The sequence below is a fragment of the Amphiura filiformis genome, chromosome 11 (genome assembly GCF_039555335.1).
Source record: "Amphiura filiformis chromosome 11, Afil_fr2py, whole genome shotgun sequence".
Classification (NCBI taxonomy): domain Eukaryota; kingdom Metazoa; phylum Echinodermata; class Ophiuroidea; order Amphilepidida; family Amphiuridae; genus Amphiura; species Amphiura filiformis.
In genome coordinates this window covers 22,692,866-22,837,044 of record NC_092638.1, presented here as the reverse complement: position 1 = coordinate 22,837,044, position 144,179 = coordinate 22,692,866, and the positions used below count along the sequence as shown (strand labels likewise).

General features: G+C 37.3%; 2 protein-coding genes and 1 long non-coding RNA gene across 3 annotated transcripts; all 3 read right to left on the bottom strand.

The window, feature by feature from the left end:
- Window positions 1–64,044: 64,044 nt before the first annotated feature.
- LOC140164573 (epidermal differentiation-specific protein-like) lies at window positions 64,045–87,751 on the bottom strand. Its single transcript, XM_072187879.1, has 8 exons — window positions 87,674–87,751; window positions 84,347–84,483; window positions 82,184–82,232; window positions 74,054–74,175; window positions 69,318–69,444; window positions 68,487–68,632; window positions 66,022–66,148; window positions 64,045–65,549 (listed from the first exon to the last, which is right to left on the bottom strand). Exons 2-8 carry the CDS (start codon window positions 84,439–84,441, stop codon window positions 65,034–65,036), a joined length of 1,182 nt encoding a protein of 393 aa, XP_072043980.1. The 5' UTR covers window positions 84,442–84,483; window positions 87,674–87,751; the 3' UTR covers window positions 64,045–65,033.
- A 10,366-nt stretch (window positions 87,752–98,117) lies between these two features.
- Window positions 98,118–141,578, bottom strand: LOC140164572 (uncharacterized). Its single transcript, XM_072187877.1, has 5 exons — window positions 141,493–141,578; window positions 139,821–139,918; window positions 139,493–139,619; window positions 99,774–99,868; window positions 98,118–98,667 (listed from the first exon to the last, which is right to left on the bottom strand). The coding sequence occupies exons 2-5, from the start codon at window positions 139,882–139,884 to the stop codon at window positions 98,498–98,500; spliced, it is 456 nt and encodes a 151-aa protein (XP_072043978.1). The 5' UTR covers window positions 139,885–139,918; window positions 141,493–141,578; the 3' UTR covers window positions 98,118–98,497.
- LOC140164571 (uncharacterized) lies at window positions 124,342–134,007 on the bottom strand. Its single transcript, XR_011860541.1, has 3 exons — window positions 133,908–134,007; window positions 127,463–127,768; window positions 124,342–126,178 (listed from the first exon to the last, which is right to left on the bottom strand). It is a non-coding gene; the product is annotated as an uncharacterized lncRNA (long non-coding RNA).
- Window positions 141,579–144,179: the final 2,601 nt, after the last annotated feature.

The window sequence follows — 144,179 nt, the reverse complement described above, 5'->3', positions numbered from 1 at the left end:
CCATTGTGCATACTCTGGATATTGTATTTAAGCTTAAAACTCTGATTTAATTAATGTAGGCACAATTGATAGATTTTCACATCTGATCTTTTCAGTCACCCTACTCCCTCTGTTTGCTTAGCTTCCCAAGTGGACTACTGACTTTGGATTGCGGTTTACATGCTTAACACGGCTGTCTATGAGCTTCAATGGATGAGATTGTCGGAAATCTGGACTACTAAAATTGGCCATGATGTAATGCATCTTTAAATGGATCTGGCTTGTGATTGGTCGCCCAGATCTCGTTATGGTTTAAATCCTCCGGGTACCTGTCATTACCATTAATAACTACATGGTACACAAGTATGCGGCCTTTGTGTTGTGTAATTGCATGAACGCGTCAGTAAGTGCATGAGCGCATCTTGTATTTGCTTGCGGTTAAATTTGATTGATAAACAAGTATGATTGACAGTGTGAGTGTTAGGGACTTTGCCCGTTCAAAATCCCGTTTAAAATTGAAAGTCCATAGTCGATTTTTAACCTGGAATTTCGCGATTAATAAACTGGCAGATTCTAAAATCAGAATTGTTCAGTATTGAAGTGCCAATACAATTATGACATTATGATATGTTGCATTCAATAATATAAGCCTACGTACACTTTACTTTTACTGTCACTAATATAATTATATAAACTTTTTCATAACAATTTTATACTAGTATTTTGATGTAATAAATATCAGTATAATTTTGAGTTCAACTGAATGCTTTCATCATAATTAACATTAATAACATGCTTTTAATGATCAAAAATCGACTATGGCATAGTCTACACAGCATACGAACAACAACGCATGTTTTTGGCCCTTATTTCCAAAAATTGGCCAAATATTAAAATTTGTCTTTTATTGCTAGTTAGGACTAACTAAAGGATTAGGATTTAGCTATGTCTGGCAAGACAGGACAATATTTTTTAAATCCCAAAAAATTAGTGCTGTATCTTTCTGGAATAGGGAGTAGAGATTGCGGATAGGATATTGGAGGACTGGAGTCTGCAATTACCTCGGACAAAGTAAAGTTGTTTTTTGCAAAATAAAACAAAATGCATAATAAATGTGTTTTGTAACATAATTTTGGTCATTATCATGGGGGTGTGTGTGGGGGTGTGTGTGTGTCGGGGGGGGGTTACACGTGCATGCGTATAATGTTATGGCTACGGGAGTTATAGGTCTGTGAAGAAATTATAGGTCAGATGTTGGTGGCTTTAAATCAAAACGTTTGAAAATGGCATATATCGTGTTTGGTATCTGAATTCAGTCTTCAACATAACTTGTATGCAATCATTTGAAAATATTTAAATATGCCGAAGTCGAAATGTCCAATATCATATTTTGCAATTTGAACATGTTGAAATAAATACCAAACCCACAATTACACAACACAATCCTGCATTGTTAATAGGCCTGAAGTTTTAGTTTTTCTTAAATCTCATTTTCTTGAAATGTTCAGCATAGTCTTGTGATCATTTTGGATAACATAGCTAAAAACTTGCTTCAGTATCATTTTTTACTAATTTTCAAAAACTAGATATAAATGTTTAGGAAACATTTGTTTATTTTTGAATTTTCATCAACTTAAAAAAATTAAATAACAAAAAGCATTATCTAGAAACCATTATCTATTTTTTGAAAATAAATTTAAAAAAAGGATACTGACGAATTGATTTTTGTTAAGTTATCCAAAGAAATACACTACATAGTTTCACGAGTAACCTAAAAACTCACCTGTACTGATTGCCGCGGAATTTAAGCCTTTTTGTTTGTTCTTTAATGATTCAGGTATTCTGTTTTGTATATAATTTTGTATTTTTGAAAAGTGCTTTGATCATGTTGATCAGGTTCTGGAAATGCTGTAAGTGCTGTTTAATAATATTATTATTTATACAGCCTGTCTCAAAAAAAATTGTGCAAGTAAAAAGCGCCCTCTGTGGCGATTAGAAAATACCGTTGTGGCATGATAATTACATCAACGTCAAGGGCACAGTCGTAGCTCTCAAATACCGTTTGTTCTGTTCAATTTGCTCTTTTTAATCTCGAGATATGTTTAGTTAAGGACGAAAGGTTTAGTTTTGAGACAGGCTGTATTCGAGTTCAGCATAGTTGGTTGCCAGCTTTTACGCATTGGGTGTAAAGTCGACATGTTAATGTGATTTTATGCTAATCGCGCTAGCTCACTTATGTGTTGTGATTGGCTAGTCGAGTTCATCCTCTGAAGCGCTGGACCGTAAAACTGTGCAATGTGGACCATTGAATAAGTTTGTTATGCACAGCTTCATCCTCGCAAAGTTTAAACTGGAATCGAAACGGATCTGCAAAATAGTTCAATTCTGCAGAAATGATCAGATTAGAGATCACACAAGATTTATATTGTATTCAATATTATGACATGCAAAATGGTGGTGAGAAATTGCCAATAAAACGAAATGGTCCAAAATCATTACCGTGGAAGCCGAGTGCAGATACGCTAGAATTCATACAAGATTTGAGTGGTGTTATCTTAGAAAAGTAATGAACTGATTGAATATAGATTCTGATGACAAATATTAATTATTGAAGACGAATTTTTGAGTGCTGAACAAAAATAAAAAAAAAGGAAAATGTGCCTGTTGGATAATCAGAGGTAAAACAATTACGCGAGTGATAAAGGAGAGCTTCAGTTTGGACATTTGTTTGGTGTTATAAGAATGGTAAAATGTCAGATGTGCTATGAATGTCTGTTGACATTATTGGAAACTGTGATAATAATCCACCCCAACTATCTCATTATTTATATCCATTTCCAAGTAAACCACTTCCACCAGTTAAAAGCAATATTGTAAGATTTCGGACAAACATATATATTTTTTATTTTGCAAAATGATAAAATGAAATAAAATTAAAGAAAGTCAATATTCTCCCAGCATCACAATCGTGAATGGTAAAATCTAATTGACTGGTTTGGGGATCCCACGATTGCTTAAGTTATCACAGGCTACTACACCTTAAGCCTTGCTATTGGCCGGGTATTTTAGTTCCCTAAAATACATCAATCCTGTAAAAATCAAAATTTTGAAAACAATTATTGAGGTCCTTCTCTTGAGAACAAGTAATATTGCTTTTGGCCACATAGACTTATACCAGAGTGGTTTTGTATATGTGACGCGATCAAGCAAAATCAGTCGGAACTCGGCAATATTGATTTTGAGATATAGCCAAACAAAGCGAATATTTCCTTTTGTTTCCTCTTGTTTTGGAAACACTTTAATTGCTAATATCTTTGGAACTGGTTGTCCAATTTCAATGGGGTTTTCTGCAAAAGCAGCTTTGTAAATGCTATTTAGTAGCCTATAAGAATCTGAAAATTTAATATTTCCGAGTTCCGACTGATTCTGCTTGATCGCATCACATATGGAGAAGATAATGTACATGTATATCGATCCGCAAATACGTTCATCACGGGATCAATAATAGTTTGGTGCTAACACTTACCACTTTCTCCAATTTAATGACTAATTCCCGCAACTCGACGGCTGTTTCCTGGCGTTGATGGCGCTGTTTGATTTGGGACCTGGTCACAAATTAAATATGCGGAAGAAAGTAGTTCCCCTCGTCTTTCCTGAGTATTTTATCCAGATGTGCTTCAATAATGTTTCTTCTTTATGTTCTGCTCTCGCTGTTGTCGCTAGTAATAGACAGGTTTAATTTTTGAAAAATCACGTTCTTAGCGTCAAATTTGCTTAAAAGTTGGCAACAAGCTTATGTTTTGTTAATTTAGCTATGCTGAACTCGAAACTGTTGTCTGCCAAGCAATATATTGAGAAAAGTATTTTTATTCCAATAACACTTTTAAATAATTATGTCAAATTATGCGTCTGACCCCACGGATCCCAGAAATGTAATATTTTTTTGCGTGTACGACTTATCGTTAAGAGGTTATGAGGCAGAAAAGATCAAGGTCGATTTGCTTGTTGTGTATGGGTCAAAAGTCAAAGTTGCTCAAATTTTCGTAAAAGTTTAGGCAAATTGTTCGCCTCGCTAAGAGGTTTCAGAAAAAAAAATAGTTTGCACTATCTGCGATGTCTAGTTAGCATGTTACACAGCAATGAAATGTGTATTTTTTATCATCTATCTTCTGAACTTGACATCGCAGATAGTAAAAACTATTCTTTTCCTGAATCCCTTGAACTTGAGGAACAGTTTGCACCCATTTTTACGAAAATCGTAAGCAACGTTAATTGTTTACCCCTGTATAGCATACAAACTGACCTTGGACCTGTTGATCCTCATAACTGGTAACTATATGCGCTACGTAAAAATATGTTACATTTTTGTGATCCTTAGACCCAGACGGCTTTTTATAGAATTTGGAGCATTTGCAATTTTTGCCCCATCAGTATGTAGGAGGTTGGGTGGGTCTTTTTTAGGGTCACGGGGTGCCAATATAGCTTGGCAGACAAAGTTTTTGAATTCAGCATACCCGAATTAACCAAAATATAATTTGGTTGCCAGTCTATAATAATAAGTATATCTAAAGTAAATAAATGAATAAATAAGTAAATATTTATTCAAACTTCCTTCGCCTTGCTTAAGGTTAAATAATTTTTTGACCACAATATAATAGCCGACGCTTAATCCAACCCTAAAGCCCGATCCTGACTCCTATGGCAAGTATATTGCACAATAGAACAGAAAAACCTGGTTTTTCGTCGATAAACCTGTTTTTTCAATCGAAAACCAGGTTTTTCAAATCGAAAACCAGGTTTATCAATTCGATTGTCAGAGTTTTTGATAAACTTGGTTTTTCGGCTGATAAACCAGGTTTATCAAAAACTATGACAATCAATCGATAAACTTGGTTTTCGATTTGATAAACCTGGTTTTTCAATCGAAAAACCAGGTTTTTTCGAATTTGATTGTCATAGTTTTTGAGAAACCAGGTTTATCGGCAGAGAAACCTGGTTTTTCACTGATAAACTTGGTTTTTCAATTCGATTGTCATAGTTTTTATTGATAAACCTGGTTTTTCAATAAAAAAACCAGGTTTTTCGAATTCGATTGTCATAGTTTTTGAAAACCAGGTTTATCGACCGAGAAACCTGGTTTTCGCCGATAAACTTGGTTTTTCAATTCGATTGTCATAGTTTTTTTGATAAACCTGGTTTTCAATCTAAAACCAGGTTTTTCGAATTTGATTGTCATAGTTTTTGATAAACCAAGTTTATCGACCGAGAAACCTGGTTTTTCCCTGATAAACTTGGTTTTTCAATTCGATTGTCATAGTTTTTTTGATAAACCTGGTTTTCAATCGAAAACCAGGTTTTCAAATTCGATTGTCATAGTTTTGAAAAACCAAGTTTATCGACCGAGAAACCTGGTTTTTCAGTGATAAACTTGGTTTTTCAATTCGATTGTCATAGTTTTTTTTGATAAACCTGGTTTTTCAATCGAAAACCAGGTTTTCAATTCGATTGTCATAGTTTTTGATTAACCTGGTTTATCAAAAAACCTATGACAATCGAATACTATACGCTTGCACTCCCCGATTGCACTTAGGCTAGATCCTCCAGGCCTCGAATACCGGTACTCACGCACGGCCGCTTCACTGTGTTGTATTGATGACTGGAGCAGGGCCTGGACTGGAGCAAACAACGTTCGAAAATATGAATATTGAGTAGATTTTGATTACGTCATTGATTTCAGAGACGGGGAATATAAAAACAACAGACGCTTATGAAGCCGAGTGGATTTGCTGATTTATTGTGGTTTGTACGCTACATAGGCCTACAAGGAGCTTGAAAACAAACTGTCGAGTACCACAACTTCGTACACGCATCGATTCCCCTGGTACTGTACACTCCATGCCAGCAAATTTTCAGCAATTTTCCGTCCGCCATTTAGTAGGGATGACCAATGAACCATCAACTTGATTAGAACGCTCCCATAGACATGCAGGGAGCTCAACTGTGCACTGCTTGCACAGACATTTCTAAATTGATCTCATTCTTTTATTTTTCAATATTTTTCTGTAAAAATTGAAGAAGTGACTGCCAATTATATTTTGTAACTATCTTGCAAATTACAGCAACACAACTGATTTCATTTTCCTGTAAGTGCGAGTCAAAATTGGTCCATCGCCACAGTGCGTTTAATTGCCAGTGGCTGAGTTCAGCACTGCTCAAGAATGGCACAAAATATTCATGTCAATAATTTCAGGTGAAAAACGTGGCCTACTGAGCTGTAATTTGGCAGAGTTGTCAGTAATACCTCTATCATACCCTCTGTAAAAAGGAAAAAAAAATGAACAAGTAGATCTCGAGTTACAATTTAAATCACCAACTTTCCTTTGGAATTTTCATACTCCTTTCGAATCATGCTAAGAAGACACCTTTCTGAACATAAATGTGAAGTTTCGTGCTCATTTGATGTATTTTTTACCTGATTTCAACCCTAAACGTTTTCTTATATTTAGGCCTATACCATCTACAACTTGCTGCTGGCTATACCTTGTTTAGAACTTTCAAAAGAAGTACCTGAATGTGCAACCACAGAGAACCTATTCTTGAGATGGCACTCTATTCACGTGGTTTCTTTTCCAACGCTAAAAGATCACGAATTTTGGTGGTTTGCAAATGAAAAGTGTCCGCGCTATCGATTGATTACGTAACTGTTATGAATAATTTATTAGGTTTTTCAATGCAATCGCCTCGACCCATTAATACATAATATTATTATCTGTATTATTAAAGTACTTGGAATAGCAATCCGATGAGTTCACTGAACTACGCCCTAATACTGATGGAGTTTTAATGGCGTTAATCCTCTCCATACACAGATGAACAAATACAATAGATGAAGGTCAACACGTATGACCTCCTATGTGACATGTTATATGTGATGTACAAACACCTGAATATCATAAAGATCAGTATTCGTTTGTGCATATGAACTGCACGTTTACGTTGCTAAATATTACTCATTATATATTATGACAAATATTGGTATTATGACAATACGATATATACATTGTATATAAAACGACTAATAGATCCTGCTATCATGGCGTCAGGTCAATTTTTTTTTTCATATTTGAGACAAATTTCTGTGCCCATTTTATAGGTGCACAAGTAGAACTGTGTTGTTTTTAATTTTAATTTCTTTTTAATGAAAGAATTAATGTTTACCACTGCACGGGGGCCACAAGGGTGATACTAATTTTAATGCTATATTTTCAAAACAAATACGTGTTCCCGGTTGGCTCTATAGCGATTTCACAGAAAAGGTATTTCTAGTACAATGCAGCGTCGGACTCTAGCTGAGAGCGTAGCCTAAGTCATTATAGACTCCAATAATGGCTCTCCATACACAAATGAACAAACACAAGGAGGGTAGTCTCCTCCGTGGCCAGCTTGATTTCGATGGAGCGAAACCATATTGGCTGCGGAGGAGACGGGTAATTTTGCCATGCAAATGAGCTGAGTGTCGTAGCCCTGGTGCAACCATAACTGTTTCAAAATAGCCCGCGAAAGTCATGCAGGTGACTCCGAGGTCATGCATTGAATTGGTTTGAATGAAGAATACTACCGGAACCAGCACCTTTTGTTAGAAGTCACACATGAGCATGATGAGTGAAGTGGATAACCTCTATTGTTGTGAATGAGTCAATGACCTTCAATGACACTTAATATTTTGTTTGCATACACCTGCTAATTGGTAATATTAAGGTTAAATGCAATTGATTTTCAAGGCTTGATTCCAGAGGGGCGTAAGTTAATAATGGAAACAGCCATGCAGAAAAGAATGAACTCACGCGTACAATAGTGTATCAATCTGAACTAGGGCCGGCCACGCGTGGCCACGGACAAACCGCGGCTCGTGAGTCATCCTATATGTTGCAGGGATAGGGAGGGGGCGACCATGATAGGACCATATGGGCTGATGGGTGGGGGGGGGTGATTGTGGGCAGCCGTTTTCGGCAATTTTCCTTTGGATTTTCTAAATTTTCAATTTTTAAAATTATCCTGAATAATATCTGTCGTGGAATAAATCAATGCTTCCCATTCTATAATAGGCCTAGTAGGCCTATTTATACCCTGATTATGCAATATATAGGCCTACAACAATAACTACAATAACAAAACCAACAACCAATATTTTGTTAATCGAATTTGTAAAAATATATTCATAGGCCGCGCCTATTAGACTAGAATAGCCTAAAAATTCCTGAATTATATCATGACAAAAACGGGCAAAAACAATCAATCGCTGCAGTCAGAAAGAAAGCAACGAACAAGAAAAAGGAAAAAAAGTGAGAGAAAATAAAATAAAATAAACGGAATGGACCACGTAGGGACTCGAACACGTACCAAATTTTTCAGCTCAAAAGTATAGTATTATATAGTCGAACGTATAAGTCCGGCGCGCTAACCGATTGAGCAACTGAAGGGACATATGAAATCGATTGATCTCAAACTGACTATTATGGAATAGTGCGTAAACAGGCTCTTATGATAAACACGCTCATTACCGCTGTAAATGTCGGAGGTATCGATGGCGAAAAACCTCGTTTTTTGCAAAAGTAGCTTAAATTTGGAGTGAAATTCAAATGGTAGAGTAAGCGACAGACATTGGAGAAATAATGTAGGCAGTTAGAAATCAAAATTAACGTTCCACAATCCAGATATCGATAATGTTACATAACAGTGTTTTGTGGTACAAGATTCTCGAAAATTGTTCCCAAAAACGGGCTAATAAAATTTAATCGGTACTGTAATTGGTTCTTCCCCATGGCAACATTATTTCTTTGGTCGATTTGTAGTACAATGCAAAAAAGGAGAAAACAATCACTCGGCGTAGTTTTATACGGAGCGAAAATTTGAAAAAAACTGCATGGAACGCGTTTTTGATCTTGTGAACATGGTGCGTAAAAATGATTTAAACGAAGGAGTTTCAAACGGATTCTAAAAATTTGTATAAACACACAAAAATAATGTAAAGATACATCCATGCACCAACATTTGACTCACTGCGATATTTCATTGCTGAGAAAACGCAGTTTTAGAGAACAACTTTATACGTCTTTTATACGTTTTTTATACGTTTCTTTGTATAACCTTAAACCCAATAACATTGACATTTTTGGTTGTGAAAAAAAAGTTCACCTGGACTTAGTGCAATTTTGATTTTGTGCCATATCGGCCATCTTGGATGATTTTTGGCAAATGTTCTCTAAAAGCATGATTTCAATGCCTCGGTTTGAAAAAATAATTTATGCCATTATTTCATAAGAAACCCCTTTGATACTTTCACAATATGCTTGTTTCATGTTTGCATATATGTTAAAATAAAGAAATATATAAAGGTAAATATATGCTTATGCCAATTTTGCTCCCAATTGCTATTTTTGGACCTTGTCATTTTATTTCGTTCCAATGACCGGTCAGAATGGGAAACTTTGAAAATTCATAATTCGAAAAGTTTTTGACCGATTTTGACCATTTAACCACCAAAATACTTCTGTTGATGAGTTCTATCCAGAAAACAATCTTTTGTAGCAATAGGGGCAACATGAAATTTTGATGGTTATCCCTACATTTTAGTGATAATTCATGATGTGCTTACAGGTTTTTAACATGATATTGGTAGGATGGATGTGGAATCTTCAAGGGGTATATGTAAGAGCACCTTTACCAAATCGGCAGGAGCGATGAAATACCAGATTCAGGCGTGCTTGCCTTTATAAAATGGGGAAGGAAAAAAGAAGAGAAAAAGAAGGGAAGGAGCCTAGGGAGAAAGAGAAGGGAAGGGAGAAGGAGAGGGAAGAAAAAGGGAAAAAGAGAGAAGGGAAAGGAGAGGAAGAGGAGGGAAAGGGAAAGAAAGAAAGAGGGAGGGAGAAGAAAAAGGGGGAGAAGGGAGATTTAACCCAAAACATTTCGGCTCACTCGCTACGCGCGCTCGTTATTTACCAAAACAAATAGACTCGCGTGCTACGCACACGCGATATTGCGATAAAAAAGAATAGGGACGATAACAACGTTTTAGGGACGATAAAGACGTTTGCCCCTCGGACTGACAATGCTGGCTATGCGCCTGTTTGTGTATCTATACAGCACCCAAACCGGCTTCACAGATTCGGCGAGCAGGGCGCTCTATCCTTTCTACCTCGTTGATCACACCATGCCCGCGCGCCATGAAGTGTGTCGCCATTACTAATGGTTTGGAAATTCCGGTTTTTCGAGGAGCATTTTATTGTCATACAATGTAGTTTTTGATAAACCTGGTTTTCGAATTCGATTGTCATAGTTTTTGAAAAACAGGTTTATCGACCGAGAAACCTGGTTTTCGAATTCGATTGTCGTAGTTTTTGAAAACCAGGTTTATCGACCGAGAAACCTGGTTTTCGTCGATAAACTTGGTTTTTCAAATCGATTGTCATAGTTTTTTTTTTTTTTTTTGGTTTTCAATCGAAAAACCAGGTTTTTCGAATTCGATTGTCATAGTTTTTGAAACATAGGGCCTGCACTTTGGCTCGACATTTGAAAGGGTGTGAATTCATTTTGGATACGCCCTATTATAATTAGGTAATTCCTATATGTATATACATGTACCACATGTAGTAAATCTGTCTGCTTTGTCTGCATTGTGCCGTTCTTAAGCAAATAGTTAAACACGATTTCATCAAACATTATAACAATAGCTCTTTTACAGTGTGCAATCATCCCGGGCAATTGGGCAATAATAGAGGATGTGCGTGAAATTATTGATTGGCTCCATACAAAGGATTTGAACCGGTGTCCTTCACCGTAATCATGGCGCAATGCAGTGCATTCAATCAAACGTTGTCGTCAACCTATTTGATCGTATAGTGCATTTGTTATGTGTGAGACCAGCTGTCGCGGTAGATTGCAATAGCTTGTAATCATGGTTTTGTTGAATGAATTTGAGTACTCCGCCATATTTACAGTATGATACGTCATAATCTAGGTGATTATTTGTATTGGATGTCTTGAATACGCTGGCGAAGTTGTGTAATAATCGGATTAATGCTATAACAGTAGGTGAATACAAGTTTTGAATATATCGCGTTGCAAAGCCCCATTCAGTGATCCCAGCGCCCGGGTCCCAGCGAAAGTGGGAAAAAAAATCAAATTGTTACTTTCATAAATTTTTTAATGAAAAAATTGGCAAAAACCCAAGAAAACGGCAGTATCGACGAAGTTGATGCCCCATTCAAATACATGTAGCTAATTTATATATACTGTCAGTATATAAATTACAGATTCACGTAAATGCATTATTTTTGTCTTAAATAGGCCTACTCGGCTTTCGGCTGAACCACTAGCAGAAGATACCAAATTGATGTTTTATGACCTTTGAAATTCTTTTGTTGCGAGTGACATGGTCAGTTCAATTCACGCCGAGTGTCCTTGACAGGTTTGACTCTGCTTCAGTGGTCATAAAAGAATTCAAAAGATAACCTCTGCCCCAACAATCCCAAGCAATTGTCTGAAACTGCTCTTCGGATGATGTATAATAAGAACTCAGTCGTCAAATGATGTTAGTCATATAATGACCAAAAGATTATTACTGACTATATCATTGAAGACTGAGTTCCGCAGTCTAGTACAAAATCTGAATTTTGATGATTTTTACGATCGTCCGGATGAAAAAACCACTTCAGTACCCTCCTCTCCTTACCCTGGCAATATGAATAAAAGAAAAATAAAGAAAAAAATTAAATAAAACAAGAAAAAAAAGTCAAAGAAAAGAAACAATAAAAGAAAAACTAGATATATTGCATCCTTAGTAAGGCTGCGAAGTCTAGCCGTGACCTTGAAATGACATCTGATGACCTTGAAATGACCTTCACCACATTTTGCATCATATCCACATAACAGATACTAATTTTCATTCAAATTGAATAAACTTTGTAATTTGACCCCTTTTGACCTTTAGTTGACTTCTGGTAACCTTGAAATGACCTCCAATATATTTTGAATCATATCAAGATCACATATACTAATTTTCATCTAAATTGGACAAATATTAGAATTTGACCCCTTTTGACCTTTCGTTGACCTCTGGTGACCTTGAAATGACCTCCAATATATTTTGAATCATATCAAGATCACATATACTAATTTTCATATAAATTGGACAAACTTTAGAATTTTACCCCTTTTGACCCCAAAACAGACCCCTCCTCCATGTTTAAGCCAAATCTGATTACAATCGTATATGAACATAATGCTAGAGCCCTTTTGGCATTATTCTGATGATCACAGCACGTAATTTGCAGAAAATATTGAATTTTAAAGTGATTTTCAGTAATCAACCATTTTTGTCCCCTGTTTGACCTTGAACTCAAAATCTGTGAGGACCCCATAGACACCAACTAATGTCAATGCATATGTGTCAGTCGCATCTCTGTACCATAGAATCTGTAGGAAAAGAAGCATTTTGAAGGTATTTGGTTATGTGCCGGAAATACCCCTTAATGACCTTTGACCCCAAATCTGTGAGGACCCCATAGGCCCCGGCTATAGCCAAGGTCAATGTATAAATCTCATTACTGTACCATGTAATCTGTAGGAGAAGAAGCATTTTTGGTAAAAATCACATTTTTAGCCAAAATTACTCATGCATGACGTTTTACCCCAAATGGGTCATGTCAAATGTAAAGGCTGGGGTAGTGGAGCTTGTGCCCAAGTTTGGTCATAATCGGTCAAATAATAAAGGAGCTAGAGCAAATTATGTTAAATGTTGACAGAAGAAGAAGAAGAACTAGATATATTGCATCCTTAGTAAGGCTGCGAAGTCTAGCCGTGACCTTGAAATGACATCTGATGACCTTGAAATGACTTTCACCACATTTTGCATCATATCCACATAACATATACTAATTTTCATTCAAATTGAATAAACTTTGTAATTTGACCCCTTTTTTTTTAGTTGACCTCTGGTGACCTTGAAATGACCTCCAAAATATTTTGAATCATATCAAGATCACATATACTAATTTTCATCTAAATTGGACAAATATTAGAATTTGACCCCTTTTGACCTTTCGTTGACCTCTGGTGACCTTGAAATGACCTCCAATATATTTTGAATCATATCACGATCACATATACTAATTTTCATTTAAATTGGACAAACTTTAGAATTTTACCCTTTTGACCCCAAAACAGACCCCTCCTCCATGTTTAAGCCAAATCTGATTACAATCGTATATGAACATAATGCTAGAGCCCTTTTGGCATTATTCTGATGATCACAGCACGTAATATGCAGAAAATATTGAATTTTAAAGTGATTTTCAGTAATCAACCATTTTTGTCCCCTGTTTGACCTTGAACTCAAAATCTTTGAGGACCCCATAGACACCAACTAATGTCAATGCATATGTGTCAGTCGCATCTCTGTACCATAGAATCTGTAGGAAAGAAGCATTTTGAAGGTATTTGGTTATGTGCCGGAAATACCCCTTAATGACCTTTGACCCCAAATCTGTGAGGACCCCATAGGCCCCGGCTATAGCCAAGGTAAATGTCCAAATCTCGATACTCTACCATGTAATCTGTAGGAGAAGAAGCATTTTGGTAAAAATCACATTTTTAGCCAAAATTACTCATGCGTGACGTTTGACCCCAAATGGGTCATGTCATATGTAAAGGCTGGGGTAGTTGAGCTTGTGCGCAAGTTTGGGCATAATCGGTCAAATAATGAAGGAGCTAGAGCAAATTATGTTAAATGTTGACAGAAAGAAGAAGAAGAACTAGATATATTGCATCCTTAGTAAGGCTGCGAAGTCTAGCCGTGACCTTGAAATGACATCTGATGACCTTGAAATGACCTTCACCACATTTTGCATCATATCCACATAACATATACTAATTTTCATTCAAATTGAATAAACTTTGTAATTTGACCCCTATTGACCTTTAGTTGACCTCTGGTGACCTTGAAATGACCTCCAATATATTTTGAATCATATCAAGATCACATATACTAATTTTCATCTAAATTGGACAAATATTAGAATTTGACCCCTTTTGACCTTTCGTTGACCTCTGGTGACCTTGAAATGACCTCCAATATATTTTGAATCATATCAAGATCACATATACTAATTTTCATTTAAATTGGACAAACTTTAGAATTTTACCCCTTTTGACCCCAAAACAGACCCCTCCTCCATGTTTAAGCCAAATCTGATTACAATCGTATATGAACATAATGCTAGAGCCCTTTTGGCATTATTCTGATGATCACAGCACGTAATATGCAGAAAATATTGAATTTTAAAGTGATTTTCAGTAATCAACCATTTTTGTCCCCTGTTTGACCTTGAACTCAAAATCTGTGAGGACCCCATAGACACCAACTAATGTCAATGCATATGTGTCAGTCGCATCTCTGTACCATAGAATCTGTAGGAAAAGAAGCATTTTGAAGGTATTTGGTTATGTGCCGGAAATACCCCTTAATGACCTTTTGACCCCAAATCTGTGAGGACCCCATAGGCCCCGGCTATAGCCAAGGTAAATGTCCAAATCTCGATACTCTACCATGTAATCTGTAGGAGAAGAAGCATTTTTGGTAAATTTCACATTTTTAGCCAAAATTACTCATGCGTGACGTTTGACCCCAAATGGGTCATGTCATATGTAAAGGCTGGGGTAGTTGAGCTTGTGCGCAAGTTTGGTCATAATCGGTCAAATAATGAAGGAGCTATAGCAAATTATATCAAATGTTGACAGAAAGAAGAACTAGATATATTGCATCCTTAGTAAGGCTGCGAAGTCTAGCCGTGACCTTGAAATGACCTCTGATGACCTGGAAATGACCTTCACCACATATTTTGCATCATATCCACATAACGTATACTAATTTCCATGCAAATTGAACAAACTTTGCAATTTGACCCCTTTGACCTTTGGTTGACCTCTGGTGACCTTGAAATGACATCCATTATATTTTGAATCATATCAAGATCACATACACTAATTTTCATTTAACTTGGACAAACTTTAGAACTTGACCCCTTTTGACCTTTGGTTGACCTCTGCTGACCTTGACATGACCTCCAATATATTTTGAATCATATCAAGATCACATATACTAATTTTCATTTCAATCGGACAAACTTTAGAATTTTACCCCTTTTGACCCCAAAACTGACCCCTCCCCCTTGTTTAAGCCAAATCTGATTACAATCGTATATGAACATAATGCTAGAGCCCTTTTGGCATTATTCTGATGATCACAGCACGTAATATGCAGAAAATATTGAATTTTAAAGTGATTTTCAGTAATCAACCATTTTTGTCCCCTGTTTGACCTTGAACTCAAAATCTGTGAGGACCCCATAGACACCAACTAATGTCAATGCATATGTGTCAGTCGCATCTCTGTACCATAGAATCTGTAGGAAAAGAAGCATTTTGAAGGTATTTGGTTATGTGCCGGAAATACCACCTTAATGACCTTTGACCCCAAATCTGTGAGGACCCCATAGGCCCCGGCTATAGCCAAGGTCAATGTATAAATCTCATTACTGTACCATGTAATCTGTAGGAGAAGAAGCATTTTTAGTAAAAATCACATTTTTAGCCAAAATTACTCATGCATGACGTTTGACCCCAAATGGGTCATGTCAAATGTAAAGGCTGGGGTAGTAGAGCTTGTGCCCAAGTTTGGTCATAATCGGTCAAATAATAAAGGAGCTAGAGCAAATTATGTTAAATGTTGACAGAAAGAAGAAGAAGACTAGATATATTGCATCCTTAGTAAGGCTGCGAAGTCTAGCCGTGACCTTGAAATGACATCTGATGACCTTGAAATGACCTTCACCACATTTTGCATCATATCCACATAACATATACTAATTTTCATTCAAATTGAATAAACTTTGTAATTTGACCCCTATTGACCTTTAGTTGACCTCTGGTGACCTTGAAATGACCTCCAATATATTTTGAATCATATCAAGATCACATATACTAATTTTCATCTAAATTGGACAAATATTAGAATTTGACCCCTTTTGACCTTTCGTTGACCTCTGGTGACCTTGAAATGACCTCCAATATATTTTGAATCATATCAAGATCACATATACTAATTTTCATTTAAATTGGACAAACTTTAGAATTTTACCCCTTTTGACCCCAAAACAGACCCCTCCTCCATGTTTAAGCCAAATCTGATTACAATCGTACATGAACATAATGCTAGAGCCCTTTTGGCATTATTCTGATGATCACAGCACGTAATATGCAGAAAATATTGAATTTTAAAGTGATTTTCAGTAATCAACCATTTTTGTCCCCTGTTTGACCTTGAACTCAAAATCTGTGAGGACCCCATAGACACCAACTAATGTCAATGCATATGTGTCAGTCGCATCTCTGTACCATAGAATCTGTAGGAAAAGAAGCATTTTGAAGGTATTTGGTTATGTGCTGGAAATACCCCCTTAATGACCTTTGACCCCAAATCTGTGAGGACCCCATAGGCCCCGGCTATAGCCAAGGTCAATGTATAAATCTCATTACTGTACCATGTAATCTGTAGGAGAAGAAGCATTTTGGGTAAAAATCACATTTTTACCCAAAATTACTCATGCATGACGTTTGACCCCAAATGGGTCATGTCAAATGTAAAGGCTGGGGTAGTGGAGCTTGTGCCCAAGTTTGGTCATAATCGGTCAAATAATAAAGGAGCTAGAGCAAATTATGTTAAATGTTGACAGAAGAAGAAGAAGAAGAAGAAGAAGAAGAAGAAGAAGAAGAAGAAGAAGAAGAAGAAGAAAGAAATCGCCCAGAAACAGGAGTCTAGCCGCCGCTCGGCTAGACTAAGAAGAAGAAGAAGAAGAAGAGAGAAGAAGAAAGAAGAAGAAGAAGAAGAAGAAAGAAACTATTGGGAAACAGGAGTCTAGCCGCCGCTCGGCTAGACTAAGAAGAAGAAGAAGAAGAAGAAGAAGAAAGAAACTACTGGGAAACAGAAGTCTAGCCGCCGCTCGGCTAGACTAACTAGATATATTGCATCCTTAGTAAGGCTGCGAAGTCTAGCCGTGACCTTTTAATGACCTCTGATGACCTGGAAATGACCTTCACCACATTTTTGCATCATATCCACATAACATATACTAATTTTCATTCAAATTGAACAAACTTTGCAATTTGACCCCTTTTGACCTTTGGTTGACCTCTGGTGACCTTGAAATGACCTCCAATATATTTTGAATCATATCAAGATCACATATACTAATTTTCATCTAAATTGGACAAACTTTAGAATTTGACCCCTTTTGACATTTGGTTGACCTCTGGTGCCCTTGAAATGACCTCCAATATATTTTGAATCATATCAAGATCACAAATACTAATTTTCATTAAAATTGGACAAACTTTAGAATTTTACCCTTTTGACCCCAAAACAGACCCTCCTCCATGTTTAAGCCAAATCTGATTACAATCGTATATGAACATAATGCTAGAGCCCTTTTGACATTATTCGGATGATCACAGCACGTAATATGCAGAAAATATTGAATTTTAAAGTGATTTTCAGTAATCAACCATTTCTGTCCCCTGTATGACCTTGAACTCAAAATCTGTGAGGACCCCATAGACACCAGCTAATGCCAATGAATATGTGTCAGTCGCATCTCCGTACCATATAATAATCTGTAGGAAAAGAAGCATTTTGAAGGTATTTGGTTATGTACCGGAAATACCCCTTAATGACCTTTGACCCCAAATCTGTGAGGACCCCATAGGCCCCGGCTATAGCCAAGGTCAATGTATAAATCTCATTACTGTACCACGTAATCTGTAGGAGAAGAAGCATTTTTGGTAAAAATCACATTTTTAGCCAAAATTACTCATGCATGACGTTTGACCCCAAATGGGTCATGTCAAATGTAAAGGCTGGGGTAGTGGAGCTTGTGCCCAAGTTTGGTCATAATCGGTCAAATAATAAAGGAGCTAGAGCAAATTATGTTAAATGTTGACAGAAAGAAGAAGAAGAACTAGATATATTGCATCCTTAGTAAGGCTGCGAAGTCTAGCCGTGACCTTGAAATGACATCTGATGACCTTGAAATGACCTTCACCACATTTTGCATCATATCCACATAACATATACTAATTTTCATTCAAATTGAATAAACTTTGTGATTTGACCCCTTTTGACCTTTAGTTGACCTCTGGTGACCTTGAAATGACCTCCAATATATTTTGAATCATATCAAGATCACATATACTAATTTTCATCTAAATTGGACAAATATTAGAATTTGACCCCTTTTGACCTTTCGTTGACCTCTGGTGACCTTGAAATGACCTCCAATATATTTTGAATCATATCAAGATCACATATACTAATTTTCATTTAAATTGGACAAACTTTAGAATTTTACCCTTTTGACCCCAAAACAGACCCTCCTCCATGTTTAAGCCAAATCTGATTACAATCGTATATGAACATAATGCTAGAGCCCTTTTGGCATTATTCTGATGATCACAGCACGTAATATGCAGAAAATATTGAATTTTAAAGTGATTTTCAGTAATCAACCATTTTTGTCCCCTGTTTGACCTTGAACTCAAAATCTGTGAGGACCCCATAGACACCAACTAATGTCAATGCATATGTGTCAGTCGCATCTCTGTACCATAGAATCTGTAGGAAAAGAAGCATTTTGAAGGTATTTGGTTATGTGCCGGAAATACCCCCTTAATGACCTTTGACCCCAAATCTGTGAGGACCCCATAGGCCCCGGCTATAGCCAAGGTAAATGTCCAAATCTCGATACTCTACCATGTAATCTGTAGGAGAAGAAGCATTTTTGGTAAAAATCACATTTTTAGCCAAAATTACTCATGCGTGACGTTTGACCCCAAATGGGTCATGTCATATGTAAAGGCTGGGGTAGTTGAGCTTGTGCGCAAGTTTGGTCATAATCGGTCAAATAATGAAGGAGCTAGAGCAAATTATGTTAAATGTTGACAGAAGAAGAAGAAGAAGAAGAAGAAGAAGAAGAAGAAGAAGAAGAAGAAGAAGAAGAAAGAAACTACTGGGAAACAGGAGTCTAGCCGCCGCTCGGCTAGACTAACTAGATATATTTCATCCTTAGTAAGGCTGCGAAGTCTAGCCGTGACCTTGAAATGACCTCTGATGACCTGGAAATGACCTTCACCACATATTTTGCATCATATCCACATAACGTATACTAATTTCGATTCAAATTGAACACACTTTGCAATTTGACCCCTTTTGACCTTTGGTTGACTCTGGTGACCTTGAAATGACATCCATTATATTTTGAATCATATCAAGATCACATACACTAATTTTCATTTAAATTGGACAAACTTTAGAACTTGACCCCTTTTGACCTTTGGTTGACCTCTGGTGACCTTGAAATGACCTCCAATATATTTTGAATCATATCAAGATCACATATACTAATTTTCATTTCAATCGGACAAACTTTAGAATTTTACCCTTTTGACCCCAAAACAGACCCTCCTCCATGTTTAAGCCAAATCTGATTACAATCGTACATGAACATAATGCTAGAGCCCTTTTGGCATTATTCTGATGATCACAGCACGTAATATGCAGAAAATATTGAATTTTAAAGTGATTTTCAGTAATCAACCATTTTTGTCCCCTGTTTGACCTTGAACTCAAAATCTGTGAGGACCCCATAGACACCAACTAATGTCAATGCATATGTGTCAGTCGCATCTCTGTACCATAGAATCTGTAGGAAAAGAAGCATTTTGAAGGTATTTGGTTATGTGCCGGAAATACCACCTTAATGACCTTTGACCCCAAATCTGTGAGGACCCCATAGGCCCCGGCTATAGCCAAGGTCAATGTATAAATCTCATTACTGTACCATGTAATCTGTAGGAGAAGAAGCATTTTTGGTAAAAATCAAATTTTTAGCCAAAATTACTCATGCATGACGTTTGACCCCAAATGGGTCATGTCAAATGTAAAGGCTGGGGTAGTGGAGCTTGTGCCCAAGTTTGGTCATAATCGGTCAAATAATAAAGGAGCTAGAGCAAATTATGTTAAATGTTGACAGAAAGAAGAAGAAGAAGAAGAAGAAGAAGAAGAAGAAGAAGAAGAAGAAGAAAGAAACTACTGGGAAACAGGAGTCTAGCCGCCGCTCGGCTAGACTAACAAATATGAAAAGTTCGAACAATATTTGGTTTATAAAATTAATGTGACCGTGATGAGGCTCGAACTCACCACCATCCGATTTAAAGTTCGAAGCGCTCGTGTACCAAATTCTGATGCCTTTCCAAGTGAGCTAGATGCTCCTGAGATACGAAATAAAAATAACTAGACTTAGCTGTGGTCTAAGACCACGAACACAGCCGTGTTTTGACGCCTTAATGACCTTTGACCTCAAAATACATAAAACGCCCATAGACATTGGCTAATGTCAATGTATGGGTCCAAGTGGCACCACTTTGCTATGTTATTTGTGGCAGAAAGGGGCATTTTGCAGGGTTTTCGTCTCAGACCGGAAGTGACCCCTTAATGACCTTTGACCCCAAATGAAAAAATACCACATGTACAATAGGTAAACACAATTCACGTGTGAATATACCATCACCCTCCAATGTTTTTCTTAGCAAATAAAAAAATTTGAAGGTTTTTCGTTTTATACCGGAAGTGACCCATTAATGACCTTTGATTCCAAATTAGTGAGGACCTCATAGACACTGGGTAATAACAATGCATGTGTGCAAGTGGCGTCACTGTCATACGTTATTTGTGGGAGAAGAAGCATTTTAAAGGAATTTCGTTTTATACCGGAAGTAGCCCTTAATGACATTTGACCCTAAATAAAAAATACCACATATGCACAGAGTAACTACAATTTATTTGTGAACATACCGTTACTGTCCTGTGTTTTTCTTAGCAAATAAAAAAATTTGAAGGTTTTTCGTTTTATACCGGAAGTGACCCCTTAATGACCTTTGACCCCAAATCTGTGAGGACCCCATAGACACTGGATAATGACAATGCATGTGTGCCAGTGGTGTCACTCTCCTACGTAATCTGTGAGAGAAGAAGCATTTTGAGTTGAAATCACGTTTTTGACCCCTATGACCCCTGCTTGACCTTTGACCCCACGAGTTTCATATGACATGTAGGGGCATGGTCAATGATGGTTGTGACCAAGTTAGGTCAAAATCAGTACAAGCATGTAAGTGCTAGAGCAAATGTAGTGGTCGGCAGAAAGAAGAAAGAAAGAAACTAGATATATTGCATCCTTAGTAAGGCTGCGAAGTCTAGCCGTGACCTTGAAATGACATCTGATGACCTTGAAATGACCTTCACCACATTTTGCATCATATCCACATAACATATACTAATTTTCATTCAAATTGAATAAACTTTGTAATTTGACCTCTTTTGACCTTTAGTTGACCTCTGGTGACCTTGAAATGACATCCAATATATTTTGAATCATATCAAGATCACATATACTAATTTTCATCTAAATTGGACAAATATTAGAATTTGACCCCTTTTGACCTTTCGTTGACCTCTTGTGACCTTGAAATGACCTCCAATATATTTTGAATCATATCAAGATCACATATACTAATTTTCATTTAAATTGGACAAACTTTAGAATTTTACCCCTTTTGACCCCAAAACAGACCCCTCCTCCATGTTTAAGCCAAATCTGATTACAATCGTACATGAACATAATGCTAGAGCCCTTTTGGCATTATTCTGATGATCACAGCACGTAATATGCAGAAAATATTGAATTTTAAAGTGATTTTCAGTAATCAACCATTTTTGTCCCCTATATGACCTTGAACTCAAAATCTGTGAGGACCCCATAGACACCAACTAATGTCAATGCATATGTGTCAGTCGCATCTCTGTACCATAGAATCTGTAGGAAAAGAAGCATTTTGAAGGTATTTGGTTATGTGCCGGAAATACCCCTTAATGACATTTGACCCCAAATCTGTGAGGACCCCATAGGCCCCGGCTATAGCCAAGGTCAATGTATAAATCTCATTACTGTACCATGTAATCTGTAGGAGAAGAAGCATTTTTGGTAAAATCACATTTTTACCCAAAATTACTCATGCATGACGTTTGACCCCAAATGGGTCATGTCAAATGTAAAGGCTGGGGTAGTGGAGCTTGTGCCCAAGTTTGGTCATAATCGGTCAAATAATAAAGGAGCTAGAGCAAATTATGTTAAATGTTGACAGAAGAAGAAGAAGAAGAAGAAGAAGAAGAAGAAGAAGAAGAAGAAGAAGAAGAAGAAGAAGAAGAAAATAATTTGACCCCTTTTGACCTTTAGTTGACTTCTGGTGACCTTGAAATGACCTCCAATATATTTTGAATCATATCAAGATCACATATACTAATTTTCATCTAAATTGGACAAATATTAGAATTTGACCCCTTTTGACCTTTCGTTGACCTCTGGTGACCTTGAAATGACCTCCAATATATTTTGAATCATATCAAGATCACATATACTAATTTTCATTTAAATTGGACAAACTTTAGAATTTTACCCCTTTTGACCCCAAAACAGACCCCTCCATGTTTAAGCCAAATCTGATTACAATCGTAAATGAACATAATGCTAGAGCCCTTTTGGCATTATTCTGATGATCACAGCACGTAATATGCAGAAAATATTGAATTTTAAAGTGATTTTCAGTAATCAACCATTTTGTCCCCTGTTTGACCTTGAACTCAAAATCTGTGAGGACCCCATAGACACCAACTAATGTCAATGCATATGTGTCAGTCGCATCTCTGTACCATAGAATCTGTAGGAAAAGAAGCATTTTGAAGGTATTTGGTTATGTGCCGGAAATACCCCCTTAATGACCTTTGACCCCAAATCTGTGAGGACCTAATAGGCCCCGGCTATAGCCAAGGTCAATGTATAAATCTCATTACTGTACCATGTAATCTGTAGGAGAAGAAGCATTTTTGGTAAAAATCACATTTTTAGCCAAAATTACTCATGCATGACGTTTGACCCCAAATGGGTCATGTCAAATGTAAAGGCTGGGGTAGTGGAGCTTGCGCCCAAGTTTGGTCATAATCGGTCAAATAATAAAGGAGCTAGAGCAAATTATGTTAAATGTTGACAGAAAGAAGAAGAACTAGACTAAGCTGTGGTCTAACCCACGAACACAGCCGTGTTGTTACCCCTAATGACCTTTGACCCCAAAATATATGAAAACGGCCATAGACATTGGCTAATGTCAATGCATGGGTGCATGTGGCACCACTTTGCTATGTTACTTGTGGCAGAAGGGGCATTTTGAAGGTTTTTCGTCTCAGACCGGAAGTGACCCCTTAATGACATTTGACCCTAAATAAAAAAATACCACATATGAATTGGGTACCCACAATTCATGTGTGAACATACTCGTTACTGTCCAATGTTTTTCTTAGCAAATAAAAAAATTTGACGGTTTTTCGTTTTATACCGGAAGTGACCCCTTAATGACATTTGACCCCAAATAAAAAATACCAAATATACCAAATACAAAAATACCACATATACACAGGGTAATTACAATTTATGTGTGAACATACCGTTACTGTCCTATGTTTTTCTTAGCAAATAAAAATTTTTGAAGGTTTTTCGTTTTATACCGGAAGTGACCCCTTAATGACCTTTGACCCCAAATCTGTGAGGACCCCATAGACACTGGGTAATAGTAATGCATGTATGTAAGTGGGGTCACCGTCATACGTAATCTGTAGGAGAAGAAGCATTTTGAGTTGAAATCACGTTTTTGACCCCTATGACCCCTACGTGACCTTTGACCCCATGAGTTTCATGTGACATGTAGGGGCATGGACAATGATGGCTGTGACCAAGTCAGGTCAAAATCGGTCCAAGCATGTGAGTGCTAGAGCAAATGTAATGGTCGGCAGAAAGAAGAAAGAAAGAACTAGACTTAGCTGTGGTCTAAGACCACGAACACAGCCGTGTTTTGACCCCTAATGACCTTTAACCCCAAAATATATGACAACGCCCATAGACATTGGCTAATGTCAATGCATGGGTGCACGTGGCACAACTTTGCTATGTTATTTGTGGCAGAAGGGGCATTTTGAAGGTTTTTCGTCTCAGACCGGAAGTGACCCCTTAATGACCTTTGACCCCAAATAAAAAAATACCACGTATGAATTGGGTAACCACAATTCATGTGTGAACATACCGTTACTGTCCTATGTTTTTCTTAGCAAATAAAAATTTTTGAAGGTTTTTCGTTTTATATCGGAAGTGACCCCTTAATGACATTTGACCCCAAATCTGCGAGGACCCCATAGACACTGGGTAATAACAATTCATGTGTGCAAGTGGTGTCACTGTCCTACGTAATTTGTGGGAGAAGGAGCATTTTAAAGGTATTTCGTTTTATACCGGAAGTGGCCCCTTAATGACCTTTGACACTAAATAAAAAAATACCACATATACACAGGGTAACTACAATTTATGTGTGAACATATCTTTACTGTCCTATGTTTTTCTTAGCAAATAAAAAAAATTGAAATTTTTTCGTTTTATACCGGAAGTGACCCCTTAATGACCTTTGACCCCAAATCTGTGAGGACCCCATAGACACTGAATAATAACAATGCATGTGTGCAAGTGGTGTCACTGTCCTACGTAATCTGTGAGAGAAGAAGCATTTTGAGTTGAAATCACGTTTTTGACCTCTATGACCCCTGCGTGACCTTTGACCCCACAAGTTTCATATGACATGTAGGGGCATGGTCAATGATGGTTGTGACCAAGTTAGGTCAAAATCAGTGTAAGCATGTAAGTGCTAGAGCAAATGTAGTGGTCGGCAGAAAGAAGAAGAAGAAGGAAGAAAGAACCTGTAAGAAAAAAGACACAGCCGTGACTAACGTCACGGCTGTGTAACTAGATATATTGCATCCCTGTAAGGCTGCGAAGTCTAGCCGTGACCTTGAAATGACCTTGAAATGACCATCACCACGTTTTGCATCATATCCACATAACATATACTAATTTTCATTCAAATTGAACAAACTTTGTAATTTGACCCCTTTTGACCTTTGGTTGACCTCTGGTGACCTTGAAATGACCTCCACAATATTTTGAATCATATCAAGATCACATATACTAATTTTCATTTAAATTGGACAAACTTTAGAATTTTACCCCTTTTGACCCCAAAACAGCCCTCTCCACCATGGCTAAATCTGATTACAATCGTATATAAACATAATGCTAGAGCCCTTTTGGCATTATTCTTATGATCACAGCACTTAATATGCAGAAAATATTGAATTTTAAAGTGATTTTCAGTAATCAACCATTTTTGCCCCCTGTATGACCTTGAACTCAAAATCTGTGAGGACCCCATAGACACCAGCTAATGCCAATGAATATATGTCAGTCGCATCTCCGTACCATATAATCTGTAGGAAAAGAAGCATTTTGAAGGTATTTGGTTATGTACCGGAAATACCCCCTTAATGACCTTTGACCCCAAATCTGTGAGGACCCCATAGGCCCCGGCTATAGCCAAGGTCAATGTGCAAATCTCAATACTGTACCATGTAATCTGTAGGAGAAGAAGCATTTTTGGTAAAAATCACATTTTTAGCAAATATTACTCATGCGTGACGTTTGACCCCAAATGGGTCATGTCAAATGTAAAGGCTGGGGTAGTGGAGCTTGTGCCCAAGTTTGGTCATAATCGGTCAAATAATAAAGGAGCTAGAGCAAATTATGTTAAATGTTGACAGAAAGAAGAAGAAGAAGAAGAAGAAGAAGAAGAAGAAGAAGAAGAAGAAGAAGAAGAAGAAGAAGAAGAAGAAGAAGAAGAAAGAAACTACTGAAACAGGAGTCTAGCCGCCGCTCGGCTAGACTAAGAAAGAAGAAACAAGAGCTATATAGAAAGTCATGCGAGACATGACAACAAGCCGACTAAATTTGACCTTTGACCCCTATAACTTGACCCCTGGGTCACGGATGGGGTCAACTGCTCTTGCATTGTGATTAGGATGTCATAAGAAAGATTCCTGGTGAATTTCAGCTTAATCGGAACTTATACATGGATTTTGATTTTTTAAATTTTTGATTGACCTTTTGACCCCCTTAATGACCTTTGACCTCAATGAAAAAAAAACCTTATGTACACCGACAAAATGTATTGTTCCAATTTTAATTAATAAATTCTAACAAGTTTAATTCTCGAGATAAAAATTCTTGAAGTTATTTAGCTAAAAACAGGAAGTGACCCCTTAATGACCTTTGACCCCCAAAATAAAAAATACCATGCGTACATCAGGGAACACTGATTGATGTATGATGGTTATATTATTCTGGTCTGTTTATCTTTTGAGATAAAATTTTTTGATAATTTTGGTTTTTTTTTTTTTTTAACCCCTTAATGACCTTTGACCCCAAAACTGTAGGCATCCTAAAGACCCTGTCTAGTAGCAATGCATGTGTGCTAATGGCGACACTCTGCTATGTAATTTGTAAAGACAGTGATTTTTTGAATATTATTTACAAGTTTTTCAGACTGTAACCGGAAATGACCCTTAATGACCTTTGACCCCTTATCAATGAACACCCTATATACACCGACCATAGACGAGTCAAGTGACCAAACCGTGTCATCATCGCATGTTGTTTGTAGGAGAAGATACATTTTGAAGAAAAATCACATTGTTGACCTCTTTATCTAGGTCAAAGGTCACACGTAGTTCAAAGTCATATGACATGTGCGGGCAATGCCAACGGTCCTTCTGACAACGTTTAGTTAAAATACGTCAACCCGTGACTGAGTTATACGTACGAATGTGGTCGACAGAAAGAAAGAAAGAACAAGAGCTATATAGAAATTGTCATGCGAGACATGACACACAAGCCGACCTGTTGATGGGTCAAGTTTGAGCAATTTAGAAATTTGACCTTTGACCCCTAAACTTTTGACCTTTGGGGTCATGAATATTTTAACATGTTTAGAATGTCGTAAGAATAATTCCTGTTGAATTTGAGTTCGATTGGACCAATTTCGAAATTTGACCTTTGACCCCTATAACTTGACCCTTGGGTCACGGATGGGGTCAACTGCTCTTGCATTGTGCTTAGGATGTCATAAGCAAGATTCCTGGAGAATTTCAGCTTAATCGGAACTTATACATGGATTTTGATTTTTTTTGATTGACCTTTTGACCCCTTAATGACCTTTGACTTCAATGGAAAAAAAACCTTACGTACACCGACAAAATGCATTGTTCCAATTTTAAATAAAAAATTCTAGCATGTTTAGTTCTCGAGATAAAAATTCTTGAAGTTATTCAGCTAAAAACAGAAAGTGACCCCTTAATGACCTTTGACCCCCAAAATAAAAATACCATGCATACATCAGGTAACACTGATTCATATATGATGGTTATATTATTCTGGTCTGTTTATCTTTTGAGATAAATTTTTTTTGAACATTTTTGATAATTTTGGTTTTTGACCGAAAGTGACCCCTTAATGACCTTTGACCCCAAAACTATAGGCATCCTAAAGACCCTGGCTAGTAGCAATGCATGTGTGCTAATGGCGACTCTCTGCTATGTAATTTGTAAAGACAGTGATTTTTGAATATTTTTAGCTTTCAGACCGGAAATGACCCCTTAATGACCTTTGACCGTTTATCTGTGAACAATCTATTGACACCGACCAAAGTCAAGTCACATGACCTAAGCATGTCACCATCACATGTTATTTCTGGAAGAAGATACATTTTATAGTAAAAATCGCATTTTAGCCATTGTGAGCAGGTCAAAGGTCAAATGGAGTTCAATGTCATGCAACATGTGGGGACATGGTCAGTGGTGTTTGTGACCAAGTATGATCAAAATCGGTCAAAGCATAGCAGAGCTAGGGCGAAACGTGGCAAATCACGCAAAATGTCACGTTTTGCTAAGAAAAAGCAAAAAAATCACGTTTTTGACCATTGTAGCTAGGTCAAAGGTCAGATGCAAGTCAAAGTCATATGACATGTGCGGGCAATGCCAACGGTCCTTCTGACAACGTTTAGTTAAAATACGTCAACCCGTGACTGAGTTATACGTACGAATGTGGTCGACAGAAAGAAGAAGAAGAAGAAGAACGCCAAGAAGACAGTACAAGCCGACGTTTGTCGTCGGCTTGTAAGAACGCGAAGAAGACAGTACAAGCCGACGTTCGTCGTCGGCTTGTAAGAACCTGTAAGAAAAAAGACACAGCCGTGACTAACGTCACGGCTGTGTAACTAGATATGGTTGCGGTCGCCTGCGACCGCGAGCATGCACAACCGCCAGGTATTTTAGGGGGGCTGATGCAAAATAAAAATGACCCCTTAATCTGTGAGAACCGGAAGTGATCCTTTAATTACCTTTGACCCCGCAAAATATAACATAGTGCTTAGGATGTCATAAGGAATATTCCTGGTGAATTTCAGCTTAATCGGAACTTATACGTGGATTTTGATTTAAAAAAAATTTATGATTGACCTTTTGACCCCCTTAATGACTTTTGACTTCAATGAAAAAAAACTTATGTACACCGACAAAATGCATTGTTCAAATTTTAATTAAAAAATTCTACTTTGTTTAGTTGTCGAGATAAAAATTCTTAAAGTTATTTAGCTAAAAACAGGAAGTGAACCCTTAATGACCTTTGACCCCCAAAATAAAAATACCGTGCATACATCAGGTAATACCAATTCATGTATGATGGTTATATTGCTCTGGTCTGTTTACATTTTGAGATAAAATTTTTTTTTAAATTTTTGATAATTTTGGTTTTTGACCGGAAGTAACCCCTTAATGACCTTTGACCCCAAAACTGTAGGCATCCTAAAGACCCTGGCTAGTAGCGATGCATATGTGCTAATGGCGACTCTCTGCTATGTAATTTGTAAAGACAGTGATTTTTGAATATTTTTACAAATTTTTCATACTTTTACCGGAAGTAACCCCTTAATGACCTTTGATCCCAATTCTGTGAAGGACTTTTAGACACTGGTGATAGGCGATGCATGTGTGCAAGTGACGTCATGGTGCTATGTAAAATGTGGAAGAAGAAGCATTTTGAGTGAAAATCATGGTTTTTGCCACTGACCGGAAGTGGATGACATTTGATCGGAAGTTGATCATGTGACATCTGTGGCACCACCCAATAGTCCTAGTGACCAACTATGATCAACATGGCTGAAAGCATGTGGCTACGATGGCTGATTTAATGATGTTGACATGATGTTGACAGAAAGAAGAAGAACTAGACTTAGCTGTGGTCTAAGACCACGAACACAGCCGTGTTTTGACGCCTTAATGACCTTTGACCTCAAAATATATAAAACGCCCATAGACATTGGCTAATGTCAATGTATGGGTCCAAGTGGCACCACTTTGCTATGTTATTTGTGGCAGGAAGGGGGCATTTTGAAGGTTTTTCGTCTCAGACCGAAAGTGACCCCTTAATGACCTTTGACCCCAAATGAAAAAATACCACATGTACAATAGGTAAACACAATTCACGTGTGAATATACCATCACCCTCCAATGTTTTTCTTAGCAAATAAAAATTTTTGAAGGTTTTTCGTTTTATACCGGAAGTGACCACTTAATGACCTTTGATTCCAAATTTGTGAGGACCCCATAGCCACTGGGTAATAACAATGCATGTGTGCAAGTGGCGTCACTGTCATACGTAATTTGTGGGAGAAGAAGCATTTTAAAGGAATTTCGTTTTATACCGGAAGGAGCGCCGTAATGACATTTGACCCTAAATAAAAAAATACCACATATGCACAGAGTAACTACAATTTATTTGTGAACATACCGTTACTGTCCTATGTTTTTCTTAGCAAATAAAAACTTTTGAAGGTTTTTCGTTTTATACCGGAAGTGACCCCTTAATGACCTTTGACCCCAAATCTGTGAGGACCCCATACGCACTGGATAATAACAATGCATGTGTGCAAGTGGTGTCACTCTCCTACGTAATCTGTAAGAGAAGAAGCATTTTGAGTTGAAATCACGTTTTTGACCCCTATGACCCCTGCTTGACCTTTGACCCCACGAGTTTCATATGACATGTAGGGGCATGGTCAATGATGGTTGTGACCAAGTTAGGTCAAAATCGGTACAAGCATGTAACTGCTAGAGCAAATGTAGTGGTCGGCAGAAAGAAAGAAGAAAGAAAGAAAGAACCTGTAAGAAAAAAGACACAGCCGTGACTAACGTCACGGCTGTGTAAAGAAGAAGAACGCGGTAAAAAGAATGCACAGCGCCGATGGCGGCTGTGCAAGAACTAGATATATTGCATCCTTAGTAAGGCTGCGAAGTCTAGCCGTGACCTTGAAATGACCTCTGATGACCTGGAAATGACCTTCACCACATATTTTGCATCATATCCACATAACGTATACTAATTTCCATGCAAATTGAACAAACTTTGCAATTTGACCCCTTTGACCTTTGGTTGACCTCTGGTGACCTTGAAATGACATCCATTATATTTTGAAACATATCAAGATCACATACACTAATTTTCATTTAAATTGGACAAACTTTAGAACTTGACCCCTTTTGACCTTTGGTTGACCTCTGCTGACCTTGACATGACCTCCAATATATTTTGAATCATATCAAGATCACATATACTAAATTTCATTTCAATCGGACAAACTTTAGAATTTTACCCCTTTTGACCCCAAAACAGACCCCTCCTCCATGTTTAAGCCAAATCTGATTACAGTCGTATATGAACATAATGCTAGAGCCCTTTTGGCATTATTCGGATGATCACAGCACGTAATATGCAGAAAATATTGAATTTTAAAGTGATTTTCAGTAATCAACCATTTTTGTCCCCTGTATGACCTTGAACTCAAAATCTGTGAGGACCCCATAGACACCAACTAATGTCAATGCATATGTGTCAGTCGCATCTCTGTACCATAGAATCTGTAGCAAAAGAAGCATTTTGAAGGTATTTGGTTATGTGCCGGAAATACCACCTTAATGACCTTTGACCCCAAATCTGTGAGGACCCCATAGGCCCCGGCTATAGCCAAGGTCAATGTATAAATCTCATTACTGTACCATGTAATCTGTAGGAGAAGAAGCATTTTTGGTAAAAATCAAATTTTTAGCCAAAATTACTCATGCATGACGTTTGACCCCAAATGGGTCATGTCAAATGTAAAGGCTGGGGTAGTGGAGCTTGTGCCCAAGTTTGGTTATAATCGGTCAAATAATAAAGGAGCTAGAGCAAATTATGTTAAATGTTGACAGAAAGAAGAAGAACTAGATATATTGCATCCTTAGTAAGGCTGCGAAGTCTAGCCGTGACCTTGAAATGACCTCTGATGACCTGGAAATGACCTTCACCACATATTTTGCATCATATCCACATAACGTATACTAATTTCCATGCAAATTGAACAAACTTTGCAATTTGACCCCTTTTGACCTTTGGTTGACCTCTGGTGACCTTGAAATGACATCCATTATATTTTGAATCATATCAAGATCACATACACTAATTTTCATTTAACTTGGACAAACTTTTGAACTTGACCCCTTTTGACCTTTGGTTGACCTCTGCTGACCTTGACATGACCTCCAATATATTTTGAATCATATCAAGATCACATATACTAATTTTCATTTCAATCGGACAAACTTTAGAATTTTACCCTTTTGACCCCAAAACAGACCCCTCCTCCATGTTTAAGCCAAATCTGATTACAATCGTATATGAACATAATGCTAGAGCCCTTTTGGCATTATTCGGATGATCACAGCACGTAATATGCAGACAATATTGAATTTTAAAGTGATTTTCAGTGATCAACCATTTTTGTCCCCTGTATGACCTTGAACTCAAAATCTGTGAGGACCCCATAGACACCAACTAATGTCAATGCATATGTGTCAGTCGCATCTCTGTACCATAGAATCTGTAGGAAAAGAAGCATTTTGAAGGTATTTGGTTATGTGCCGAATTACCACCTTAATGACCTTTGACCCCAAATCTGTGAGGACCCCATAGGCACCGGCTATAGCCAAGGTCAATGTATAAATCTCATTACTGTACCATGTAATCTGTAGGAGAAGAAGCATTTTTGGTAAAAATCACATTTTTAGCCAAAATTACTCATGCATGACGTTTGACCCCAAAGGGGTCTGGTCAAATGTAAAGGCTGGGGTAGTGGAGCTTGTGCCCAAGTTTGGTCATAATCGGTCAAATAATAAAGGAGCTAGAGCAAATTATGTTAAATGTTGACAGAAAGAAGAAGAAGAACTAGATATATTGCATCCTTAGTAAGGCTGCGAAGTCTAGCCGTGACCTTGAAATGACATCTGATGACCTTGAAATGACCTTCACCACATTTTGCATCATATCCACATAACATATACTAATTTTCATTCAAATTGAATAAACTTTGTAATTTGACCCCTTTTGACCTTTAGTTGACCTCTGGTGACCTTGAAATGACCTCCAATATATTTTGAATCATATCAAGATCACATATACTAATTTTCATCTACATTGGACAAATATTAGAATTTGACCCCTTTTGACCTTTCGTTGACCTCTGGTGACCTTGAAATGACCTCCAATATATTTTGAATCATATCAAGATCACATATACTAATTTTCATTTAAATTGGACAAACTTTAGAATTTTACCCCTTTTGACCCCAAAACAGACCCCTCCTCCATGTTTAAGCCAAATCTGATTACAATCGTATATGAACATAATGCTAGAGCCCTTTTGGCATTATTCTGATGATCACAGCACGTAATATGCAGAAAATATTGAATTTTAAAGTGATTTTCAGTAATCAACCATTTTTGTCCCCTGTTTGACCTTGAACTCAAAATCTGTGAGGACCCCATAGACACCAACTAATGTCAATGCATATGTGTCAGTCGCATCTCTGTACCATAGAATCTGTAGGAAAAGAAGCATTTTGAAGGTATTTGGTTATGTGCCAGAATTACCACCTTAATGACCTTTGACCCCAAATCTGTGAGGACCCCATAGGCACCGGCTATAGCCAAGGTCAATGTATAAATCTCATTACTGTACCATGTAATCTGTAGGAGAAGAAGCATTTTTGGTAAAAATCACATTTTTAGCCAAAATTACTCATGCATGACGTTTGACCCCAAAGGGGTCATGTCAAATGTAAAGGCTGGGGTAGTGGAGCTTGTGCCCAAGTTTGGTCATAATCGGTCAAATAATAAAGGAGCTAGAGCAAAGTATGTTAAATGTTGACAGAAGAAGAAGAAGAAGAAGAAGAAGAAGAAGAACTAGATATATTGCATCCTTAGTAAGGCTGCGAAGTCTAGCCGTGACCTTGAAATGACATCTGATGACCTTGAAATGACCTTCACCAAATTTTGCATCATATCCACATAACATATACTAATTTTCATTCAAATTGAATAAATTTTGTAATTTGACCCCTTTTGACCTTTAGTTGACCTCTGGTGACCTTGAAATGACCTCCAATATATTTTGAATCATATCAAGATCACATATACTAATTTTCATCTAAATTGGACAAATATTAGAATTTGACCCCTTTTGACCTTTCGTTGACCTCTGGTGACCTTGAAATGACCTCCAATATATTTTGAATCATATCAAGATCACATATACTAATTTTCATTTAAATTGGACAAACTTTAGAATTTTACCCCTTTTGACCCCAAAACAGACCCCTCCTCCATGTTTAAGCCAAATCTGATTACAATCGTATATGAACATAATGCTAGAGCCCTTTTGGCATTATTCTGATGATCACAGCACGTAATATGCAGAAAATATTGAATTTTAAAGTGATTTTCAGTAATCAACCATTTTGTCCCCTGTTTGACCTTGAACTCAAAATCTGTGAGGACCCCATAGACACCAACTAATGTCAATGCATATGTGTCAGTCGCATCTCTGTACCATAGAATCTGTAGGAAAAGAAGCATTTTGAAGGTATTTGGTTATGTGCCGGAAATACCCCCTTAATGACCTTTGACCCCAAATCTGTGAGGACCCCATAGGCCCCGGCTATAGCCAAGGTCAATGTATAAATCTCATTACTGTACCATGTAATCTGTAGGAGAAGAAGCATTTTTGGTAAAAATCACATTTTTAGCCAAAATTACTCATGCATGACGTTTGACCCCAAAGGGGTCTGGTCAAATGTAAAGGCTGGGGTAGTGGAGCTTGTGCCCAAGTTTGGTCATAATCGGTCAAATAATAAAGGAGCTAGAGCAAATTATGTTAAATGTTGACAGAAGAAGAAGAAGAAGAAGAAGAAGAAGAAGAAGAAGAAGAAGAAGAAGAAGAAGAAGAAGAAGAAGAAGAAGAAGAAGAAGAAGAAGAAGAAGAAAGAAACTACTGAAACAGGAGTCTAGCCGCCGCTCGGCTAGACTAAGAAGAAGAAGAAGAAGAAAGAAATCGCCCAGAAACAGGAGTCTAGCCGCCGCTCGGCTAGACTAAGAAGAAGAAGAAGAAGAAGAAGAAGAAGAAGAAGAAGAAGAAGAAGAAGAAGAAGAAAAGAAACTACTGGGAAACAGGAGTCTAGCCGCCGCTCGGCTAGACTAACGAGATCTGATTGCGTTCGCCTGCGACCGCGAGCATGCACAGCCAGCAGTGACAAATGAATCTGTGAGAACCGGAAGTGATCCCTTAATTACCTTTGACCCCGCAAAAATATTACATAGTGCTTAGGATGTCATAAGGAATATTCCTGGTGAATTTCAGCTTAATCGGAACTTATACATGGATTTTGATTTTTTTAAATTTATGATTGACCTTTTGACCCCTTAATGACCTTTGACCTCAATGAAAAAAAAAAAAAAAAACACACATGTACACCGACAAAATGTATTGTTTTAATTTTAATTAAAAATTCTACTATGTTTAGTTGTTGAGATAAAAATTCTTAAAGTTATTTAGCTAAAAACAGGAAGTGACCCCTTAATGACCTTTGACCCCCAAAATAAAAATACCATGCATACAACAGTTAACACTAATTCATGTATGATGATTATTTTACTCTGGTTTGTTTACATTTTGAGATAAAAAAATTTTAAACTTTTTTGATAATTTTGGTTTTTGACCAGAAGTAACCCCTTAATGACCTTTGACCCCAAAACTGTAGGCATCCTAAAGAACCTAGATATTAGCAATGCATGTGTGCTAATGGCGACTCTCTGCTATGTAATTTGTAAAGACAGTGATTTTTTTACATTTTTACAAAATTTTCAGACTTTTACCGGAAGTGACCCCTTAATGACCTTTAATCCCAATTCTGTGAAGGACTTTTAGACACTGGCTATAGATGATGCATGTGTGTAAGTGACGTTACGGTGCTATGTAATATGTGGGAGGAGAAGCATTTTTAGTGAAAATCCAAGTTTTGGCCATTGACCGGAAGTGGATGACATTTGACCGGAAGTTGATCATGTGACATCTGTGGCACCACCAAACGGTTCTACTGACCAACTATGACCAACATGGCTGAAAGCATGTGGCTACGATGGCTGATTTAATGATGTTGACAGAAAGAAGAAACAAGAAGAAAGAAGAACGCGGTAAAAACAATGCACAGCGCCGATAGCGGCTGTGCAACTAGACTAAGCTGTGGTCTAACCCACGAACACAGCCGTGTTGTTACCCCTAATGACCTTTGACCACAAAATATATGAAAACGGCCAAAGACATTGGCTAATGTCAATGCATGGGTGCATGTGGCACCACTTTGCTATGTTACTTGTGGCAGAAACGCTCACTATCTGAAGGTTTTCGTCTCAGACCGGAAGTGACCCCTTAATGACATTTGACCCCAAATAAAAAAATACCACATATGAATTGGGTACCCATAATTCATGTGTGAACATACCGTTACTGTCCTATGTTTTTCTTAGCAAATAAAAAAAAATTGAAGGTTTTTCGTTTTATACCGGAAGTGACCCCTTAATGACCTTTGACCCCAAATCTGTGAGGACCCCATAGACACTGGGTAATAACAATGCATGTATGCAAGTGGTGTTACTGTCCTACGTAATTTGTGGGAGAAGAAGTATTTAAAAGGTATTTCGTTTTGTACCGGAAGTGGCCCCTTAATGACCTTTGACACTTAATAAAAAAATACCACATATACACAGGGTAACTACAATGTATGTGTGAACATACCGATACTGTCCTATGTTTTTCTTAGCAAATAAAAAATTTTGAAGGTTTTTCGTTTTATACCGGAAGTGACCCCTTAATGACCTTTGACCCCAAATCTGTGAGGACCCCATAGACACTGGGTAATAACAATGCATGTGTGCAAGTGCTGTCACTGTCCTACGTAATTTGTCGGAGAAGAAGCATTTTAAAGGTATTTCGTTTTATACCGGAAGTGGCCCTTAATGACCTTTGACCCTAAATAAAAAATACCACATATACACAGGGTAACTACAATTTATGTGTGAACATACCGTTACTGTCCTATGTTTTTCTTAGCAAATAAAAATTTTTGAAGATTTTTCGTTTTATACCGGAAGTGACCCTTTAATGACCTTTGACCCCAAATCTGTGAGGACCCCATAGACACGGGATAATAACAATTCATGTGTGCAAGTGGTGTCACCGTCCTATGTAATCTGTGAGAGAAGAAGCATTTTGAGTTGAAATCACGTTTTTGACCCCTATGACCCCTGCGTGACCTTTGACCCCACGAGTTTCATATGACATGTAGGGGCATGGTCAATGATGGTTATGACCAAGTTAGGTCAAAATCGGTGTAAGCATGTTAGTGCTAGAGCAAATGAAGTGGTCGGCAGAAAGAAGAAAGAAAGAACTAGATATATTGCATCCTTAGTAAGGCTGCGAAGTCTAGCCGTGACCTTGAAATGACCTCTGATGACCTGGAAATGACCTTCACCACATATTTTGCATCATATCCACATAACGTATACTAATTTCCATGCAAATTGAACAAACTTTGCAATTTGACCCCTTTGACCTTTGGTTGACCTCTGGTGACCTTGAAATGACATCCATTATATTTTGAATCATATCAAGATCACATACACTAATTTTCATTTAACTTGGACAAACTTTAGAACTTGACCCCTTTTGACCTTTGGTTGACCTCTGCTGACCTTGACATGACCTCCAATATATTTTGAATCATATCAAGATCACATATACTAATTTTCATTTCAATCGGACAAACTTTAGAAGTTTACCACTTTTGACCCCAAACAGACCCCTCCTCCATGTGTAAGCCAAATCTGATTACAATCGTATATGAACACAATGCTAGAGCCCTTTTGGCATTATTCGGATGATCACAGCACGTAATATGCAGACAATATTGAATTTTAAAGTGATTTTCGTGATCAACCATTTTTGTCCCCTGTATGACCTTGAACTCAAAATCTGTGAGGACCCCATAGACACCAACTAAAATCAATGCATATGTGTCAGTCGCATCTCTGTACCATAAAATCTGTAGGAAAAGAAGCATTTTGAAGGTATTTGGTTATGTGCCGGAATTACCACCTTAATGACCTTTGACCCCAAATCTGTGAGGACCCCATAGGCACCGGCTATAGCCAAGGTCAATGTATAAATCTCATTACTGTACCATGTAATCTGTAGGAGAAGAAGCATTTTGGTAAAAATCACATTTTAGCCAAAATTACTCATGATGACGTTTGACCCCAAAGGGGTCTGGTCAAATGTAAAGGCTGGGGTAGTGGAGCTTGTGCCCAAGTTTGGTCATAATCGGTCAAATAATAAAGGAGCTAGAGCAAATTATGTTAAATGTTGACAGAAAGAAGAAGAAGAAGAAGAAGAACTAGATATATTGCATCCTTAGTAAGGCTGCGAAGTCTAGCTGTGACCTTGAAATGACATCTGATGACCTTGAAATGACCTTCACCACATTTAGCATCATATCCACATAACATATACTAATTTTCATTCAAATTGAATAAACTTTGTATTTTGACCCCTTTTGACCTTTAGTTGACTTCTGGTGACCTTGAAATGACCTCCAATATATTTTGAATCATATCAAGATCACATATACTAATTTTCATCTAAATTGGACAAATATTAGAATTTGACCCCTTTTGACCTTTCGTTGACCTCTGGTGACCTTGAAATGACCTCCATTATATTTTGAATCATATCAAGATCACATATACTAATTTTCATTTAAATTGGACAAACTTTAGAATTTTACCCCTTTTGACCCCAAGACAGACCGCTCCTTAATGTTTAAGCCAAATCTGATTACAATCGTATATGAACATAATGCTAGAGCCCTTTTGGCATTATTCTGATGATCACAGCACGTAATATGCAGAAAATATTGAATTTTAAAGTGATTTTCAGTAATCAACCATTTTTGTCCCCTGTTTGACCTTGAACTCAAAATCTGTGAGGACCCCATAGACACCAACTAATGTCAATGCATATGTGTCAGTCGCATCTCTGTACCATAGAATCTGTAGGAAAAGAAGCATTTTGAAGGTATTTGGTTATGTGCCGGAAATACCCCTTAATGACCTTTGACCCCAAATCTGTGAGGACCCCATAGGCCCCGGCTATAGCCAAGGTCAATGTATAAATCTCATTACTGTACCATGTAATCTGTAGGAGAAGAAGCATTTTTGGTAAAAATCACATTTTTAGCCAAAATTACTCATGCATGACGTTTGACCCCAAATGGGTCCTGTCAAATGTAAAGGCTGGGGTAATGGAGCTTGTGCCCAAGTTTGGTCATAATCGGTCAAATAATAAAGGAGCTAGAGCAAATTATGTTAAATGTTGACAGAAAGAAGAAGAAGAACTAGATATATTGCATCCTTAGTAAGGCTGCGAAGTCTAGCCGTGACCTTGAAATGACATCTGATGACCTTGAAATGACCGTCACCACATTTTGCATCATATCAACATAACATATACTAATTTTCATTCAAATTGAATAAACTTTGTAATTTGACCCCTTTTGACGTTTAGTTGACCTCTGGTGACCTTGAAATGACCTCCAATATATTTTGAATCATATCAAGATCACATATACTAATTTTCATTTAAATTGGACAAACTTTAGAATTTTACCCCTTTTGACCCCAAAACAGACCCCTCCTCCATGTTTAAGCCAAATCTGATTACATATTATTTGACCGCCGCTCGGCTGGACTAAGAAGAAACTGCTGAGAAACAGAAGTCCAGCCGCCGCTCGGCTGGACTAAAAACCCAGCCGAATTTGGTTACTTTTTGAAATTTGGTTAAAATTAAGAGAAACACCGAATATAAAACTGCTGAAAGCAAGGGAAAGCTTAGTAAGCATTTTAAGAAGTGGACCCTTGATCTTGAAGCCTCTTAATTTGTTTTACCCCTTTAATATTTGTTAGTCCAGCCGAGCGGCGGCTGGTGGATAGGCCATTATTTGTACACATGTTTTTCTCCCACCACCAGATCTAAGTACAGGGAATTGAACTTTATACGAAGTTTATGTTATGTGGTATGACTCGGTCGCGGTTATTTGCATTTTGATTGTTTGCAATAAATGATAACGACGGTTATAATTGTAACAAGTCACAAACACTGTTAACAACCTGAAATTCAATATTTGCATGGATGACTAAATGGAAAAGCCCGGGGACAAAGTCGCTGATTTAAAATGTTGGTAAAATTACAAAAGAGATTTCACAGATCATTTTTAAATGATATTTAAAAGTATTTACATTATAATGCACCATCTTATGTCACTTTTGGTGAGCTTTTTCAGAAAACATACAGTAATTGTCTGCTTTCTCATGCTGATGGAGAACTTTTAAATGTATTTGCGTTACTTGTCCATGTGCAAAATAACTTCAATACCGCTGGCATGTTGCAAATTCAATTTACAAATAATGTTGCTACCTCTGTAACTCTGTACCCGAAATCAGTAATTACTTTGAAATAATATAATTATAGTAAATATTTTAGATTAGTTTATACAACCATATTTTACTCTAACCCACTCAAAAGTAGCTAAAAGTATTCTACATTAATCAAAAAATTTAAAAGATCAGAAACTGTCAATCATGATTTCCATTCTTTCTTTCTGTGGTGATCATCAGTATGCATTGACTATATTTATAAATACGTTTTTATAAATACGCACATGACCCATGGGCACGACATACCAAGACCAGCAAGCGTGACCAAATCCTCATGCCATCATTGACCACTATACAGAAAAGGATAGGAACTCTTCAGATAAATTTCATCAAATTTAAGTATTAATTTAATTGCAAAATTATGTGGGGATTCTGAATTTGTAATATGTTATCAAAAACAACATTTTGAAAGTATTTGCTGACGGAAAATTTATTTATCGACGGAACGTTTACAATACAATGTAAACTAGATATATTGCATCCTTAGTAAGGCTGCGAAGTCTAGCCGTGACCTTGAAATGACATCTGATGACCTTGAAATGACCTTCACCACATTTTGCATCATATCCACATAACATATACTAATTTTCATTCAAATTGAATAAACTTTGTAATTTGACCCTTTTGACCTTTAGTTGACTTCTGGTGACCTTGAAATGACCTCCAATATATTTTGAATCATATCAAGATCACATATACTAATTTTCATCTAAATTGGACAAATATTAGAATTTGACCCCTTTTGACCTTTCGTTGACCTCTGGTAACCTTGAAATGACCTCCAATATATTTTGAATCATATCAAGATCACATATACTAATTTTCATTTAAATTGGACAAACTTTAGAATTTTACCCCTTTTGACCCCAAAACAGACCCCTCCTCCATGTTTAAGCCAAATCTGATTACAATCGTATATGAACATAATGCTAGAGCCCTTTTGGCATTATTCTGATGATCACAGCACGTAATATGCAGAAAATATTGAATTTTAAAGTGATTTTCAGTAATCAACCATTTTTGTCCCCTGTTTGACCTTGAACTCAAAATCTGTGAGGACCCCATAGACACCAACTAATGTCAATGCATATGTGTCAGTCGCATCTCTGTACCATAGAATCTGTAGGAAAAGAAGCATTTTGAAGGTATTTGGTTATGTGCCGGAAATACCCCTTAATGACCTTTGACCCCAAATCTGTGAGGACCCCATAGGCCCCGGCTATAGCCAAGGTCAATGTATAAATCTCATTACTGTACCATGTAATCTGTAGGAGAAGAAGCATTTTTGGTAAAAATCACATTTTAGCCAAAATTACTCATGCATGACGTTTGACCCCAAATGGGTCATGTCAAATGTAAAGGCTGGGGTAGTGGAGCTTGCGCCCAAGTTTGGTCATAATCGGTCAAATAATAAAGGAGCTAGAGCAAATTATGTTAAATGTTGACAGAAAGAAGAAGAACTAGACTAAGCTGTGGTCTAACCCACGAACACAGCCGTGTTGTTACCCCTATTGACCTTTGACCCCAAAATATATGAAAACGGCCATAGACATTGGCTAATGGCAATGCATGGGTGCATGTGGCACCACTTTGCTATGTTACTTGTGGCAGAAGGGGCAATTTGAAGGTTTTTCGTCTCAGACCGGAAGTGACCCCTTAATGACATTTGACCCCAAATAAAAAAATACCACATATGAATTGGGTACCCACAATTCATGTGTGAACATACCGTTACTGTCCTATGTTTTTCTTAGCAAATAAAAAACATTGAAGGTTTTTCGTTTTATACCGGAAGTGACCCCTTAATGACCTTTGACCCCAAATCTGTGAGGACCCCATAGACACTGGGTAATAACAATTCATGTGTGCAAGTGGTGTCACTGTCCTACGTAATTTGTGGGAGAAGAAGCATTTTAAAGGTATTTCGTTTTATACCGGAAGTGGCCCCTTAATGACCTTTTGACCCTAAATTAAAAAATACCACATATACACAGGGTAACTACAATTTATGTGTGAACATACCGTTACTGTCCTATGTTTTTCTTAGCAAATAAAAAAAATTGAAGTTTTTTCGTTTTATACCGGAAGTGACCCCTTAATGACCTTTGACCCCAAATCTGTGAGGACCCCATAGACACAAGATAATAACAATGCATGTGTGCAAGTGATGTCACTGTCCTACGTAATCTGTGAGAGAAGAAGCATTTTGAGTTGAAATCACGTTTTTGACCCCTATGACCCTGCGTGACCTTTGACCCCACGAGTTTCATATGACATGTAGGGGCATGGTCAATGATGGTTGTGACCAAGTTAGGTCAAAATCGGTGTAAGCATGTAAGTGCTAGAGCAAATGTAGTGGTCGGCAGAAAGAAAGAAGAAAGAAAGAAAGAAAGAAGAAAGAACCTGTAAGAAAAAAGACACAGCCGTGACTAACGTCACGGCTGTGTAAGAACTAGATATATTGCATCCTTAGTAAGGCTGCGAAGTCTAGCCGTGACCTTGAAATGACCTCTGATGACCTGGAAATGACCTTCACCACATATTTTGCATCATATCCACATAACGTATACTAATTTCCATGCAAATTGAACAAACTTTGCAATTTGACCCCTTTGACCTTTGGTTGACCTCTGGTGACCTTGAAATGACATCCATTATATTTTGAATCATATCAAGATCACATACACTAATTTTCATTTAACTTGGACAAACTTTAGAACTTGACCCCTTTTGACCTTTGGTTGAACTCTGCTGACCTTGACATGACCTCCAATATATTTTGAATCATATCAAGATCACATATACTAATTTTCATTTTAATCGGACAAACTTTAGAATTTTACCCCTTTTGACCCCAAAACAGACCCTCCTCCATGTTTAAGCCAAATCTGATTACAATCGTATATGAACATAATGCTAGAGCCCTTTTGGCATTATTCGGATGATCACAGCACGTAATATGCAGACAATATTGAATTTTAAAGTGATTTTCAGTGATCAACCATTTTTGTCCCCTGTATGACCTTGAACTCAAAATCTGTGAGGACCCCATAGACACCAACTAATGTCAATGCATATGTGTCAGTCGCATCTCTGTACCATAGAATCTGTAGGAAAAGAAGCATTTTGAAGGTATTTGGTTATGTGAGGGAATTACCACCTTAATGACCTTTGACCCCAAATCTGTGAGGACCCCATAGGCACCGGCTATAGCCAAGGTAAATGTCCAAATCTCGATACTCTACCATGTAATCTGTAGGAGAAGAAGCATTTTTGGTAAAAATCACATTTTTAGCCAAAATTACTCATGCGTGACGTTTGACCCCAAATGGGTCATGTCATATGTAAAGGCTGGGGTAGTTGAGCTTGTGCGCAAGTTTGGTCATAATCGGTCAAATAATGAAGGAGCTAGAGCAAATTATATCAAATGTTGACAGAAAGAAGAAGAAGAAGAAGAAAGAAACTACTGGGATTCAAGAGTCTAGCCGCCGCTCGGCTAGACTAACTAGATATATTGCATCCTTAGTAAGGCTGCGAAGTCTAGCCGTGACCTTGAAATTACATCTGATGACCTTGAAATGACCTTCACCACATTTTGCATCATATCCACATAACATATACTAATTTTCATTCAAATTGAATAAACTTTGTAATTTGACCCCTTTTGACCTTTAGTTGACCTCTGGTGACCTTGAAATGACCTCCAATATATTTTGAATCATATCAAGATCACATATACTAATTTTCATCTAAATTGGACAAATATTAGAATTTGACCCCTTTTGACCTTTCGTTGACCTCTGGTGACCTTGAAATGACCTCCAATATATTTTGAATCATATCAAGATCACATATACTAATTTTCATTTAAATTGGACAAACTTTAGAATTTTACCCCTTTTGACCCCAAAACAGACCCCTCCTCCATGTTTAAGCCAAATCTGATTACAATCGTATATGAACATAATGCTAGAGCCCTTTTGGCATTATTCTGATGATCACAGCACGTAATATGCAGAAAATATTGAATTTTAAAGTGATTTTCAGTAATCAACCATTTTTGTCCCCTGTTTGACCTTGAACTCAAAATCTGTGAGGACCCCATAGACACCAACTAATGTCAATGCATATGTGTCAGTCGCATCTCTGTACCATAGAATCTGTAGGAAAAGAAGCATTTAGAAGGTATTTGGTTATGTGCCGGAAATACCCCCTTAATGACCTTTGACCCCAAATCTGTGAGGACCCCATAGGCCCCGGCTATAGCCAAGGTAAATGTCAAAATCTCGATACTCTACCATGTAATCTGTAGGAGAAGAAGCATTTTTGGTAAAAATCACATTTTTAGCCAAAATTACTCATGCGTGACGTTTGACCCCAAATGGGTCATGTCATATGTAAAGGCTGGGGTAGTTGAGCTTGTGCACAAGTTTGGTCATAATCGGTCAAATAATGAAGGAGCTATAGCAAATTATATCAAATGTTGACAGAAAGAAGAAGAAGAACTAGATATATTGCATCCTTAGTAAGGCTGCGAAGTCTAGCCGTGACCATGAAATGACCTCTGATGACCTGGAAATGACCTTTACCACATATTTTGCATCATATCCACATAACGTATACTCATTTCCATGCAAATTGAACAAACTTTGCAATTTGACCCCTTTTGACCTTTGGTTGACCTCTGGTGACCTTGAAATGACATCCATTATATTTTGAAACATATCAAGATCACATACACTAATTTTCATTTAAATTGGACAAACTTTAGAACTTGACCCCTTTTGACCTTTGGTTGACCTCTGCTGACCTTGACATGACCTCCAATATATTTTGAATCATATCAAGATTACATATACTAAATTTCACTTCTATCGGACAAACTTTAGAATTTTACCCCTTTTGACCCCAAACAGACCCCTCCTCCATGTTTAAGCCAAATCTGATTACAGTCGTATATGAACATAATGCTAGAGCCCTTTTGGCATTATTCGGATGATCACAGCACGTAATATGCAGAAAATATTGAATTTTAAAGTGATTTTCAGTAATCAACCATTTTTGTCCCCTGTATGACCTTGAACTCAAAATCTGTGAGGACCCCATAGACACCAACTAATGTCAATGCATATGTGTCAGTCGCATCTCTGTACCATAGAATCTGTAGGAAAAGAAGCATTTTGAAGGTATTTGGTTAAGTGCCGGAAATACCACCTTAATGACCTTTGACCCCAAATCTGTGAGGACCCCGTAGGCCCCGGCTATAGCCAAGGTCAATGTATAAATCTCATTACTGTACCATGTAATCTGTAGGAGAAGAAGCATTTTTGGTAAAAATCACATTTAGCCAAAATTACTCATGCATGACGTTTGACCCCAAATGGGTCATGTCAAATGTAAAGGCTGGGGTAGTGGAGCTTGTGCCCAAGTTTGGTCATAATCGGTCAAATAATAAAGGAGCTAGAGCAAATTATGTTAAATGTTGACAGAAAGAAGAAGAAGAAGAAGAAGAAGAAGAAGAAGAAGAAGACTAGATATATTGCATCCTTAGTAAGGCTGCGAAGTCTAGCCGTGACCTTGAAATGACATATGATGACCTTGAAATGACCTTCACCACATTTTGCATCATATCCACATAACATATACTAATTTTCATTCAAATTGAATAAACTTTGTAATTTGACCCCTTTTGACCTTTAGTTGACTTCTGGTGACCTTGAAATGACCTCCAATATATTTTGAATCATATCAAGATCACATATACTAATTTTCATCTAAATTGGACAAATATTAGAATTTGACCCTTTTGACCTTTCGTTGACCTCTGGTGACCTTGAAATGACCTCCAATATATTTTGAATCATATCAAGATCACATATACTAATTTTCATTTAAATTGGACAAACTTTAGAATTTTACCCTTTTGACCCCAAAACAGACCCTCCTCCATGTTTAAGCCAAATCTGATTACAATCGTATATGAACATAATGCTAGAGCCCTTTTGGCATTATTCTGATGATCACAGCACGTAATATGCAGAAAATATTGAATTTTAAAGTGATTTTCAGTAATCAACCATTTTTGTCCCCTGTTTGACCTTGAACTCAAAATCTGTGAGGACCCCATAGACACCAACTAATGTCAATGCATATGTGTCAGTCGCATCTCTGTACCATAGAATCTGTAGGAAAAGAAGCATTTTGAAGGTATTTGGTTATGTGCCAGAAATACCCCCTTAATGACCTTTGACCCCAAATCTGTGAGGACCCCATAGGCCCCGGCTATAGCCAAGGTCAATGTATAAATCTCATTACTGTACCATGTAATCTGTAGGAGAAGAAGCATTTTGGTAAAAATCACATTTTAGCCAAAATTACTCATGCATGACGTTTGACCCCAAATGGGTCATGTCAAATGTAAAGGCTGGGGTAGTGGAGCTTGTGCCCAAGTTTGGTCATAATCGGTCAAATAATAAAGGAGCTAGAGCAAATTATGTTAAATGTTGACAGAAGAAGAAGAAGAAGAAGAAGAAGAAAGAAACTACCCGGAAACAGGAGTCTAGCCGCCGCTCGGCTAGACTAACTAGATATATTGCATCCTTAGTAAGGCTGCGAAGTCTAGCCGTGACCTTGAAATGACATCTGATGACCTTGAAATGACCTTCACCACATTTTGCATCATATCCACATAACATATACTAATTTTCATTCAAATTGAATAAACTTTGTAATTTGACCCTTTTGACCTTTAGTTGACTTCTGGTGACCTTGAAATGACCTCCAATATATTTTGAATCATATCAAGATCACATATACTAATTTTCATTTAAATTGGACAAACTTTAGAATTTTACCCCTTTTGACCCCAAAACAGACCCTCCTCCATGTTTAAGCCAAATCTGATTACAATCGTATATGAACATAATGCTAGAGCCCTTTTGGCATTATTCTGATGATCACAGCACGTAATATGCAGAAAATATTGAATTTTAAAGTGATTTTCAGTAATCAACCATTTTTGTCCCTGTTTGACCTTGAACTCAAAATCTGTGAGGACCCCATAGACACCAACTAATGTCAATGCATATGTGTCAGTCGCATCTCTGTACCATAGAATCTGTAGGAAAAGAAGCATTTTGAAGGTATTTGGTTATGTGCCGGAAATACCCCCTTAATGACCTTTGACCCCAAATCTGTGAGGACCCCATAGGCCCCGGCTATAGCCAAGGTCAATGTATAAATCTCATTACTGTACCATGTAATCTGTAGGAGAAGAAGCATTTTTGGTAAAAATCACATTTTTAGCCAAAATTACTCATGCATGACGTTTGACCCCAAATGGGTCATGTCAAATGTAAAGGCTGGGGTAGTGGAGCTTGTGCCCAAGTTTGGTCATAATCGGTCAAATAATAAAGGAGCTAGAGCAAATTATGTTAAATGTTGACAGAAAGAAGAAGAAGAACTAGACTAAGCTGTGGTCTAACCCACGAACACAGCCGTGTTGTTACCCCTAATGACCTTTGACCCAAAAATATATGAAAACGGCCATAGACATTGGCTAATGTCAATGCATGGGTGCATGTGGCACCACTTTGCTATCTTACTTGTAGCAGAAGGGGCATTTTGAAGGTTTTTCGTCTCAGACCGGAAGTGACCCCTTAATAACATTTGACCCCAAATAAAAAATACCACATATGAATTGGGTACCCACAATTCATGTGTGAACATACCGTTACTGTCCTATGTTTTTCTTAGCAAATAAAAAATTTGACGGTTTTTCGTTTTATACCGGAAGTGACACCTTGATGACATTTGACCCCAAATAAAAAAATACCACATATGAATTGGGTACCCACAATTCATGTGTGAACATACCGTTACTGTCCTATGTTTTTCTTAGCAAATAACAAATCTTGAAGGCTTTTCGTTTTATACCGGAAGTGACCCCTTAATGACCTTTGACCCCAAATCTGTGAGGACTCCATAGACACTGGGTAATAACAATGCATGTATGCAAGTGGTGTTACTGTCCTACGTAATTTGTGGGAGAAGAAGCATTTTAAAGGTATTTCGTTTTGTACCGGAAGTGGCCCCTTAATGACCTTTGACCCTAAATAAAAAAATACCACATATGCACAGGGTAACTACAATTTATGTGTGAACATACCGTTACTGTCCTATGTTTTTCTTAGCAAATAAAATTTTTTGAAGGTTTTTCGGTTTATATTGGAAGTGACCCCTGAATGACCTTTGACCCCAAATCTGTGAGGACCCGATAGACACTGGACAATAACAATACATATGTGCAAGTGGTGTCACTGTCCTACGTAATCTGTGAGAGAAGAAGCATTTTGAGTTGAAATCACGTTTTTGACCCCTATGGCCCCTGCGTGACCTTTGACCCCACGAGTTTCATATGACATGTAGGGGCATGGTCAATGATGATTGTGACCAAGTTAGGTCAAAATCGGTGAAAGCATGTAAGTGCTAGAGCAAATGTAGTGGTCGGCAGAAAGAAAGACTAGACTTAGCTGTGGTCTAAGACCACGAACACAGCCGTGTTGTAACCCCCAATGACCTTTGACCCCAAAATTTATGAAAACCCTATAGACATTGGCTAATGTCAATGCATGGGTGCACGTGGCATCACTTTGCTATGTTATTTGTGGCAGAAGGGGCATTTTGAAGGTTTTTCGTCTCAGGCCGGAAGTGACCCCTTAATGAGCTTTGACCCGAAATAAAAAAATACCACATATGAATTGGGTAACCACAATTCATGTGTGAACATACCGTTACTGTCCTATGTTTTTCTTAGCAAATAAAACATTTTGAAGGTTTTTCGTTTTATACCGGAAGTGACCCCTTAATGACCTTTGACCCCAAATCTGTTAGGACCCCATAGACACTGGGTAATAACAATTCATGTGTGCAAGTGGTGTCACTGTCCTACGTAATTTGTGGGAGAAGAATCATTTTAAAGGTATTTCGTTTTATACCGGAAGTGGCCCCTTAATGACCTTTGACCCTAAATTAAAAAATACCACATATACACAGGGTAACTACAATTTAGGTGTGAACATACCGTTACTGTCCTATGTTTTTCTTAGCAAATAAAAAAAATTGAAGTTTTTTCGTTTTATACCGGAAGTGACCCCTTAATGACCTTTGACCCCAAATCTGTGAGGACCCCATAGACACAAGATAATAACAATGCATGTGTGCAAGTGGTGTCACTGTCCTACGTAATCTGTGAGAGAAAGAAGCATTTTGAGTTGAAATCACGTTTTTGACCCCTATGACCCCTGCGTGACCTTTGACCCCACGAGTTTCATATGACATGTAGGGGCATGGTCAATGATGGTTGTGACCAAGTTAGGTCAAAATCGGTGTAAGCATGTAAGTGCTAGAGCAAATGTAGTGGTCGGCAGAAGAAAGAAAGAAGAAAGAACCTGTAAGAAAAAAGACACAGCCGTGACTAACGTCACGGCTGTGTAAGAAGAAGAAGAAGAAGAAGAAGAAGAAAGAAACTACTGGGAAACAGGAGTCTAGCCGCCGCTCGGCTAGACTAAGAAAGAAGAAACTAGACTTAGCTGTGGTCTAAGACCACGAACACAGCCGTGTTGTGACCCCTTAATGACCTTTGACCCCAAAATATATAAAAACGCCCATAGACAGTGGCTAATGTCAATGTATGGGTGCACGTGGCACCACTTTGCTATGTTATTTGTGGCAGAAGGGGCATTTTGAAGGTTTTTCGTCTCAGACCGGAAGTGCCCCTTAATGACATTTGACCCCAAATAAAAAACTACCACATATGAATTGGGTAACCACAATTCATGTGTGAACATACCGTTACTGTCCTATGTTTTTCTTAGCAAATAAAATGTTTTTGAAGTTTTTTCGTTTTATACCGGAAGTGACCCCTTAATGACATTTGACCCCAAATCTGTGAGGACCCCATAGACACTGGGTAATAACAATGCATGTGTGTAAGTGGTGTCACTGTCCTACGCAATTTGTGGGAGAAGAAGCATTTTAAAGGTATTTCGTTTTATACCGGAAGTGGCCCCTTAATGACCTTTGACCCTAAATATAAAAAAATACCACATATACACAGGGTATCTACAATTTATGTGTGAACATACCGTTACTGTCGTATGTTTTTCTTAGCAAATAAAAAATTTTGAAGGTTTTTCGTTTTATACCGGAAGTGACCCCTTAATGACCCTTGACCCCAAATCTGTGAGGACCCCATAGACACTGGATAATAACAATGCATATGTACAAGTGGTGTCACTGTCCTATGTAATCTGTGAGAGAAGAAGCATTTTAAGTTGAAATCACGTTTTTGACCCCTATGACCCCTGCGTGACCTTTGACCCCACGAGTTTCATATGACATGTAGGGCCATGGTCAATGATGATTGTGACCAAGTTAGGTCAAAATCGGTGTAAGCATGTAAGTGCTAGAGCAAATGTAATGGTCGGCAGAAAGAAGAAGAAAGAAAGAAAGAAGAAAGAACCTGTAAGAAAAAAGACACAGCCGTGACTAACGTCACGGCTGTGTAAGAACCTGTAAGAAAAAAGACACAGCCGTGACTAACGTCACGGCTGTGTAACAAGATATACGATCGGTTGCGGTCACCTGCGACCGCGAGCACAGCCACCAGGCGGTTTTGTTGATAACCGGAAGTGATCCCTTAATAACCTTTGACCCCGCAAAATATTACATACTGCTCAGGATGTCATAAGGAATATTCCTGGTGAATTCCAGCTTAATCGGAATTTATAAATGGATTTTGATTTTTTTAAAATTTATGATTGACCTTTTGACCCTTTTAATGACCTTTGACCTCAATGAAAAAAAAAACCTTATGTACAACGATAAAATGCATTGTTCCGATTTTAATTAAAAAATTCTACTATGTTTAGTTGTTGAGATAAAAATTCTCAAAATTATTTAACTAAACACAGGAAGTGAACCCTTAATGACCTTTGACCCCCAAAATAAAAATACCGTGCATACATCAGGTAATACCAATTCATGTATGATGGTTATATTGCTCTGGTCTGTTTACATTTTGAGATAAAAATTTTTTTAAAATTTTTGATAATTTTGGTTTTTGACCGGAAGTAACCCCTTAATGACCTTTGACCCCAAAACTGTAGGCATCCTAAAGACCCTAGATAGTAGCAATGCATGTGTGCTAATGGCGACTCTCTGCTATGTAATTTGTAAAGACAGTGATTTTTGAATATTTTTACAAATTTTTGGGTTTTTGACCGGAAGTGACCCCTTAATGACCTTTGATCCCAATTCTGTGGTATAACTTTTGGACACTGGCTATAGGTGATAAATGTGTGCAAGTGACGTCATGATGCTATGTTATATGTGGGAGAAGTAGCATTTTTTATTGAAAATCCAAGTTTTGGCCATTGACCGGAAGTGGATGACATTTGACCGGAAGTTGATCATGTGACATCTGTGGCACCACCAAACGGTTCTACTGACCAAGTATGGTCATCATGCCTGAAAGCATGTGGCTACGATGGCTGATTATGATGTTGACAGAAGAAAGAAAGAAAGAAGAAGAACGCGGTAAAAACAATGCACAGCGCCGATGGCGGCTGTGCAACTAGACTAAGCTGTGGTCTAACCCACGAACACAGCCGTGTTGTTACCCCTAATGACCTTTGACCCCAAAATATATGAAAACGGCCATAGACATTGGCTAATGTCAATGCATGGGTGCATGTGGCACCACTTTGCTGTTACTGGTGGCAGAAGGGGCATTTTGAAGGTTTTTCGTCTCAGACCGGAAGTGACCCCTTAATGACATTTGGCCCCAAATAAAAAAATACCACATATGAATTGGGTACCCATAATTCATGTGTGAACATACCGTTACTGTCCTATGTTTTTCTTAGCAAATAAAACATTTTGACGGTTTTTCGTTTTACACCGGAAGTGACCCTTAATGACATTTGACCCCAAATAAAAAATACCACATATGAATTGGGTACCCACAATTCATTTGTGAACATACCGTTACTGTCCTATGTTTTTCTTAGCAAATAAAAAAAAATTGAAGGTTTTTCGTTTTATACCGGAAGTGACCCCTTAATGACCTTTGACCCCAAATCTGTGAGGACCCCATAGACACTGCGTACTAGCAATGCATTTATGCAAGTGGCGTTACTGTCCTACGTAATTTGTGGGAGAAGAAGCATTTTAAAGGTATTTCGTTTTGTACCGGAAGTGGCCCCTTAATGACCTTTTGACCCTAAATAAAAAATACCACATATACACAGGGTAACTACAATTTATGTGTGAACATACCGTTACTGTCCTATGTTTTTCTTAGCAAATAAAAAAATTTGAAGGTTTTTCGTTTTATACCGGAAGTGACCCCTTAATGACCTTTGACCCCAAATCTGTGAGGACCCCATAGACACTGGATAATGGCAATGCATGTGTGCAAGTGGTGTCACTGTCCTACGTAATCTGTGAGAGAAGAAGCATTTTGAGTTGAAATCACGTTTTTGACCCCTATGACCCCTGCGTGACATTTGACCCCACGAGTTTCATATGACATGTAGGGGCATGGTCAATGATGGTTGTGACCAAGTTAGGTTAAAATCGGTGTAAGCATGTAAGTGCTAGAGCAAATGTAGTGGTCGGCAGAAAGAAGAAAGAAAGAAGAAAGAAAGAAGAACTAGACTTAGCTGTGGTCTAAGACCACGAACACAGCCGTGTTTTGACGCCTTAATGACCTTTGACCTCAAAATATATAAAACGCCCATAGACATTGGCTAATGTCAATGTATGGGTGCAAGTGGCACCACTTTGCTATGTTATTTGTGGCAGAAAGGGGCATTTTGAAGGTTTTTCGTCTCAGACCGGAAGTGACCCCTTAATGACCTTTGACCCCAAATGAAAAAATACCACGTGTACAATAGGTAAACACAATTTACGTGTGAATATACCATCACCCTCCAATGTTTTTCTTAGCAAATAAAAATTTTGAAGGTTTTTCGTTTTATACCGGAAGTGACCCCTTAATGACCTTTGATTCCAAATTTGTGAGGACCCCATAGACACTGGGTAATAACAATGCATGTGTGCAAGTGGCGTCACTGTCATACGTAATTTGTGGAAGAAGAAGCATTTTAAAGGAATTTCGTTTTATACCGGAAGTAGCCCTTAATGACCTTTGACCCTAAATGAAAAAAATACCACAAATGCACAGAGTAACTACAATTTATTTGTGAACATACCGTTACTGTCCTATGTTTTTCTTAGCAAATAAAAATTTTTGAAGGTTTTTCGTTTTATACCGGAAGTGACCCCTTAATGACCTTTGACCCCAAATCTGTGAGGACCCCATAGACACTGGCTAATAACAATGCATGTGTGCAAGTGGTGTCACTCTCCTACGTAATCTGTGAGAGAAGAAGCATTTTGAGTTGAAATCACGTTTTTGACCCATATGACCCCTGTTTGACCTTTGACCCCACGAGTTTCATGTGACATGTAGGGGCATGGTCAATGATCATTGTGACCAAGTTAGGCCAAAATCGGTGCAAGCATGTAAGTGCTAGAGCAAATGTAGTGGTCGGCAGAAGAAAGAAGAAGAAGAAGAAGAAGAAGAAGAAGAAGAAGAAAGAACCTGTAAGAAAAAAGACACAGCCGTGACTAACGTCACGGCTGTCTAAAGAACCTGTAAGAAAAAAGACACAGCCGTGACTAACGTCACGGCTGTGTAACGAGATCTGATTGCGTTCGCCTGCGACCGCGAGGATGCACAGCCAGCAGTGACAAATGAGTTATGACTCCGAATCTGTGAGAACCGGAAGTGATCCCTTAATTACCTTTGACCCCGCAAAAATATTACATAGTGCTTAGGATGTCATAAGGAATATTCCTGGTGAATTTTCAGCTTTATCGGAACTTATACATGGATTATGATTTTTTAAAATTTATGATTGACCTTTTGACCCCTTTAATGACCTTTGACCTCAATGAAAATAAAACCTTATATACAACGACAAAATGAATTGGTCCACTTTTAATTAAAAAATTCTACTATGTTTAGTTGTTGAGATAAAAATTCTTGAAGTTATTTAGCTAAAACAGAAAGTTACCCCTTAATGACCTTTGACCCCCAAAATAAAAAATACCATGCATACACCATGTAACACTAATTCATGTATGATGGGTATATTACTCTGGTTTGTTTACATTTTGAGATAAAAAAATTTAAACTTTTTTGATAATTTTGGTTTTTGACCGGAAGTAACCCCTTAATGACCTTTGACCCCAAAACTGTAGGCATCCTAAAGACCCTAGATAATAGCGATGCATGTGTGCTAATGGCGACTCTCTGCTATGTAATTTGTAAAGACAGTGATTTTTTTTTTTTTTTTACAAATTTTTCAGACTTTTACCGGAAGTGACCCCTTAATGACCTTTGATTCTAATTTTGTGGTATAACTTTTAGACACTGGCTATAGATGATGCATGTGTGTAAGTGACGTCACGGTGCTATGTAATATGTGGGAGGAGTAGCATTTTTAGTGAAAATCCAAGTTTTGGCCATTGACCGGAAGTGGATGACATTTGACCAGAAGTTGATCATGTGACATCTGTGGCACCACCAAACGGTTATACTGACCAAGTATGGTCAACATGCCTGAAAGCATGTGGCTACGATGGCTGATCATAGTGTTGACAGAAGAAGAAGAAGAAGAAAGAAAGAACTAGATCTGGTTACAGATCTGGACCTAGCTGGGGCCGGAAATGCCAGTCTTAACTTAAAGTTTGACCTTTGACCGGCTATTATGGACATCTCACACCATTAATGGTGCATCACTGTAGCATGTAGGGGCTTTATCCGTTTTCCATATGCTGAGATACAGCTATTTTTCCGTAATTTTAAACATTTTTTTGCAAATTTGACTTTTTGACCTCCTTAATGACCTTTGACCCCAATATAAAAAAACCCTCATTTACACCGAGAAAATGCATTGTTACAGTTTAAATTTAAAAAATCTACTATGTTTAGTTATGGAGATAAAAATTCTTGAAGTTATTTAGCTTAAAACCGGAAATGACGTCTAAATGACCTTTGACCAAAAAAATAAAAATACTGTGCATACATCGGGTAACACTAATGCATATATGAAGTTTATGTCACTCTGGTCTGGTTACGTTTTGAGATAAAAAAAAATGAACATATTTGATGATTTTTGGGTTTTGACCGGAAGCGACCCCTTAATGACCTTTGACCCCAAAACTGTAGACACCCCAAAGACCCTGGTTAGTAGCAATGCATGTGTGCTAATGACAGCACTTTGCTATGTAATTTGTAAAAACAGTGATTTTTGGAATATTTTTAGCTCTCAGACCGGAAATGACCCCTTAATGACCTTTGACCCAAATTCTGTGAATAAATTATAGACACCGACCAAAGTCAAGTCACATGACCTAAGCATGTCACCATCACATGTTATTTGTGGAAGAAGAAGCATTTTAGAGTAAAAATCATATTTTTGCCATTGTGAGCAGGTCAAAGGTCAAATGGAGTTCAATGTCATGTCATATATGGGGACATGGTCAGTGGTGTTTGTGACCAAGTATGGTCAAAAACTGTCAAAGTATAACAGAGCTAGGGCGAAACGTGGCAAGTCACGCACGTGTTGCCAGAAAGAAGAAAGATCCGATAGCATCACAAGACCTAGCCGGTGTCCCGGCTAGGTAAAGAACGAGATCTGATTGCGTTCGCCTGCGACCGCGAGCATGCACAGCCAGCAGTGACAAATGAGTTATGACCCCGAATCTGTGAGAACCGGAAGTGATCCCTTAATTACCTTTGACCCCGCAAAAATATTACATAGTGCTTAGGATGTCATAAGGAATATTCCTGGTGAATTTCAGCTTAATCGGAACTTATACATGGATTTTGATTTTTTTAAAATTTATGATTGACCTTTTGACCCCTTAATGACCTATGACCTCAATAAAAAAAACCCACATGTACACCGACAAAATGTATTGTTCCAATTTTAATAAAAAAATTCTACTTTGTTTAGTTGTCGAGATAAAAATTCTTAAAGTTATTTAGCTAAAAACAGGAAGTGACCCCTTAATGACCTTTGACCCCCAAAATAAAAATACCATGCATACATCAGGTAACACTGATTCATGTATGATGATTATATTACTCTGGTCTGTTTACATTTTGAGATAAAAATTTTTTAAACTTTTTTGATAATTTTGGTTTTTGACCGGAAGTAACCCCTTAATGACCTTTGACCCCAAAACTGTAGGCATCCTAAAGATCCTACCTAGTAGCGATGTATGTGTGCTAATGGTGACTCTCTGCTATGTAATTTGTAAAGACAGTGATTTTTTGAATATTTTTACAAATTTTTCAGACTTTTACCGGAAGTGACCCTTAATGACCTTTGATTCCAATTTTGTGGTATAACTTTTAGACACTGGCTATAGATGATGCATGTGCGTAAGTGACGTTACGGTGCTATGTAATATGTGGGAGGAGAAGCATTGTTAGTGAAAATCCAAGTTTTGGCCATTGACCGGAAGTGGATGACATTTGACCGGAAGTTGATCATGTGACATCTGTGGCACCACCAAACGGTTCTACTGACCAAGTATGGTCATCATGCCTGAAAGCATGTGGCTACGATGGCTGATTATGATGTTGACAGAAGAAAGAAAGAAAGAAGAAGAACGCGGTAAAAAGAATGCACAGCGCCGATGGCGGCTGTGCAAGAAGAAGAAGAAGAAGAAAGAGACGACTGGGAAACAGGAGTCTAGCCGCCGCTCGGCCAGACTAAGAAGAAGAAGAAAGAAACTACTGGGAAACAGGAGTCTAGCCGCCGCTCGGCTAGACTAAGAAGAAAGAACCTGTAAGAAAAAAGACACAGCCGTGACTAACGTCACGGCTGTGTAATTCCATAATGGTACAGTGCAACAGAGCAAAAATGCCCAAAGCTATATAATTTATGAACAATATACACTACACATAAAAATACTAATACAAGGGAATTTCAACATAAGAATCCAAACAATTAAGTACCAACATGTACAGCTTTGTCCTTATATCACATTTGGGTTTTTAACAAAATGTTATCATACACTACACATAAAAATACTAATACAAGGGAATTTCAACATAAGAATCCAAACAATTAAGTACCAACATGTACAGCTTTGTCCTTATATCACATTTGGGTTTTTAACAAAATGTTATCAAACCTCTACTGTGATTGGCAGCTGAAAATGGCCATCCATTCAGCAAGTGGCTGCTAACTGACCTTGACAGGCTTGAATGAGCACTGCCATCTGCTACAAAACCATCACACTCTAGGACCTGGTCACTCCATAATGCTACAGAGAGCACAGTATTTTGACAATGGAGTGAAATTATTGATTAGGTGCGGATTTTAAAAGTACAGCTTCCATGCGTGTATAGCAAAAAATTGGAATAGAATGTTTGGAATCATGTAACTAAAATACTAAATGCATTCTGCAAAATGTGCTCTGACTGACCAATATATAAAGCATTTCATTAGCTTTAATTTGACATATTGTTTGACATGTTTGGAATTATGGTAAATCATTAAATAAAATATTTATTAATTAATCAATTATGTCAATTAATTAAAAATTTAATGCAAATATGCATATTTTCTCTGACATAATTGTAGAATTTGACAAGAGCCATCTTTCTTGTAAGTTTGATTCTTATAACATACCGGTATCGTATTGCGTCCCGTTATAGTTGCAGAAAAAATACGCGTCCAGGACACACATACGCACCCCCCACACACACCCAGGGTATCGTACCGTTTTACAATCGTATAACATTCATTGGCGCTAGTAGTAAATTCCAATTTTCTTTGCTTTACCTCAATTGTTCGGCTCAAAAATTAAAAGGGGACATATCTGACAGTAAAAGCTTACATTTTATGGAAATTATGTTTAACTATTTGCTTAAACAGCACAAAACAGATAAAGCAGACAAATTTACTATGGGCCTATACGTATGCCAGGGACTGTGTTGAAGGGACTGGAAACGGCTTCCACCCATTGTCCCATGCGGGTTGTTGGTTTACAAATTATCCTCAGTTGAGCAAGCATGAATAATACGTTGATCGTAGTCCGAATAATCAGTCCCAGAACCAGTGGCGTAGCGTGGGTCATCTGATTGGGGGCACCGACCATGATTGGGGGGGGGGGGCGCCCCGGGGCTGATTGGGGGCACAAGCCATTTTTGGCAATTTTCCTATGGGGTTTTAAAATTTTGCAATCGATTGGGGGTGCGGGCACGTGCCCCCCCCCCATGCCCCTATGACGCTACGTCAATGCCCAGAACAAAATATAAATTTCTGACATGATCGTGCTCTGGGTTTGAACTGTTTCCGTTTGAAATCTTGATGGCAAATTGGACAAAAGAAGCACATGGTTCTACTTGACCTCCTGAAACTTCCGGGCATTCCGGGGAGGGGTCAATCAAGGTCACATGGGGTCAAATTTTCAGAGTGCTCCAACTATGCCAAGTAATATATCAAAATACTCGTATGGTCATGAGGATTCCAAAAATGTATAGTTTGTTATGCGTCAGACCTTTCTACAGTACGACAGCAACTTTGTGACCTCTTTTGTTCGACAGAAAATTTATACGGGTTGGTGAACACGGGTTACGTAACACAATGTTGAAATTTTAGCCGGCAAACGCTTTTGATCAAAATAGCTCCAGAAATGGAAGACACGGGTCGTATATTGCTCCATTTATGTACCCTGACCACAGATAAGATATCAAACATTTGTGTAAAGCAACAAATAACGTGTAAAAGTTGAATTAAATGGGAAAAAAGAAGCTTGAACCAAAGTAGCTCGGAAAATGAGAAAAATTGCATGTCACGAACACAAAAATGTTCATATCATCCAGCAAGAAAAAGCGCCGGAATCAAAAATGGGTGTCATGTTATAGAATAACTAAAGTTAGCTTGCCTGAAAATTGCATCACTTTAGCTTGGGGTAGGCCTATATTTCTAGTCGCATATTGAACATGTTGAAATGTTTATCTTTGTGCGTGACTACTAGGGTGATTCACAAAAAATGAAATTGGTATTTTTCAACGGGACACCCCCTCATTTTGTTCATTTTGGTAATAAAATTATACCTGCAAAATATGAAAAAAATTCAAAAAGTTTTGGGGTGCTACCGGTCAATGAACTTTTGTACACAAAGTCAATGGGATTTTTTGTCAAATATTTCAAACGCTTATTTCAGGGCCTAAAAAGTCTACCAGGCTTGCAAAACTGAAGTAAATGTTCAATGATATACCTAACTTTGTGAAAACATGGGTTTTTACCAAATTAAAGTTCATAGTTGACTGTAATAATAAAAAATGTTTCAAAAGTGACAGAGGGAGTGTAGCTCAAGAAAAGAATACCCTGGGATATCCCCTGAATCCCACCAGGCACCCCAAATTTATACCTTATTGAACTGAACTGTTGATAAAAAAAAAAAGATTAAAATTCTTCACATATTAGTTTACCCCAATGGTGATACCAGCTTTTGAAATCTTATGTAATAGTAACTATCAAAATCCATACATCTGTATCAGGGGTGGTCATTATGGCCATACCTGATGAAGATTTGTATTGTTTGAATTGAATGACCACAGGAAGGATTAGATTCACCATGGTTGAAAAGAAATGTATATAAATTGGGGTCACAACATTGGATAGTGGCCAGTTCAAAACTACACCTTGTGCAAGGTACTTGTGACAAGAGCTAGAGTGGCTAATTATGATCAAGTAAAAACAAACAAAACAAGACAAAAACAAAACATAACAGAACAAAAACAAAACAAAACAACACATAATCATGATCAAGTAAAAACAAAACAAAGCAAAAACAAACAAAGAAACAAAAAAAAAAAAACATTAAAAAAAAAAGAAAGAACTAGAGCCCCATAAACACAACATTATATTAGCCAAGTACCATAATATTTTGGCTGTTCCAGCAACTGCCTTGCCCCAAATGTAACAGTTTTCACAAAAATGCAATTTTCTGGAAAGCGGGTTAACATTTTACAATTTTCTTTAGCATTTATTTTAAGGACATTACTCACACTATGATCAAATATTTTTGGCACAATCAGGGAAAATTAACATGGCTTTTTTGTGTTGTAAAGAAAATGGCTCATAAATCCCATTGACTTTGTGTACAAAAGTTCATTGACCGGTAGCACGCCCTAAACTTTTTTGAATTTTTTTCATATTTTGCAGGTATGATTTTATTATCAAAATGAACAAAATGAGGGGGTGTCCCGTTGAAAAATACCAATTTCATTTTTTGTGAATCACCCTAGTGACTACTGTCACGCCATATATTGTACGGGCGATGTTTTTCCTGCAAAGAAACTTTCATTGTCAATTGTCCATTGTTGGTTATTTAACTTGAAAATAATACTCCCAACGTTCAAACAATTTTAAAAGTCAGTTAATTCATTCCAGAAATAGAATACACGAGTGAGCCACTGAGTGGGAATAACATTGCTATTATTGTCACCGAATTAATCATATCTCTGGTATGGCTTAGTGGTAAATACATGTATTTGGAAGTTCGATCTTGGTTCGAACCCCGCAAGCACCTCTCTTTGATTTTCGATTTGATTTTAACTCATATTTTTAAATCCTAGTTTTCATATTTTTATTAAAGCCATAATATACGATTTCGGGCAAATTTGAAGTTTTGTTATTCCAAAATTATAACAATATTTATAATATTAGTAAATAACTGTCAGGAAGGTTATCACGTTACATTTGAAGCAGAAGTAGCGAGATAAAAACGAAAAGAAAACACTTAATATCTTGACCGCTTAACTGTGGTGTTCTATGGGGGACTAGTCTTAATAAGTTAGTTGCTCTATCTGGACAACGAACTTGGCTGATTCAATTAGGTGTAATCTGAGGTGTAAGTTGGACATTGTGTAAAAATTACAAATATGCCAAAATATTGGGTTTGAAATTCGTGCATCTCATGATTTAATATGTATGCATAAAAGCTCATAAAATATGTTGCCGATAGGGGAGGGGTCTAGTCCAATTAAAAAATCGTGAAAATCTGTGTTGACGTTCCTTTATTTGATAGGCCTATATATATATTCTTGAACTTTTAAAAATTACTTAAGTTTGACATGCTTTATTTGATTATTTCATATTGAAAGCTACTGAACTTAAATGCATTTTTGTAAAAAAGATATGAACTCGAATGTAGGATTAGGCTTAAACATGCGTTTCTGTGGCATCCACATCTCTCATACCACATTATTAAAATATTATTTTGTAATATTAATATTGGTATCTCAATTATAAATTATTTGGCTTTGCATTGTTACTAATTTATTACAAAATGTTTTTTCTATATCATGTTATTTATATGTATGTGTGTTGAGATGAAAATAAAACTGAACTGAACTGAAATAAATAATGAAAAAGTGTGCCTTCAAGCTGACATTCATTAGGCCTATATTATTAAAGACAAAAGGAAAGAAAAAAAGAAAAGAAAAACGAACTGAAAAATTCCACATAATCGATAAAATAACACGGGAATCGAACTCACAACCTTCCGCACTGCACACCTTCGCTCTGTCCACAAGCCATCACAACTTGTTCGGGCAAAGGGTATTCTTTTGCTATCTTATTTCTCGTTCAACATGTTCAAGGATCTCACTCAACAACAATCTTTTCAAAACTGCTTGTACTTCAGTTAAATGAGATGATACTACCTTCTTTGACGACTACAATATTTTGTTACACAATAGAGTATTTTGCATTTATAAAATATATAACAATAGACGTTTTTAATTGCTATATTAATCAATATAACATGTATAGACAGCGCCGGCTGGGATCCATTTCGTGAAGCATCGTGACACTTGCAACGTGCGCTTACGACACGAGGACTCAAAGAACGCAACTTTTCAACCTACGACTAGGTTATTCCACCGCTCATTTTCGCTGAAATTTTAAAACAAGCTGTGGTTAATTAATGTTTATCATAACAGAAAAGCATTAGACCGGCGTTTCCTCAAAGCTGTAGATATAACCATTTTTGTTATCGTGACATGCATTTTGTCTAATTTTTTAGGCTACTTCGCGCACCAAAAGCATTCATTTTTTCCACAATAATTCAACTTTTACACGTTATTCTTTGCCTTATACTCATGTTTCATATCTTATCTATGGGCTCAATATGGAAATGAAGGGAGAAACGACTCGTGTATTCCATTTTTTTAATGTTTTCTGAAAAACCGTATTTGCAACCTGATTTTCAACATTGCGTTACGTAACAGCAGAGGTCACGCCTGTAAAAATTACCGGAAGTGAGCTAAGTTGCTGTCGTACTGAATAGGGTGCTTGCACGGAAGATCATAAGTTCAAATCATCCTCCAGATACGCTCCAGAAGACATATGCAAATGCATGGAGTACAATACCAATCACCTGTAAACTGGTATAGATCAAAGTAAATTTTTGTACTCCATGCATTAGCATATCTTATGGAGCTTGTCTGGAGGATGATTTGAACTAATGACCATTCGTGCAAGCACTCTATTTGACATAACTTTAGAAATATTTGAATAGGGCAACATGAGTAAATAATAAGAAAACAAACATCACGCCCTCGATGCAACTCGCATGTAATCGAAGGCCATAAAAGATAACCTGATAAAAATAGCTTGACAATAGCTATCTATAATCCGTTTCGAGTCCCTTCATACACAGTCCCTGGTCCAATGCATATACTGTGTGTATTGTTCCCGGGTATAGTCAATGAAGTCAAGCAAACATGTATTACATTTTGAAAAGGCTATAGTGTATCACAGGCATGTATTGAATGGCCAGTCATACAGGAATTAATCAACTTGCAGTGACTGGTTCCTTTGTTACCACATTGTCAGTCATCTACATGATCTATTGGTTTTTTGACCATCGTATCACAGTGATGGCCAATCACAGGCGAAGTAATCAAATAGCAGTGACTGTTGCCTTTGTTACCACATGTCAGTCATCTTGTGATTATTGGACCATGTAAACCTGCAAAAACGAGCCAAAGTGCAGGCCCTATGAACCAGGTTTATCGACCGAGAAACCTGGTTTTTCGCCGATAAACTTGGTTTTTCAAATCGATTGTCATAGTTTTTTTGATAAACCTGTTTTTCAATCGAAAACCAGGTTTTTCAAATTCGATTGTCATAGTTTTTGATAAACCAGGTTTATCGACCGATAAACCTGGTTTTCGCCGATAAACTTGGTTTTTCAAATCGATTGTCATATTTTTTTGATAAACCTGGTTTTCAATCGAAAAACCAGGTTTTCAAATCGATTGTCATAGTTTTTGATAAACCAGGTTTATCGACCGAGAAACCAGGTTTTTCGAAAAAACTATAACAATCGAATTAAAAAAACCTGGTTTTTCGTTTGAAAAACCAGGTTTATCAGTGAAAAACCAAGTTTATCGGCGAAAAACCAGGTTTCTCGGCCGAAAAACCTGGTTTTTCACCGAAAACCAGGTTTCTCGATCGATAAACCAGGTTTTTCGATCGAAAAACCAGGTTTATCTACGAAAAACCAAGTTTTTCTGTTCTATTGTGCAATATACTTGCCATAGACTCCACTTCGCAGCGCGATGCGATGCTGCGATGCTTTTCAAACATCGCAGCATCGCGCGATGAAATTAAAATGTACATTTTAATTTCATCGCATGTGGGGTCTGCATCTCCTTTTAAGGCCATTCTACCGACCTTGATTTTCCAGCAGCCAATCAGAAGCGTGTACGGCTGCGATATCGCAGCGCGATGCGAAATAGTTGAACATTGTTCAACTTGTAATAGACTGTAATAGATTGAGAACTTCTTGTAGTTGAGAGCAGTTAAGTGATGAAAATTGGGATCAATTTTTTTTCGCCTTCTAAAACGTTTACGGTGAAGAATATTGATTTTTAAATTTTTATTATGAGGCATGCACTACATTTTGCCTATACATATATTAATCGTTTATACGAGCTTATACGGCTTATAATAATGAATGAATGATTTAGAAATATTCCCGAGTAACCAAGAATGTCAAAATATATCTAATAGTTACGATCAAATTAAATTAATTAATTATCATTTATTTTATCTCCATTACATCAATCGCTTTTTAATCTGATTTCCATTGTTAGCAGGGGCGTACCCAAAAAAATTGTTAGCAGGGGCGTACCCAAAAAACTTAGACACCGGGGTTCGCACAAGTAAGAATAGCTCCCAAAAGACACTCGCGATGTCTTTTCAAACAATTATTGCGTACCAACTGGATCTATAAGTTTGTTAATTAACTTACTCTTTTTGATCACCAATTTTTGGAACTGAATTAATAAAAAACAATAATAATTATCAATTAATGGATGTCATAAAATGTATTTTGTTCTATTTTGAATATATTAATTGTTGTCTGCAATCGCCATGGTCGTGGCTACTGTAAATCCAAAAGCGACGAGCGATTCATCAGAAAATTTGGTATTCAAGAGCAATGCATCGCAAGTCATGAAGTGGTCAGCGATCAATTGTAAATTAAGCTATAGAGATAAAGCATTAGTCAATTTGACGCCCCTCCGCTCTACGTGCCCTCCCTTGCTCGTGCCTTCCCGTACCCCTAGCTATGCCACCGAAGCCCACCTTTAACATTGGCAAACAGATATTGCAAACTATTCTTGTTTTGTAATGTTTTTGCCAGCGGAGCAATAATAAGACTATTTTGTTTATCAATATCAGAAAATTTTAGATTTTAAATTTTTGACAATTCCCCTATGACTCAAGATAATCGGAGATATGTAAATCTTTACTTTTTCTGAATCCTTATGACGAGAGGAATATCTTTACATGGAAACAACCATGATTTCCGTTGGATTTACTCTATTGGCGTTTCTGTATAATCAACGTGCAGATTGTAACTCTGCGTTCCCTTGTATGTGCCACGCTCCTCCCACTGCTTGGTTCCTCTCTTCAATACGGCCTTGAATGGCACATCTATCTTTCCCTGCTGGATAATCGCCTTGACCGTAAGCATGGTGTGGGGATGGACGGTTGCTGGTAAGTTAAAGGTCCACTTTTCTGACTCCGTGTTCTTTGAACTTTCCTTTTCTCCAATAGTGAAGGTGTTTGTAATGCTCAGGGAGATCTCTCCTCCGGAAATAAAAGGCACGCCGGTATTGAAGGTAGTTGAGGCTTCGATCGCTAAGCTGTTCTCCCAGTGCCACTCATAGGTTTTTGTTGTGGAGACAGAGCGAGTTGTGCTCCACGAAGCCTGTTGCTCAGCGCTGCCGTCGTTGGTTTGTGAGAGCTGAGCGACAACCTCAGGAGTGCTCTTCAGTAAACCAGCAGCGATGTCAAAGTCCATACTGATGACCTCTGTCGCAAAAACAGGCTGAAGAAAGTAAAAAAAGGAAGACGTTTGTTTTAGGCCGTGAAACTTAGACAGACTATACTAAAACGTTAAGGGGATTGCTGGATATAATCCAATTTTTATTGATGAGTGACGTTTTCAACAGTTTTTACTGTCAGGTATTTTGAGCCGAACAACTGAGGTAAAGCAAAGTTGCAATATAATTTCTCACAAATACAGCACCTAGAGCCTTCATTTGTGCAGTGTATGTTAGTTTATTAAAGAATATTACAATTATGTAAAAATCAGAATTTGTACAAAACGTGCAGGCATTCTCCTCAGCAAATAATGGCCTTAATATTGATTGAGATATCTTGACAACATCTTACCACAAGGTATCAAACATTGTCAAGACTTGGCTGGAGTCAATTGTGGATAATAAATTCAAGAGTCTCAGCGCTTTTCATTAATTAAATGGACAATATGATCTTGTAAAGTAGTGATTTATGCTTACTTCATTCACTGGCCGCAATGATGATATGTGGTCATTGGAACCACTCCAATCGTCCCAATGAGAATAGGAACCTTCAGTGACTATGTATTGTCTACCATTGTAGTTGGTATGTTCGTACAGGATCCAGCTGTAAATGAAAATATATGAATGTCATAGTCATAGGAAAGTCATTGTCATAGGAAAGGACTAGCGAGCCTCAAGAATGAAACCTAGTCAGGTTTCATCATTCGTATCAGGTCCTAGTCTGGACTTGATATCAAATTCGAATCCAAGAAAGGACTCTTAATCATAAATAAGGTTAAAATATATTTTTTAAACATAATACTTTAACCATAATGCTAAACGGCTCTTTACAGAGCCGCCGAGTTTCTCTAAAAGAGACAGCAAGGGTTTTCGATATGTAGAATAAACGGCTTCAGAGCCACCAAACTTGACAAAAAGACCGATATGATTTGTATGACCTTTTGCTTAGACATTCACAGTTTTGAATATAATAAACCAAAAAATATGACTTTGGTTATGTATTAATGTTTCTTTTAGAAACCAAGAATAGGCTGTTATATAATTAAGAATTTCTCAGCAGACGAATTCCTAATTAATAGAGCAAGGTTAAAGTTTTATGACCAGGTTATTACTGGAAGCAGGTACCCTCTGTGCCCTATAATCTTCGCCTTTTTTTATATATATAATCAGTGACAGACACGGATGGTGTTGCTTGTATATGCGAATACAAGCCCATGTGTGTGTGAAATCCCTGTGCATCATTTGTGTCAGTACTGCATTGAACTGAACTTCCAATACTCCTCTGCCGGCTAAAAACACATGCACCGGCGCTGTGCTCGCGGGCTTCCTGGGTAATTTGGTTGTGGTAGTGGGTGTAAAATAGTAGCAACACAGCAAGAAATATGGAGAAGTTAAAATGTTTTCCTGGACGATGCTGTTGTTATGAAAAGTTTTAGTTTATTTTTTACACTTTTTGTACGACATAAATCAGCTGTAGATTACAACCCAATCCTAGGATTGGCAGCGGAGGTTGGTTGACAATTCTCTTAAAATACAAAGTAGTAAAAGTCACTTAGTTTACCCTGAAGTCACACACAACGATAAAAACCCACACAAAGTCTCAAATTTAGTGATATGTATTTTATTTGCGAGGCAATGAAGACTTGTTTTAAATAAGTTAAACTTACAAGACTTGGCGCCTTCAAAACTGAAGCAAACATCTTGTTTCAGTGAGTAAATAAATACTAAGAGAAGAAAATAACTGTACCGTTTCTATGTTTTCCTTACAAATTAGAAAATATCTATTGTGACTTTTTTTAAAATACTTTTTTAATCTGTCGGTTGAAAGGGGGATCATAACTATTCTTGAATATGAAGAAACAGTGCCTATAATTTGTGGGTGGGGGTTTCTGAGAAACCCACTGTAAATTACTATTGCAGGATTTTCCTTTCAAGACATGGATAAAAAAATAAAAATAAAAAATCGCATTTCGCATTTGACTTTTTAAACCTGCTACAGGAAACAAACATGTTATTTTTTTGGCCTTATACCGGAAAGTACGCGTATATAAAAAATAGAAAAGTGAAACTGAAGTCTGGATGAATGTTAAAGGTCAGGTCTATTGCATTACAAGTTGACACTTGTTGCAATTTTTTTATGCGTATTTCTCCTGAAAGAGGAGAAATTGTGTGGGTAAAGTTCAGCCTCGTACGTGTTCTTCCCCCGTTTGAAGCGTACGTGTTCTCCCCCGTTTGGCTGATGACGTAGGTAAATGAAGCGGACACTATATCATTCTCTCATTATACAATCACAATCACTTTGACAAATTTGACATTGGCAACAATGAGTTGTACTATCATTTACCATAACAATGCTGCATAACAATATGCAGACTATTGTTCTCATTTCGCAAACAAAGCCCACACAGTATTGTTACTATGCGTTTGCTTTGTAATATTTCATCTAACTGAAACTATAATAACTACATGAGTTTGTGGACTTAACACGGTTTATATGCTAGTCTCAGATGAAATTCTAAGCTCAAATAATTTATTTATTTTTTAGGCCTAATATTTCTCATGATATTGATATACATATGAATTGTAATATCACAATTTACTAATATATAAAAAAAGAAGCGGCTGATTTTATCCATATGTTTAAAACCATTAAATTTGTAATACTTTTTAGAGTTTTTTTCTGTGAACTACAACAGTATACGTTCTGTCCATTGAGAGCGTTTATAGTCCCTTTTCATGACGTCACCGTTTTTCTAGGCCAAATCTGTCTCGTTCAAAGGAACTCACCGCTGAAGTTGGTTTTTGCGGAATATCAATTTTAAACGTCTTATTTTCTCAAAAAAGGAGTCATTTTCCTTATAATATTAGCTTGCCAATGATATGATGTTGTTTTTGCAATAGACCTGTCCTTTAAAGACCCAGTGTAGGGCTAGGCTACTTACGTTCCTGTTTGGACCTTGAGAGAGGACACGGCATCGTTGAAGTTATAATAACTTAGTTTGGCAACCTTGTATTTAAAGGTGTGGGAAGTACCATGGTAATTGGTATGTTCATAGAGAATAATGTTCGGAGTCTCTGCTAGATTGTCCTGTGTACAGTGAAGAAAAAAATGAAATTGCGAAGTTGGTTTTTGTTCTCTATCCATGTGTCTTTCTGTAAGTGTTGCGTTCACATGGTTTTAACCATGTTTTAACCTATCATGTTTAACCATATTTTAACTATGTTTTAACCATGTTTTAACCATGGCTTTAAAATTCGACAAAAATCAGATTAATAATAATGTGTTAAAAACCCTTCACAGATTTAATTTCCCACATTGGATTTCGGAATGATTTCGAAAGCTCTTTCTTAAAACTTCTTGGATGAGAAGACGATAGAAGAAGGGTATTGAACTGAAGGCCTATAAGGTTAAAAATGCTATGTCTCAAAGCCCCCGCGCCAAGCGCGATTGTTTTTGTCAGCTAAAACGGCAAATTTATCTTTTTTAATTTCCTTATATCTTTCTTTATTATTTTATCATTCATTTTTATTTTTTGTCGTAAAATCATCCAATTCTGAGATATATTTTGAAGAAACTTTACTTAATTTGATACTCCCATTGTTTAAGTATGAAACAATTGATGGTTGTAGGCCTACTTCAATTATGTAAATTAACCAAACTTTTATGCTGTGTATTTTTTGAACACCCGAAAATGACATTCAAAATTAAGTATTGAAAAAAAAATCACTACCTGTCATTTATGTATGTAAATAACAATTGTATTGCAACCTACCGTATTGAGTCTTTGCATTGAAGACAATTCGTCATGAGATCCATGCCAGCTTCCTGGATTTGGGTACTCTCCCTCTTCCAATATAAATTGTCTGCCATTGCAATATTTGTCCGTGAAACCGACCCATCTGTGAAAGACATAAATTAATTAATTTAAAGCAATAATGTGCAAAAACACAAAATGTTAGTTTTAACTGATCACATTATGTCCCCTTTAAATTTCCATATCAATTTGTAAGCGCTCTTTAGCAAAGTCATAGTTCGTTGAATTTACAACCGTATAAAGCAGGAGAAAATAGTAACTTTTTGCACAAGATTTGCAATTTAAATGAAGCTAGTATACGGACAATATAAGTGTGGTCTTTTATTTAATGACATAAAATTTGAAGAAAAAAACCTTGTAAGGAACACTTGAGGTTTTGACCTTTAAAACCTACATTTTGTTCAAAAATTGTGCGTGAATAGGTTGTTTTCAACAGATGTACCACATTCGCCTTGCTATAAATTATTGAATTGCGTCATCTGTTGACCTAATGAAAAGAAGTGTTTTTAGCGGGAAGGGATAGCTTTTGTTCAATATAAAAAATTTCTGATTGGATGAAAGGAACACTTGAGGTTTTGACAAAAACCAATCACATATGTCTATTTTCCAGCTAGAAGCTCACACAGCAATATTGTGCTATGCACTCATCCGTGTAGAGCAAACACAGACTGTGTTCTCTACAAGCAGGCCCGTAACCAGGATTTATTTGGAGTGGGGCTGATTTTGAAAAAAGTGGATTTTTTTGTCAAAACTTTTTTGACCAAAAAGGCATAAAAAAAACCTTATTTTTCGCTCGCTGCGCTCGCAAATGGGACGTTTTGGGGGCAAAAAAAGGTATTTTGAGGGGCTTTGGCGATTTGGGGGAGCCCCCTGGTTACGAGCCTGTCTGCAAGGTACTGCTGCTTGAACCATATTGTGTGCTCAAGTGTATCGACGTGGAAGCTATGCATAGATGCGTTTATAAGAGAATCGTTTTGTAACCTTTCCATATAAGCCAAAAAATGAAGTAAAAATTGCTATTTCATTCCAGCGCCTATTATAATCATCGTCAATGCGTGTATTAGCTCGCCGATCGTTATTGAGCTTCACGCAGCTGGGACGTATAAATAAGACGCAAGACAAAATAACGATATACAGGCCTACACAGTTTACACGTCATTGATTCAATCATGCACAAGACGTGTCAGCCATCTCGGAACTCGGAATAATACCGGAGATCATTACAATCATGCAAAAATAGAAATTCGAGAAAAATTGAGGACGTCGCTGTGGAGCAAACCAATAATGGCATTGAGAATAATCGTATCATGGTATATATCCGTAAATATACATTGTAAAAAAAGTGTGTAATACATGTCATCTGCTAAAAAGCTGTGTAATAAATCCATCGCAATCTACCGGTACTAAAGTTCTTCTCGGTCTGTGAACAGGTCATGTGCAATGTAAACACGAAGTCACATTGCTCAATTTCTATAAAAAAATGTAGTTGCGCATAATACTGCCCAATCTGCGAAAAGTTCCGTACAACCTCGTACAATGTTTTTTGTAATACTCTACAATCAGCTTATGATTAAACGAATCCTGCTCAATAGCTCTCCGAATATCTCAGGTGCGCCTGTAGCTTATACTTAGGTAGGCCTAATATTGTACCATCTGCAAACATTTCATACAAACTCGTATATTATAATGTTCTGTGCAACTCTGTGCATAATCCTGCTCAGTCTTTAAAATGTTTGCGCGTAAAAATGCACAAATCTGCAAAAGATCCGTTCTGTGTAAAGCTATAAAAATGCCATGTCTCAATGCCCCCGCGCGCGTTCGTTTTTCTCAGCTAGTCCATCCCAGCAAACATAAAACGTTTTTAAAACGTTTTATACTGGTTATAATTTGGGTTTTTGGTTTTGGTAAAAACGTTTAAGGGGGAGAGTGGGGAGTGTTCGCCCTATATTTTTCTGACCAGCCTAGCGATGTCAATTTTAAGGTTAGGGGTGACCTGATTAGCCCATGTGAAAGCCCTATGTCTTAGCTATACATATACGGCCACAATCCCAGAACTATAGGCCTTACAATAGCAACAGGATAGAGCAAACCAAAAAGTTTTGCAAAGTGGCGAACTTGCCCCATATTGGGGCAGGTTCGCCCATATGGTGGGGTAAGTCACCCTAATCACAAAAAGGTTTAAATATTGCATAACAATAACATATTAAATGCAAATATTTAGCAAGAGCATACAGGGCATTCATTCTCTTCTGGGGAGTCACTAAATTTGTTGCAGGGGTCGGGTCAGGGTAAAATGTAGGGGTCCAAAGTGAGCCTCTTAAACGTATCATGTTTACAACTTCGGGGAGATTATGGATTAGGACATAAACGGTGGTATGAGTAATACTGATACCACATAACTTTAAAAAAACATGCTTTTCAGTAGTTTTACCTTGTTTAATGGTATAATTATAAATATCTTGCATAATAGGCTGATGGGGCAGGTCCGCCCTCCAGTTTGGGGTAAGTCCGCCCGGGGAAGATATAGGGCGAACATGCCCCATCCTCAAAGGGGCGAACGTGCCCCTTGTGCACATTTTTGTATTTTCTTCAGGGTATGCAAAATACAAATCGAATAAGGAGTTTATAACTGCATTAAATCTTTGACACATCCCATATATTCCCAATACAGATTTCCATTAAAAACATCTGTATTTATGTATCAATGATAATAAAACATTATTAATGCAAGAAAAAATTACGTTTTGGTGTAATTTTTTTGTTTTGGCTGCAGTTCGATGAACACGCCCCTATATGTGACCGTTCACGGCGAATGAGCCGTAAATTCCTCCCCCGGTCAATTTTGTTTTATTTCATGTTTAACAAATATACATCATAAGCTTTAAAATGGTATATCATTTGACTTCAAACGATACCCAGAAGCGGGGTTATAGTTTGTTAAACTTTGCTCCTTCAACGACATTGAATACGACATTCGTACACATTTTACGCTGTAACTCAGAATACAATTTAGGGAATTTACGGCTCATTCGTGCTGTACGGTCACATATATCGCGTAGCTAATATGAGAAGTTTATAATGACCTATGTCACCTAATTTTGCCATCACCAAATTCCCCGATAGTCCTGAGAAACAAGGGGTGGGCGAACCTACCCCTAGGGCGAACACTCCCCGCTCTCTCCTAACATTAACATGTCGGGTTATATAAAGGTCATGAAAACGTTATAAAACGTTTTATATGAAAACACACTTCAAAAATATGTCTAAAATGTTATTGTAAAATATTTTTTGCAAACATTTTTTGCAAAATATTTTGCTAACACTTAAATAACATTATGTTAGAATATTTGCAGTAAGTTATCATCAAATGTTTTTTAATGTTATGAAAACGTTTTCTACCCTTTATATACCCTTTATATAACCCGACATTTAAACGTTTTCAGGTAACCTTTTCTAACCTTTTGCGAATGATGTCGAAAACGTATTTTGTTTGCTGGGATGTCAGCTGAAACGGCAAATTCATTTCTTTGATAGTTTTTTAACTTTGCCAAGAATGACAATAATCAAGTGCTTATTTTTACGCAACATGCAACATTAATGTTGAAGTGTAAAAGATTTAAACTTTGCATTACAATTTCTTGGAAATATTCAAAAACATTACTATGTGTGAGAATTTTTTAAGCCATTTTTATGCAATAATTCTTTTATCAACATTAACGAAAAAAGACATTTACAAGTACCGAGCATCATCTTACATGCAAGTTTTCATTTTCAATATCGTGCATATTTTCAAATTTGAACAAAACCTAATATTAAATGTTTTGAAAGAAACGGATTGTTTAAAAACAATGAAAAGCATTTCACCTAACAAAATATGAAGCCCATTGACAGCGTTAATCACTAGTGCGCATTGTGTTGAATTATCTTTCTTTCAAACTTGGAATGAAGTGAATTGACGCATGCGTTATGTAATCGCTCATTTCTTTGCAATCAGTCAACCGATTCCAGTAAAATTAACATATAAGATGCAGAATAAAATAGGATGCACGCTGATTTTTAGATTTTTGGATTCTGATGTTTATTTCTCGACTTACGTCCAAATTCATTCGCCCGGTATTTTTTTCTGGGACACCCTGTATTTCATACACGCCGTGCACAAATGTTAGGGGGTGTGCAATACTTATCTGTCGGGGATAAGAGGGGGAAAGCAATTTTTGCCAGGTCCAAAGGGGAAAATTCTAATAGGGGCAAGAGATTTTTGGCACACATTCACGTGGTACCTTTTAAAATAAAACACTCTAAAAAGGCTTAGGAAAACAGTATGGAAACGTTCTGCAAAAATTTCCTGCTCGCTACGCTATATATCTATGCCACAATAGATTTTCAAACAATTTCCCAACAATTTGGCATGTGCGAGGGGGGGACGAAGATGTTCTGGCCGGCCGTGGGGTGGGGGAACAATTCTTGTCAGGCTTAGGGGGCAGGTTTTAAGCAGGCCGGGTGGGTAAGCATTTTTGGCAGGCCCTTTTCAATTTGCCATCTTCCCCTGACAAATAATAATTGCATTGCACTTCCCCTTACACATTCAAACTTGTTAAAAAGATCGGTGTAATGAAATTTAACTTGTTAACAAAAATACGCACAACTAAAAAACAACAACACCAAAACAAACAAAAAAAAGGACAAATTCTTACACACTGCTGAAGACCTTAATTGAAGATATTCTATCGTTGAATCCAATATTGGTTAAAGAGACCTGCGTTTGTGTGATTTCACGTGAAGCTCCCTTGAAGTCTGAGTGTTCGTAGATGACGATCTAATGTGCAGAAAAATAAATAAAAATGAACTAATAATCAATAAATCAATCAATAATCAATCAATGAATTGATCATAAATAAATATTAAAATAATAATGATTAATTAAAAAAAATGTCACTGCGAGATGAAATGGAAGCTCGCGCAAATCGAACAACTATAACAGGGGGCCAGATGCGATATCCTAAATTTTGCCGTCGCCATTAGATCAATAGATGACCATTGGACCAAATTATGCTTGTTGTCAGAAATTTTGTTGCAAACTGGCAAACCCTCATAACTTTATCCCCATACCGTAACCACTCGTTAACAAGCATATCCAGGGTTGAGAACCAGAAAGCCTTAAGGGGTTTTAAGAGGGTGGGAACGTAGTTTGGATTCCAGAGGGAGTGTGCCTGTAAGAGACACAGCCATCAAAAAAGAACTAGCTCAGATCGCGAGCAAAATAAATTTTCCCAGCCCTGAAAAAAGAGGTAGAGCTGGGAATCGAACCAGGGACCTCTCGGTTGTGAAACTCATTTCATTATCAAGCCAACTAACTATTAGCTGTGAGAAGTTTGATAGTAATCCTTGATATTGCTGAATAAAATAAATCAGTACTGCTATAGCACTTGTTCAGTGCCTATTATGGGACCATGACAACCCCTCTCAGTCCCCCGCGCCTCGTGGCCGCTTCGCGGCCATGCGCGCTTCGCGCGGACTCCCCTCGAGGAACTAGAACTAGTTCTATACTGATATTTATCTAATGTACGATGCTATTCAAATAGACGTTCCATAGAAACTAGGAATATGTGAAATGGCTATCAATCGATCAATCAATCAAGTTTTCAAGTTATCAACAATCAATAATAAACCGATGAATCATGGAATATTACTAATCACTTACTAATCTACCAAATAAATAGATACGTCAATAAATAAACAAATAAATAAATAGGCATAAATGAATAAATAAGTAATGCAGTTAGTATTTTAGTTACAAAATTCCAAACGTTCTATTATTTATAATTTTCTGCTATACACGCAAAGGAGATGTGCTTTTAATATCCGCGCTTAATCAATAATGGGTCTTTCACTCCATTGTCAAACTATTGTGTTTCCTGTAGGGTTATGTGTTGACCAGGTTCTAAACAACTCAGTCTTATACTGGATGCTTTATAACAGATGGGAGTACAAAATCAAGCCTATATATAACAAGGACATTCATTAGCCGGCTTGCTCAGTGGTAGGGCATTATACAAAGAGATACCGCATGCAGGTACCAATCACAGCACAAATTTGATAATAGTTTGGTACAAATCATAAACATGGTCAACCTACGTATCCAAAGCAGTATAGTATAGACATAATACCTAAGCTTTCATGCGCGAAACATAAAACACACTCGCTAGTCGTGGCCTTTTTTATGAGATATTGATATGGCGCCGAAGACTACAGCTTTTCCAAACTCAGCCACGAGCCCTGTTTCCAGAGGAATATTTGGATGTTGTTACAATGTTTTCAAAGTAATCATATCGTCAAGAGACACACATAAAGGAATACGACATCCATCCTGAGCCAATCTGTATTCTGTTGGCTGCAAAAGCCGACGATCAGACATAAATTCTAAAAGGAGCATGTCCGGATATTAGCGTTAATTTCATGGTGAGCTTAAAACGCATCGAAAACGCCAAAATGCAGTCACAAAATATATAATATTAATAAATCACCAACGTAGGTATGTGGAAAAGAACTGTATTAACATTAACAAAGTATGTGCCAAAAGATTTGTCTTTGACATGTCGCTGTTTTGAAATATCACCAAAAATATCAAGTTTTGGAAAAACGTCTCAAAATTTAAAACAAACATGAACCTTCCAAAACAATACCTGCCGCTGTGAACCCTGAGAGCCCTTAACTCAAGAAATGTAATTTAGAGAAAAACAGGTTTTGATATTTTTGCGAACTAAACCAAGGATTCTCGAGTAATAATATACTATAGGATAAGCCACACGTTTGCGCAAATGAAGTCAGTCACACACCCAATGTACGATCATGCATGTGATGGCATGCGCTGTGTAGGAGTGTATCACCTGTGGAAGAGGTGATGCATGTTTACGTCATCGTTTCAAAAGAAATTAAATGGCGAAAAACGACGAACAATAATTGGTCGTTCCTTTCCATTCCTATGATATTGTGAAAAACCAAATAGCTGAGGAGTTAGCTCAATATACTAGAAAAATATTCTCTGCGATGATCCCATGATGAGACTGGCTAAATAAGCTGTATTTTTGCCGGAAAGGGTCCGAATAATTGGCAGTCGGTGTGCGCCATCTTGGAAAAATAGCTCGAAATAGCTCAAGATTGAGGAGATTTTAGCCTGACGATGTTAGACTTGATCAAGACGGACTGTCGTTTGTACCGCAGCGGTCAAAATGTGCATATTTCATACATAAAATTAGCTCGAAATTCAATAAAACAAGTAAAATATGGACCTAATGTTCTCTCTATTAACATAAAACTTAACATGAAAGGGGCATTTCTTTTTTAAAACAAATAAACATACGTTCAAATTGCGTTACAATCGTACCTGTACTTGCCGATCTGGAACTAAGACTAATTTGGGCACTCAGATGCCCTAGCAACTGTCAATCAAATACAGGATAAGTCCTTTTGACCAATAAAGCAGTAATGCGCATCATAGCCGTTCACAAGTACGTAAGTTTTAGGCTACGCACTCAGATGCATAGCAACCGGCATAGCAACTGTCACTCAAACTGCCGGCGAAGCGACTTCATTTTTTTTATACAGGGTTTGAATATGCGTGTCACGGCCCTGACTAAACTTATTTACAACTCACAATGCAAGTGTCTGATTTAACTCAAGTTTGGTCCTACAACCGGATTTTGTATCCTATTCATTGTAACAAATGTCAATTATGATTAAGAATGGTGGAAATTAAGATATTCTTTATTATTCCTTTAAATTCTGATTTACGTCTTTCTGATATCTACAATATCTGAGTTACGGCTTCTAACTTTCAATGTTGCTAGTGATGGATATATATCGATGGAATGTGTTATTATAATCTCTACACAATAGAAGCCAATGACCATGCAATTACCTATTATAGTTCTGTTACTACACTCAAAAGAAGTAGGCATACTAAGATGGATTAGTGTGAAGTGGCCTGCACTTCATAATTGTTAAGCCTTACCCTAACCGCCTAAGGGCTTTTTGGCGACGGGAAGGGAAAGAAGGAAAGAATAAAGAGAGAAAAGAAAGAAAGAAGCAGGGCTGTCAACTCTCACACATTGGCCGTGAGTCTCACGCATTGGGTCACTTTCTCACGGTCTCACGCCAAGGTAGTATAATCTCACTCGTAGGTAGTAAATCTCACGCAAAACGCTGGAAAATGAGTAAAATCTCACGCATCATCAAAATAACTTGTTGTCCCTACCCCCTCCCAAATAATCATGGGTCAAGATGAACATTGTATTCGACAAATCCCTACGGCTGTCTCACGCCAAGCAATTCCAAAAAGTTGACAGCCCTGGAAAGAAGTTGTTTGCTCTGGGTGGGATTCGAACCCGAGACCCCTCGCATGCCAAGCACTCGGTCGGCGACACTTTGCCACGGGTCTTAGGCTTCGCTGGCCAGCGAAACCGTGCCTATATATCACTTAGGGCGATTGCGTCATCACACCACGTGGGATGCACGCACGAACAGCGCATATATCAAGTAGTATTTTGTAGTATACAGGAGGGTTAGGGTTAAGCAGTCAGCCACCTGCACAACCGATTCTTTTGTTCTGCAAGGCTCACTCAGTCATTTAATGAGGCAATACAAAGGATCGAATTTGGTGTTGAAAATGAGCTAAATTTCATTTTTTCAGTAAATGTCAGGTCAAATTGTAGCGCTTGATACTGGTTTTTTTTTCAAATCCTAGTGTTAAACTTAGGCGTGAAATTCAGTCATTTCGTGTAAGATTTTCGATTTTGATAGGCTTAAACTCTGCCCGCGAGCCTTTTTTTGGATCACCCTTTTAGCTTTTCAAAGTAATATAGTTCGCTAATGAAGGATTTTTCCCAACTTTCTAACGCACATCACCGTGAGCGATATATCATAGTTTTGTCAGAATTTCCGTTTTGATTTCACCACTTTTTACTCCCGCCTGAAATTTTTTTTTTTTTTTATCGCGTGAAATCTAAGGCTGATACTAGCATTGTGGATCGATATCCCTGGGTTTAATAGGAATACCGGCATGGGTACAGTGTTGCCAGAACTTCAATATAGCAACGAAATTCCCTGGCCTAATAGCGCTCCAACTGATCACAGCGGCGTAGCTGGGATTTTTTCCAAGGGGGGCAAGCCTGTATGGGCGGTGGCCCAAATCCACCAAATTTCCCTGCACTTGGGGGAGAGGGGCAGGGGCCCAAATAGACAATTTTGCCAGGCTTATTGAATATAATCGTATGGTATTGCATATCGTATGGATTCTCCATCTCTCTGCCCCTCTTCTCCCTCTCTTCCCCTCTCTCCTCTCTTTTTTCTTCTTTCTCCCTCCTTTTTCCTCTTTTTTCCTTGCACTAGGGGGCGGGGGCCCAAATAGGCAAATTTTGCCAGGGGGCAATTGCCCCCCTGCCCCCCGGCAGCTACGCCACTAACTGATCATGTTTATAGCACGATGAGGATCTTTCATCACGTAAGTGATTAATTATTTGATTTGATCATCGGACCAATGTGTTGAAATTTGCTTCTCCTCAAAACAACTTTGCCCGACAATCTTACATGCAATTGGGCAATATTTTTAACAAAACTTTCTTTTACAAAACATAATATTACGCTGTATGTTTTATGATCAAGCAAACTGTTTGGAACACACTTCCAAATAACCTTCGTAACGCCCCCAGACTTTCGTTATTTAAACGCCAGCTTAAAACCAATCTTTATAAATTGATTGTTTTTATGTTTGTTTGTAAATTTCGTGCTTTACGCGCTTTGAGTTCCTCATCAGAGATTGTGCCTTATAAGAACCATTCATTATCATTTTAAACAGGTTTTTTTTTTTTTTCAAAAACCTGTTCAAGCAATTATTTAAAATTGCTTGTCTAAAAACAGAATAACTTGGATGTTAATACTTGACGTAGTGTTTCAATTGTCACGAAGATGACTGGGTATGGTACCTTTTGTTTGTGTTTGTTTGAAACTGCTTTTGGAAACCCACCGAAAGTCATAGGCCCTAATGAAGCAGCTAAAACAATACCAGGTTAAACATGGAAGTTTATAAAAACCTATTAAATAACCTTAAGGGAAAAAAAACTTTTGTGGCAACAATAAGCATTGCATTGGAAGTCATGGTTAAAGTGTGTTGAGTACCACCCCAAAGTTTCCCTACATACACCCCCACTACCCACCTCACACACCTCTGCACCCACCCCACCCCATAGGCATACATGTACATGATATTACATAATAATATATAGCATAGCTATACATTTAGGTATACGCCTACATGTCAAATTAAAAAGAAACCCGAACACAAGTCTGAAGGGTGTAATGAAAATGGCAACCCGCGATGGGGGGCGGGGGGGGGGGGGAGGTCATACAAAATTCACCTGGCGATAGGAGGGACAGAAGATTAAAATCCCGTATAATAACACGCTAATTTTTCTAGGTTTGGACCGTGGATTTTCCCATGGACCTCAAGCGTGCGTCTCTTTTAAGAGAAAATACGGACTAACCTAGGTAAACAAACAAACAGACAGACAAAATGGTTTTCATAATCATGGAATCCATATAAATTGAAATTGCAGGCTATCACGGGAGCAAATTTTTAAAATTCACCTCATTTACCAGAAAACCCAATTGGGGATTTGGGCTACTAAATCGCTGGTCGGGCAATATTTGCTTTTCAATGGAAAATTGCCCTGGATGACAACAATGAAAATATCGACTATTTCTGCTGGTTGCTCACGAGATAAAAAGTACTGAGTTTGACATTTTCGGAGCATGAAGGGAAAAAGGTAAAATAAAAACGGAAATTCTGACAAAACTATAATATATAGACCCACGATGTGTGCGTTACAGAGGTGGGAAATATCTTTCTTTAGCAAACTATATTAGTTTGAGACGCTAAAAACCAATTCCGTAAAAAGCTCGCAGGCGAACTCAAGCCCTATAAAAATCAAAAATATCACACTAAAAGACACAATTTGATGCTTAATTTTAATACCAGGATTTAAAAAAAATATATATCCAAGCACCAAGTTTTTAACTGACATTACTGAAGAAAAAAAATATATTGCTTTATATTTGACCGAGAAAATTAATTTCATAGTAAAAAGGTGTATCTCTGAATTGTGCTGATTTTAACATGTATCGATCGACTTTAGCGCGACTAAGCATTTCTAAAGAATCGGTTGTGCAGGTGGCTGACTGTAAGGAAGCCTATACTGAGTTTCGATAGTGGTAACCTAAGTGGCCCAGGTTAAACTGTCTTTGGAATATATAAATGGCAATATAATTATGCAGGCCAGAAACACTTATCTCAGTGTCTGACCAAGCCTCAACTCAGAGTTGAGGCTTTCTGGCTAACTACAATTGGCTATATTGAGATGTGGCTAAGTAGAATTGTGCTATATCTACAATATGACGTTAAATTGGGTTAAAGTTTTATGATTGGAATAATCTGTGTGTGCAAAATGGCAAAAAAAGTGAGTTAAGGCTTTCTGGTTCTGAACCCTCGAAATCTTGATTGATTGATTTCCATTTCCATGTATCGATGCTTGTGTTTCCTTCAACATGTTCAATTTTGTTTTTATCTCTTACTATAGAAATTCATAGGTCTAATAACTGCATATGAACATTTCGCACCCTCAGTTCAATAAAACCGTTCATATGAAGATGGGATATTTTATTTGTATAATTTCCAACCTATTTTGAATACCCTCCCTCCCTCAGCAACCAATGTTGGAGCAAACATATATTAGCACATTTAAAAAATGCGGCGTTTGGTATACAACAAGGGGAGCGGGGCACAGCGACAACGCCTGGGAAATAATTATATTGTACGGCAGGGAAATACCCGGGATCAATACACGTGTATCTGTTATGCACGATTTGATATTCAGACGATAAATCTTTGAATACCGGGGAAGAAAATGATGAATATCTCCCGTAATTTTTGCTTTCTAAAGAAGCCAATTGTAAGGCTTGCACTTCAATATATGTGTTGAAAGAACATGATAGTCGTTAGCCAGCGTATTGACAAACAACCGTGCGTTTTGAAATCTAAAACTGAAAAAAAATCAGATTTTATATGTGCAGGACAACAAAAATAACAGCTGCCCTCATTCGAAAAGACTCGGGTCACAGAACATAACACGGTACTAAAAGTATAGTGCAGTGTATACCACTGGTGGAGGCAGTCTAAATGAGATGACGTACCAGGCTCCGACATCTACAGAGGGTATTGTCAATAGCCTTAGTCGAATGTCCATCGGCCCATTATGCGTCTCAAAACTATTAAATTGGTTGGAACAAAATGGCCATGCATGGCTGTTGTAGAACAAATGGATTCGATCTTTCATTTCGACAAGATTCTGTAAAGTCCCTCTCTCAGTCAAACTACTCGAATTTGATAAGTTGGGTCATTTTTAACTAGAATCTATTCATTCTATAATATTTGACAAGATCGCCGTTTTAAAATGACAAGGCAATGTTATCAAAATCTATTTGATGAGATTCTTGTCATTTAGATGAGAATATCTGATTCATTTTGAAGAGAAATATGCCCCCATCTGAGTAGTTTCCCTTGTCAAATTTGACAAGTGTCTACTAAAAATGAGTAGATCGTTTTAAGAGCGCGCTATGAAAATTTCCTTATTTCCTGTACAATTGAATATAGAATACATTTATCGAGCTATAATTGAAATTAATTTACGTTTCACGTTCATAGAAAATCTGAAATCAAATGTTTAACTTTGTAATCACTGGTAATAGGCTAATCAGATGAGACAATTACTTACCTTTGCGGTATCCAATGCAGAAACATCTCTGGGATGCAGTCTTCCTTTTCTGAAATAATGGAAATGATTATGATCTATACACTGTATCAAAATGATTAGGATTTAATAATGTACACATTACTTTTTGATGTCTTCCAAATGCAACACTGCTATCTCTTTTTGCTTTTATGTTGACATCTGTGGTGCTAATGGGTATTGGCCATTCCAAGATATTTACGGTCAAGGTTTACCCAGGGGGCAAAATTCAAGAATTGAGTTTCCAACAATTTAAGAATCACAAGATGGGGGTAAAAATGTAAAATTTATACAAAACTGAGTTTTTTGATCTAATGTTCAAAAAAGTTAAGTTGTGCTATCTATACTACATGTAATTGTAACAGAATCCATTTCACATGCGTCCATCTGCCACTGAAAGCTCACGGGAAAGTCCCGGAAAATCCAAGAAATGGAACAGTGCCTAATATGCATAAATACAAAATGACCGCTTATTCAGGTGTGAAATTCTAAAGTTGGTCAAATCATGTTAAAAACTAAACCAATGTATTCCTCTCGTCATTATAGGATTCAGAAAAAGTATTTTAACAAGATTTGACCAACTTTAAAAATTTCACCCCTGCATAAGCGGCCATTTTGGATTTATGCCAATTATGCACTGTTCCACTCTTGGATTTTCGGGGAATCTGAAATGAATGGTGACTACTGCAAATAGTCGTAGGTTAACCCCTTATTTTTCTTAATTTGACTGGGCTATTGCATGACTGAAGCGTTAAGGTGGTGATTTTTTAAAATTTTATTTCGCAACGTATTATAATAGCAAAAGTTGGAACATTTGAGCTAGCCGATTTGGCACTTAATCAGCGTGCACAGAAATTATCGCTATTTTGCATTACATCCTAGGCCTAAGTCAAAACCACGTATAAATACGCATTTTCCGACCTTTCAATGGCCGAAGTCAGGCTGTAGCTCAATCGGGAGCGCAATCAAGTACTAGTATATAATTTTAGACTTCAAGGTTGCAGGGAATGAAACGATCATTAAAGCGCTATGTGTGATTTGCATAAAGAATAGATTCCTATTTAAATGTTAGTTTTCACTGATCACATTGTCCCACTTTTAATTTCGAGCCAAACAAACGAGATAAAACGAAGAAAATTACTATTTCATTGTAGTATACAAATGCGTGTATTACCTCGCCGATCGTATTACATGTCTTATTGCACGGAGCATCACGGAGCTGGGACGTATATTATAAGACGTACGACGAATAGCGATATGCACAGTGGCGTAGCCAGGGGGAGCTGCCCCCAGAAAATTTTCAGGGATAAAATGGAGATGGCAAAGTGTAAAATAGCCTTAAAACGACTAAAAAATGAGACAAAAAGATGACAAATGGGAACGAAAATTTGGCTTTGTCCCCTGACCCCCTCACACTAAAATCCTGGCTACGCTAATGGATACAATTTATACGTCACTGATTTTCAATGATACAATTACACATAAGCTGATATTCACGAGACGTGTATCGGTAAACTCTGAATAAAACCGGAGATCTCCGGATTAACACTGGGCATTTAATATGTATAATCATGCAAAAAGTAGTAATTGGAGCAAATCACACATTATGGCTTTAAGATGGAATATGAATTTTTAATGTTTGTAATAAAATGTTTGTAATTGCGATCTTACTGGCAGAGCTTTCATACGCCCGTTCAGTGATTCAAAATCACTCTCATGTGACCTGATTTTTAATAGATGCACGGGCGTTTGATACCTATGTTTCGCAAACTCTCCAATATATTATACGCACAATCGCACATGAGTACGCGCGAACACCTAAAATTCATATTTAGCATCACCTGAAATGAAATGCATGCATCAGATGATTTTTGTAAATTGCTCATATAAATAAAACATGAAATAAAACAGTTTCGCGTCTGTCAAAGAGCACGTTGAGCATGTCGTCTGGTCCCACTATTTACTTCAATTATATAGGCTTAACTTGTCTTGTTCGCTTTTAGCTGATGAAATGATAAACAATACACACATTGCGATCACGTGACCGTGTATCAGGTATTTTTGACTTCTCATGCCTCGATCTAACCATGCATTTACAGTTCAGTTTTAAAAATAAGAAAATTATCATTCTTTTGAAAAGTTTCCTACCTTAAATCGGCGGGTTTCGACTCAGCCCGGTTGAAAGCAATGGCCACGATGGACACAAGTAGTAAAACCTTACCGGTAGTCAATGCTGAAATCATTGCTAGAGCGCTCTCAATCTCGCCAAGACTTCGAGTTAATAACTGTTGGAATAAAAGTACTGAAGTAGTCAAACAGTAAAATGGACCCAGCTAGCCATGCAGCAACTAATAATGAGGCTGTGGATCACGAAATGCCCCTTTAAGAACACAATATTGTACCCAGCATGCAGCAGGTATCAATTATTGTTAGATTTTCTTACCTAGGATATCCGGCTTAGGATGACTTCAACATTGGAAGTCATCTTGGCAGAACCACAACCATGAGGGTGAGAGTTCATAAGAGCAATGAAGGTTCGAGTGTTTTCAACAATGCTGGACCAGGGGGATGGCACTTAATTCACGATTTTTGTATTAGCCACGCAAACATATGGCGAATTTTGTTGGCTTTCTCTCAACAAAGTGAGGCAAGGTATCGATCGGTTATGAATAATTTACATCAATTCTTACTCGGCCCATGTGATTGAGGTCACCACATAAAGGTGTCGTGAGTTTAGCGAATCGTACCTGTTGAAGAGTGTAAAACGCCCCTATCACGATCACGACGGGCGGAAATGGAGTCAACTACTATGATCCCGTCAGGCAGCAACGATTGTTTTTTTTCCAAGAAAGTCTTCTAATTTGATAAGGGAATGCTTTTTGATAAAGTAATGTCAAAATTAGGACTCACTGTCAACATTACGGAGGACAGGTATAAGATATGAAATGCAAGATAGCATTTGAAGTCACAAAACAGTCATGTGACACCTCACGTGATCTTGCATTATGGCGCCGTATTTGTCTGTGTGTTTGCATTCATGTTCTCGTGTGAAAAGAATATCAATCTTCACTAATCAGATATAATGGTATTTGGCTCCCGGCATGAATTATTGATTTTTATAAGTAGATAAAGAAAATCAGACAATGTCGATTACGGTGTTACAGTACAGGGCTCTATGGGTTTGAGATTTTCTTTTGCTACATTAGTGGAACCAATTTTTTTGGCATCCTTGAACCTGAAAGCATAAACATTTGATTGGTTTCATTTTTTCTATGCCCCCCTGTGGTTCCCACGAGGGGTCGAAGGTCACAGTGGGGACAAAACTTAATAATAGTCCCATTATATTGTTATGTATCTCAAATTATTCCTCTCATCACAGAGAATAAAAAAGTTATGTGTCACATTTTTCTACCGTCGGTGTTTAGTTCAGGAGTTATAAGGTCGATTATGTCAAATGTCAAAACTTTCATACACAGAGGTCAAAATTTAATATTGGTCCGATTTCATCGAAACTGGTCTCAAATTACGTGTCCCTTAACATAAGCAATCTCAAACATATACTTAATTCACAATTTTGATGCAATTTGTATTGTCATATCCCCCTTCAGTCCATATGTACATGCATAACCTTTGACCATTGATCTCATCCGATTCTTCTCTTTCAATATATCATTATTGCCACATGTAAATTTAAACCAATTTTTGCACTCACTTTATCAGTTTTGGCAACTTTGTGCCACTATAGCCTCGATATATTGTTTTTTTATAAACGGTTCCAAAAATGTAAGTCCCCCTAAGACATGCTGGTATAATTAAAAAAAATACTTGATCAATTCTCTTTTTTTTTAAAGTTTGGAACTTAGATTGATTATGCATCAAGTGAGCGGGGTTTTGTTGCTACTTTTTATCATCTTCATTGAGAAATACAGCCATTTATGAAATTTTCGGCCAAAAAAGTTACATTTTTCTACATAGGCTTTATGATGCTTAAATTTGTGTTGCCAAGTTTCTCCCTTTAAGTGAGTAATTTAATCAAAAAGAAGCATTGACAATTTAATTAAAGCTAAGCTTTTCCTGATTTAGGTGTCACACATTCAAAAACACTTTTTATGGTTCAGTGAATAAATTATATACTTATTATATACCACTCTCTCTCTCTCTCTCTCTCCTCTCTCTCTCTCTCTCTCTCTCTCTCTCTCTCTCTCTCTCTCTCTCTCTCTCTCTCTCTCTCTCTCTCTCTCTCTCTCTCTCTATATATATAAACATTTTTCTTCGATTAATTTGCTTTACGTGAAAGAGGTCTGAAACAAAATGTGATGCATATAAAGCCTATATGCAGAAAAGTGCAACTTTTTTTGGCCGAAAATTTCCTAAATGGCTTTATTTCTCAGTGAAGAGGATAACAGATAACAACACAACTCCCGCTCACTTGATACATAACTAATCAGTCTAAGTTCCAAACTTTAAAACAAGAGAAACTATCTAATAGTTTTTGGATTATATCAAAATGTCTTAGGGGGACTTACTCTTTCGGAACCGTTAAAAAGAAACGAGATTATTTTTAAATTCCCATGTTCACACAACTATGACAAAAGTATAAATAAGTTGAGTAAATGTCGAACAGTTGTAACAGTTGGGTAAAATATGCTGTTTAATCTATTTAGTACACACAGTTTGAATAAATTTAAATAAGTTTTGAAATTCATAGTGCATGATGCCAACCCACAGGCTTCTGCAAACTTTACATATGTTCCACTGCATGGCACACCTTATAAACCATTATACTATATTCAGGGATGCAGCTCAATATATGCATAGTCCCTTAGTCTACCCATATGTTTAACCATCGCAACCAGGATTAGCCCCCCCCCCCGAATGTTCGGATATAAACCGAGACAATTGGGCAGGTAGTTCCTTCTTCTACTGTTCTAGGGAATTCTACCGCTTTCACGGAACCTTTTGCAACCACACCGGGGCTCCAGGTCGGTACCTCTCGCACTGAAGTCTGCTGCCCTATCAGCTGTGCTAACTTGACTGTTTTAAAACTTAACTTAAAGCCACAATGGCAGGAAGGGTGTATGTCCATTTTCATCCGGAATAACAAGGTAAAGTGAAAGAAACCCCACTGGCTATTTTGGCTGTTTAACACGGAATTATATGGTGGATTCAAAGTCATGTTTCTGACTTCATGTCAAAATTGCTCTGTTGACACAACAAATTTGCCTGATTCCAGTGTAAGTTGGGACATGTGTAAACGTAAATTTCGTTTTACAACATACATCATGGCTTTAACTAGTTCATAGTTGGCCATCATTGGGTAAAAAGCATTGACTATAGTATAGTATACATATTACCTTGGTCTAAGACATATTTACATCAAACTAGACATTAAATGCAAAACGGTCAAATCCAGAATTCATTCATTTCCAACAGAGCAAATATACAAAGGCAAAACAATATAACTAAAATTCTTACCTTAAATTCGGTTTGAAATGGCTGAAGTATTTGTCGTTCACAAATCGCAGTAGAACTCACTTCTGGCTTGGTTTTCGAAATTCGGTGCAAACTGCAAAACCCATCTTTAGTTACTTATTTATAAGGTTAATTTAGCCTCAAGGTATAACATCTGTATTTTTCCCATTGAGTTCTTTCTAAATCAATATTAATTTAGAAAAGACAATGACGTTTTTTCCATAAATTTTGCTGAGGTGACATATGTGTCATCATGATTAAAACGTAATATCAGTAGGCGTGTCAGAATAAAAATTAATTGCTGTATTATGTTCCTATTATTTTTCTACTTTAAAGATGATGGGTGTTTAGCTTATAACACATGTTTTTTTATACCTCACATTGAGGCCCATCGCCCAGACACTTGGATTCTAGAAATAAAAATGTAGGCCTATATCACAGTTGCCCATAGAACCGTGCATGATTCCCGATGTTTCAGGCATATTCACTGGGCTGTATCATGGTTATCCAGTGACTGAGAATAGTCTCACCTGATAACAAAATATGCATTTTAATGGCGTAGCAGAGCTGGCGTAGAGTATGAGGATGAGGCTGTAAATTGGGTCACATACCTTTAATTAACAAAAACTTATTGTGAAGAAGCGTGGGAAGGAAATGTGTGTTCGCGTGTGAGGGGGCGGGGTGTGCGTGTTGATGTATGTAGGATAGGGGTGATCAAGTAAGTGTGGTATCGGGTTAGGTAAATTATCATTGATCACGAGTCGATTTTTTTTTAGTAATTAGACTATGCCATAGTCGATTTTTGATAAATAAAACATGTCATTAATCATGATGAAAGGATTCAGTTGAACTCGAAATTATACTGATATTTATTACATCAAAATACTAGTATAAAATTGTTATGAACAATTAGTTTATATAATTATATTAGTGACAGTAAAAGTAAAGTATACGTAGGCTTATATTATTGAATGCAACATATCATAATGTCATAATTATATTGGCACTTCAATACTGAACAATTCTGATTTTATAATCTACTAGTTTATTAATCGCGAAATTCCGGGTTAAAAATCTCGCTTGGGAAGCTAACAAACAGAGGGGGTACGGTCAGGGCCGTTCCGACCATTAGGCCAGGTAAGGCGGTCGCCTAGGGCGGCAAACGCAGAGGGGCGCAAAAAAAGGGGGGCGAAAAAAGAAAAAAACGGAAATGGAGAAAGAAAAGGGAAGAAAAAATGAGGCCGGATAAAAAGAAAAAATGGGAGGCAGCAGTGGCGTAGTGACGGGCACGTGGGGCACGTGCCCTGGGCGCCATCCTTAGGGGCGCCGAATTGACCAATTCAGCATCGATTCTGCGCCCCTCCAAGCGATGAAAGTCAAAATTTACGCGCGCTTCGCGCGCATTTCACTGTGAAATCATTTTAAAGATCAACTTATAGTTTATTATAGCCAAAATTTATTAGTGGCAGATCCTATTTGTGCAAATTTTCGCACAAATCGTTTTCAAAATCAATTTATAATTCATTATAGCCAAAATTTATTAGTGGTAGGCCATATTTGTGGAAATTTGTGTGCGGACAATAGTTTCAAGAATCGGGGTGAGGGGGACATCATGTTATATGTATCCCTAGCTATACGCTGCTGGTCAGCTGGTGGGCAGTATACAAATAGGTCAAAATTGACAAGTTTGCAAGGGGTAACCCCCCTAAACACCTTTTTGGAATGCTTTGGTGGGGCGGCAGGGAGAGGCTTTGCCTAAGGCGGCGAAATCCCTAGGAACGGCCCTGGGTACGGTGACTGAAAAGATCAGTTGTGAAAATCTATCAATTGTGCACAAATTAATTAAATCAGAGTTTTAAGCTTAAATGCAATTACCAGAGTATGCACAATGGACGTACGGACAAGCGGACTACGGAGCAGTCTAATCAGTAATCCGTAGTTTGGCGTGTGGTATGGACGAAAATGAGTGTGTGGCATACTGTTGGATTAGCTCTATAGATCGGAAATCCGCATGAGTGCGCTGAATGACGCACTGTCTGAATGTCCATGTCTATTTTTTTTTATTTATCATATCAATTTGTAAGCGCTCTTTAGCAAAGTCATGGTTCATTGAATTTACAACCGTATGACAAGACAGGCGAAAATAGTAACTTTTTGCACAAGATTTGCAATTTAAAGAGTATTGGCCATTGCTCATTCTAGTGACGCTAGTATATGGACAATATAAGTGTGCTTTTTTTTTAAAATTTAATAACATAAAATTTGAAAAATATTGTAAGGGACACTTGAGTTCTTGACTTTACTTTAAAACCTACATTTTGGTCAAAAAATGTGCTTGGATAGGAAGTTTTCAACAGATTTTCCACATTCGCCTTGCTATAACATTGAATTGCGTTATTTGTTGACCTAGTGACGAAAACTGTTTTTAGGGGGAAGGTTAGCTTTTGTTTGATACAAAAAAATTCTGATTGGATGAAGGGAACACTTGAGGTTTCTACTAAATCAATCAATCAAAGATGCCCATTTTTTCAGCTAGAAGCTCCACAGCTCTTACATTGCTATGCACTCAACCGTGTAGTGTAATCAAAGACTATGCGGAGACAATTCACTGCTTCCATGAGAGCTCTTGGACGAAAATGTGTGCTCAGGTGTATCGAGGTGGAAATTGTGCGCATGATGGTTTATAAGAGAATCGTTTTTGTATAGAAACCTTTCCATATGTCATTTATTTATTTTCATTTTGACTACATTTTATATACGGTACGTGAATTGTGGTTAATCTTTGAACTACATGTATCTACTAAATGCAAACAACTTATTATGTGCCTTGATGATACATAATTTTGCTTCGAATATCTTTTAGTTAGCGTGTTTCCCCCCCCCCCCCCCCCATGTGCATGGTTTGGCATGTGTTTTGTGCGGGGATTCTCCTTGTACTTCATGTACTTTTTACTTTCGTGTGTTACACTTTTTGTATTATGTTCAATTCTCTAAAGGCCCGGTCACACTATGACGAATAGGGGTGAACGGCAAGCGACGTTAAGCTGCGAATTGCAATTTTGAATTGACCGTCACTCATCGTGGGTTGCCGTTAGTTGTCGCTGACAAATCCGTTAGCGACCGCAGACGGCCGAAATAATTCGTCGCATTCGTCGGCAAATTTTCAACATGTTGAAAATTTTGTGACGACAAAAAAGTAGTTGTGCTTCCGTTCAAATTTCGTTGGAGACCGCAACCCCCATTTCTTTGACGTTTACATACCGTGCGAAGCCGTCTCTAGTCGTTTTGAGGTCGTCACAATTTCGTTGGTAGTCGTTGTCAACGACCATTGACGAAAAAACAACGGCAAGTGACGTCACATCTCGAACCCTGACGACAGGTTGCGGCAAGTAACAAAATTGTAACGATATTGGTGCGACAATGACTTGCGAATTTTGTCCGGAGAGTGACAGATATTGACTGTTGATGGCGGGTCGTTTGCGAGTACCTGCGGCATTGAAACGGTGGTCTGCGATGGGTTACGACAAGGGGCAGTCTTCGGTGAACGGCTCTTTTCAGAGCCATAAAAACATGTATATTAGCAGATAGGCGAGATCTGCTTGTTCTCTGTTGACAAGGGGCAGTCTTCAGTGAACGGCTCTTTTCAGAGTCATCGGTAGGCAAGGGGCGGTCTACATGTCTCATTCTTAGGTACTTTGTCCTGAGGAAGTCAGAGCTACACTAATTGTAATTGATATTGATTTTACTATTTTTATTATTATTGATATGTGTAATATTTTGATTATTATTGATATTGATGTTAATAGTTTTGATTATTATTGATATAGATATTAATAGTTTGGATTATTATTTATATTGATTTTAATATTTTTGATTATTGTTCATATTGATGTTAATATTTTTGATTATCATTGATATTGATATTTTTGAGTGGATGATCAGAACGTTGTGAAGAGTGGAAACGCCAAAGTGGACTATACGACCCTCACACACACAGGCTGATGTCGGCCGCTGAGTCACGTCGTCATCGCCGCAATCCACCATCAGCTGCCGTTCCTTGCCGCAAGCAAATCCGCTGCCAGCCGTCCGAACTCGTTGCTTGTTGTCGGGTTCCGTCGAGACATCGTCACTCGCCGCCCAGACAACGTCCGGTTTTGGTCGCAAGTCTCCGTTTCCTGCCGCAGCCTTTCGTCCCTTGCCGTCGTGTTGTCGTTCCCACTCGTCAGCGAATCTTGTTTTTCCTCTTTTTGTCGTCGCTTTGCCGTCAACATTTTGTATTTTTCACGTTCGTCACCTTTCGTTGGTTATCGTCCGTCATAGTGTGACCGGGCCTTAAAGCGCATTGTCTCTTTGAAAACCTGTTCAATAAAATGGTTGTAATAATAATGAACGAATGACATTTATATCGTACTTTTCCTTTACAACGTCTAGATAAACGATCGATGCGATGTCATTTATAATTCAAAACAGGTGCGGACTGTGAATAAAAAATATATGAAAAGCGCTATCATATGTGATGCGATCAAGCAAAATCAGTCGGAACTTGGAAATATCAAATTTTCAGTTAGGATAGCAAATAGCATTTGCAAAGCTGCATTTTGCAGAAAACTCCATTGAAATTGAACAACCAGTTCCGATGACATGAGTGATTGAAGAGTTTCCAAAACAACATGAAACAAAAGGAAATATTGCCTTTGTATATAATGCTATATCTCAAAATCAATATTTCTGAGTTCCGACTGATTTTGCTTGATCGCATCACATATATCTATAGTAGACTGGAGGTTTTTCTAACGGGGCACCTTCTCATTTCGTTAATTTTAGTGAACAAAATACCCCATGTAAAAAAAACTTTCTAATAAAGTTTAGAGGGTATTACAGTACTCATAGTAAACTTTTTCAAGTTACCGGTATTTTTATTTATTTATGGTATTGATGCTTCGATCGCCCTCTTGAAAAGTATTATGACATCAACATTTCACAAAGTCAATCAAAATTGGAATATATTTTGCTGGCAAAATGAATTACATTAATTAAGAATTAGTATGTAAGTGTGGACTTTCTTTTTGTGTGGTGCTGCGCAATAAACATAATATGATAAATTAAAGTCTATTTTCAACGATGTCTTTCAATTCCACTTTTGCGATGCATTATTTTTTTCAAATCAACATTTGCGCGAAGCCAATATACTCGGGGAGCTAGAGGCACGTCCTATGCATCCCCCAGGACTAAACCAAACCAACCTTTTTAGGTTCCTGAGATCACCCCAAAACATAATCAGGATGTTCCAAAAAATATAAACTGGCCCCAAGTGGGTTTTTCCAAGATGGCGTCCAAAATGGCCCCCAAATGCAGGCAATCACTATAAAATAAAAGCATCCCAGCCATCAGTGTCCTTCTGTGATAGCACCTAAAATGGCCACCGAAATTGGCACCAATACTAAAAATTACTAAAAATTCTCGAATATTTAGTATTTATGCCAATTTCGGCGGCCATTTTAGGTGCTATCACAGAAGGACACTGATGGCTGTGATGCATTTTCCCTCTATCTTATCTTAGAAGTATATTAGGCCCTAAATCAAGCCAAAAAGTTATAGTTTGGTTCAGAAAAATCCCGTAATATGATAACTTATAGTCTTTTTTCAGTATTTGGTGGCCATTTTGGGCGCCATTTTGGGCGACTGTTGGGAATTCTTTTTTTTTTATATCAACTTGAGTTTATGATGGGCTCTTTAATTAAGCTAAAAAGGTTAGTTTGATTCAGAAATAGTATTCATATATGGTCATTTATAGTGATTACCTGCATTTGGGGGCCATTTTGGACGCCATCTTGGAAAAACCCACTTGGGGCCAGTTTATATTTTTGGGAACATCCTGATTATGTTTTGGAGTCATCTCAGGAACATAAAAAAAGTTGGTTTGGTTTAGTCCTGGGGGATGTACAGGGCGTGCCTCTAGCTCCCCGAGTACAGCATTTTCCATCATTTTTGTTCACGTAGTGAACTTCTAATGCCACTTTCACACACATTTCATATGCACAGTTTTCCCCTTACGTACCATGTGTCTTGAATAGCTATTGTATCCCACAAACCCGGTGGTTAAGAGGCTAGGAAATAATTCCTAACATTTCATACCCTCGTTTGTATGCATTTTTCTAATCCTGCCCCACATGACAAGGACTATTTAGCCCATTTAATCTTGCAATGAGACTGTACAGTGTATGAACATTTAAGTCTTTTTTACAAATTACTATACAAACTGTATCAAAAAGATTGGGACCCAGCAGTTTTGGTAGTTATTAAAAAGTTTGGTTCTTCCAAATGCAATATTGAATTCCCTTAAAATGATAAAATAACCAGACCTTAAATCTATTGTATATGACTGTTTATGACATTAATCAACAAATTATGCGGATCCTTTGTTGCATTTTGATGTGCCAGTCATGTCCATAATCACTGGAAACTGATGGGTACCAATCATTTTGATACAGCCTGTACACCTGATCCGTGAACTTTGTCTTATTTAAAGACAATTCTTGTTAGCCATACAAAAGCACAGGATATTATTAAGTTATTAACTTTTTAATTTACTTAAAGCAATAACGTGTGATTTACATATTCCCATTTAAATGTTAGTTTGCACTGATCATATTGTCCCCTTTAATTATTTCAAGCCAAACAAATGAGGTGAAACGAAGAAAACTGCTATTTACTTTAAGAGCCAACTCCCATATTTTGGGCAAGTGACATGTTGAGTTATAAAAAGTTGGCATTTATAGGTGTTTTGTATGAGTCATGGCAATAACTTTTGGGTAGCCAACTAAATCAATCTTCTACAAGGGGTTCCCAGCATGGGGTCAAAGGGTACATGGGGTCAAATTTCAAAATTGCTCAAATCTTGTTTCAAACACGGCCAAAGTATTCATCCGGTCACGCGGATTCAGAAAACGTATCGTTTGATCTGTCTGTGACGTGTCGTTCACTTACGGTTGTCGACTTATAAGCAAAAAGGTCAAAGGTCAACAGGGGTCAACATCGTAAAAATGCTACGATTTAAACCAAAGATGTCTCAAAGTATTCTTCTTTAAAACCAATTTCAAAATAAAGAAAAGCTTTCCATCTCAAATGTTTCGTTAGCTAGGTAACGGGGTGAGAGGTTGTGAGCTCTATTGACCTTGCTACGTAACGTATGTAGACGGTGTCCTAATGTTTCTCTATTTTAAATAGTTTTGCAAGATGAACAATGTGAGACATTGTTGATCTTTGACCTTTTTGCTAATAACTCAACAACCGTAAGTCACGGGTAGGTCAAAATATACTCGCATGGAGAATTACGTACACGAAATTTAAGCCCAATCGGGCAAAATTTTAGCCCCTAGATGGCCTTTGACCTCGGATGACCTTGATTTGGGCGAAGTTAAAAATTTAGCCTATAGATGATCATGGATGTCCTCGATTTAATATTTATGCTCCCCTCATACGAAGAATTCCATCCATCAAATTTAAGGCAAAGTTTAAAAATTAGCCCCAGGTGACCTTTGACCTCGGATTACCTCAATTCATTTTGTACATTATATTCTCCATATCAAGGATACCTCCGAAGTATGAGTCCAATCTGAAATTTAGCCCCTTCATGACCTCCGATAACCACCCCTTAAACATCGCTCGCCCTGTACTTATATCCGAAATATCGGACCGATGCGTCGAAACGTGGCGAAACGCATAAGCAGATACACGGACAGACCGCTCATGATTTTAGTAATATAGATTTAATATTTCTTGCTTTTACACGAGGCGTACCAGACAGTTTTAGTCCAAAAACCCAAATACAGGGTGTCCCTAAAAAGAGGCCCCTCATTGCGCCCTCTTTTTCTCCTATTTCTAAAAGGTTGATCAAATATATTTTGGCATGTAAAAAAAAACCTTGAGTCGTTAGCTTAAATAAACAAAAACAATTATATCAATCGACTCACAACATTTGAAGATATGCTCTTTTAAAGAAATGTACCCGTTTATCACTCTGTCCACGGAGAAGGTTTCGCTACTTCAAAGATTGAAAAAGAGTACACATACCATGCATGAATATCAAACATTCCTCAATGATAACTTTATAAAATAACTTTATTTATGGAACGGGCTTACTGCTGGGTTTATGGGCAATGGATTTTGTAAATAGTGTCATTAATTTGTGGGTAAAATGGATGCCGAATGGGACTTCTTTTGCTTTTAATACTTGCAATTACTTATTTTTTCTTGGTTATTTATGCCTTTTTGTTTTATTATGTTTCTTACTTTCTTACTTTGTTGTTTCTTGCTTTCTTTTTTTTATATTTACGACATAAGTCTCTTTTTAGGATAAAAGGTAGCCCTAAAAAGCTGTTTGGATTGTCTTTAGTTCTTCTGAAGTGAGTTTACGGTGCTGCTCTGCCCTCTACCTGGTTGCCTCCTTGGCGATACTAGGTTTCAGCCCTCAATTGCGTTGCGTACCATCCTTGTGCGCCGGATACTTGCGGATGCATTCAGTAATACGTTTGCGAAGATCTTGGATTTTGCCACATAGGACAAGAATCAAGTGGTGTGAGGTCTGGTGATCGTGTAGGCCACTCCACAGCATGAGCCATCCCAACCACTCTGTTTGCTATCCGTGGACAGAGTGAAAAACGGGTACTTTTATTCAAAAGGGCATATCTTCAAAAGTTGTAAGCCGATTGAAATAATTGTTTTGGTTTATTGAAGCTAACGATTAAAGGTTTCTTTACATACCAAAATATATTTAATCAACTTTTTTCAGACATAGGAGAAAAAGAGGGCGCAGGGCCTCTGTTTTGGGACACCCTGTATCATGATGATATTATATTTATAAAGATATAGCAAACCTTTCATGGTAGAGATTGGACAAATTACACCAAAATTAAGTGTAAATTCAGGGTTACACCGCTATGGCGGGAAAACCGACTATATAAAACACCCCAGAGTCAACATTCCAGAATCCACTTGGCAAATTTCGGTACATATTTATATAAGATCCCGCTGCTAGGGGAGGGGGACAAAAATGATATTAAGGTCAGTAACTGGTAATTGTTTGACCGTCCCACACCCCCTCCACACACACAAACAAAAGTCTAAACAATACGAGCGGGTTTGCTTGCAACAACAAACATTTTATTCGAGATTAAAATCAAATTCAAAATATAATCCAAAAACCACCACCTAATGGAAGTGCTTCAATGAGTTTAAGTTGATAATAGAGCGGTCGACCAACATTTACGAGTGTACCGTATAAACGTTAACTGTGTAGAAAATTTCGGTGTACCATGAGGTCTCTCTTTCATAAATATTTTTCCTTTGATAGATATTTCTTTTTTCTTTGATAAATATTTTTTCATTTGATAAATATTTTTATCTTTGCTATTTTTTTTCTTTCTGTGATAAATGTTTTTTTGCTTTGATAAGTTTTGTTTCTGTGGCATATATTTTTTCTGTGATACATATTTTGTCTGTAATAATTTTTGTCTGTGATAAATATTTTTTGGGATAACTAATGGCCCTCGTGGTACACCGTATCAAATATTAAAGAAGCACGGGCTACATTTTGCCTATATATTTATTCTAGAATAATAAGAATACGAGCTCATACGACTTATAATATTAAATATAATGACAAAAGATCAAATATATACCCCAGGGGATTGCGGAATACAGAATGGATTTGAAATGAGATATAATTTCAAATTGTTATAATTCAAGCGGTATTGCCAAAATAATATTCATGATCCCTTTTCGGTGCGTAACAACATTATTCTAGTCCCCTCGAATGGCCCCATTTGTATTACGTCTGTCAGTAAAACTATTTATGGGTATTGAAGGAAGTTGCTTTGTTTTATAAAACGATTACTCGCCCATATTCTTCATATCTTATCGAATAAACTATTTAGAAATGATCCCGTCCCGAATAACAAAATAATAGGTGATAAATACTTGGATAGTAGTGAATAACTGAATAAACCTTGAATCAAGTCATTATTTGCTTTATACATCAATCGCTTTTATCCGATTTCCGTTAGCAAGGTTAAATTGTACGAAATCATCTAAAGACCATGCCGGGTTAGAGCTTGCGCCAATGACTTGACATTGTTGTTGCACGCCCGGGGGGGGGCATCAAGAACTTTTGGTGGGTATGTTCCCCCGGAATTTTGAGGTGATGGGTCTTTTGGAGCTGAAGGCGTACCGGTAAAAGGGGGTCATTTGGAGCTGCGAAGTCAAAATCTACTACAAGCAACAACCACAACTAGTCTAATCAGGCTCCAATCAGTGGCGTAACCAGGGGGCCAAGGGGCAGCTTCCCCCGTGAAAAGTCTTGCCCCCACCCCCCCCCCCGTTAGATGGTGGTCGCCCCGATATTTAAGATTTCTAGGCTTATTTGTACTTGACCATTTTCGTCAATGTTTGCCCCCCTTAAAATGTGTCTTCCCCCCCTGCCTAAAGTGCTGATCACGCCACTGGCTCTAATATCTAAGCGTCGACAGTGTAACATCATAATACTTAGCATTTCAGTATTTTGACATTGCAAAAGATCGAAAATTAAGTGATTGAAATCTCGATATCATATTTTATATATTTTATGGTTTAGTGGTAAAATATTGTAATTGCATCGCAATAATATCAAAATATTATTGAGTAAAGACTTTACTGGGCTTAACCATTTCGAGATATCAATTTCTCATTTTTCTCACAATCTGTCGAGATACTCAATTACTATCTCGTTCTTTAGAAGTTTCCGTATATATTTTCGAATCCAAATTTCACGTGGCCTGAAATCTAGGCTATCTAGCATACTTCGTTTATTTCTTCCACACTGCAATGCTCGTTACAACATTCCTCTGTTAAGCCTCCCCACAATCGCAAGCTAGGCTGATGGAGCTGCTGCTGATGGAGCTGGTGCTGGTCTGCTTGAAGGAACCGTTTCGCTCGTTCCTCTTTCAAGAAAGCCAGGGCAGCTGAAATGAAATTAATATGGAAACTTAAAGTATTATTGTTATTCTATTATCCTCTTTTTATGGCAAGCTTCAGTAGATATCCAGAAAAAAGCTTATTCCCAAAATTTCAGTTAATTACATAGACCCCATAGGCCAGTAAGTTGTAATTTTGTTATGTATACAGAACATAAAATAATACAAATTTTATGACATTTTTGCCAAGTAATCTGCAAGTATTCTTTTGCACCCAAACATTATATATAGCCAGAGGTTCCCGACGATGACAACTTTTTTTAGAAACGGTTGTTTTTTGGGGTTTTTTTTTGGGGGGGGGAGGCTATGGATCACCAAATGCCTTTTAAAGCATGCCGGTTTCAGGTAATTACAATAGCTTGGTTACCCTTTGCCATCTGTGTGAGTTTTAAGCTTTTGTAAGTTCGACAGTTTGAAGATGTAAGTAATTTAAGAAAAAGTGATGAGTTTGAGGAGGAGGTGAAGCAATTTGATACTTGGGTTCAATAATTAACAACATCAGTGATAGCACAACCGAAATTAAGAAAGACTGGCTATTGCAAGGGTAACTTTGCAAGGCATGTCAAGCATATGGAAAAAGCCGAGGCCTATCCATTGACTTCATGGTTCGCCTTCTTCGTGCAACTGTGTTTTCCATTGCTACTTATGGATGCGAGTCTTGGGATATGACTAAGAATGACAGGAGGATTCTGCAAGTGACATGGAAAGACAGACGAACAAATTCCTGGATTCGCGACAAGATAGGATCAAGTTTAGCAATGAGATAACGGGGAGAAAGCTGAAGTACTTTGGCAATATTTTCAAGAAAAACAAATTTTGCAAGGGGCTATGGAAGCCCGACGAGGAAGGGGACGTCCACCGACATCTTGGAATAATGACTTGAAGCTGGTTTCTAACCAAGTAATGCATGGTGCAACGCACTTGACATCAGATCGAGGGAGATGGCGTACTGTTGTGAAGACCACTGCAGCGCTATAGAGCGCCACCTGACACATATACACATCCCCTCCCCCACCCCACCCCACACACACAGAAGTAACTTGTGAAACAACACTGATCTATGAAAAGTGCAACAATCTAGAAATGTTTTTTACCTTCAGCTTCTTCTCGTTTGAATGGAGCGCCTGGATTGCAAATAACGCCCTTCACTTTAGTTAGATGGCTGCCGCACAGCTGCACGGTGCCGTACCTAATGAGATAGATATTAAAGGAAGTATCCGGCAATCACAACATTATGTCTTACATGTTAGAAAAATAATTATCAAGCACGAATCACATGGTTTTAGTTAAAACAAACTCATATTAACCATAAAAACAAATAAAAACAATCATCTCTCAACACGCGATATTCAAAATTCCCGCGCCAAAATTGACGTCCCAATAATGACGTCCCAGAGCAATGACGTCCCAATAATTCAATAATTCAAGCCTGACGACAAATGAGCACAAATAACGATGACGTAATTGCTCTAGAAAATTTCGGCGCGGGAATTTTGAATATCGCGTGTTGGGAGATTCCTGTTTTTATTCGTTTTTATGGTTAATATGAGTTTGTTTTGAATAAAACCATGAGATTCGTGCTTGATAATTATTTTTCTAACATATAAGACATAATGTTGTGATTGCCGGACACTTCCTTTAATGAGTGATAAATAGCACTGTTGGAACAAATAATACTTTTGATATGGTCAAAAGAGAGATCAACTTTATTTAGACGATCATGACCCTAGGTCCACTTCATGTATTTCAGTCTGCACATGTCAATATCATAATTTTGAGTAATTTGAAGTGCATAACCTTGTAGTGCTCTGCGCGATAAATGGCAAAACGGCCTTCCAAGAAAAAAAAAAGTCGATACAATCGCCCTCTATAGTCTGAATAAAACAAAATGACGATGTCCACAACAATAGAAAACACAAGACACAGAATTAACTAGAGTCAACAGACGCTGAATACAAGCCGCAATTTGACCCCTATAACTTGACACCTGGGTTACGGATGGGGTCAACTGCTCTTGCACTGTGCTTAGGATGTCATAAGAAATATTCCTGGTGAATTTCAGCTTAATCGGAACTTATACATGGATTTTGATTTTTGAAAATTTTTGATTGACCTTTTGACCCCTTTAGTGACCTTTGACCTCAATGTAAAAAAAACCTTATGTACACCGACAAAATGCATTGTTTCAATTTTAATTAAAAAATTCTAACATGCTCAGTTCTTGAGATAAAAATTCTTGCAGTTATTCAGCTAAAAACAGGAAGTGACCCCTTAATGACCTTTGACCCCCAAAATAAAAATACCATGCATACATCAGGTAACACTGATTCCTGTATGTTGGTTATATTATTCTGGTCTGTTTACATTTTGAGATAAAAAATTTTGAACATTTTTGGTTTTGACCGGAAGTAACCCCTTAATGACCTTTGACCCCAAACCTGTAGGCATCCTAAAGACCCTGGCTAGTAGCAATGCATGTGTGCTCATGGCGACTCTCTGCTATATATTTTGTAAAGACAGTGATTTTTTGAATATTTTTAGCTTTCAGACCGGAAATGACCCCCTTAATGACCTTTGACCTCAATTCTTTTTAGGAAGTTTTAAGCACTGCCACATGTTGATTCATATGCATGAGTCACATGATCATTGCATGAAATTTGTGGAAGGAGTAGCATTTTTGTGAAATCACATTTTTGACCATTATAGCTAGGTCAAAGGTCACAGCGAGGTCAAAGTCAAATGGAAGGTTTGGCCTAGCCCAGTGGTCATTTGGGTCAACTTTGGTTGAAATCTGTCAATCCTTTGCGAAGCTAGATGCAGTTGATTGGTTGCCAGAAGAAAGAAAGAAGAAAGAAGAAAGAACTAGAGTCAACAGACTCTGAGTACAAGCCGCCGCAGTTGACCTTTGACCCCTAAACTTTGACCTTTGGGGTCATAAATATTATTATCTTTTAACATGTTTAGAATGTCGTAAGAATAATTCCTGTTGAATTTCAGCTCGATTGGACCAATTTCGAAATTTGACCTTTGACCCCTATAACTTGACCCTTGGGTCACGGATGGGGTCAACTGCTCTTGCATTGTGCTTAGGATGTCATAAGAAAGACTCCTGGTGAATTTCAGCTTAATCGGAACTTATACATGGATTTTGATTTTTTTAAATTTTTGATTGACCTATTGACCCCCTTAATGACCTTTGAGCTCAATGAAAAAAAAACCTTATGTACACCGACAAAATGCATTGTTCCAATTTTAATTTAAAAATTCTAACATGTTTAGTTCTTGAGATAAAAATTCTTAAAGTTATTCAGCTAAAAACAGAAAGTGACCCCTTAATGACCTTTGACCCCCAAAATAAAAATACCATGCATACATCAGGTAACACTGATTCATGTATGATGGTTATATTACTCTGGTCTGTTTACATTTTGAGATAAAATTTTTTTTGAATATTTCGGTTTTTGACCGGAAGTAACCCCTTAATGACCTTTGACCCCAAAACTGTAGGCATCCTAAAGACCCTGGCTAGTCGCAATGCATGTGTGCTAATGGCGACTCTCTGCTATATAATTTGTAAAGACAGTGATTTTTTGAATATTTTTAGCTTTCAGACCGGAAATGACCCCTTAATGACCTTTGACCTCAATTCTTTTTGACAAGTTTTAAGCACTGCCACATGTTGATTCATATGCATGAGTCACATGATCATTGCATGTAATTTGTGGAAGGAGTAGCATTTTTTTTTAAATCACATTTTTGACCATTATAGCTAGGTCAAAGGTCACAGCAAGGTCAAAGTCAAATGGAAGGTTTGGCCTAGTCCAGTGGTCATTTGGCTCAAGTATGGTTGAAATCTGTCGAAGCATAAGAGAGCTAGGGCGAAACGTGGAAAGTCACGCAAAATGTCACGAGGTTGCCAGAAGAAAGAAGAAAGAATTGGAAGAAGACAGAACAAGCCGACATTCGTCGTCGGCTTGTAACTAGAGTCAACAGACGCTGAATACAAGCCGCAATTTGACCCCTATAACTTGACCCCTGGGTTACGGATGGGGTCAACTGCTCTTGCATTGTGCTTAGGATGTCATAAGAAATATTCCTGGTGAATTTCAGCTTAATCGGAACTTATACATGGATTTTGATTTTTGAAAATTTTTGATTGACCTTTTGACCCCTTAATGACCATTGACCTCAATGAAAAAAAACCTTATGTACACCGACAAAATGCATTGTTCCAATTTTAAATAAAAAATTCTAACATGTTCAGTTCTTGAGATAAAAATTCTTGAAGTTATTCAGCTAAAAACAGGAAGTGACCCCTTAATGACCTTTGACCCCCAAAATAAAAAATACCATGCATACATCAGGGAACACTAATTTATGTATGTTGGTTATATTATTCTGGTCTGTTTACATTTTGAGATAAAAAATTTTTGAACATTTTTGATAATTTTGGTTTTTGACCGAAAGTAACCCCTTAATGACCTTTGACCCCGAAACTGTAGGCATCCTAAAGACCCTGGCTAGTAGCAATGCATGTGTGCTAATGGCTACTCTCTGCAATGTAATTTGTAAAGACAGTGATTTTTTGAATATTTTTTACAAATTTTTCAGATTTTGACCGGAAATGACCCTTAATGACCTTTGACCTCAATTCTTTTTAGGAAGTTTTAAGCACTGCCACATGTTGATTCATATGCATGAGTCACATGATCATTGCATGTAATTTGTGGAAGGAGTAGCATTTTTGTGAAATCAACATTTTTGGCCATAAGGTCAAGGTCAAAGGTCACAGTCAGGTCAAAGTCAAATGTAAGGTTTGGCCTAGTCCAGTGGTCATTTGACTCAAGTATGGTTGAAATCTGTCGAAGCATAAGAGAGCTAGGGCGAAACGTGGCAAGTCACGCAAAATGTCACGAGTTGCCAGAAGAAACTAGATCTGGCTACAGATCTGGACCTAGCCGGGGCCGGAAATGCCCGTCTTAAAGTTTGACCTTTGACCGGCTATTATGGACATCTCACACCATTAATGGTGCATCACTGTAGCATGTAGGGCTTTATCCGTCTTCCATAGGCTGAGATACAGCTACTTTTCCGTAATTTTAAACATTTTGTGCAAATTTGATGTTTTGACCTTCTTAATGACCTTTTTGACCCCAATATAAAAAAAAAAACCCTCATATACACCGAGAAAATGCATTGTTACAGTTTAAATAAAAAAAATCTACTATGCTTAGTTATGGAGATAAAAATTCTTGAAGTTATTTAGCTTCAAACCGGAAATGACGTCTAAATGACCTTTGACCAAAATAATAAAAATACCGTGCATACATCGAGTAACACTAATGCATATATGAAGTTTATGTCACTCTGGTCTGGTTACGTTTTGAGATAAAAAAAAAAATGAACATATTTGACGATTTTTGGGTTTTGACCGGAAGTGACCCCTTAATGACCTTTGACCCCAAAACTGTAGACACCCCAAAGACCCTGGTTAGTAGCAATGCATGTGTGCTAATGACAACACTCTGCTATGTATTTTGTAAAAACAGTGATTTTTGAATATTTTTAGCTTTCAGACCGGAAATGACCCCTTAATGACCTTTGACCCAAAATCGGAGAATAACTTTTGTGTACCTGTAATAGCTGATGCATATGTGTAAGTGACATCATCGTACTATGTAATTTGTGGCAGAAGAAGCATTTTGAAGATATTTGGTTTTATACCGGAAATGACCCCTTAATGACCTTTGACCCTAAATTTGTGAACATCTTATAGACACTGGATATAGCCGATGCATATGTGCAAGTGACGTCATTGTAGGATGTAACATGTAAGAGAAGAAGCATTTTGAAATTTGTTGCCAGAAGAAGAAAGAAGAAGAACTAGACTTAGCTGTGGTCTAAGACCACGAACACAGCCGTGCTGTGACCCCTTATTGACCTTTGACCCCAAAATATATGAAAGTCCCATAGACATTGGCTAGTGTCAATGTACATTTGCATGTGGCATCACTATGCCATGTTACTTGTGGCAGTAGGGGCATTTTAAAGGTTTTTCGTCTCAGGCCGGAAGTGACCCCTTGATGACCTTTGACCCAAAGTAAAAAAAAATACCACATATACACTGGGTAACCACAATTCATATATGAACATACCGTTACTGACCTTTGTTTTTCTTAGCTAATAAAAATTTTTTGAAGGTATTTCGTTTTATACCGGAAGTGACCCCTTAATGACCTTTGACCCCAAATCTGTGTACACCCCATATACACTGGGTAACACCAATGCATGTGTGCAAGTGGTATCACTGTCCTACGTAATTTGTGGAAGAAGATGCATTTTCTAAGTATTTCGTTTTATACCGGAAGTGACCCCTTAATGACCTTTGACCCCAAATTAAAAAATACCACATATACACTGGGTAACCACAACTTACGTGTGCATATACCGTTACTGTCCTACGTTTTTCTTAGCTAATAAAAATTTTTGAAGATATTTCGTTTTATACCGGAAGTGACCCCTTAATGACCTTTGACCCCAAATCTGCGTACACCCTATAGACACTAGGTTATTACAATACATGTGTACAAGTGGCGTCACTGTCCTACGTAATTTGTGGGAGAAGATGCATTTTAAAGGTTATTTCGTTTTATACCGGAAGTGACCCCTTAATGACCTTTGACCCATATAAAAAAATATCACATATACACTAGGTAACTGCAACTCAGATGTGAACATACCGTTACTGCCCTATAGTTTGTTTAGCTAATAAAAATTTTAGAAGGTATTTCGTTTTATACCGGAAGTGACCCCTTAATGACCTTTGACCCCAAATCTGTGTACACCACATAGACACTGGGTAATATCAATGCATGTGTGCTAGTGGCGTCGCTGTCCTACGTAAGTTGTGGGAGAAGATGCATTTTTAGTTGAAATCACGTTTTTGACCCCTATGACCTCTGCGTGACCTTTGACCCCATGAGTTTCATGTAACTTGTAGGTGCATGGTGAATGATCATTGTGACTAAGTTAGGTCAAAATCGATGTAAGCATGTGAGTGCTAGAGCAATGTAAAAATTGACAGAAGAAGAAGAAGAAGAAAGAACCTGTAAGAAAAAAGACACAGCCGTGACTAACGTCACGGCTGTGTAAATACCACATATACATTGGGTGACTGCAGATCATATGTGAACATACCGTTACTGTGCTATGTTTTACTTAGCTAATAAAAATTTTTGAAGGTTTTTCGTTTTACACCGGAAGTGACCCCTTAATGACCTTTGACCCCAAATCTGTGTACACCACATAGACACTGGGTTATTACAATGCATGTGTGCAAGTGGCGTCACTGTCCTACATAATGTGTAGGAGAAGATGCATTTTGAGTTGAAATCAGGTGTTTGACCCCTGCGTGACCTTTGACCCCACGAGTTTCATGTGACATGTAGGGGCACGGTCAATAATCATTGTGACCAAGTTAGGTCAAAATCGATGTAAGCATGTGAGTGCTAGAGCAAATGTAATGGTTGACAGAAGAAAGAAGAAGAAGAAGAAAGAAAGAAAGAACCTGTAAGAAAAAAGACACAGCCGTGACTAACGTCACGGCTGTGTAAAGAACCTGTAAGAAAAAAGACACAGCCGTGACTAACGTCACGGCTGTGTAAAGAAAGAAAGAACCTGTAAGAAAAAGACAGCCGTGACTAACGTCACGGCTGTGTAAAGAAAGAAGAAGAATTAGCTGTGGTCTAACCCACGAACACAGCCGTGTTGTGAACCTTTAATAGCTTTTAATTACCTTTGACCCCAAAATATATGAAAACCCCATATACATTGGCTAATGTCAATGTATGTGTGCACGTGGCATCACTTTGCCATGTTATTTGTGGCAGAAGGGGCATGTTGCAATGTTGGTTACCAAATTTGTGTTTGTGGGCAGGGAAAGGAGATAAGTAGGGTCACGGGCATAGATGTTCGTGTTTTGCCGAACACAACTCTGCTGAAGCCACGTGGTTCAGCTATGCAAATGATGATATTCCTAAACAATTTGAAGCAGCAAGAGATTTGCGGATTCGTCCTCAGTGCCCAGGACCCGCAAGACTGTACTTTGTCAAATCAAGAGAAGACAAAGTAGGAGACTAAGACTCGTTTCTGACTAGTGCAATTTTTGTTGTAGATAGAAAGGGGTCCAGAACAGTGTACTTTGTCTGCAGAGAAGACAAAGTTGCCCCATTTCTAACTTACGCACAAATTGCCCTACCCTGGGCATACGAGTCTTAACTAAGACTCAATTATAATTATTGGTTAGCATGTAGCATATAGTATATACAATAATTGCAAATAATTTATTATGATTCATGACAAATTATTTTAAGTAGGCTATATACAGAGTGACATTAATACATTATTAAAATATAAACAGAATATTTTATTGATATTGCACAAAGTGAAGGTATATATATAATTTACAAAAAAAGTGAATAAAAAGCGACTACAATATTATCTGATATAATGATGTCATGTATAATAGGCCGGACAATGTGAAAGCATAAATAGAATTACAACATAATTATCGAGGTTATGTCACAGAAATACGCAGGCTTATAATTTTTATTGTAGGCCCCGTTGCATTTTCTAAAAGTTATACTAAGATAGAGGCATATATGTGTACCAATTCTCCGAACCATTAACAAATTATGAAAATGCATTTTTTTACACTTTGAATATGAACATGTTGAAAAGTAGTTCAATGGAATGACGATGTTCGTTATATTATAAAAGTTATAGTATGATGAAATTCGGTAATTGATTGACATGATTCATGTATGTTATTTTTGATAAATGAGGTATTGAAACTGTTAAAGACGAGTATAAATATGCAGGAAAAACACAATATTTAAATAATCCGATTCATGAAACATTCATAGATCATTGTACAATTAAACAATGTTATATAGATATTAATTAACATCTGCTATGTCACAATTATTGCGTATAACAAAATACTTGGATTAACATAAAGATGTTTCACTGAGCTCAATTCTTTTTAAAAAGATATATAAAATTTAGATTCTCATGCAAGAAATTACTAAGTGCATGGTTTATATTAATTTTGACATAAGTTAACAGTTATCCTGCTCTTAAATTTGCTTTTGCATATAATGTTTCAGTACAAGGAATCGTCTTTGTTTGTAAATCTAAATGGTTTAACTGAAAAGAATTGCTAATACGTTATGGCAATAAATGTTGGCTGATGGTAGCTGTAATATGTTGTCATTACAGATGCTTGGTATTGCTTGGGCTTGGGCTTGACATAAATGTGATCTAGCAGAGTTCCTTTAGCGGTGGTAGAATTGGAGATGACCTGATGGTATTGTCTGAAAGCGGGTAAAATGGTTTCTTTGAACAGGTTGCGATTGAAATCTCCGACGAGTACTTTGTAATCTGTATCTAGTACTTCCATTTGGGCTGTGATATTGTTCATTTCTGTGCTAAACGTGCTTGTACTTGTTGCCATAGGCTTGTATATTGTCGCAACCAGCAAGTTTGTTTTTCCACTTGTTCTTATGGCAAGTATATCACATTCATTACTGAAAAGTGGTACTACTGTATAACGGATGCCGTTCTGAATATACATAGCGACACCTCTACCATTTCCAGAGTTAACTACTTCCAATGTGTATCCTTCAATTGAAACAGAGTCGAGGTTACTGTCGTCGGTAAGCCATGTTTCAGACAAACAGATCACATGGGCCTTTCTTATTTCTGGGTTCTTTTTGAGATCATCTATGTGTCGATGTAAACTCTGTATGTTGTGATGAGCGATTACAAAATTTGTGTTGTGGTCGATTTCTGTCAAAGGGTTTGCTTTGGAAAGATCACATGTAGGCATTTTGGCGACGTTTGCTTCGATATCTTCATTACAAAAGATGCGGGATTCATCATAATCCATCAAATACATTCCTTCAAGATGAGTGACTCGACTGAGTGCCACGTAAGCCATCGATTTTCTTAGACCTTTCATAGAAATCACTGCCTGATCTGTCGTTTGGCCCTGCACTTTATGAACAGTAACAGCCCATGCAAGTTTCAATGGCATCTGTTCTCTTGTCGTAGTGAATGTTCTACCTTTGACCTGGAACGATTCTTTACGTGGCTTTATTGGTACACATCCTGCATAGTGTGGTGGAATAAACTGGGTAGTTCGTGTTTTTGCTCCAACTCGATCACTGTCAAATTTGACATATACAACAATTGGCATATTTTGAGAATTGCAGAACTCGATTCCTTTCACTATGCCAGGAACTCCGTTACATAGTCCATCTGAAACATCTACATTTGCTATGAGCATAACTCGAGCATCTACTGCTAATTTCAGGTAAGATGCTAAAGAAGTATCATCTGCACGTGTTGTTCTATGTGGCGTTTCATGCACTTGGATAATTCGTCCACCTCTTTGGTCAACGTCATTAGCTTTAATGGTGAACATTTCAGTGTTCAGTGACGCAAGTTTTGTTTCATTGTGGCTATCGACATCTTTGTTAAGGTAAAACAAATGCAATGCATCAGGAGGCGTTGTTAGATTATTTTCCTCAACTCTTCGTGATTCGAGCAATTCTTTGTCTGTCTTTTGCAGTGGTTGCTTCTTTTTCCGTTCACGTAGCCGATTAAGCATTTGAGCAAAGATAGCATCATCTTTTTTGGCGCATGATTTCTTTGAGCTCAACTATTTGAAAGAGTGGGTTCCATATATCTTTCAAAATTTCGTCGTGTGGAAAGCATAATGGTGTAGGTGGGCTGATTGGTGGCAATTGATAAAAATCTCCCACTGCTAGGATTGACACATTGCCAAAGTCAGTATATGTTCCTTTAATCTGCTGCAACCGTCCGAATATATATGTCAGCTGAGTTGTACTAACCATTGAAATTTCGTCTATAATTACTAATTGCAAATGCCGATATTTGACTCGTAAAGTGTTTAGTGATTCTTCACCAAGTGGTTTGTATTCTTTTTGAGATTTAGGATTAATTTTTAATCCGGAGCAGATTGTTTGACCACAAATATTGAATGCAGCTGTTCCAAGGTGAGCAAGTGACAAGACTGTCATATCTTCGGCGGATTCTGTCATGCGTGCAAATACTTTTTTTGCATAGTACTGAATGCATTTGATAACATGCGACTTTCCGGTTCCTGCACCTCCAGTAACAAACATTTGAAATGGGTCGACACTCTGATCTCTTGCTTTATCGTCACACCATTTTGAAACATGATTAAATACCTGACGTTGCTTTTCGTTCAGTTGGCGCATCATGTGTTGTGCTTGTTCTTCGGTTATTTCAGGATCGCATGTTTCAATCGCACATCTAGGTTGATCTCCTGATGTATATTTTGTCGTGACTGCAGTTCAGGAACTTCAATTTCGGCAAATTCATCATCTGAATCTTGAACTAAATTGCGGTCTAATTGGTCATCCAGACGTTGTTGTTCACCTTGTGGATTGATTGCTGCCCATGCATCTTGAAGGTCTGCAACATGTTGAATCGCATCCCATGCTTCATCTAGTTGATCAGTTGCTGGTTCAAACTCTTGCATATTTTCTTTAACTATATCTTTGACTCGTGCTCTTTTTGCCATTGATATTCACATTACCCTTCATATGATAATCTTCATATTTGGTAAAGGCATTTGGCTTGATTTGTTCATTTCTGTGTGGCAAATATAAGCGTAGCATGTTCATATGATAACGCTCACTATCTTTCTTAACTGATACTCTTGGGTAACGAATAACAGCTGGCTTTCCTCTTGTACGTTCTTTCATCTTGATGGAGCAATTTTGCAGTTCGATTGGTTTATTTCGTTGGCAAGATTTTGCTTGTTTCTCATTACTTGCTTCATCACCTACATCTTGTTCATTCTCTGATTCAGTTTGCTCAACATCTGTTTCGTTATCTGCTTCATTGTTTGTTTCGTCATTACGTACATCTTGTTCATTGTCGGGTTCAGTTTGCTCAATATCTCCAGCATCTGTTTCGTTATCTTCTTCATTGTCTGTTTCGTCATCAATTAATTCATCTGGACTGGCATTGATATTATCTGATTTGCCTGATACTTGATAATGACTGGAGAAAATTTAGCATGCACATGTTATTATACTTTGAGGTTCTTGGTCTACCTATATACTTTTCAATTTGGGATGTTTTCCAAACTTGTTCAGCTTTCCCTGCGTTTGCTTGTACCTCTTTCAATGGCAATGATATTTTGTGTCCGTCCAAATCAGTTTGAACAAAGATGACCTTTCTGGTACTATTTCGTAGAGGCATGCTACAGATTAGGTAAATGGCGCCCATGACACTGATTTCTCTATGTTGCAAATAAACACTTCCAAGTTTTCTCAACTGCGAAACAGCATCATCATTTCCTAATTCCCTTGCTTCTCTCTGTGCATTTCTTAACAAATCACCCATTTCTCTTTCAGATTTGGTAATGTAGGAAAGCATGTACATGGCGGCACCAAATGGATCTAACACGAACTGTATGTCCATATTTCCATTCCAGCATCGAATCAAGTGTGGTTGTAATTGTTGATCCATTGATCTTGGATACGTCGTTTCAGGTTTATTGTGTTTTTCTTGTAACCAATGCTAAGTACTCTTCAAATTCAGATTGTGTAACTTGTGCGGTACGGAGTATTTGTTCAAAATCTGCGTCAGTGTTACCTTCGACAAGTTCCCAAATCTTCTTTAAAGTTTCCTTTGCCTTTGTCTCATCTTCTTTTCTATGTTCAAGAGCTTCTTGATATTCGAGATCTTCTTCATTTCCTTCTATCCCTTCAACTGGTCTGGAGATAAATGTTCTGTTGGATGGTGGTTTTGGAAAATTAAACCGACATACTTTTCCAGTTTTCCGACATGATTTCGAATGACTTTTACTGTGTAGTTGCACATTGGTCACTAGTTCGTGTAATTCTTCATCAGTCTCAGGGGGCAGGTCACAAGATATATACTTGTCAACAAACTCTGTAATATCTTCATCAGAATCTTCATCAAACTTCGGTGCATCTTTAATCCATACCATCATGTGAATGTGTGGCCAACCTCTTTGTTGGAATTCTGTCCTGTAGTAATAGTCCTCAACTTTACCAATTGGGTTAGCTGATGAGCACATTACATCTTTAATTAAAGTGTGCACTCTTCGTTCAAACATTCTGGCTGCTGCTGCAGGATTAGACATGATGATAGTACAGTGATCTTCCCATGTCATGTTCTTATGTTGCTCTTCAGTCATTGGTGGTTTGCCTTGTGATATTAAGATACCATTGGTTATTTCGATCCAGCGTCTGTCTGCAGCACTAAATGACATGAAAAATGTTGGGATTCCTAATTGACGTATCATTGCAAACAGATCTCGCTTTGATCTTTCCCAATAAGCAGGTGTTCCTCTTATTTGTGTCAGGAATCTATATCCTTCGTCCCTTTTGATTAGGTTTTTACTTGTTCCTTGTCTCGCAACATAGATGCAGTTATCTTTCTACCTCCTGCTGTCTTAGTATTACCTACTCTAATTGCGATAGAAATACCGGAGTGAATTTGGTGAACCTCTGTTGCATACAAAGCAAAAAATATATATTCCGGATTCCTGACAAATCTGTTGTCCATTGAAAACAAGCGAGCATTAAAGTATCGTGAAGGTGATATCTTTTCTCTCTCTTTTCCATGTAGGTATTTTTGCCATCAGGAAATTCAGTTGGAAAACTCTTTGATTCCATTTCCAAAACCTTTTCAGGTATATTTCCTTCGCCAGGAGCAAGACACATTATTGATTCATCATGTTTGTCTGCAACATATTGAGCAAAATCTACTGGATGTAGAAACGAAAAAGTGGTGCTGAGGTATTTGTAACATAGTCAGTTTCCTCATTATTTTCTGATACATCTGGAGGGTTATATTTGGAAGGCTCATCTATCATCATAGGATCTATATCAGAATTGTCTTTAGTAGCTTGGCTATCTTTATTTGCAATATCATCTTTGTGTTGATCTTCAACATTACTCATATTGTCACTGGCCAGATGACTGGAACATTCTGATTCATTTTGGTTGACATCGGTAGACCTAATGTTTGTTGTTTCACTCACAGATATATATGTATCGACTTCTATGGCTAGTGGCTGAATGACAAACGTTTTGTATCTTAGATGCAATTCCCCAGACAAGAGAAGCAGATAGTCGTGAAGGTTTTCAAAGTTTTCAAAATACAATGCAACTGCAGTTCCTTCTGATGTTGGAAAACCGAATTCATCTCGTGAATGAGAATCAAAAATACATATTGTCCTGATGTAATGTCCTTATAAATGGCCATCATGTAAGGTTCAAATATCAAAATGTTAAAATTTGATACATGGAATGCGTCCTGTAATTCAACATCAAGTGGTCTTAACGCACTGTCTGGAGTAGCGTCTAATCTTCCACATCTTTGGATCAGATATCGAATCGGGAAAGATGAATTGCCAAAGGTACAAGTCGTCGGCAATTGTTCACTATCTAGATACTTGCTACGATCGAGTTGGCCATTTGCATTTAGTTCCTGAGATGTTGTCTTGTACAATTCATCGCCATATATCAGAATTTGGTCTAAATCATCGGATGTCAATTTGTGGGAAATAATCGGTATATAGCATAGCATTACTAATGCATTACACGAACATTGTACAGCTCTTGATTCTTCGCTGAATTGGACATCTCCTTGATGAAAATTTGCCAATATTCTGTTTGTATAGGTTAATCTAATGGCCAGATCATCATCATGGAAGTCATGATCACTGTTCTCATTAATAACGTGGTCATCGTAACATTCACTAGAACTTCCGTCATAGTTGGTATTTTGTATGAATGGGTCATCATCATTCTGCGAGGTTTCATGGAAAGGTTCATCAGAAGCATCAGTGTGGTGACTTGATTCCGACATTGTTTCTTCCAACTCATCGTTTTGTGCCTGATGTTCTTCATTACGAAGTAACTGATCGTCTAACATAGTGTCAAACTCGTCGAAATTTATATCAATACTTTCATACTCTGGATTGTTTTGTTTTAACCAGACAAGAGCTTGCCTTACTTTTGTTGGATTTACGTCCTGACACATGTGATGTCCTTTGTACTCTAATTTCTATTTCAGTTTCACTCTGATTAGACTTTGTTCCGTTGGCAGTCTTGGTAAACATCGAGTAGTATTATCGACATTAGCTTTGACGCATACAACCTGTCCATTGATTCCTTTTTGAGCACCCTTTATAAGTGAAATCATCTTCATGAATAGTATGGCAGGCGAAATGAGATGTCTTTCCAGCATATTTAACTGAGACAGTTCAGGTGGCTGGTCATGTAAGCTAAGCTTATTTACTGTTGCTAATCTAGGAACAGAATTTGATAACATATTTCTATGACAGGCTTCACATATCCATTTGTTTTGCTTATCATTATCTGTTGTAAGAGGTAATTCTGCAATTGCAACACTTGCTGGTATACTCTTGAGTAGGATACGTTCATTATATTTGTCTCGATATAATGTTCTAACCTGTTGCTTGAAAAGGATTCGCTGGCATATTTGACATATGTATATCAGTTGTTGGTCTTCTTTGCACGATCTTTTGAAATTTGCAATAACAATATCGATATCTGATGATTTCTTTAATCTATTAGACTGAACACGTTGTCGCTTTATGTTGGCCTTTTCAGGGTCTTCATACTGAAGTCGAGACTGAAGTCGTGCTTGTTGTCGTTTTATGTCAGCCTTTTCAGGGTCTTCATACTGAAGTCGAGACTGAAGTCGTGCTTGTTGTCGTTTTATGTCAGCCTTTTCAGGGTCTTCATACTGAAGTCGTGCTTGTTGTCGTTTTATGTTGGCCTTTTCAGGGTCATCATACTGAAGTCTAGACTGAAGTCGTGCTTGTTGTCGTTTTATGTCAGCCTTTTCAGGGTCTTCATACTGAAGTCGTGCTTGTTGTCGTTTTATGTCAGCCTTTTCAGGGTCTTCATACTGAAGTCGTGCTTGTTGTCGTTTTATGTTGGCCTTTTCAGGGTCATCATACTGAAGTCTAGACTGAAGTCGTGCTTGTTGTCGCTTTATGTTGGCCTTTTCAGGGTCTTTATACTGAAGTCGTGCTTGCTGTCGTTTTATGTCAGCCTTTTCAGGGTCTTTATACTGAAGTCGAGACTGGAGTTGTGCTTGTTGTCGTTTTATGTCGGCCTTTTCAGGGTTTTGATATTGCTCCCACGCTTTTTGTCGTTTTCTTTCGGCGTATTCAGGTGATGAGTACTGGTCCTTTGATCTTTTCCTTTTTTCTGCACGAATTTCATTTTGTACTTCTATTGGTTGATTTTGTAACCATTTTTGATGTTTCGTTAGTTTTTGTCTTGGTTTGGGCAAACTGGAACTATCGTGGCTACTTCTACATGGTTTGATATTTTGTTCAGTCCATGTCGAACATCCTGGTTCATTTTCCACGCCAACTTTAACAGTCTTGGTATCTGTAATGTCGGTTTCAGTCACAGATATATCGATTTTCATGGATAATGGTTGAATGACAAACGTTTTGTATCTTAGATTCAATTTCTCAGCCAATAAAACCAGGAAGTTGTGAAGGTTTTCGAAGTTTTCAAAATACAATGCAACCGCAGTTCCTTCTGATGTTGGAAAACCGAATTCATCTCGAGAATGAGAATCAAAAAAAACAAATTGTAAGGATGTAATGTCCTTATAAATCGCCATCATGTAAGGTTCAAATATCAAAATGTTAAAATTTGATACACTGAATGCGTCCTGTAATTCAACATCAAGTGGTCCTAATGCACTGTCTGGAGTAGCGTCTAATCTTCCACATCTTTGAATCAGATATCGAATCGGGAAAGATGAATTGGCAAAGGTACAAATCGTCGGCAATTGTTCACTATCTAGATACTTGTTACGATCAAGTTGGCCATTTGCATTTAGTTCCCGAGATGTAATCTTGTACAATTCATCGCCATATATCAGAATTTGGTCTAAATCATCGGATGTCAATTTGTGGGAAATAATCGGTATGTAGCATAACATTACTAATGCATTACATGAACATTGTACAGCCCTTGATTCTTCGCTGAATTGGACATCTCCTTGATGAAAATTTGCCAAAACTCTGCTTGTATAGGTTAATCTAATGCCACCAGTAGGCTTCGTTACATCCGGTTTTTTGTCAATTGAGCTAACAGATTTGCTGCATTTGATTTTCCTTTTTGGATTATCACGACTATTATCATCCTGTAATTTCTTGTGTAATGCCAATTTGGCACGTGTTAATGTAATGCCACCAGTAGGCTTCGTTACATCCGGTTTTTTGTCAATTGAGCTAACAGATTTGCTGCATTTGATTTTACTTTCTGGATTATCATGTTTATTATCATCCTGTAATTTCTTGTGTAATGCCAATTTGGCACGTGTTAATCTAATGCCATCAGTAGGCTTCGTTACATCCGTTTTTTTGTCAATTGAGCTAACAGATTTGCTGCATTTGATTTTACTTTCTGGATTATCATGTTTATTATCATCCTGTAATTTCTTGTGTAATGCCAATTTGGCACGTGTTAATCTAATGCCATCAGTAGGCTTCGTTACATCCGGTTTTTGTCAAATGAGCTTACAGATTTGCTGCATTTGATTTTACTTTCTGGATTATCATGATTATTATCATCCTGTAATTTCTGGTAAAATGCCAATTTGGCACGTGCTTTATTAGAACGCTTAGGCATTTTCAAAGAAGTAATGTGATTGAATAAAAAGTGATAAATAGCGTTTAGGCTAATTAGTGTAAGTTTAATAAACACAAACAATGAAACTTTTAATAATATATAACGGCAAAAATATTTACGATATCTATTAAAATACGTAAAAAGTAGAAAATTATAACTACAAGAATACAACAATTTTAACAATGAAAGGTAACTTTTAAACAAACAAGTTTATGTATATAATAAATAGAACACGATAAAAACTAGGAATTGTTAATAACACCTAACGGTTAAACTGATATACAAAAGGAAATTCCGAAATATCGGACTACTTTATGATGAAACAATTTAAATTGTCCAACATATACTTTGAGCTACTGGTTTTTGAAGTAATTCGGCTCTACAAAAAGAGATTCGTATTCGTGTCGTTAACGTTTATGATTCTGTAAAATTCTTACTTTAACGGGACTGCACGAAGAGTCAAGACTCAAGAAAAGGTCTATCCGTTAATTGTTACTTTTATCTTTGAACAGAACACTAGTTTAGACAGAACGCTAGTTAACGTTTAGTATTAGATATTCAATTTCCGTGTCAAGTACGAATGTAGATTTTAGCATTACCCAGGGTCGGTTGCACGCTTATTAAACATTGTTTTATATCATACGGAACCAATCTACAGACCCCATAGACAATAAATAGAACCGTGTTGTTCACATTATTGTTGTACTTGCATTTGTTTTAAAATAATTTCATAATTAGGCCTGAGTTTTGGTTTATTCTCAAAGTCACATTTCAAATTCGGTTTTAACTCCCAATACAGAACGTAAATTCTAAAATAATTATGTTCATTGATCTTTTTTGAAGAAAAAGTTTAACATTGTTATTCCAGTCGAAGATACTGTGTCTGAACACCAGTTAAGGCTGATGTTGGCAAATGTTAAATTTACTGTACTTCCATAAATCGTCATTAAGGTGTTCAAAAATTCATTTTTTTGGCCGAAAATACCTTGATATCTCTTTCAAACCATATTTTATCTTCTGAAATCCACGTTAACATGTTCAAAACAGAGAATGTCTTTTTTTTCTACAAGCTTCTACATATGCTGCAACTTTAAAGGCTTGTTTCTCTGTATTTTGTATTCAAGTTCCATGACCTTTGACTGATAATAACTTTGTAACTACATATCCCAAAGGTATCATTTTAATCCACGCTTACTGCTTTATAATTATGAAACTGTAAATATCTCAATTAACTAATTTATGCCATGTGCCTTATTTACATGCGTTCGGTAAATTAGTAAGCAATTCTTGAAATATGAACGGCGATAATGTCTTTTACCTTTCTGCAGATGTGAAATATTGTTGCATAAGCTCTGAATCAATGATAATTGAGTATAATCGAATTTGGTGCACTGTAAAAGAACTCGGCCGATATTTTCAATCTAGGGTCAACTTTGTCAAGCGAAACACATGTATAATACATAGTAGCAGATAGTACGTTACGAATCCTAATGTTATTCGTGTTGCTAATCAAATCTACTTCCAGGGTGTTCGAATTCTTCAATAACGCCATTTGTATTTATCAAAGTCCCGATTGACTTGTTACAAAACGAGCTCGAGCATGTGCATGGATTGTTTTCTATCATGCCGTATTGATTTGAAACAACGGATTCTTCCCCCGCAACTTTAATAAACTTAGTGACGTTGTTTTCCCTGTATCAAGTACACACTTAAGATAATCTCACAAGAGGCAAAAGAGACGTTCTGGATGAGAATTTATTTTTTTAATTGCTGGTACAACAAATTAGATCAAATACATGAGATACAATTAATATTTGAAAACACATCATGATGTACATCTGATAATAAACAATAAATTTGTACAGAAAATATAACTACGCATTTTAGTTAATTAAATCTGGTATTACAAGACGAATAATCCATATCCATTGCTGTAAGCATGAAAGAATCACAAGATGCATTAGAATTATTGCTTGGGTACGCCTATACTTGGGTACGCCTATACTTAATCATCTCCGACTATGATTTACTATCCTAAAAAAACTAGTTTACGTTTAATTATCTATATTTATTAGGTTTTTGGTAATTATCCCATGTAAGAATTACGAGAGGCAAATGATCGATGTTACTCATAACGGGGCTTCACTTGCGTATTTTTAGCTATGTATGGATAGTCCTATGACTGACTGTGCTTTGCTATATTTTTTTCTTTCCTTGAATTTGTTTAGGCCAACCTGATTCTTTGGCGACGCTTTGGTATATCATTGTTATTAATATTTACATGTACTTATATTGTTTCATTGTCCATGTTGATTATTAGGTTTTTGGTTAATGTTTCATGACTGTAAGAATTACGAGATTGCTTGGGTAGGCCTATGCTTAATCATCTTTAGCTATTTTACTATCCTTGACTTGGCTATATCATACTGTAATTAAAATCTTAAATATTATTGTTATGCAATCAAAAAGCTAGTTTACGTTTAATTTTTCATATTCATTATGTGTTTGGTAACTGTCCCATGTAAAAATTACGAAATTCAAAATATCAATATGTTAATAATAAATATTTACGAGACCTTACTTGGTTTTTTTTTTTTTTTTACATGGTAGACCTATGATTGACTGTGCTTTGCTAATTATTTGTCTATTTGTTTGCCTACCTGAGATGATGCTTTGGTACATCATTGTAATTTAAAATTACATGTACTTACATTGTAATGGAATAAATTGGGTAGTTCCATTCGCCATGTTCATTATCAATTCAGTTCAACTCATGTTTCATTTCAATTCAATGCGCTTCGATTTCGTTTCACTTCAATTCAATTCGTCTCATTTAGTCTCAATTCGTCTCATTTAGTCTCAATTCGTCTCATTTAGTCTCAATTCGTGTATATCTATGTTGGGTGCAAGGTCCAGTTCCAGCTCTAGTCCGACGGACCCCAGAACTCCCTTGTCGAAGAGATTACCTACAATTCAAGAACAATAGGTAACTCTGTGGTTCGTCTGCAATCGTGACATATAACGAAGAAAAAAACAACACAATGGCCTGCAGGTAACCATGTCACATATAACAAGAACAAACACAAACATAACATGAATGAAATTGTCGCTGATCTAGGACAGCGTTCAAGCTTTTGACTTACGTTTGGTGGTCAGAATGGTGGGAACTTGAAGTGAAAGATATCCTTCTTAAAAGGAACATTTTCTAGGGTGAAATTTTGTGTAGAAACTGAATCAGAAATAAAAAATGCATAATTATCAACTTGAAAATTTTCCCCATAGCACTGTACAGGCATATTTCTGCCCGAAGTCCTCAAATTTGAGCGAAACTTGTCGCAAAAAAAATAAGTCCTTCAAAACTGGGACTCTCAGGGCTAAACAAATATCAACTTGCTCAAGAGGAGGTCTTGGCTATAGCAAGTTTATATTTGTTTAGCTTTAAACCTCACAGTTCTGAAGGGCTTTTTTTTTTTTTGCGAAGGCCTTTATTTTGTTCACACCCGCCGAAATGTTAGGGGTAGTAACATATTACTAATTTATTTTGTCAGTACATTTAACCGAGTCAAGTTTTATACCACTATTTAATAACTATTGAAATACTGAACAAAAAGACACAAAAAGCATTTCAATAGCTCATACCATTGAGTTATGGCTTTTTCAAGCTCAAAATTAGGCGAAAATTGCATTTTTTCTCAAATCAATGGTCACCCTGACCCCCAACTTTCTAACCCTGTTACAAAAATAAAGAAATTGATTTATTCCATTTAATGATTTGAATATCACAAACGTGCCCTTGTCACATAATTAGCATAAACAATTAGGCACTACTCATTAGTTTTCATGTTCATACACTCACAGGAAATTAGCATGTGAACATTTTTCTCACCCTAAATCGGCCATTTTCGGCCAAAATTAGACCAAAAAATGATTTTTCTCAAAATCAGTGAAAATAAGGGGATTTAAGTGCCAAAATCTGAAAATATGTGACATTTTACCCCTAGAAACATTTAAGTACCAGGTAATCAATAATTTTGACTGTTTTCACCCTGAAATATTTTTTTCACACGTGTGTCCGCCAAAAGTAAGTCAAAGTTTGAATGCTGTCCCAGCAACTTTTTCAAATTTTGATGAAATTTTGAAAATTTTGTATATAATTTTATATAGATGAATCATGTCCCAAAGTTTATCCTAGTCTCACTGATTAACCTCCTGTTTTGGTCATATTTATCACAAATTTCCAGTCTCATGGAAAGACTCCCATTTTTGGGACCTTCCCAATGAAAGACCTCACCCACTTTTTCGGTGTCTAGGCTCTCACCGAAAGACCCTTTTTTTTCTAAAACCTATCCGGACATCACCGTCACTTCCAAAGTTGAGTGCCCCCCCTCCGACGGAACTCCCTTGTCAAAGAGATTATCTACAATTCAGGAACAATAGTCAACTCCCAAGATAGCAAGACAACGTTAACAATGTTCAGCATGGTCACGGTCGGTAAGCTGACACCAAGACAATGTTAGACCATTGTTAAATTATGGTTGCAATGGGAACGTCAGCCTAACATTGGGTCAACATTGTTATTCCAACCTTACATTATGGTCGGTATGTTAACGTCAAGCAGCCATCCTTAAAATGATGGTCAGCAGTGATGCTAGTAGCGTCATAGGGCAAGTGCCCCCCATCGATTGCAAAATTTAGAAAATCCCAAAGGAAAATTGCAAAGACACAGCTTGTGCCCCCACACTACGCCACTGACGGTCAGCATCAATTCAAGTTTGATATCAAGACAACATTGGCCGAACGTTGACAATGGTCGGTATGGTCACAGTCGGTAAGCCGATGCCAAGCCTATGTTAAACCAACGTTGACATGCCAACCTTAAATAATGACTAGATTGGGAACATCTGGCCAACGTTGGGTCAATGTTGTTATGCTAACCTTATAATATGGTCGGTATGCCAACATAGTCAGCCAATCTTAACATGACAGTTGGCATGCCAACGTTGTTGTGCCAACCTTAGATGATGGTCAGTATGCCCATTACATCGAGCCAATGTAGCCAGCCAATCTTAAAATGACAGTCGGCATACTAACGTTGTTGAGCCAACCTTAAAATGAAAATTCTATTTTATATTACTTTTTAAGAAAAAGAAATCAACATTTATAGTAAATGTTACCAACATTTACAGAAACTTTGATCAATATCCCTAAAAAGATGGACTTGGGTGGTTAATAGTCATTAAAATATATCTTATATTAAAAACACTTCTTCAACTATAAACACCCCATTAGCTCAATGACTTGTATAAAATTAAGGTACGGTAATCAATAATTTGTCTTCGTTGTAAAATAGAGAACCAGGTAATATAAGACTAAATGTAAGCATACATGTAGTATACACTAATAACTCATTTAAAAAAGATTTTTGTCTCATTGAGCTGGTTTGCTAATGGTTGGGTCAACGTTGGCTAACGGTTGGATCAACTCGGGTCAATGGATGGATTAATAATGTTGGCCCACAAATTATGTATTAGGCCAAAAAAAGTTTGCCTCAACCTTTTGGCTAAAAAGCTGTCCTATGTGATTTTTTTTGCAATCCTGTTTTAGGGCTTTTTGTTTAGCAAGAAGCAGAACACATGCCTTACTACGAAAATGTAGTTTGCCTATTCTAACTGTCACTTCTAAACCCCAAACCTATGCTCACTAAACCGTAACCCTGACCTAAAACTACACATCTGCTAAATAATTCAAACATTTAATAATTCAAACCCTTAAAAACTTGCAAAGTTCTGAAAAATCAAGATCACACAACGTGACAATGTAATGTCAATGGTGCAAAATTCAGCACCCCAAATGTTGATGTGCGACACTAATTTACTGTTATTTTATTCTATATTAAAACATTACCGAAGTAGGAGTACAAAAAGTTGCATTTTATGTGTTGAGGAAACCCTAATATTTACTCAGCATGACATGAAAATGAGTGAAAAGGTGATCTTTCCTCTGGTATACCAATATCAATCGAGCAGTAAAAAATTGATGGTGTTATACAAGGCGGAGATCTATTATAAGTAGAGTTGATTCTCCCGCTATTTCGTTCACAGAGCCAAGACTTGTATGCTCTTTCAATAGATCGATATTCAGAGCGAACGATGATACAGTTTTTGGAGTATTTATTTTTGACATTTTGTCTGAAATGATTGGAAATTGTTTTGTGCCCAAAATGTTAATTTTCTTGGAAACTTCAATGATTTTATCATTTAAAAAAATGCACTGGCGCATTGTGCTAAATCTCATTTTAAAAGCTATACGCGTGTGGTCCGGAGACAAACTTTTTTTTTTGGACTAAGATTTCGGTCAATGTTGGATTGACGTTGATTTTAGTGATTTCCAGTGAATCTACATACATGGGACAATTTCCAAATGCAATTTTCTCAAAATGCTGTTTTTGTGATATGCAGGTATAAATCTACATGTACATGCAGAAATTGTTACAGATATTCTCCATTCATTTGACAAAGTAAGGATATGACCAATTATAATTTTAATGTAAAACACCCCAAGACAAATTTGATGTCAAAAACTTACATGAATTTGACATCTAATAATATTAAATTGCAAATTGCAATTGCAGTTGTCTTATATGGCCTTGTTCATTAATAATAATAAATAAGCATTACAAAGTCATTCAAACCAGATCAATTATACACAAAACATACAATCATATCAATGATCATAACAGAGTGGTGAAATGCACACGACCGTATCCAAACAAAGGGCTGGGACACGACAGCATACAACCGTGCATACATCCCCCAAACACCATACCATGAGTGCTAGATGCACAGATATGGCTCCTGAGAGCTACAGCTATGCATCCCACACAACATGTGTACAAATAATAACAATCAATAGATAAGTGCAACAACAATTACAAAATGTGAGAAACAAATAAAAACATTACTTCAGCACAGAGCACAAACAATTCTGAGTTCACACAACCATTTCCCAACATAGCTGCTAGGAAGTAATTGTGTAAGTCCAACAATCATGAAATGAGAGGCCCACTATCATCAAACAATAATTACAAAATGAATAAATGGTCATGTGTCATAAGTTGGGACCCCTTTCTGTAACACATGGGAAATTTTGAACATTACAATGGCTTGATGAGGCTTGTTTTCTTAAGCATTTATTTATTGCTATGGAAAGAGTATAGATTACTCTTTAAAATGACACAAACTTTATTATTGTATAACTAGTATTATGGAAAATATGACATAATCATCACTTTAAGTGGAAAAGTGTTATTCCACCGCCAAATTAGGTATCCCAACTCATGGCGCAGGACCAAATCGACTAAATTTATACACAATATAGCAATTAAGACATTTATAAGGAAATATTTCTTATAAAGGGCAGTATACATATGATCATGTATGAGAAGCCCACCGACTGAGCACTGATGATGGGACAGTCGGTGTACCTCACATACAAAGTAACACATAATACATTCTTTAAATACAAAAAACATTGCACAAAGTGTGACCTCTCTCAAGCACACACAATCAGTAGCATCAGGGGAAGCTTAGGACTGACATGATTCCAGGGAGCCAGTCAGTGGGCCTTGCATAACATTCCGGTACATGAGTAATAAAAAGCATAACATGAAAAATACAACAACTCAGCAAGTAAAACAATCATATATAAAACAGCACAGTTCAATAGCCAATACATAGCAGGTAAAAACACTGAAACACATATAATTAAAATGAAAACAAGTATGTTTTTAATTTAAAGATGCTTTAAAACTAGTCACTGACATAGAACATTTGATTTGTAAAGGCAGTTCATTCCACAGCATTAGTGCTGTGTGTAGCAACAGCGAAATACCAGCTTCCATACAATTTAAATGTCTTCACTGGAGTAAGAATTTGGCAACGGACCTGAGCGAGCGAGTGGACTTGTATTCCACACTCAACTAAGAGATATAGTCCGGTGCAAACCCATTTAGTGATTTGTAAGTTATTAGCAAGATCTTATGTATAATAATACGCTTCCGTACTGGTAACCAAAGAAGCTGTTGCAGAACCAGTGTTATATGTTCATACTTTCTCACACGAGGTACCATCCTAGCTGCAGTGTTCTGCACTTCCTGTAGTTACCGATTTCATAATGCGGTAGTCCATAAAGAATTATGCTATTGCAGCTGCTGTCTAAGAGTGAACTCACGAAGGCATGGAAGAGTTTCTCAGTGGATGCATGATCGAGGTACTTTTGAACTTGACCAATTTAGCGTAGAGCGAAGGTAGATGCTTTGCAGATTTTATGCACATGAACGGATATACTAAGGTGTTTATCAATGGTCACACTAAGGTTCTGTGCTGAAGAAACTGCATGAACAGATTCCGAGAGAATATGAAGGCTTGGAATAGTATTACTTTTACGTAAGAACTTGGAAGTAATATGCAGGAATTCGGTCTTGCTTCTCAGTTTCATCTAATTGTCTGCATACATCCAGTTTTTCACATCATGGATGCAGGCAGTGTTCCAGATTGGAGATGGCAGTTGAAGTCTCTGACTGATTGAAGATCATGTAACAGTTGTGTATCATCAGCATAGAACATCAGCTCTATACCATCATGGGACGTTATTATGTCTTCTAAGTTCGAACAGAGCGGTGTACATGGTAAAATACAACAGGCGAAGCATTCATTCATTCATTCGATATTATGTGCCTTTTTATGTATGGACGTCTAATAAAGTGATGCTGTTGATTGAAAATCAGAATCACTTCAATTCATCCATGAGTGCAGCCTGATCTTAAGATTGTGAATAGAGGCCGGATTATGACAATCATGGTTAACACATTACTCTTTTCAACTGTGTGATACATCTACAAATAACTAATTGTATTTATGACCGATGGCTTAGGTATGTACTTTCATGGTTCATGTACCTGATTCTAAATGTACCATAAGTAAAGTGAAAGCCTGACTTTAATGTATTGATGTCACCACTTAAAGACAGACATTTATCTTCTGATGATTTCAGTCTAATTTAAATTTGGAATTCATTCAGTTTCTTGTAAACTTCATTGCTCAGCAAATTGTGCTGATAATCTATATTGAAAGTACTATTGGAGTAAGCAGCAGCAACTGCTTTGTTTGAAATGTAGTTACTACTGGTTTTGAATGCATCACATGATGAATGAGCTAGCAGACACTTAATAAACTAAGTTCTTAATTTGTTTTGTTGATGTAATTCATTCATGTCAGCTAGCCTTCATAGGCATAGTTTGAGGGTGCAGGCATGTGCTGCAATGGCCTGCTATACTACAGCATCTCTATCTAGATATTTTACATGATCCATTGACTGGCAAAGGTGGTGCAATCTCTGTACATGCTATTGAATGAATAAATCTAAAATCCAAACAGTTCAGTTTCACAAAGAGATGACATCCTTGAGAATCCTGTTGCTTCTTTAATAATGCGATCAAAATATCAATCTCTACTCTCTATAGATGCTGCTTACTCAGAGAATAAATCTAAAATCCAAACAGTTCAGTTTCACTAAAAGGTGAACACAACACAGCAGCTGTGATCCTTTGGAATCCTGCTGCCTCTTTGATCAACAATATTGGCAAATGCTATTACCAAATCCATGCACAAAACATAATCTGCTTCACATGTAGTGTCCTGGTTTGTCTGGTCAACTTGGGCAGTCTGTATAAAAACAAAAGATAATAATACTACATTATGAACAAACACAAACATCATATTCAGAAGTGGGAAATCAGGGTCAGAATTTTGGCGAGAATTGATTCTCGGAAACATTCTGGCAAACAGATTTGCATGAATCAAAGTAAATTCTCACAAACTTTTGTAGCTTACATAGAAGTTGATTTGCAAGAATCAAATGATTACCGCAAATTTATTCTGCAAGAATCAAGATTGATTCTCGCACTGTGAAACAAAATTCTGACCCTGGATGTGAAAGATTACAAAGGTTCAAAGTGACTTGTGCAATGTGAAAGTTTTGTTTTCCTTTTAAGTAATGTGTTGGTCCACCTTCATTGCAACGATTCTGCATTCTATTGACCAGGTTTCGAATGCATTGCTGTGCAGGTGACTCCATGCACGTTGCAGTATTCTCAGCAACCCTTGCAGTGTTGTGTTGTCATTTACATTCTTGTTTCCAGCTTGCTTCAGATGGTCTCAGAGATGTCCAATGGGGTTACAGTCTGGGGCTTGGCAGTGCACTACAGTCACTCGTTCAATTCCTCCATGGAATTACCTTGACCAGCAGTGCATTCGAAACCTGGCTAATCACATTCAATTGAAAATAACCACTCAGCCATGATTTAAACCATAATGACAAAATGTTGAACAAAAAAGTACCGCACATGTAATGTGTAACTAATCAGGCTACATTTCACACTTTAAATCAACTTAAGGGGCCTAACAGTTTTTTAGTTATGCCCAAATATGTCAGGGGGGACTTAATTTTTTGGAACCATTTACTACATCATACATGCTTGTGCATATTGCTAAACCAGATATCCGTGACCGTTATGGGCGCCCAGTTTAAATTCTTTCTTTGTGCTATGTGCCTGCAGTGTGACGTTTACATGGCAGACACTCACCTGACTCGAGAACTCCAGCTTCAAAATTGTACACAATAGTTTTGACTAAAGTCCAAAGCTATCGTTTTTCGGTAGATCAGTATTGCGATTTTTTGCAATGCATTACGCATATGTTAAATACCCTGTTCATGTTTACATTTGGATTTTAATGATTTTGTTATCTTGGGCCTTGATGAGGTATGGTGACACAAGAGGGCGCTGCACACTTTTTTCTCGGACACGAGGCCAAAAATTTTGTCATTTCATGTTAAGATAGATTATATAGGACAAAAAAAACTGTTTAGAAACAAAAATAACCAAAAAAGTCATTTTGGCTTCGATATAGCCCACTGGTATTTGAAGGTAGGCTTATCAAGCAACTCACCATTATAGGCTGATGATGTGCGACTTGATATCACGTCTCTCTACATGCTTCCTTCTTTTCACAGGTTCTCATAAATCGATGGCAGTTATGACAAAACCGTGGTGGGTGAATGTTGTTATGTGTAATGTCAACATTGCAGTATTGCAACAGTTTTGTATTCCTTAGTGATGTTTGATAACTTATCCACACCCTTACTGTCAAAACTTGTTCCAGGCAACTTTGATCCAGGCCTACGGAAATCTCTGCCACACATCCTAAACACCTTTTGCAAATTTTGCTGATGCTTAAGGAAAGACATATTTTAGCCTGTGAATGAAGGGAAAATAAAAATTAAATTACAATTTAAACGTGATTGTTCCAATCCCCCACATAAATAATCCGATTATGCGTCCCGGTTCGTAATACGCAAACAAGCACATGTAATCACCACGTAAGTTCACATACTAAAGATCGCATATTAAATGTGTGCATGAAGTTCACGAACGGAAGATACATTTCATAAGATTTTAAGAGCCAATCTTACTTATTATGTACGCATCTGTGATACAAAAAAGTTTAAAATTATTTTGGTAAATATTAACACCAACAACTCACATACATTATATACAGCACAGTGCCCTCATTCACCTTAAAAAAATCATGAAATCTCAGCCTCTCTGAGCCTTACTTACAAATGATAAACTTTGGAGGTGCATAATGTACATGTATTTACATTGTGAGCCATCATCATCCCAACCTGCATTTTGCATTTTTTGAAGTACCAAATGATTACATCACAAAAACCAAGGGGAAAAAATGGGATCTTTGATAGCGCAAAAATCCCAGCAAATCCAATGTTTTGATCAAAAGTGCCCTTGTGCAAACTTCTAAGCATCATAACCATGGAGGTCTTTAATTTCAAACTTGTTCAGACTTGGGCAGGCCCGTACGCAGGATTTTTTGGGGGGTGGGCGATTTTGTGAAAAGTGGACTTTCTTCTCCAAATTTAACGTACAAAAAAACTGATTTTTTTGCTTGCTACTCTCGCGAATTCTTATATTTTGGGACTTTTTGTATAATTTTGCAAATTTGGGGAGGTGCGGTCGCACCCCCCGCACCCCGCCTGCGTACGGGCCTGGACTTGGGATAAGTTTAATTTTGCAGCAACAAGTTTTTGGGATTTTGATGGCACACATAGATACTGTTAGCAGAGGTCAAAGCTCTTGAAAATTTTCCTATTTTCTCAACTTTTTACATGCCTAAATTTGAACACTCAAACGTCACCTGATTCTAAATAGCATCTCATCAAAGAAGATGTAATTCTCTGCAAGAACTGAAACAAGGCGGTTCTCGAACCATGAGTCTCGCCTGCTTTTGTGACCGCCTGCTTTCATGATAACTTTTAAGTAAATGAACCTGCAACAACCCATGAAGATCGACCTCTAAATGACCTTCCAAAAATTTGGCTCTACATGTAAATCTTGGCTGAATCCACAAAGTTTCATGCCTATACAATAGTTTTTAGTAATTTGACCTCATCTGACCCCTTAATGACCCCAAAATGACCTTCCAAAAATTTGACTCTAAATGTTGACTGTACCCAAAAATTTCATGCCCATACAACAGTTATTAGTAATTTGACCTCAGATGACCCTGGATGACCCCAAAATGACCTGAAAATCTAATCAGGTAGAAGGCATGCGTGCATTCTAAATTTTTTGTGCGCCTCGTGCATTATTGTTAAGTATTCATCAATTGTGTAGGGGCCTACTCTCAAGTTTCAAATCAACAAAATGTGTACGTGTACACTTTACAATTTTGGTGTATTATCACTATGACTGCAAGAAGTAATAACTTCAAATTGTAATTTTTAGCTAACAAGTTAATGACCATATAGGCGTAGATACTGGGGGGGGGGATAAATTCCCACCCAATATTTTGAAAAAGAGGGGTGGTTCATACAATCATCCCCCCAATGTTGACGCCTGGTAGGCCTATATGGGTTTCTGACCAAATTAACCCTGATTTGGGCAATTTGGCCATTTTTAAACCTAAAAGTGCCAAATTTATTGTACTCAGCAAAATTCATTCCAAAAATTTTTGATGTCCAAGGTTCCAACTTTCCCAACAACCCCCCCACCTAAGTATTTATGAACACTCCCTTAGGTAACTGAAAACAATTCTTGTAAAGTCACTTATCTGAAAATGTCAAGCAAATCCTGATATTCTTGGGAAAGAATGGTGGTATTAAGGGACCGTTCGCAAACACTTGTTAGGGGGGGCTGATGCAAAAAGGGGGGCCTGAAAATTTTTGACCCTCCTAAGAGGGGGGCCAGAAAAAAATGACCAATTTTCCTGGGAAAAATGGAGTTTATATACTTTTCTATGGGGTTGACCCATCATTTTCATGTCAGAAAGGGGGGGCCTGAAATTTTGAGATCTCAAAAGAGGGGGCAAAAATTGAGTTTATATACTTTTCTATGGGGTTGACCCATAATTTTCATGTCAGAAAGGGGGGGTGGGGGCCTGAAATTTTTGAGATGTCAAAATATGGGGGGCAAAAAAATGTCGCAATTAATTTTTTTGCATCATGCCCCCTTAGTGTTTGTGAACGGTCCCTAAACAAAACTCAATTACATTGTATCGATGAAAGCAGTTGTTAAATAAATCGAAATCCATAATTTTAATGTCATTGTTAAGAAAAAATACAAATAATGCTCAGAATAATGTAAAACGTAATCGCACACACCTCACGGAGCTTAACCTAATTTCGTGCAACAAAAACCAGTCACCTATGGACCCTGTCCAATAACCGGAACAGTATAACAATTGAAATGGCAGGACAGATTTTTTTCGCTGACTAAGTTGAGAATGGACCGTCCCACTTGATTTGTGAAAAGGTCGCGAACCATTTTGGTGGACCCAAGTAACTGCCTAAAATGAGGCAAAATTGAAAAGAAATGTGGTTTTAAATAATATTGAACTTTGGAATTAGCAAAGTGTAAATCATGATGAGTCTAATATTACCGTACATACTATAGAAAAATTATCAAGTTTGTGTACATCGTGGAACATAGGTAGTAAGCAGTTGTACGCAGATAGCCTCGCTATATGGACGCGTAGAGTAGCCTTGTATGGCTGTACGCATGTGTACTTTTATTTTTTCAAATATCTTAAAAATATAAAATAAGATAAGAATGTATTAACTACTAAGGTTTGCCCGTCATATTATACGTAGCCAGGGTTCGCAGGTTTTTCCCGCAGGTGGAAAAAACCGCGGTTTTAACCACGGTTTTAACCACTTGGCAAAAACAGTTTTTGCCAGTTTTTGCCGGCAAAAATGGCAAAAACTAAAAAAGTGATTTAAAGTTCAGATTTTTGATCTCATAATGAATTATTAAATTAAAAAATTATTTTACGGCGTGTAACAAGGCCAGATTTTGTAATTAAAAATAACATATTAAGAAATTAAAGGCATGCATTTTCATTGCTCACTTAGTGTGCACATTTAACTGACATCTGGCATATCATGTTCAAAACTTTTTCATTTTAAGGACTTGATGAGACAAAAAATATGTTGAATTATTCATTAAAAGTTGAATGTTTACTGTTTATGAGCTTTCTGTATACCGTACTTGTTAACATTTGAGTGACTATATACATAAGTTTTTGCCAGTTTTTGCCATTTTTTCTTGTTTAAACCAGGCAAAAACTGGCAAAAACAGAGTTTTTGCCATTTTGCCGGTTTAAACCAGGCAAAAACTGGCAAAAACAGGTTTTTGCCGGCAAAACCGAACCCTGTACTTAGCCAAGAAAGACCCTAGATTTTGACTGCTCACAGCTCCAAAAGCGTCAGCTCCCAAGACCCACCACCTCAAATATCCGGGGGAGCATACCCACCAAAATTTTTTGATGTACCCCCCCCCCCCAGGTGTGTTCTAGGTGAATTTGGCTGACTACATGTAGCATGTGGTAAGGTTTGCCTAGCATACCTACATACATGCTGCATGCACAGGTAAGCGTTGGATTCCTGCACTTAGAAGGAGGTAATGAATATTGATACACTACATCAGTTAACATCACTGTCCTGGTTCTGAGCATCGGCTGCAAACATTTCTGTATGATGAGTAATTTGTGGGGGTGGGGGTGGGCTGATATGATATTTATATAATTATAACAGAGGCCACAATTTTGTCAAGACTTTTGGAGATTTATTTAAGATTTAGTTAAAGCCATATTATAACATTTGCAGAGAAGAACGCCCTCAAAAAATTTTAAATTCAGGTTTGTTTTTGCACGATTGTAATGTACTTTAGTAAACAAAGATTCTCTGCAAAAAAGACTTCACATGCAGGCGCTGTAGTTTTGTCAAAATCCAAGATTTTGAATAAACCACAATGGAAATATTACTCGAATTGAACGTGTATTCGATGTCAACACAGTACTACGTTACACGGCGTATGGGACACACACACATGCCAGAGGATCGTACCATATTACAACCGCCGGAGCAACATGCACTGGCGCTAGTAGTACTAAATTTCGCTTTTCTTTGCTTTACCTCACCTGTTCGGCTCAAAATTAAAAGGGGTTGATATATCTCAGTGATATCTGACAGTAAATGCTAACATTTTATTGAAAATGAATACTAATTTATTTTTAAAGAAATGTTATAATATGGCTTTAAGTTGAGCTAAGCTTAAGTTTTCCAAAGTTATTGAAAACGTCATAACATAAACAGTAGGTAACCCAGGCAAACCTTAGTTAACACATTTGCTAGTCGGCCAATTTCGCCGACAATGTCAATGCATATTTACATAGAAATTTAAAACAACTGGCCGAAGAAGGAAACGTACATAAATATGTTTTCTATACTTCACTTGACCCAAATATATGATTTTTTATGGTGATAAGTCACTCGCACATGGAATTTTAGAGGATTTGGATAGCAGTTCCATTAAAAAAGCTGCTATCATAATGAGACTAAGATCTAGAAACACCCCCGAAATGCCGTTTTGGGGAATTTTGCTAGCTGAAACTTTTTGATGAAAGTCAATCTTTGACAAGATGTAAACTTTGCTATGGAAAGTGCTATGAAAAAATGGTTTTCAGTTTTGGCTTTGTTTACTCAAGGGCTTTGATTTGATATATAAAATGATGCAGTTTGATGGCAAATTTGAATTCACCTAGCATACCTATAAACAGTGGAAGCCTTCATAGTCAATGCAACAAAGCATTTCGCAAGTCACTAAATCTTCACGCGAGTCACCAGGTCATTTCAGTTGGTGTGATATGCACATTGTGCACCTTAATTACCGAGTTGACCAAAAGAAAAAGAAATATTCATGACCTCCTTCTAAGTGCAGGTATCCAACGCTTACCGCATGCACTGCATGTGGATAATTGTGATTCACATGTCATTGCTAACTTTTTTACGCGTCTATCAGACAGGGTCTAATTCTGCATAAAACCGGGCAACGTTATTTCTATAGATCTGCTGCGCATTTAAATTGCATTGTATTGCATCGTAATTTCATTTGTGTCTATGCTAATTATGTTTACACAACATGAACTCACATGTTTTAAAGCAAATTCGCCGATAATAGGTGATCAAAAGCGATCGGAATGTTACAAAAGTACAGATCGCATTCAGCTTACTTCATATGAGATGATCTTTGGAAAAATACGGCATAATTTGTCTTGGTGTTTGCGGAATGCCATGCAGTAAAATATTAATACGCTATGGCAATTCGTGATTGACAACTAACAATCGGCGTGTCCTTCAGATCCTCCACTGTCAATTTCTTATCCACTCACTAATCCTCACAAAAGCTTTGTGTTGATTACGTAATGTGTGGAGGCAAATTGCAATAAGTACAATGAAATAATGAGTAGGGCGGGCTCTGAGGCGGGTTCCTTCTTCATCTTACGTAACAGTATTGTTCTCCAAAAAAACCCGGAAGCTTGTCGTTTGGAGCTCTAGCTGAAATACAGCAAGATAATGTAAGATAGTAAATGTAAACCTGTATTTTAGCTAGAGTCTCTCGAGCTAGCGTCTATACATGTATAAACCTCTACAATTAGCAATCGGTTCTCAATATTATACATGTATGTGACCTTAAAATATTACTAATGTGTTTTAGTCAACACTCACCACTAGTCCGAATAATCATACCCAGAACAAAATATTAATTTCTGACATGATCGTGTACTGGGTCTGAACTGTTTCCATATGAAATCTTGATGGCAAATTGGACAATAGAAGCACATGGTTCTACGTGACAGCTTTTTAATCCCTATTCAGGTTACGTGAATCACGCTATTGTGGACCATCCTTCTGATACTTGAGTGTTTGGACAAGCGGAACGGTTTTTTTTTTTTTTTCTGTTTGTAAACAAACCAGGAGGTCGAAATCGTCCTCCTCGCCGAATACGAAAGTCAGCGTAATAGTACGGCACTGACTCACCACCAGGCTTGGGTCCTTTAATAATGTTAAATTATACCTTCAAACATGTCGCGATTCTCGGTACGTACTTTCCAAGTAGGCTGCCATTGTATCATGTGCTTGAAGGAGAGCCTGTTTTCAAGAGGAGCACCACTGTGGTAGATGAAATGGCGTAACATGTCTATCATCATTTTATACCGGAAGTGACTCCTAAATTACCTTTAACCCTATAAAAAAATACCACATGATACATTGGGTATAACAATTCATGTGTGAACATAACATCATTCTCCTATTTTTTTCTTAGCTAATAAAAATTGTTGAAGAAATTTCGATTTATACCGGAAATGACCCCTTAATGACCTTTGACCCCAAATCTGTGTACACCACATTGACACTGTGTAATAACAATGCATGTGTGCAAGTGGCATCACTGTCCTACGTAATTTGTGGGAGAAGATGCATTTTAAAGGTATTTCGTTTTATACCGGAAATGAGCCCTTAATGACCTTTGACCACAAATAACAAAATACCATAGATACATTGGGTAAACACAATTCATGTGTGAACATACCATCACTCTCATATGTTTTTCTTAGCTAATAAAATTTTTCGAAGACATTTCGATTTATACCGGAAATGACCCCTTAATGACCTTTGACCCCAAATCTGTGTACACCACATTGGCACTGTGTAATAACAATACATGTGTGCAAGTGGCGTCACTGTCCTACGTAATTTGTGGGAGAAGATGCATTTTAAAGGTATTTAGTTTTATACCGGCAGTGACCCCTTAATGAACTTTGACCCCAAATAAAAAAATACCACATATACACTGGGTAACTGCAACTCATATGTGAATATACCGTTACTGTCCTATGTTTTCCTTAGCTAATAAAAAAATTTGAAGGTATTTCGTTTTATACCAAAAGTGACCCCTAAATGACCTTTGACCCAAAATCTGTGTACACCCTATAGACACTGGGTGATTGCAATGCACATGTGCAAGTGGCATTACTGTCCTATGTAATTTATAGAAGAATATGCATTTTGAGTTAAATTCACGTTTTTGACCCCTATGATCCGTGGGTGACCTTTGACCCCACGAGTTTCATGTGACATGTAGGGGCACGGTCAATGATTATTATGACCAAGTTAGGTGAAAATCGATGTAAGCATGTGAGTGCTAGAGCAAATGTAATGGTTGACAGAAGAAAGAAGAAAGAAGAAGAAAGAAGAAAGAAAGAACCTGTAAGAAAAAAGACACAGCCGTGACTAACGTCACGGCTGTGTAAAGATCCGATAGCATCACAAGACCTAGCCGGTGTCCCGGCTAGGTAAGAAGAAGAAAGAAAGAATTGAGAAGAGACAGCACAAGCCGACGTTTGACGTCGGCTTGTAAGAAGAAAGAATTGAGAAGAGACAGAACAAGCCGACATCCGTCGTCGGCTTGTAAGTAATTTTCCTGAAAACACTATTTTAGAATATATGAGTTTATGAGACACTTCCCCAATAAGGCACAAAGCGTGTCTGTATGACATTACTGGTTGACATACGATAGAGCGCCCAATAAATAACTTAGAAAAATATTCTTGATGTCCTTTAACATTTCGCCATGGTTAGCTATGGATATATCAGTCAGCCACCTGGACAACCGATTCTTTAGAATTGCTTAGTCGCGCTAAAAGTCGATCGATACATGTTAAAATCAGCACAATTCTGAGATACACCTTTTTGCTATGAGATTAATTTTCTCGGTCAAATATAAAGCAATAATTTTTTTTCCTTCAGTAATGTCTGTTAAAAACTTGGTTCTTGGATATACATTTTTTTTTTAAATCCTGGTGTTAAAATTAAGCATCAAATTGTGTCTTTTAGTGTGATATTTTTTATTTTTATAGGCCTTGAATTCGCCCGCGAGCTTTTTACGGAATTCATGTTTCAGCGTCTTAAACTAATATAGTTTGCTAAAGAAAGATATTTCCCACCTATGTAAGGCACATCGTGTGGGTCTATATGTTATAGTTTTGTCAGAATTTCCGTTTTTGTTTTACCCTTTTTCCCTTCATGCTCCTAAAATGTCCAACTCAGTACTTTTATCTCGAGAGCAACCAGCAGAAATAGTCGATATTTTCTTTGTTGTGATCCAGGTCAATTTTCCATTGAAAGCAAATTGCCCGACCAGCGAATTGGTAGCCCAAATCCCCAATTGGGTGTTCTGGTTAAACATGATCAGTATGAGCGCTATAGGCCTGGGAATACCTTTGCTCTATTGAAGTTCTGGCAACACTGTACCCATGCCGGTATTCCTATTAAACCCAGGGATATCGATCCACAATGCTAGTATTAGCCTTAGATTTCACGCGTTGATTTTGAAATTTTTTCAGCCGACAGTAAAAGATGGTGAAATCAAAACGGAAATTCTGACAAAACTATGATATATCGCTCACGGTGATGTGCGTTAGAAAGATCCTTCATTAGCGAACTATCTTACTTTGAAAAGCTAAAAGGTTGATCCAAAAAAAGGCTCGCGGGCAGAGTTTAAGCCTATCAAAATCGAAAATCTTACACTAAATGACTAAATTTCACGCCTAAGTTTAACACTAGGATTTGAAAAAAATACAGTATCAAGCACTACAATTTTTCCTGACATTTACTGAAAAAATGAAAAGGATTGCTTTTTATTTGGCCGAGAAAATTAATTTTACATTGAAAAGGTGTAACTCAAAATTTAGCTCATTTCAACACCAAATTCGATCGTTTGTATTGCCTCATTAAATGACTGAGTGAGCCTTGAATAACAAAAGAATCGGTTGTCCAGGTTGCTGAGTGATATTCTGTAGATATAGTTCATTGATTGAGGACAGTGACCATTGTTGAGGAGTTAAGAAGATAAATAAATGCCAGAAGCTATTGTCAGTCAGTCATCCGGTCACAGAATGACCACGATTTTCTTTTCACAGCGCTTGCCGTGGTCATGGAGATTGCTGGAAATAGGTCTTTGAAAGATTTGTTTTTTTGTGTCTTTGAACGACAAATTGGTTGAGAGAACTACAGGGTGTCCCAGAAAAATGACCGATTAAGCCAAATTGGACTTCACGTACACAGAACTTTAGTTAGTTGAAAGGCTCAGCTTCCGTCTGAAATCCTTTATTTTTTGGTGGGGTGAAATTTTATTCAGGTTTTAGTTCAGTAAAATTTGCGCATTTCGACTACACATTTTACCATTTAAATTCACATTTTTTTTCAAATAATTTAATGATATGTAGATGTAATGTTCCTTTACCTGCTGAAACATGAAGTTCTTTCAACCAATTTGTCAAAAACAAACAATTCTAATATTTGAAAGAACCATTTTCAGTCATCTCCAAAATATTGCAAAAGTCATGTGAAGAGAAAATCGAGGTCAAACCATATGACCCAATAACTGACTGTTGTGGTGGTTATTTAGTTCATTAGCTTTTATTGATTGCTATTATTATATGTGTGAATGGACATGTCACAAAAGGATAGGTTGTCTCCATAGGGCCTATAGTTAAGCGGTTTTGTTTTGTTTTGTTTTTTGGAACTGGCCGGTAACTAAAGGTGGGCTTACACGATGAAATTTCCATTGCAAGGCCCATTACTTAGTGGGTGAGATTATGTGCTCACTGACCATGCAGCTGTGCAATTGATCAAAATAGACGAAGCAATGTTCGGCCTTGCAATTCCTTGAGCGTGGCCATAGGTTTGGGATATACTCAAAACATAAGTAGTGGTTAATGATTTTCGTATTAATATCAAAATGGCTCATGTGTTGTCCTGAAAGCAAAAGATTGCCATCCTCTCCTGTATGTCTATACAAGTTTCCATAAATAAAAGGCTAAGGAAAACTAAGATCAAAAGGGCTAAACACCACCACCAACAACAACATAGGCCTACAAGTGTATTATTATGTAGCATGTGCACACATTTATCATGTTGTGGATGGTGAATGAAGCTGGTCCCTACACATTCCCAAATGAAAAAAGTGTTCACTCAGCTGATTGGCTGAAGGAGGTTAGATTGCATGCAACAACCTTGAAAGTAGAGCATGTCTCTACCTTTTTGCCTGTTGCTCGGGGGATTAATTTGCCTGATGCTTGGGGGATTAATTCCTTGCAAATCCAAAATACACGGAGCAATTTTTTTCCAAGGTCTGTGCAACAGGCAATTGCATGGAAAATTGCATCGTGTAAGCCGGCCTTTAGTCTTTTATTGGGCGTTTTATCGTTTATATTTTGATCAGTAATGCAATCTCCAGTCATGTAAAACGCCAGACAGGTCAAACCAGTTTTGATACATGCCTTGACTTTTGGTCGTCTGATTATAACTCGCTAATAAAGACATGTCTTAATAATGAGCATGATAATTGTGTTTTCAGCTAAAACCCGTTTTTAAATCATTTAAATTTTCTATTGCAGAAGATATGTCCATTTATTCAAGGCTACTATTGCCCATTGCATACGTGGACAGTACTTTACAAAAAATATCACAGAAAGACCTGTGAAAAACAAAAAATCACATGTCAAATATATTTGTCATCCTAATTTTTACCTCATTTTGACCAAGCCCTATTGTGCTATTGACTGGTACTTAGAAAAGATAAATGATAAGAATGGCGAATATCGATGACTAGTAGTTTTGTTATTTTCACAGGTCTTTCTGTTTCGATTTTAAAGGGGTCGGATAGCAACGTTTGCACAGTATTTTGTGGGGTATGAGAGCACATGAGACAGATCAATTTGTATCCCTAATCCAAGGAATGTCCTTCTGATATAATAATTGTGATTCCTTTTTGTTTTAATTCGCGATATCATACAATTTTATGTCAAATCATTAAAAATTTATATTTTTGGCATTCTTCGAAGTAAACTTTATAAATCTAATGGCAGGTGTATGTAGCTGGGAGGAAAAGCCGTCCATCATATAAAAAAATTTATCTTTCGTATTGAAGATATACATTCTTCCTTAAAAGACCTACAAATTTTAGGTCATTTTGATTCAAAATTTTCAAAGTACATATCATTAGATTTATAAAGTTTCCTTCGAGTACTGTTAAATATAAAAAATATTTTAAAAAAATTCAATGTTAATAATTTGCCATAAAATTTGTATTATATCGCGAATTTTAAAAAAATCAAAATTATTTGATATCAGAAGCACATTTTTCGTATTCAGAATACAATTTGACGATCCCAGGAGTATTTCTTGATCCTACCATCCTCTTTTTATGAAATTGTTCAGTATAAAGCATACTCCCAAAATTTCAGTTGATTCCGATTTTGTGTTTCCGAATATGCATGACTATAAAAAAATAAAAAATAATGTATTTCACTGCTCTATAGGCCACTGCTGTAATTTCGTTCTGGTACACCAGAACGTAATTACAATTTGACGATATTTTTGCCAAACGAATTTTAATTCGTATCTGCAAGAAATGTTTTGGACATAAACATTATATGTAGCCAGATGATTCCAGGGGTATGAAAATCTTAACTTTTTTTGAGAAAAGTGGGGGATGAGGCTGTGGATCACGAAATGCCCTTTTAAGGCACTGTGCATAAAATGCCAAAACATTACCTTACCATCTTTTCATCAACGTACTGCTATCACCATCATCATCATCACCATCCGCAACAGTTGTCGTGCCCGTAGTTGTCGTGCCCTGGACACTAAGTTCATCAGGCTCTTCATCGATTGATTTTGTTGCATCTTTGAATTGAATTTAACATTTTAAAAAATGTATCAAAAGTAATAAAGTGGTCACTAGGCTATATAATTAGATATTAGGTATGCCGCCCGCCCATTGAGCAATTGTGGCTCCTTTGTAATTTTGACATTTTTCTAATAAAATACTTATGTAGAATGTAAAATATGTATGTAGAAGTTTTTTGTTTTGTTTTTCAATTTTACCTGTCATGGTAATGCCCACGTAGAACGCTAGGATCCCGATCAGAATGGTCGAGAAGATCTTCATGATTTCAAATTTTCTTTTTAAACCGTGACGTATCCTATTAACACAAAATTACAGCAAACATTGACATTTTATACAACATGGTTTTACTTGATTTGAACAAACCAGGGCAGATGCGGCAATTATGAAATATTGAAATACAAGCAAATATAGCCATAAAACACAAGAGCTACATTTCACACTTTGGGCCTAGGCTAGTCCGATGAGTAGGACTTTTTTTCCAAGTTACCAGACTATACACATTTCACACTATGATCACTATCTCACATGGCGCAAGAAAGACGAATCGCGAAAGTCCAGTCACCGCGCCGCCTCGGGAGTCGCGGTTAGTGGATATTTGTGGTTAATCTTTCTTGAGCGATCAGAGTATAGTTGGTAAATTAAGAGAAAAAAAACCAGGTCCTACTCGTCGGACTAGCCTAGGCCTAGGGGCCACGATATAAGGGGCCAAAACAAAATTTTGAGAGAAAAAATAATAACAATGAAAAATATTTTAAAAAAAAAATATTAAAAACATAAAGGAAGAGGAAGTTGGTATAAGTTGTAATGTACATCTTCCTTTGGCCCAGTTTAAGGACTCGGACACCGATTGGTGTTATTCTTAGACCGGTTGGTGTTATTCTTAGACCGGTTGGTGTTATTCTTACACCGGTTGTTGTTATTCTTACACCGATTGGTGTTATTCTTAGACCGGTTGGTGTTATTCTCACACCGATTAGTGTTATTCTTAGACCGGTTGGTGTTATTCTTACACCGGTTGGTGTTATTCTTACACCGGTTTGCGTTATTCTTACACCTGATGAAACACTAGAGAAACATCACCGTATTCAGTGTTCCATTCGCGACGATCATGTTTCTGCATTGACACCCGAACACCAAAAGTAAGACCAAATGCTTCACGCCAGCACAGTGTTGCACATTTTACACCGGCGTTTTTAAAATGCACAAATCCAAAATGAAGTCAACACCGTCCCTTTGGTTTACAAGTTATCACACTTTGAATTTGTATCTAAACACATCCTATTAACACTTAGCCTATATCCGCCCTAAATACTCTACTTGCTACCGTTTAGCTAAGCGACATATTTAGATATCAAACATCAACCTGTATATAATCTAAAGACAAGCTAAACACCACTGTTTAGCTTGTCTTTAGAATATATTCAGGTGGATGTTTGGTATCTAAACATAATTATATAATGTTACGAAAAGCTATTTAGGATGGTGTATAAGTGTTTAGGATGCGTTTAGATACAAATTCAAATTGTTATAACTTGTAAACCAATGGGACGGTGTTGATATTATTTTGGATTTGTGATGTGTATAAGATAGATTTCAATATACGAAACCTTTTTCTAAAAAGGTACATGTAGATTATAATAACAATTTGGTTAAACGCCCAACGTGTTTACAAAGTGGTACAGCTATGGATTTAAAGTGCAGCTAGCCCAACATTGAAAGAAAAAACATGCTACATTAACTATACTTGGTTTAAGACATATTTACACAAAACTGTAGACATTCAATGCAAAACGGTCAAATCCAGAATTCATTCATTTCCAACAGAGCAAATATACAAAGGTAAAACAATATTAAAAGTAAAATTCTTACCTTAAAATTCGGTTCGAAATGGCTGAAGTATTTGTCGTTCACAAATCGCAGCAAAATTCACTTCTGTTCTGATTTTCGAAATTCGGTGCAAACTGCAAAACCCAACTTTAGTTACTTATTTATAAGGTTTATTTAGCCTCAGGGTATACCATCTGTATTTTCTCCTATTGGGTTTTTTTCTATTCTCATTGTTCGTCAATACATTCCAGTTCTTAACAGTTATATGTAATATTAATAGATTCAGAAAAGACAATGACGTTTTTCCATGAATTTTGCTGAGGTGACATACATGTGTTATCATGATTAAAACATAATATCAGTAGGCGTGTCAGAATAAAAACTTAATGACTGTATTATGTTCTTATTATTGTTTTTATTTAAAGGTGGGTGGTTCGATTGTAACACGTGATTTTTTTTCGACCTCACATTGAGGCCCTTCGCTCAGACATTTGGATTCTAGAAACAAAATTGTATATCACAGTGCCCCATAGAACCGTGCATGATTTCCGAGGTTTCAGGCATATTCACTGGGCTGTATCATGGTTACCAGCGACTAGAATAGTCTCACCTGATACCAAAATATGAATTTTAATGGCGTAAATCGGGTCACATACCTTTAATAAAAGTAACTTATTGTGAGGAAACGTGGGAAGGAAATGTGTGTTCGCGTGTGAGAGGGCGGGGTGTGCGTGTTGGTTGATGTATGTAGGAGTGGGGTGATCAAGTAAGTGTGGTATCGGGTTAGGTAAATTATCCGTAGTTTGGCGTGTGGTGTAGTTGGGTTAGGACGAAAATAAGTGTGTGGCATATTGTTAGATTAGCTCTGAGATCTGAAATCCTCATGAGTGCGCTGAATGCCACACTGCCTGAATGTCCATGTCTATTTTTTTTATTTATCATTTCAATTTGTAAGCGCTCTTTAGCAAAGTCATAGTTCATTGAATTTACAACCGTATGACAAAACAGGCGAATTGCAATTTAAAGAGCATTGGCCATTGCTCATTCTAGTGACGCTAGTATATGGACAATATATATACAGTCATGGACAAAAGTTTGGAATATTTTCTAGCATAACCCTGTTTTTAAGTGCAGATTTCTTACCATCAATGACCCGTCAGCCATTCAAAATGGATCACGGGTGTCTGTCAAAGTCATAGGTATCATTCCATATCACACAATACCTAATGTAGGACAATGGCTTATTATGCTTGACCAATGAACTATATCGGGCGTCATTTTCGCAGTTATTTTTAGCGATATGATTCATAAGGTTACATTTGCTTTTGCATTACGGTGTGAAGAAACCAGTTTTACTTTGTTGCATCTGTCTGTTGTATACGGTATTTCTGATCATGGGGTACGAGTTGAAAGACAAGCGCCAGGGAAGACCGATCTTTCCTGAGACTTTGCCGCAATAGCGGCACGAAGTCTGCATCTCGGCTACGAACAGATTGGCTGAGGTCCATAAACGCACCTGTTACCAGGAAAGTTGTGAACAATAGACTGGTTAGTGCAGGTTTTCGCGCAAGATGACCGATAAGAAAGCCGATACTTCTGCAAAGACATCGGCATGCGCGTTTGTTTTGGTCACAGAGACATAGGGATTTGACAGTAGGCCACTGGCGTAACGTGATCTTCAGTGACGAAGCACGGTTCCTTCTCTACAGACAAGATGGCCGATTCAAGGTCCGAATACAGGTTGGTCAAGCCCTGCTTGAGGATTGTATCCTTCATAGAGTCCAGGGAGATGGTGGTGGAATCAAAGTATGGGGAGCATTTCACAGGTGTGTTGCTTATCTTCGAGTTTCGAGTCTCGAGTCAAATTTTCGAGTCTCGAGTTTCGAGTTTTATACTTCGAGTTTCGAGTCTTATTTTTCGAGTTTCGAGTCTCATATTTCGAGTTTCGAGTTAAATTTTTCGAGTTTCGAGTCTTATATTTCGAGTTTCGAGTCTTGTATTTCGAGTTTCGAGTCTCATATTTCGAGTTTCGAGTTAAATTTTTCGAGTTTCGAGTCTTATATTTCGAGTTTCGAGTCTTGTATTTCGAGTTTCGAGTCTTGTATTTCGAGTTTCGAGTCTTGTATTTCGAGTTTCGAGTCTCATATTTCGAGTTTTGAGCCTCATATTTCGAGTTTCGAGTCTTATATTTCGAGTTTCGAGTATCGAGAGTCAAATTTCGAGTTTCAAGTTTATAATATCGAGTTTCGAGTCTCAAATTTCGAATATCGAGTGTCAAATTTTCAGGTTTTGACTTTATAATATCGAGTTTCCAGTAATACAAAAAAGTATTTAAACAAACAAAACAAGCAATCACAAAACATATTCACAGACATACATATTAACACACATATTCACAAAAACGTGCATTTTCACGATAATGAAATTCACAACGGACCCTTTCTAATGGACAAATGACATTCAAAACCCACTCATATTATTTCTTGGTCAAAATATTATAAAATGGGTGAGAAATAGCTGATTAAATTCTGCCTTCTAGAGAGTTATAATCGAGACTCCAAATTTAGACCCGATTTCGAGTCTCGTCATTTTAAAGAAAACGGACCTTTTATAATGGACAAATGACATTCAAAACCCACTCATATTATTTCTTGGTCAAAATACTATAAAATGGGTCAGAAATAACTAATGAAATTCTGCCTTCTAGAGAGTTATAATCGAGACTCCAA

Bases quoted from the DNA above. Each gene is read 5' to 3' on its own strand.
- LOC140164573 (XM_072187879.1), bottom strand. From the start codon at position 84,441: ATGATTTCAGCATTGACTACCGGTAAGGTTTTACTACTTGTGTCCATC. The intron at 74,176-82,183 runs GTAAGTAATTGT...TCTGCACATTAG, and splicing joins CTGCATTGGATACCGCAAAG to ATCGTCATCTACGAACACTC. The intron at 68,633-69,317 runs GTAGGTTGCAAT...CACTGTACACAG, and splicing joins CAATGCAAAGACTCAATACG to GACAATCTAGCAGAGACTCC.
- LOC140164572 (XM_072187877.1), bottom strand. From the start codon at position 139,884: ATGAAGATCTTCTCGACCATTCTGATCGGGATCCTAGCGTTCTACGTG. The intron at 99,869-139,492 runs GTAAGGTAATGT...CTATCTCATTAG, and splicing joins AGTACGTTGATGAAAAGATG to GTACGGCACCGTGCAGCTGT. The intron at 98,668-99,773 runs GTAAAAAACATT...ATTTCATTTCAG, and splicing joins CAAACGAGAAGAAGCTGAAG to CTGCCCTGGCTTTCTTGAAA.